Source organism: Lytechinus variegatus, chromosome 15, assembly GCF_018143015.1.
Source record: "Lytechinus variegatus isolate NC3 chromosome 15, Lvar_3.0, whole genome shotgun sequence".
Lineage (NCBI taxonomy): Eukaryota > Metazoa > Echinodermata > Echinoidea > Temnopleuroida > Toxopneustidae > Lytechinus > Lytechinus variegatus.
Window position 1 is genome coordinate 20,180,146 of NC_054754.1, and position 134,236 is coordinate 20,314,381.

At 37.0% G+C, this 134,236-nt stretch overlaps 3 protein-coding genes across 5 annotated transcripts; 1 reads left to right on the plus strand and 2 right to left on the minus strand.

Moving 5' to 3' along the window:
- Positions 1-1,392: 1,392 nt before the first annotated feature.
- On the plus strand, positions 1,393-10,926 carry LOC121428887 (mitochondrial mRNA pseudouridine synthase Trub2-like). The gene is made up of 6 exons (XM_041625762.1): positions 1,393-1,485; positions 3,961-4,100; positions 5,240-5,452; positions 7,031-7,174; positions 8,751-8,960; positions 9,551-10,926. Exons 2-6 carry the CDS (start codon positions 3,974-3,976, stop codon positions 9,844-9,846), a joined length of 990 nt encoding a protein of 329 aa, XP_041481696.1. The 5' UTR covers positions 1,393-1,485; positions 3,961-3,973; the 3' UTR covers positions 9,847-10,926.
- Positions 10,927-15,488: 4,562 nt separating this feature from the next.
- Positions 15,489-67,717, minus strand: LOC121429288 (bromodomain-containing protein 4-like). 3 transcript variants are annotated; one of them, XM_041626285.1, is made up of 11 exons: positions 54,475-55,117; positions 47,134-47,325; positions 46,451-46,591; positions 43,209-43,361; positions 22,803-23,114; positions 21,544-21,732; positions 20,942-21,076; positions 19,983-20,120; positions 17,863-19,551; positions 16,547-16,784; positions 15,489-16,014 (listed from the first exon to the last, which is right to left on the minus strand). In XM_041626285.1, the coding sequence occupies exons 1-11, from the start codon at positions 54,934-54,936 to the stop codon at positions 15,926-15,928; spliced, it is 3,738 nt and encodes a 1,245-aa protein (XP_041482219.1). In that variant the 5' UTR covers positions 54,937-55,117; the 3' UTR covers positions 15,489-15,925. The 3 variants fall into 3 exon arrangements, with proteins under 3 accessions (XP_041482219.1, XP_041482218.1, XP_041482220.1); XM_041626284.1 differs by lacking the exon at positions 43,209-43,361 and adding an exon at positions 43,889-44,041 and having other exon boundaries at positions 15,490-16,014; positions 54,475-55,116; XM_041626286.1 differs by lacking the exons at positions 43,209-43,361; positions 54,475-55,117 and adding exons at positions 43,889-44,041; positions 67,011-67,717 and having other exon boundaries at positions 15,491-16,014.
- Positions 67,718-82,078: 14,361 nt separating this feature from the next.
- Positions 82,079-97,417, minus strand: LOC121429069 (heparan sulfate 2-O-sulfotransferase 1-like; the record flags this gene model as incomplete). The annotated part of the gene is made up of 5 exons (XM_041625973.1): positions 82,079-83,042; positions 86,572-86,729; positions 92,984-93,081; positions 93,491-93,629; positions 97,326-97,417. Coding segments are annotated over 5 exons (738 nt in total), but the record flags the coding sequence as incomplete, so codon positions are not given.
- Between the last annotated feature and the right edge of the window lie 36,819 nt (positions 97,418-134,236).

Here is a 134,236-nt window from a genome sequence, read left to right on the forward strand (position 1 = left end):
TTCATTTACTAATTCGCTCCTTAGAGATTGAAAATTTTCACCTTTCCTTTGCAAAGTAGGGGTTGAGGACATGGCCAGCAGGGAAAAGGGTCAGTGTATGTGTATAGGTAATTTCTTATTAATTCGTTTGAATAGTGTTAATGTGTTATGAAAGCAATTGCTCTGAAAGGGAGTGATTAAGCGACACTTTCTTAAATCTGTAATGAAATATTTTGAACTTATCTCCTTTGCAAATACATAATTATTATAAGGAAATGTACTTGGTGAAACTCTGAATAACGATCCTTAAATGTATATGACGACGCAAGACAGTTGTTATTACTTAAAACTTGCAACTTCATATAAGATGATTGACTCTGAATAAAAGTCCAATTTTGATCATGTTTGTCATTGCTGTACGTTATGATTATTACTGCTATTATTATTGATTGATTTTAACTAGCATTCATTGCTTTATTACTGTATAGTTTTGCTTCTTCCCCCACAGAAACCTGGGGGATGATTGTACACACCATCCCCCACCTAAAATTCTGGGGGGATGCATCCCCCCGCTATCTACGCCCCTGTTTTCCCCAAAGCTTTTTTTAAGACTAGCCAAACGTGTTTGAGGTATGTTTTTTCCCCAAGCCTTTTCACCTGAGGTCATTTGGCGACAACTTCTTTTGGGGCCAACTGAATGTCTAAAGCCTCACGAAAAACTCGGTTTAGGGGGTCCACCCGCCAGTCATAAAATTCAGGACTGCTAGTCACACAGAGAAAACTCGTTTGGTTCCAGTTAGAAGTCATTTCCAGTTGGAAGAAATGTCTAGTTACCCAACTGGTTCGATCCAATTAGGATTTCCAGTTGCCCGATTAATTTCAATTGGAAATATTCCAGTTAAAACCAATTGAAACCATGCAGTGCATAGAAATCCAACTCTGGTTTCGATTGGATTTTAGGGTTAGGGGCCTCTGGGGTACGTGTTTGGAAATACTTGGTCACGCGTGTGCTACAGCAATATATTTGACTCGGCATCCCCCCCCCCCGCCCCTTGGGCGGGTGCTCGCGCTGCACTCTTCCGGGCGCCACGGCCTCGACAAGAGGCTATAAAGTAGCAGATTATGCAGAACTGAATTGAAACATGCAAATTGAATTGCAGTGAATTGCAGTTTAAAGACATTGACGTAGATTTACAAAAAAAATTTTATCTTACCTGTTCCTTTATTGCACTTTTTTTTTTACTTTGTCTAAATTTTGCGCCCCCTGAAACTGGCACCAAATATACGGCACGTGCCCCCTGCACCCCCAAATACGCCACTAAGGGTGACAGTGGTACAGACCTGCGCTGGGATTCACAGCATGTTTCTTTCAGTATCTCGGGTAAAGGTAATTGGTGAAATTTATTTCACAGGGGGGGGGGGGCGAGAGCGGTACCATTCTTTTGATCTCTGTTATAATTACTAAATTAGTCGACAAGTTCAGCAGAAACCCAACTTTGTTTTGAGGTGAGTATAAGACTAACTTAGGTGGAAATATGGACTTAAAATTCTTAAATCGTTGATTTCAATAAAAAATTATATTTTTAGAGATATAGGCGCCGAGATATACGACTATGAGTGAATATATTAGATTTTATACGCCCTTAGATCTAAGTGAATAAATTTGTTTTTGATTGTGCTATTATTGCAATGCCGGGAAATGCGCTCAGTCCGAGGTATTGGATTATGTGTAACGTTAAAGTTAACCTAGCCAGGAGGCGTTCTGGGGTAAAAATCATAGTACTATTCGTACCTTTTACCCCCTAACGCCAGGCACTTGCCCGTATAGGGCCGCACGTCGGAAAGGAAAATGCAACTATACAAATGCACCAAACAGCGCCTTATAATTTGAATCTGACGTTAACACTTCTGTACATGGGTATAAATATTGGTTAGGAAAGTTTGGTATGTTTGGTAATGAAAGGGAACAAAAATCGCAGAAATGGGATGAAGAAATAAAAGTAGAAGAGAGTTTCCTACTCACATTTGTTGTCTTCGCCATCTTGGATCCATTGTTAATGCAACCTAGTTACGTGACGCTTATAGAGGGCGGCAAAATCAAGTGCTAAAATGTCCCGCTTCAACCACTGAACCAGGGGGGTGTTTCATCAATATTGTCACGCGACAACTGTCAGCGCTGATAGTTGTCGCGCGACAATATTGATGAAACACCCCCCTGGTTCAGTGGTTGAAGCGGGACATTTTAGCACTTGATTTTGCCGCCCTCTATAAGCGTCACGTAACTAGGTTGCATTAACAATGGATCCAAGATGGCGAAGACAACAAATGTGAGTAGGAAACTCTCTTCTACTTTTATTTCTTCATCCCATTTCTGCGATTTTTGTTCCCTTTCATTACCAAACATACCAAACTTTCCTAACCGATATTTATACCCATGTACAGAAGTGTTAACGTCAGATTCAAATTATAAGGCGCTGTTTGGTGCATTTGTATAGTTGCATTTTCCTTTCCGACGTGCGGCCCTATACGGGCAAGTGCCTGGCGTTAGGGGGTAAAAGGTACGAATAGTACTATGATTTTTACCCCAGAACGCCTCCTGGCTAAGTTAACCTTTAGGCGCTAATGCAGTTTCGCACAGCACCGGCCGATTTCGAGCAAATTTCCCCACCGGCCACATATTGTTCATAAATGTCAAGTCTGTCAGTCACATTTCGAGGTCAATAAACACTTTTTTCCAAATAATGCGAGCGGGAACGACTATTTCAAGTCCGATCTCCACACATCAATTCTCTCAGACTCATTCTGAGTCTGACATTTTGCTTGTGCCTCGGCTTCACTGTAAATGATGTTGATATGGACTAGTCTGTAGTTAGCGACCAAAAGATTTGCCAACGGCAGTTTGTTCGCTGCATGTTTGTATAATGTTGTGGCTAACTTCAGACCATATCAAAATAATGGACAAGCAAATAAATCATAGTCTTGAATGGAAAAAAATGAAAATTTTCTTGCCATATTACTTTTCACCAATAGAGGGCGTACACAAATATATGCCCAAAATTCAAGTTTTTGAGTGCTCTGCTGAATTGATAAATTATGTGCAAGTTACAATTAAAAATAAATTGCAACTGTATTGAAATTAGTGTTTTTGGTCACAAAAGTTATTTTAATGATTTTTTTAAGTGTGTGTCGTGTACTGCATTGGCACTCACACATATTGCAAGGTTAGTATTAGTATACTAATACTTGGTCCTACCTGTAGATTCCCAACAGGCAAGGTGGTTGCAGTGAGTAAGTGGATAGGTCTAACTTATCTGGTGTAAATGTATATTGCTATAAGTTTAATATCTTGGATCTAACCTAAATGGAATTATTAAATTCTTATCCATTTATAACTGAAAGAAATCATTAATGTTTAGCCTTCAAGAGCAAGATTTAAACGTGTCATCACGACAGTGTATAATACAGCAACTGCACCTTAGATTAATATGCTTAGCCTTGACTCAGAGTGCAAGAGTACAGCAGAACTTGGATCTATGTTAAAGCTTTGCTGGTTGATCTGGAAACTATATTTTTAGACAAGAAACAATGATTATGATATTGTGTTACATTGTGTTGAAAAGAAATTAAGTTTTTCTTCTGGTAATTTTCTATTTCCCCCCATATTTCTGATGAAATTCAATAAGATATAAAAAAAGGGACAGTCATTAAGTAACAAGTTTACCTGGCCATATGATAGCATGATGCTATTAAAAAATGCATTTCTGGGGAGCGTTCCATGAAAGAAGTTGTCAAACGTTTTATCCGACAAGTCATTTAATGCGACAGTTACCATAGAAACACTGCTTCTTAGCCAATCAACATTGAAGAAAGTTGTCAGATCTGACATCTTGTCCGTCAAAAATGTTGCTGAAACGCTCCACAGATTACATAATCATATATTTTGAATCATATTTCTTTCCATCTTTTCTTTTTTATACAAAGGAATAAGGTACGAATGATGGCTGATTTCAAGGTAGCTCGCAAAGCGTGGCGTTCTTTGAGTGGCTTGTTCGCAGTCTACAAACCAGAAGGACTATCACCTCAGAAAGTCAAACATATTGTGAAGTCTACCCTTCTACAAGGTAAAAGAACAATCATAGTATCATGAAGAATATCAGTCACAGATGGGAATGTTAAATAAAAGTAATATAACTTCATAATTGTATCAACTTTGAGTCTGAGTTTGAGACCTGTAAATCTGAACCAACGACTTTCTTTTTTCCAGCAACTGTAATGTGTGACATATATCTGGAGTCAACACCTTTGAATGTTTTTTTTTCAGAAATAAATGGGGCTACACGATTTTTCTGATTAGCTCAATATTTTTGTTTCAAACTATTATTAGTCCTGTCAAATAAAGACAATAAAACCACTCTAGAAACCTACCCTTTGCAAAGCTACTGTATGGTTACACCATTTGTTAGGTTCCTTTATCATTTTGTTATTTTTTGTGCAAATTTTAATCCTGACCAGTCTGCAGACCTGCCAACCAGTGTAAAAATTGTAAAAAATAATGATTTTTTTATCATAATTTATTGAAATAATCATTTCTATATGTCTCTATTGCATAAAACTGAGACAAATATGGTTATTAGATCAATGTAATTTCAGGTAACTTGTTTTTTTTTTTTAAATTATTTTGTTAAAACCAGGACGAGATATACACATGTTTCAATGGTTTTTTTTCATCTGCAAGAGCAGTGACATGCAAATGAGACAGTCAATAATGTCGCTCACTCACTATTTCTTTTGTTTTTGTTGTTTGAATTATACAATATTTTATTTTTTATATGACAATAAGGACCAGTTTGACTGAACAATATGGTATACTATTAAACAATGCTAATTCCTCATGTTCTGAGAAGAAATATTCGTTGTTTCACTTGACAATGAAGAGAAAATTAGAATATTTCGTTAAGAAATAGTGATTGGATGACTTTATCAGTCTCCTCATTTGCATAATTAAGCAAAACTCTAAAATGTCTTCATAACATTCTCTACATCCGATTTTAAGGAATTTTTCAGCGTTATGCTTGTTGGATTTTTCTCTTTTTTTATTCAGATCACTATATTTTGGGGCGGACTTGTCCTTTAATTGGATTGGCCCCCAATTATTCTCTCCATTGCCTTTTTTACTTTAACCTTATGATTCATTCCGCATGAAAGCTTGAGACAGCCTAAAGTAATACTCTTTTTGCCATCCCTCACAAATTATGTACAGAGCTGAATGCGCTGCAGCAGCGACCGCAGAACACGCTGGTGAAGATTGTCCCGGAGACCGATTCCCGGTTGACTGCCGCCAACCCTGGTGCCTTGAGGGCTGTGGAGGTACCCAGCTTCACAGATCATCCTTTGGTGAGGGGACCGGCCTACAAGGACATCGCTGTTTCTGTGGTGTCCTTGGGACTGGACACCAAGGCATGTGGTGTTATGGGTAAGTAGACAGCGAATTACCTGGAGCAGGGAAAAAATTACATGGGGGTTTGGGGCGATAATGCCCTGAAATGATCAAAAGAGCCCTGGAGAGTTTTTTAAAAAAAGGATCCCCGAAGTGCCCCCTGAACTGCGATGTTAAAGCTTATCCAGTGTTGCAGATTAGGGCAATTGGTTGCAAAATGTAGCCCCCTGAAAATGAAAAAGAAATAAATGTTTGCCTGACCTGAGGTTTTCGGATTCTTAAAACTCTTTTGTCAGGCTTTTTACCAGAATTCAGAGCCGCATCTTTCATGCAGGAATCCTAGAAGTGTATTTTCATTGCTAACCCTCACACTTCATCACAGAAAAAAAACGATGGGGAATGCAGGAAACCTGTGAATTTGAAGATGCATGCACGTAACGTCTTTCCTAGCAGGATTTATATCAGGGCCCCATCTTACAAAGAGTTACGATTGATCTGATCAATCTCAACATTATGGAAATTCACCAGTGTCATAATTTTTTCTACAGGAAATTTGCACAATGTTCTTTACAAACAAAGAAAAACACACTAAATTTTCAAGAAGGCAATGGATTTATGACTATACAGGGTATCTAGATACATGTAATATTTTGAACAAACATTTGAGATGTTGATGTTGCTGGCTTTCCATAGTAGCGTTTGATTCAATCAATCGTTACTCTTTGTAAGACGGGGCCCGGGATTCCTGCTGATAGACATGGCACAGACTTTTGGTAAGGTGCCTTGGTCTTATACTTTCAATATACAGTAATTCTATTCTATCCTCCACCCTAAACTTGGGGAAGGGGTGCACTGAGGGGGACTTTTAGTAAAATGCCTTGTTTCATAATTACATTTTACAACAGTGTTTTTCATTGTCTTAGTTTACACACTAAAAGGGGATGGGGGACTGCGCATAATCTTTACCATTTTGCAAGGGTTCAAAAGACTAAAAGCTTTTACATGGTTGAGCATACTGAGTGTCAATGCAGGGTAGGTCTCAAGTTAATTTTCCCAATGCGTTTTCTTCACAATTGAGAATGGTTCAGTGATGGTGTTTATTTTCCTTGATGTTATTTATGCTCTTAGAGTCCATTTCTTGATTAAAATGCGAAAGACCGGAGGAGCTGGTTCGGGAAAATTGTAATCAGCATCAAACACCAAATTGTGTCACAAATAAAGAGCGATTGTTTTGTCATTACAAAATGATAAAGATAAAGGTGTAACTTGATGTCCTATTTACTAATCTTTTTTGCAAGATTATTCAAGTTTCAAGTTTAGTTTATTTCTCTTCAAGAGATCAAATAAAATACATAATACATGAAATAGACAATGAATTACTGTGTATAGAATCACAATGTACATCAAATAAGTCATAGAAAGTGGGGAGGGAAGTGGCAAAAAAGGAAGATACCTTGCGATAGGCCAGCCTATGAAAAAAATAATAACTTGAACATAAAAACATGGTTAAAGATGTGAAATATGGAACTGTATTGACATCCAGCATTACTGTTGCAATTAAACTGCTGCATCTCTTGCCAAAATAAGTGTTTTCTTCCCTTATTTTGTGTTTAGTCTTGGCCGTACGGGATGGAAGGAAGCTCGTCAATCAGTACCAAGCAGCAAGATTACCGCGGCAGTACACCGTAAGAGGGCGCTTTGGCGTGGCAACAGACACACACGACAGTGAAGGCAAGATTTGGCAGAAGACAACATATAGTGAGTTTCTGAGAGATTCAAAAACCGATCTTGTGTCTTATGCAAAATGTTCTTGCTTATTTACACAGACTGGAGAAATAGTACACTTCGGCTTGTAATATTTCAAATTTTTTGGCTTGTGCAATTAAAGCTATTTTAATTTGTAATTTCTCACACCCCTGACAATTATACTGCCATCCCATGACAAAAGGAAACAACTCAATAGAAAGGGTTTCTTATTAAATGAGGAAATATATCATCCCTTTTTAGTCTAAATATGTAATATTTTGAAACATTTATATGTCAGAACTCAGGAGCATTGCGACTCCACTTCCTTTAGCATTATATATAGATTGCATGCAAAAAATGTCTTAAATCTAGAAAAAGGTCAAGTTTTTAGAAAATCAGAGTTGCTTCCTTTTGTCATGAGAATTCTGGGAATGATGAATTCTTCATTTGGTCTGTGAACTTTTTTTTTATTGGTGCCGCCTATATGGTAACCACGGGAACTCCCGCCTGCTACGCGGGCAAGAGCCCAGGAGCTTACCGTGTAATTGACCATACTCACCGGACTAGCGTGAAGTATGGTCAAAATAATTCTCTGAATAAATAGTTAAAATATAAATTAAGCACTTACCACAATTATATGGATGAAGGTCTAACGAGTGGCAGTTTCCTGACATCTGGGCACAAACTGGAACCTCAAAAAAACGAAAATTTCTCTCCTTAGTTCTACCCCAGTCTCGGTCGGCCATTTGTTACGATTCATCACAAAAATGGCCGATCAAGACGGGGTAGGAGAGAACTTTTCATTTTTTTGAGGTTCCAGTTTGTGCCCAGATGTCAGGAAACTGCCACTTGTTAGACCTTCATCCACATAATCGTGGTAAGTGCTTAATTTCTATTTTAACTATTTATTCGGAGAATTATTTTGACCATACAGTACTTCACGCTTGTCCGGTGAGTATGGTCAATTATATGGTAAGCTCCTGGGCTCCCGCCCGCGTAGGTACAGCACGGGCGGAGTATGATACAGACCCAGTCAGCAATCTTTGAGCATGATTTACACTCGATTTTACACTCGAGCAAGAACAAAGGAAATGGTCCAGTGAATCTATTGTTCTCCTTTTGTTCTGGCTTGGTCACTCTATTGTTCTGGACTCGAGTGTAAATTCGAGTGTAAACTATGCTCAAAGATTGCTGACTGCCACTGTATATGCATACAGTAAATGCACTATATGAATGAATCAATTTTTTTTTCTTACCGTATTTAGGATTTGCTGAAGTGACAACATCTCTTGTCTTAGACAAGAGATTTTATAGACAGACTATAAAAAGATTTAATCTAAGTCGCCTTTTCGTTATACGTACAAGATTATCTACCGAGTGCCATTCTGTCGAAGTCTCTTCCAAATTCCAGTGCTTCATTCATGTGTTATGAAAAATGATAGTGGCACTATAAGAGTTTTGAAAAGAGGTACACGTTTGCTGGCTTGTTTTATCATCACCTCTCTCTTTCTCTCCCTCTCTTTGAATCTCTCCATCTCCCCCCTCTCTCCCATACATAATATCCTCTTATTCCATCTACGTTCCACAGACCACATCACCATGGAGAAGCTGGATCGCATCACTTCCAGAATCCACCGCAGCTACCAGCGGGAACTGATCCGCCAGTCCGGCGTGGACATCCACAGCCAGGAGGCGTACGAGCTGGCAGTGAGGGGGCTGCTACACCCCGTAGGAAGGACAAACCCTCTTCTGACGGACGTCGCATGTACCGTGTTTGAGCCTCCAGTGTTTGAGCTAGGTATGTAGTTTCCAAAGAAAATGAATAAATCGCATCTGCAAGCATGTGGATAATTTCAAGCACAATGAGCAACTTCCTGTTTTCTAGCTGCTCTTAAAAATGGCTAGAAAAAAGTAATTTCGTCCATTTAGATTTCTCCTTATCAGGGTATGAACCATCTTCAAAACAGAAAATTCAATCCATTTTGGGCAGCTTGGATTACTGTGATGTACGGTGTCTCTCTCTTGTGTCAGTTTGTTTTTATAACACCATTAGTTGGTGCTGGAGTTTGTGTTAATTTGGAGGCTGTGAGTTAAGCCGATGAACTGTGCTCTAACTCTGACAGTGAAAGATGTCCCTTAGTTGTATTAATGCCTAAACACCTAGACATCTATTCTGCACACCAGCTTCATTTCATGTTGGGTGTAAATTGTGACTGGTTTCACTAGTTGTCATTCTCTGTCAGCATAGTGACAGTTGTCACTGATTTGCGCAAAATAAATGGAAATATTTCTCTTGTCTTCTATATGAATTTAGACCTGTGTGTCTTCACTTCATGGTATTTATTTTAGTTACGCAATACACATTTATTTTTCATGATGATTTTTCAGAGGTTACCACCTATGCGGACACAGCTCAGTACCTCCGCAAAGTCGTCCATGATATTGGCCAAGAACTCAAGTCCTCGGCCATTGCCACCCAAGTAAGAAGGACACACGACGGACCGTTTAACATCGACAATGCCCTGCTCAAGAAACATTGGAAGCTAAATCACATAGCTGAAGCCATCAAGGAATGTCGGCGTTTAGTTCGGCCTTCAGAGCTGGTCCCAGTTAGTCAGGGTCGAGAGGCTGTTCGGGTGATGCAGGAGGTAGACCAAAAGTGGAATCAGGTTTATCAGGATTGACAGGACAGTAATAAAGATTTATGCTATCAAGAAGTGTCAGTAACTGGTTGTACCTTCAGAGCTTGTTTGAGTTAGTCAGGGTCAAAAGGCTGTTAGGGTGATGCAGAAGGTAGAACAGAAGTGCGATAAGGCTTATCAGGAGTGATAGGACAGTATTGAAGACTAACAGGAATGTCAGCCAATTAATGAAACATTGAGGGGATCCCAGTTAGTCAGTTTCAGAAGACTGTTTGGTGATGTGAGAACCGTTCATAGGTGGAAGTAGATCCATCAAGAGTGATGAGACATTATGGAGGACTACTGCCATCCAGGAGTGTCAGCCACTGGATAAACCGTTAAGGTGGTCCTGGATAGTCAGATTCGGAAGACTGTTTTTGTGATTCGAGTGACAGACCATAATTGGAATCAGGTCCATCAAGAGTGATGGGTCAGTATTGGAGAGTACTGCCATCCAGGAGTGTCAGCCACTGGGTGAACCGTTAAGGTGGTCCTGGATAGTCGGGGTCGGAAGACTGTTTTTGTGATTCGAGTGACAGACCATAGGTGGAATCAGGTCCATCAAGAGCGATGGGTCAGTATTGGAGAGTACTGCTATCTTGGAATGTCGGCCATGGGATAAACCATTGAGGTGGTCACGGGTAGTCAGGGTCAAAAGACTGCGATTGATAGACCATAGATGTAAGCAGGTCCATCAAGAATGACATGATAGTATTGAAGAACTGCAATCCTCCAATATCGGCCTCTGGTTAAACCATCAGTCCTGGTGCTGCTTTGAGAGGGAAGTAAGCTAGAGGGGTCATTGTTCGAGGGCAAGCAACAAGCCTTTTGAACCAATTTTCTTAATGTGCAATTACACTAGTACATGGTTTGACATCAACCAGGGAACCTGCGGCTAAAATTCTATCAGGGGAGCTGGATAAGAGCAGATGGTTGAAATGCCCCGTCTAACGGTGACCTGAATGCTAACCTTGAAATATCACTTTGGATTTAGGTGGGGAGGTGGTGATTCACAAAATCGGACAAATTTATAATTTGATTTTTAAAACTTATGAGGTATCTAATAAACTTTATGATCTCAAGGACCCATGTTCCTGTATACTGATTCTTCAGTTCTGTTTCTTGTAAGTTTATGCTCTCAAATTTCTCAAAATCCAAGGATTTGGTCTTGTGTAATCAGGTATATGTCCCTTTTTTCCCCAATCTCACTTGTCTTTGTGTCCTTATGTCTTCTTTTTTTTCTGAGATACTGTATATTTTGTTCCCCACCTCAACATTTCTTTCTCATGTTGAAGTCTCTCTCTGTCCCTCATTGTCAGTCATCAATAGAGAGTATTCGGCCAACCCAGTTTAAATGGGTTACCAGCATCTTCATCCAGGGGCCATATTCTGAAAATTGTCTTAAGATGATTTTTCTTGTATCTTTGGAGTTACAATAAAATCCCTATTCTCAAAATTCTTGTAAATTTTCTTGTAACTTTAAGTGAGCACGTAAGGTTTCAGAGCTGTAATGATGCGTAAGTTAAAATCGGCTCCTAAATGTCTATGTGCACAAGATAACACATCGAGATACATGTAAAAGGTATTCTGAAAATTTAAGATTTTTTAAGAGAATTTTAGCGAGCTGTTATCTTGCAGAGTTACAAGAAAGTTGAGACAATTTTCAGAATACGGCCCAGAGCCCTGTAATATAAAGCTTAGCACTTTGATCAGTGAATTGATTTGAACAATTCATTGATCATTGTGTACGATCAATCACACAAATCGATCATACGATCAAGCGCTAGTCCTTGTGTTACTTGGCCCCAGTTAGGCTGTCATTGAGGAAGTGCTTCCACTTTTGAAAACAAAACCTTGGAATTTTCTCTGAAAGTTCCTGGAATTTTACAAAATATCTCTGAATTATCTGTCATTCATAAGATTTTATATACTTGAATATGACGTAGCTGGCAAACTTTATTCAGAGTTGCAAGCGAGCTAGTGAACAATTTTTTTCATTACAAAGATCCTATTATGAGATTTTTTGACATAAAAATTCAGAAAATATCATTCCTCGAAATGAAAACTTTACTATGTACCAAAGCACCCACCGCCTATACACTCCTGATTTTGCGTTAGTTCTTGTTGCTCTCTGTCCACAAATGTCAGCTGACAGGTTTTTTTAAATGACAAGTGGAATGCCTCTGGCCGTCTCACCTGCATCACGCGATTCAACATAGCAGCATTGCTGACTTTGAAAACTACTATAACTCGCACAAGATGTTCAGTGATACTTGGTTACTCTCATTTCCACGTTTTATGAACTAGACCAATACACTTACAGAGATAGGATGGTAATTCAACAAATACCCCCAATGTGGCCCAAATTCATTGACCTCACATGACCTTTGACCTTGATCATGTGACCTGAAACTTGCACAGGATATTCAGTGATACTTGATTACTCTTATGTCCAAGTTTCAAAAGTCAGATCAATAAACTTGCAAAGTTATGATTGTAATTCAACAGATAACCCATTTAGCCAAAGTTCATTGACCTTTGACCTTGGTCATGTGACCTAAAATGTGCACAGGATGTTCAGTGATACTTGATTACTGTTATGTCCAAGATTTATGAACTAGCCCAACATACTTTCAAAGTTATGATGGTAATTGAGGAAATACCCCCCATTCGGCCAAAGTTCATTGACCCTAAATGACCTTTGACCTTGATCATGTAACCTGAAACTTGCACAGGATGTTCAGTGATACTTAATTACTATTATGTCTAAGTTTCATGAATCAGATCCAAAAGCTTTTAAAGTTTTGATTGTAATTCAACAGATACCCACAAATCGGCCAAAGTTCATTGACCCTAAATGACCTTTGACCTTGGTCATGTGACATGAAACTCATGCAGGATGTTTGGTGATACATGATTGACCTTATGTTCAAGTTTAATGAACTAGGTCCATATATTTTTTAAGTTATGATGACATTTCAAACACTTAACCTCAGGTTAAGATTTCGATGTTGATTCCCCCAACATGGTCTAAGTTCATTGACCCTAAATGACCTTTGACCTTGGTCATGTGACATGAAACTCTGATGGGATGTTCCGTAATACTTGATTAACCTTATGGCTAAGTTTTATTAACTAGGTCCATATACTTTCTAAGTTATGACGTCATTTCAAAAACTTAACCTCAGGTTAAGATTTGATGTTGACGCCGTCGCCGTCGGAAAAGCGGCGCCTATAGTCTCACTCTGCTTCGCAGGTGAGACAAAAACTTGCAGCGAATCCTAATTTAAATAGCAAGAACTAACACGATACTAGAGTGAATAGGCAGTGGCTGCTAGTCACATTGATTAGTCTACAGACCTGCCCAACTTTGGCAAAAGGAAGCAAGTGACACATCAGTCAAATTTGAGTAATTGTTGTTTCTGAAACGCCCTTTACATATTGCACGTTCAGGCAAAATTTGGAGAAGAAATGATCTTTCGATGGAAAAATATTGAAGAAAATAGGCTGTTAAAGTGCATTGATGCCTATGTAAATGATGAACACACATTGCTCGTTTACAACAAATTATACTTGTGTAACTTGCTTTCTTTTGCCAAAGTATGGCAGAGATGTATTGCCGACATTTTGCCTAACAGCATCTGACTCATAAAGCCGAATACAAAGCTGCAGAGGCAGACTATCGTGCCCAAGTGGGCTCCCACTCAATACATATTATGCGAATTGAGATTGATATACAAAATGTAATAAGAATAAAAAAAATCACATATATAGATACAATCAATTCTCTTCTTGTGAATGTTCATTTTATTGCAGTTCCCAAATTTCAAAACTATCAATAAATAAATCAGTTGAATTACAATGCAGTACCTAATATTAACCACAAAATGCAGCCTAATTACAAGGATATTACAGAAAAGGTGACGGCGTACAAACAAGCCAAAAACTTGTGTGAAGTGTGCCTTCCTTTCTATCAGAAAGTCAAAATATGCAACAAAAACAAAATACTATAAATTTCCGACATGTGCCGAAGAAATACAAAATGGGTAAAAGGTAATGACAAGACAATGAAGACAAACACGTATCATTAAATAACTTTGTATTACATAATCTTTTAAAATAAGCGTATTTACTTTTAAAAATATATGTTGATTACATAACACAAAAGACACACACATCCAACATTGATTTTATGAGAATATTTAATTCAATAAGAATATTTAATTCTAAAAAAGGTAATAGGTAGAGGCTATATAAATTGTCATAAATTTACAAGATTTACAAAAGATAATTATAAATTGTCTATAAAATGAATGTTCATATGGATTATTGTACAACCATGCGGAGTAAAGCAAAAATATACATTGCAATGTTTCAATTTGGGTCAAATTACATCATTCATCGAATATATAAAATTTGAAAAATTGATAGTTCACATGATAAAATACGAGAGAGTGAGATTGTAACATAATTGGTTGCCTCATTTGCATACTGATCAGGATGTGCATAAAATTCTTTTGTGAAAATAGACGTAAAAATGCCAGATTAAATTAAAAGGCATTTGTACAGCACCATCTATCTACATGTAGATCTAAATCTATTCCAAGGCACAATAATTTTAAGTTCAAATAAAACGCTAATTGAAATAGACTGCTAACGGACAAAATGAGATTACCAACACAGAACGAGCACATAAATTGGTACTGCCTATCAAAAATAGTCTTAAGATCTCTCTAAAAAGTACAAACACGTAAAAATTCATAACACAAATTGAGTACAAACAGCGTGCAGGTTTGAGCACTCATATACATGTAATCTCATAAAATCTTTGAAAAACAGAATTTCATTCTGACATAACACAAGCATCATATACTAATGATGTTTATCACTTTTTTTGGGGGGGGTTAATATATATTTTGCACCAATTATGAATATACAAGTGTAAAATGCACACATGTCATAATGATTGATTTAGATTGCCCCATTAAAATTCTCACAGAAAAATAATCACATTTTACAATAATGATGGCAGGGCAATTTGATTTAAACACCACCTAATTCACATCAAATGAAGTTTGATCATAACCTTCATTAAAAATGGAGATTGTGAAATGTAAGTCATCCTTAAAGAGAAATGAAAACTTTGGAATAAGTAGGCTTGTGTCGAAACAGAAAAATCAAACAATAAGAACAAAGAAAGTTTGAGAAAAATCGGAAAAATAATGAGAAAGTTATGAGCATTTGAATATTGCAATCACTATTAAATGCTATGGAGATCCTCCCTTTGGCAATGCGACAAAGATGTGTGATGTCACATGTGAACAACTTTCCCTTTGATGGACTATAAAATGCCCTCATAATGTGTCTTTCTGCTTTTTCTTGTAGTGATACAAACTCTTTATCCATGACGTATTCTTTAAAAATCTGTATTACATGTCCTCCTGTAGAAAGAACACATGATCTACTGATTGATGTGAAAAAAGAGGCAATTTAAGTGAAATATATACTAAAGTAATGGGGAGAGTCGTTCACAAGTGACATCACACATCTTTGTAGCATTGCCAATTTGAGGATCTCCATAGCATTAGTCATCAAATGCTCATAACTTTCTCATTATTTGTCTGATTTTTTTCATTCTTTCGTTGATCTGTTTCTTTGATTTTTCTGTTTTCACACAAGCTATCTTGTTCCAAAGGTTTCATTCATTCTCCTTTAAAACAAACTATTTCTAAATAACGCACTCATGGGATTGTTATACAAAGAGTTAAGTATGACCGAGAGTCGCACTTAAATGTCCAGTGGTGTGGCGAATAAAAGGCATCACTGCATTGGTCAGATCATGCCACGAGGGATGCGTGCTACTGCGTATTAATGACTAATGCGCATTATATATCGTATGCGCGTCATCACTAAGCATGACTTTAAGTCGCACTACACTTGTGAAACACACCCAAATTTCTAAACAACAAAAATAGAAAAAAATATACAAACATTTTACATCGGAACGATACTGTATGGCGAGGAAGGTAAATTGGCATAAGAAGGCCGAGATTATGAAAGACTGCGGTGATCTCCTACTGGACTAAATGCCTCGCTTGCTGAAATCTTTGACACATGACCGGGGTACACGGCCTTTTTGACCTTTGAACTCCACCTCCAGCCAGTCACCAGCTACGAATTATGAGAAAAGAGAAGAAAAAGGGAAAGAACATAATCATAATGAAATTTTTATTACAATGTACATTATAATCATAGTAATAATAGAGGATGTTTATTAAGCGTATAATAACTAGTATAGTTCTCTCTGCGCTGATATGCCCTCAGATGCTGAACTAAGTATTCTTTTACACAAATATGTATGTTGCAAAATTATGTCGGACGGATCATGGTTTCAATTGGCATCTATCTTCCCTGGCTTTTTTATACTTGTGCTGTCCTTTCCAAAGCTGTACAAGTATTTTTTGCTGGTGCTTGCATAAACTAAACATTAAATGCCCTAAATTTGAAAATGAAAAAAAAAAAATCAATCCCCATTTAAAATGCAAGTTGGTAGAATGTACATGTAATTTTTAAATTAAATGAAATTTTAAAATATAAACTTTAATTCATATGATACCCATATTTTCCAAATGAAAAAAAAAGATATCTGTTGCCAGTTTGAGAAGTAAATACAGATTAATTTACATCAAACGTTTAAACATACCTTCCCCAGTAATGGTGATCAGATCACCTTCTGATACGGACACCTCTCCCTCTACATCCGTCTCACGAGAGGCTATAACAAGAGCCGTCTTACGTTTGCCTGGCTGACCGGGGCCTGGACCTTTGGCTGCGCGTGGCTTGAGGTCTGGCTTGAAAGCAAGGATAGGTGGCTGGTTTCCAGCCGGAGTGTGCTTGTTTGGGGTTGCAGGCTTTGGCTTCTCCGATGGAGGTGGTTTCTCCTGCAAAATCAAAAATAATAATAGCTGGGTTTATAAAGCACTCTTTGCCTGAGGATACGAAATGCTTTTATTACCCCAGCTTTAGCTGCACTGCCTATAGAGGCACTTAAGCATTCAAGGAACTTCTTCCTACCAGGTACCCAATCACCTCACATTAAATGCCCAAAGCACCTTTATTTCCTTCATTTTAAAAACATACAATCCCAAAGAAGTTTGTAGAAGGCTTGCATCAATGCATATTGGACAAAAGGCAACATTTTTTTTTTCTGGCGGGGAGGGAGAGAGGTAATGGATGCAGAAATACCTCAAACTATAACAATCATCTACAGATTTCACTTGCTGCAAATAATAATAATAATAATAGTGTGTTCTTACAGTACTTCTTAATAAGCACTTTTCATTTTGTTGGCGTTCATCCGAGCTGTCATATCAGTCACTTTTGTCCAAATATTTATTTTGAGATTTTGGCAGAATTTTTCAAAGTACAAGTCCTATTCTCTAAGATGTTCAATTTCTATGCAGCAAATTATTTTAGTTTCTGAAATATATGGGGATGCCATGCAAATTTTTGAGAAAACTTGCAAATCCCATCGAACACATGTTTTGTAGCTATGCAAAAAGCTGCAAGCACTTAATATGCAAGAGCGCGGTCAGCCAAACCGTCGTATCAGCACTGCATTGGCTTTGCACATGAAAGCGATATGACATTTTTCTTGATCGCGCATGCATTGAAATTGCAGCCAGGGTTGTTGTATCCTCTGTAGCATTTTTGTACAGGGAAAATCTATCTAAACCGTTCAAACCGAAATTACAAGCATGTAGCTCTTTTGCGAATTTTTCTCTTGATTCTTGGTTTTATGTAAACATACAAGCACCAATGTCGAACTATTGTCTTGGTCTTTCCAACCATGTAAACATTTTTTTCTAGCATTGAAAATGGTGTAAGGCTGGGGAACAAAGTGTGGAAGTAAGAAGTAGGCTAAACCTTGAAGTCAATTTTTCTCTGAAATGGGTTTGCACTGTCGTATGTGTGGTAACATACATGTACATGTATCATAAATTGACTTGCCATTATTACCTCTTTCTTCTGCACTGTGACCGTGACTGCAGCTGCTCTTCTCACTACAGGTGGGCTATCCGATACAATCTTGACCAACTTGGCTTTGTTACCAACAGGCTTTCCACCGTTGGAAGCAACTTGGTTGTTGTTGGTGTTGAACTGCTTGCGAGGGGGAACGGGGGAGGGGCCACGCTGCGGAGGCAATGGTGGAGGTAGATCTGGTAGTCCAGGACTGGATGACCTCCTCTCTGGGTTCAAGAGATTAGCATGAGAAGAGCTTGGAGGGGGTGGAGGAACAGGTCTATCTTGGATCGGGTTGGAACTGCCAGGCTTGGGCCTGGGTGGGAGCTCAGGTTCTGCATTGGATACCGGAGGAGGTGGAACTGGTCTTGCAGAAAGGCTATCAGCAGAGATCTTCCTTTGAGGAGAGCTGGGTGCTGGCCTCGGCGGAAGTTCTGGCATTGATTGGGTTGGTTTAGGAGGAGGTGGTCTTGATGGGAGATCATTCTCAATGTTTTCGCCTGGTATTGTAGGTACACGTCTGTTTGACAAATCGTGAGAATCATTCTTTGGTACGGGGATCCCAGGTAATTTGCGGCCTGCATTAGGGGAGGGTGGAACTGCTCTATTGCTCAAGTCACTGATTCTACTTGCAACTGGTGCAGGCCTTGGAGGCAAGTCAGGTTCATCTCTACCAGGAGGTAAGGGAAGTGGTCTGCTTGGAAGTTCTGGAGAAGCAGTACCAGGTCTAGGTGGGACAGGTCTATCAGCAAGTGATAAGGGCCTACTTGGGACATCAGAATTACTAGGGGCTTGTGGTACCAGCCTCTGAGGTAGATCTGGGCTGATGGATCTCTGGGGAGGTCCAGGTAGTGGTCTTTCCGGAGGGGGGGGACTGCTACGTTTTGGTGAAGGCAAAGGCCGAACAGGTGGACGATCTCCATTCTGTTCAGGAACAGGCCTTAGTGGCACTTGCCTGTCCGGAACTGGACTGCTACGGTTTGGCAATGGTGGAGGCCTGCTTTGTGAAGAATCACTGGTATTTGTTGGGACAGGCCTCTGAGGAAGTGGCCTGTCTGGTACAGGGCTTAAACGACTTGGTGATGGTAAGGGACGACTTGGTGGCAAATCAGGGCTACTTCTTTTCCCAGGTTGCTCAGGAAGAGGCCTATCGGGGACAGGACTGAATCGTGTTGGCGACGGTAAAGGACGACTTGGTGGTAAATCAGAACTGTTCTTCTTTCCTGGGGTCACAGGAAGTGGTTTATCAGGTACTGGACTCAAACGAGTGGGTGATGGCAATGGACGACTTGGTGGTAGCTCAGAACTCACCTTCCTACCAGGACTGACAGGAAGTGGTCTTTGAGGGACAGGGCTAACTTGTGCTGGTGCCTCTGGCAGTGATTTATCTGGGTTGAACCCTCCAGACTGTGAAGGCGGAGGTCGGCTAGGTGGCTTGGAAGATGTCTGCAGAGAATCTACTGTCACTACAGGCATCTTCCAAGGGACTTGGGTGTCAGGATGACTTGGTCTTGGTTGTCTGGAAGGAACTTGTCTGTCTGGAACTGGACTTGATAGATTCTGAACCTTTGGCACTGGCAAGGCCTTTGCAGGTGGTGCTGAAGACGGTGTTGGTGTTTTACTTCTTGGAGTTAACACTGGCACGCCGAGAGAGCTGGATGTTTGAGGCGGGGGAGTAGATGATCCCTAGAAAAATCAGGTAAAGCAAAGAATATAGAAATTACGTATATTCCATAACATGGTTAACTATTGATGGAATCAATTATTAAGATGTTGTACTCTTTTAAAGATACTGACTAGTGCTGGGAGACGTGGCACTTAGGATATTTAACATTATCAGCTGGAATTAATATAACTACAAATACTGTGTATTGATGTATTATCTTAAATTACAAACACAGGTAGCAAGTGTTTGAGCAAAATTGATTCAGAAATGGCTAAAATGGTGGAATTCAAACATTGATTCTTGTATGTGGGTCTCGTACAAGGTCGCTCATTAGAGAATCATTGATATTTACATTCCTGCTAATGTTTAAATCATAAATAAACACAAATATCTACAGAACAGTTTTCCAAATTATGTTGCACTTTGTTGAAAAGAAAACACACACACTTACTCTTCTCACAGTTGGAAGCTTGGCAACAATCTTAGCCTTGCCAAGGTAATCTTTCCTGTCCAGGTTATCGATTTTTGACTTTGGTGGCTTGAAGAGCAACACCTTGGGAAGCTCATAAAGTTTGAAGGAGCGCCCACTCTGTAGTAAATTAAAAACAATACCAATTATTGCTCATACTACAAGAGAGTATTAGGAACAAAAAACTTTATACCTGTGAAATCGTCAATCTATTGAAAGTCCTTTCCCTGAACATGTATACGCCCTGAAGAGTATGATTCCGGGTCATTTTCATGTGGCATATGTTCGTGCCTGGATATTTAAGAGGTATGTTCTGTTGTGATGTAAAATTTGAGTTGCGCCAAAGTAAGGCGTGAAAGCAATGACTGAATCCGTCTTACAAAGAGTTACTATTGATCCGATCAACCTCAACTATATGGAAATCCATCAATGTCACAATTTTTTTTCTAGAAGAAATTTGCACAATGTCCTTTGTTTAGAGATACAAGCATACAGAATTTCGAGAAAAAAACACTGAATGAATGAATATACAACATATCTAGAAATTATTTCACAAAACATGCATTGTATATGTTGACATTATTGGCTTTCCATTGTTGTGGTTGGTACAGTTCATTGCAAAATGTGGTTGTAGTTTTTTCTCCAAAAGTTTAACATGGTAATTGTTAAATAAATGTTCAATAAACGCTTTTCAATTAGTGTGTAAATATGTATTTATATATATAATTTAAAAAATGAATGCAGCCATAGATGCTGGGTACAATGAACATTTTTTTTAAACATGTGCACATTAACAATGCATATTTACATGTGATGCAGGATAAAAGAGCAATGTTTATGTCAAGGGCCGAGAATCGAACCCCAGACTTTCATGGTTTAGTCGGGTGCCCTAGACCAATTGGGCACGGCACCTCGCCTTTATCCAGCATTATAATGCTTACAGTGAATGCCCTGTAGGAGTCCTCGATCTTTTCGTGTCTTGGATCTGCTTTGCATTCTCTGGCCTCATCCAGTTGGTTCCTGGCCCAGTCCCGTTGGTCCAACTCATTGTAGGCCCAAGCCTGGTTGTGAAGGACCTGTCAAACAATCACATCGAAGATAAAACAAACTTTTACATTTAAAGCAAATCCAAACCAATAGCGCCATCTCAAGTCCTCAACTACTCATTCCTGACCAGTTTCCTTACCCATAATGCTAGTGTAGTCTAGTAATATAGACCCACTTGAATGATAACATGCTCATCAACTACTCAATACATTTATACCGCAATGATTATGTTACCAAGTAGCAAAATAATTACTTTTCCTCTCAAAACATTTTAGTTTCTCTATACAAATACAATTATAGGTCAGTTTACTCTCTGTATTTCTATTAGATATCTGAAAACGTATATTCAAAGACTATGTATTTATAACACACAGTCAATGAGAGACCACACACAGTTCACTCCCCATATAATACAAAATGTGTTTTGTTTAAAAATGACATCATGTTGGATCATGTAGTGTGTCCACCATGCTTTAGAACGAAAGCTACAACACACCTCACACTTATGGAGTTTGTACTGTAACCCAAGCTGCTTGTAGTCAATCATCTTCCCTCGAAGGGTCTCCCTCGCTTTCTCGAAGGCATGCCACGCATCGTCGCAGTTCCCTGCGATTCCAAGGACCACGCCCGACTGGAAGTGACCAATAGCAAGGTGGGGATCCCGAGACACCACTTCCTTTAGAGTCTGCAGTAAAGAGATATCAAGGGGAAAGACAGAATGGAAAATAAATTAATATAAAACACAAAACCTGGACCGATATTATGTTTCTCTCATTCCAGAAGGAAACATGATTGAGAAAGCAGTTCTGGGGGTGTTTTAATCAATTCAATTCATTTTATTTCCACAATTCAATAAAAATTACATCAAAATTGCATAAAGTGATTCAAAGAACAATGAATAATACAATACATAGACTTACTTCGTACAAAAACAAAAGGATAAACAAAGTATGGAACATTAACAGAATATTAAAAAGTGGAGGGACAAACAAAGGCCTGGGGCCTATCAAAGGCTTGTCCCCAACATATAAAGATAACATATGACTGAGCAATAAAGTTATTCAAAAATTAAAAAGAGAAGTAAAATCAGGGAGTATAAGAATTAATTAGATTATTTATGTACATCTTCTTAAACCTAGACAATGTAGGGCAACTCTTCATATCAGAATCTAAACAGTTCCATAGCTTTTGACCAGTGAAAATGATTGTGGACCGAGAAAACTCATATTTTAATTTAGGAACACCGATGTGATTTGACTGAGTTATAAGTCTAAAAAGTCATGCTTATAAGTGAGTGTCAATACAGAAATTATATTTACAACATACATGTAATCATAACCGCTAGAGAGTTTGATCTGATTAATGTTATGATGCTTCATACATTGCAAGCAACCGCTTGGAATTCGAAGCTTGTCTAAAGATTTGGTAAACGGTGAAAAATGTGATTTATATCATCTTCCATCCTAATCTTACAAAATGTATTGGCTTTTGAATGTCTTTTCAATCCAAGGACTATTTGTGAAATCTTCAGTTTAGGGTGGACTTCAGGCAAAACCTCAACTTTTCATTTTCAGGGGTTACATTTCACAACTGATTCCCTAAATCTGCAACATTGGTTAAGCTTTAACATTGCAGTGAATGGGTAATATCAGGGGCTCTTTTTTAGCATTTTGGGGGCGAAATCGCCCCAAGCCCCCATGTGATATTTTCCCTGGTGGACTTTCCCTGTGAAATTAGACATACAAATATTCTTACCGAACTTGCATCTTCAAGTTGCCCTAAGGATTTCTGCAGGATACCGATGTTGTAGAGAATCTTGGCAGATGGATCTACGATACCATTCAACTGATTCAGAGCCTCGGTATAATCCCCCTTCTCGAAGGCCAGGACGCCCTCGTACCACGTCGCTATGGTATCCTTGTGCGTCATCTTCGCAACCATAGAGGGCGTCGGTGAGGAGGAGCCATTGAAAGTCGGCGAAAGGTCATCATCGTCCGAGAAGTCATCGTCGATGGGGCGGAACGAGTTGGGGGATTGCTGCGCACCTTTCGTGGGAGGTTGGAAGTTCTGTGTGGAAATTAAAATAAAATGCACAGCTAGGAATATAAGATTTTAGACCATTTTCATGAAAAAGAAAGCATATTTCAGAAGAACTGAAAGGGTCCCCCCCCCCCACTAAAAGAAACATGAAGGCATGCTAGTTTACATCATAGATGAAATGACAATTGCTCCAAGCTTCATTTTTTCTAAGATATAGGGTTAGGGGTTGCAATAGGGTTTTACATGCATGTTAGGTTTAGGATAGGGTATAGTGGTAAATCCAGGGTTAAAGTTGGTAATTCCTTTGGTGTATGGAATAGAGCAGAGCAAATGTCATGGGACAACATAATAAACTTGAGGTCTATATTAGAATGAAAGACATATGGATGGTATATCCATTAAAATACATTTTATGCATAACATTGAAACTATATACATGTTGATGAAATTTGAGATATTATTACAATGAATGATTATGATATCATATTGCACATTTCGGACCTTGAAGGATTCTTGATGCACTTCACAGAAATAAAATTATACAATAAATAAAAAAGACAAGTACATGTATATGTATAGATATTCTAAATGAAACAGGAATACAAAAAACAGGAAAGAGGAAATAAATGTCTTTAATTTAAATAGTTTGTACTGTACTTAACAAACAAAACTTTTCATTTCATTCGTACTTGTGATGTTTTATTATAGAACATATTCTATAAAAAAGTAGCCTTTTACAGTATCATCATATTCAAATATAGTATGTATTTTAAAAAGAGTAAGAGCAAATTATATAAAGAAAAGAAAAAATACAATACAGGTTACAATAAATTAAAAAATACCTTTAAAAAGGGGATTTTAATTTCATCTTTATCCAGTATGACAATTATCAATCATTTTCATTCATGTCAAAGTCATCCACAGAACATATATATATCATATGAACGTCATGCTGAGTATAAAATTACTGCACTGGAAATAATAGAATAATGTCACTCATTACAGCAGATACTACCTACATGAATATGTAGGTCTAAAATAATAAGCAGCAATTGTATTCAAATGTTATTAATAACCATGATTAAGAATAAAAATAGCATGAACTCATGGTTTCCTGGTATACACTGTACATGTACGTACCGATAATGTATTTGGGCACACGTACAGTGTACACACATTTTTAAACTATAATGGTGTCCCTGACCCAAAAAGTTGAACTATCCAGTATACACATGATGGGTGATAACTGTTTTGTGATTGTTTTGTGAGCACATGAAGGGCATGTTTGCTAATTAGTTCAACTTAAACTGGGATTCTACTTCATAAATGTGTATGCACCTAGGTAAATACACTGCATATTTCCAGTACATACGGAAAATACCTGATTTTGTTAATGAAGTCTTATTTGTACTGAAGGGAGTGCTATAACACCAAGCTCTTGCATTTGGGGGCTCTAATTATGTTCTGTAATAATTAAACTTTGAATATTGTTGTGAATTCTGTCTGTTTGAAAAAAAGAAGATTAAAATAACTTTAATGAAATGAAGATTTATAAAGGCAAGATTCATGACTGAACTTATAGCAAAATACATATTTTGTATAGTTGGGTTTGAAAAATCACTACTTCTAGAGCAATTCTTAGAGGATGTCAATAGACTCTACATGCAAATAAAAGCACCAATCAAATAAATCATGAATACATGTATTAAGTACTTTGTACCCACATTAGGCCTACACATGTAAAAGAGCTAATCCAGTTTATTCTTTGACCTTTAAATCTTTAAAGGTAAATGCCAGTTGTGGTAACAATATCATAATGAGTTCGTACAGAATCCAATGAAATGACCACCAAAGTGTCTGTTTGTATTAAAAATATGTGCCAAAGGATTGTGGAAGAAATTGTGTAATTGCTGAGAAATTAGCATATAAGCACAGGATTCGGGTCAAGCGTCGGGCTGACATTCAAGTCAATAGTAATACACTGTCCCACGTGCGCTTATCTGTGTTGGTGATCTTCAGTGTGAACATTTATCACAAGATTTCACTAAGTTCAGTATATGTCTAACTGTACCAGATCTAGATCCTTGATGATATTATACTGACAATTAAGCCTGGTTTACAGACTTTCTTATGAAATCAGTGATACTGCAACTACTGGCATTTCTCTTTAAATGACTGGCAACCTCCATCACAAGGCTCTGACTTTGAAGTTTTCTTCTAAGGATTTGTCTTCTCAGTGAGGTCTTTTCTGGAGGCCGTTTTATAAAGCAGTTTGTATGAAGTTAACAGTGACTCTCGGAATGACTGGTGATCCTTTCTTGTGGTAGATGATATTCACCATTAAATGTTCATTGGTGATTATTTAGAACATGTATAAGAAAGTTCTGCAAGTCGTTCTAAAAGTCGCTCTTCACTTGTGAAGAGCTGTATGCAACACCCGGCTAAGAAAATAGTATGGGGTTAAGGATAGTCCAGGGTTAAGGAAATGCGGTGTAAAAAGCATATTAATCTTTTTTTTGTACAATTGGTAGTACCAGGATAATAATATCAACACAGGAAACTGATTCACTACTGCTTTCCCATAACAATAAATATTGTGGGTTTTACAAATCATTGACACATCTATGGCAGGAATATATGCCAGACACATGATGGAAAATGCCTGCACAAATGAAAAAAAAATCGACTTACATTATGTGACTAATTGATCCTAATTTTACACAAATTTGTAATCAAGGTTTTCATTGAACTCAGGTCTGGAAATATACCAATAATATTAGGCTAAATCAAAGTCAAGGTTTTGCTGTACTAGCCACTTCGAGAAAGTCAGTGTCGATTAATCTAAATGCACAATGACAAAAATATGTTAAAAGTGAAGAAAAGTGTCCTTAATATAAAAAAAAACTTTAGTAAAATAAAAATTGTGGGGAAGAGAAATTTACATAAATATTTTTTCGTAGATTTGGCATGTGAAAAAAATAAAATTGACCAGTTATGCTAGGATAATCAATTATGATGCTGAATAATTTATGACACAGTTATGCCTTACAAACAATATAATTTTGGTGAAAAATTTGGAGGGATATAGAATCAAGCCCCCCTCCCCCTCATTTCTCATCCCCATGCCTTCATCCCCTCACAAGTACAACTGTGGCCCTTGGTAGCCTACAATGTATTAAAGGAAACCAAAACCCAAGAAGAGAAGTAATCTTATTGGAAAGAGTAATTGAGAGGAACAATTAAAAAAGTTTCATCAAAATCGGTTATGAAATAAGCAAGCTATGGGAATTTGAAAACTCTTGTTGTAGTGTAGTGTACTTTCTATGGGCATCCTCAAATTGGCAAACGTGCTTCAATATGGCTGATTTTGTGGACAACTCTCCATTTGTTTTGTACACAAATTTTCAGATTTTCCCCTTTATTTTACATATTTCACATTATCTCATCCTGACCTTGACATATATGGTGTGGATTATATTTTCCCATGACATATGTTGTGCTCAGCAGGAGGCAAGATGCAATTTGAAAGATAATGAGGAAAATCTGTAAATTTGTGTACAAAACAAATGGAGAGTTGTCCACAAAATCAGCCATTTTGAAGCACATTTGCCAATTTGAGGATCCCCATTGAAAGAACAACAAGACTTTTTAAACGTCCATAACTTGCTTATTTCATAACTGATTTTGATGAAACTTTTTTTAATCGTTCCTCTCATTTTACTCTTTCCTATAAGAGTGCTTCTCTTCATGGGTTTTGGTTTCCTTTAATGTGACAAGCCCTGGCTATGTTAAAATAAATTTTCTTCAATAATCTTGATGATTATATCAAGCACTTAGACTATTATGAGGAAAAGGAAAAACTATCGCAGGAATATTTAGCTGATTTAATGAATACGGACCTGCCAAACCCCACCCTATTCCACTCCTACATTCTGCAAAGGGAATCATAATTCAAGCAAGCAACATTTTCTATTTTGGGAATTAAAAGGGGGAAAACCTCTTTCCAAAGAGGGATGCAGTAGGTATAGAAAAAATACTAAAGGTCAAAAACCTAGGTTATGTCAATTTGATTTATTTTGTAAAAGGGCACACCCAACCCAAATAAACATGAACATGCATCATTTGCACCCCCCCCCCCTTTGATTTTCCAGGTGACAAGAAAAATTCATAAGGAGGAAAGAGAAAAAATATATCAGAGGAAAGAGGAAGAAAGCACACATAAAACAAAAATGCTGCATCATGTATATGCAATACATTTTTTTTTATTGAGGAAAAAAGATATTTAAAATCCCTGTGAATTCCCCGCCCTATTGTTCAAATTACTATGCCACCTCCCATTGAATGATTCAGATTACAATACCTACAGTAGAATTTTTTAACATTATTTGATAATGAAGTTCAAGTTACACATATTAATGCAGTCCAAACTTGGATGACAATATATTTTTTAAATGATAAAAACTGATAAGTCTAAAGAGTTGCCATGGTATACATTAAAGGTAAAAGACAATAGTTGCAGCAAACAATTATTTCAAGAGAAAGTCTAATTCAAGGTAAATTGACAAATGTTTTCATACATCTAGATCTGGTACATGAATGTAAACTAATCTTTGTAAAGTCATGAAATCTTAGCTCAAAATCGATAATTCTGATGATCACTTACACAGAAAAGCATATGTGGGACAGTGTATTAATATTGCTTTGAAAAATACCCGACATTTGAAGAAATTCCGTGCTTATTTTGATCATTCCTCAGCAATTGCGCATTTTCTTCCAAAGCTATTTGGCACATATTTTTTATGTATATACAAACAATTTGGTGGTAATTTCATTGGATTCTGTTCAAACTCATATTGAGATCATTACCACAACTGGTATTTATCTTTAATCTAACACCACCGATAAAGTCATGATCATCATGGCCGTGGATCCCCTGTTGATTGAACCTAATGCCCCTCTCATTGGGAATGGTGTTATGCTTGTTGGATTTTTCTCTTTTTATTCAAATAAGCTTTTTGATAATATTTTGTCAATTAACCTTGATTTAAAAGACCTCATGAAATAATTGTTTGCTGCAACTATTGTCTTTTACCTTTAAAGGACAAGTCTACCCAAACAAAAAGCTCATTTGAATAAAAAGAGAAATATTCAACAAGCATAACACTCAAAATTTCATCAAAATCGGATTTAAAATAAAAAAGTTATGACAAATTAAAGTTTTGCTTAATTTCACAAAATAGTTTATGCACATCCTGTTCAGTATGCAAATGAGGAGACTGATGATGTCATCCACTCACTATTTCTTTTGTATTTTATTATATGTGACTCGGCATACCGAAATGAGAGACAAGTCGGAATTTTTCAAATCCAACTTTTTTAGTGATTATTATTCCCCGTTTCTTTACCTTTAATTTGATATATCACTCGACCCTTAGGAGTAAATATTAGTGGAGATATTAGCTTTAGAATGGAGGAAGAATTGGGCTCTTGAAAATAAAAATCAAGAGAAAAACGCCTTCGAAGTTTGACTTCCGTTTTGACCCTGCTCCATGAAAAAAATATATTTTGCCACCGCCGAGCTAACCGAAAGGCCGTAGTAACCGCATGCCAAAAAAGGCGAAACGATTAACCAATGAGGAGGCTGCATTGAGAACAATAGTCAACTTGCTAGTCACATGCGACTGCAAGACGAAACAACGCTCCACGTCAATCAATTATCGTCTACGTATACATCATTGGTTAAACCAGGGTTTTATAATAATCTTCGTGAAAGAAAAAAAGAATGCCATGATCTCCCTTATTAATGAAATAAAAGGCGGGGTTAAAAAGTTGGACCTAAAACCATGGAGGAGGGATTGTGCCATCGGCTTGTTTGAATGTCGATGGCGTTTACTTTTACCCGGACTCGTGACATGTAGTCTATCAAGCTGTCATTATGACCTGAACTTTAACCGCATGTTCTAAAAAAAATATCCCTTGTAAAATGGTAAGATGGGCCTTCAAAATAATTCGTGATAATTTCAATAGGTGTATTTTAAATGACTAATATTTTCAATCAATATCGTAAGACCCGTATACCATTATCCAAAAATTAAAAATGCAAGCCTACTGCATGGTCCCATATTTCATTGGTCAAAGTCAGGGGCGGATCCAGGATTTACCAAAAAAGGATTTTTTTTTGGTTATTCGTACCCGCCAAAAAACTGACAAGCAAAAAAAAAAAAGAATAGAAGTCTTCGATTTCAAAAAGGGGTACATCCCGGGGTACATCTCGGCTACAATGGCATTTTTACATTACAAATTTTGGGGGTTTTTTCTTCTCGGGGGGGGGGGGGGGGGACGTGCCATCCCCTGGATGCGTGCCTCAGTTGTTGAAGTTCTGACATTTATTTCTTTCTCTATCGTTCATTCAAACATGATAAAAAATTGAAGGCAAAAATAGTTGGAAATAATAAAGCACACAAAGCTTTCATGATGAACTTTTTTTCTTCTGTTAATGATATACTGCAGATCAATTAACCCACATTCGCGAACATACAACACTTTTATGTATTTTAAACCCTTTATTTTGAAATTAGAGTTTTCTCATCGAAACATCCCGATCACTTGCAAATAATAAAGAGAATCTTCAACATGTCCATGTTATGTTTTATGAAATTAATCCTCGCCAACAAACCGTGTTATATAAACACTTTGCGTTTACGCATGACCTTTTTCGCGAGACAAGCTAGCTATACACTCTAAATCAGGTAGGCCTATCAATCTATCGCTAACGCCCCCGCCTAGTACCAACTACCATTATTACAAAAAATAGCCCTTTAGAAGTTGAATCCCGTTTGTTAACTTTCAGAAGCCCCCTTTTCAATTTCAGAATACCTATTGAAAGCGATGCTTTTGATCTTTCTTTTGAGGCTCATTGAACCGATCGATCGAGCGGACGGTCGGCGGACGCCGCCAGCTGTACTTGAGTTTAAATGAATAGCCAATCAACAATGGCGTTACGTTGCTAGGGGCGGAGCTTAGTATGAAGCGAAATTCGATGAAATCGAGCGTGCCAAGTATAAAAAAAATTCGAACTGACCGAAAAAAAACACTCGCAGAAAAACTGTTTTTTTATCACTTTCCCGTCATCAAATTCACTCATTTTTTTCACACAGTAATTATGAAACATGGAAGAATCTAAAAATGAAAAAAAAAATCTTCAAAATTTTGACTTTTTTATTAGTTTGTCGAATTTCTAGGAATTTTCATTTGCGACTTCTCTCTCATTTCGGTATGCCGAGTCACATATGAAATATTCTAATTTTCTCCTCATGGTAAAGTAAAACAACGATTAATTCCTCCCTAAACATGTGGAATGGAGATTTATATTCCCATTATCATTTTTTTGTGCAATAATATATAAATAAGCCTTTAAATGGAAAGTGGCCTTGTACTAGTTCATTTATAGCCTGATGTCATTTAAAACAATACCCAAACCGGTTCTGAACTGACAATATCAAAGGAATATGATTTAAAAAAAGTTTTCATAGCAATCAGTCTCAGGCAGTGCAACCATGACAATACATGTATACAACAAACTCCAGGGAGTGACAGTGCTAAAAAGTGTTATGCTGTTAAAAGGGGATTTTCCCTTCAATATGATGACTCATCATTGTTGGTTCATGCCTCAAGTTCGAGGATGTCTCGCTAACAAATTAACAATTTTCTTTCTTTTTCTCTTTTAGTAATTCTTATCCCGTGTCCTCTATTAAGGAAGAACTATCCCCAGGTAGGACTATGATAGACAAAATTTGGGGGTTTTACTTAAATGAAACTTTTGAAGGTTTCCATGGCGAAGAACAGTTTAGTGGGTTTCACGGACGGTACACCATGTACATGTATCTTTCTTGGGCAAATGTTAGTCCCGAACAGACCACCCAAACTCGAAATTAAAAACACTGTTGTGCAACAAAGAACCAACAGCTATATGTAATGATTACAATAATTTTGTAGTTATGGTAAATGGTATCTATGTGACCTGCCACCCACAAACCAACAATATGTCGCTCAAAATGAATTTTTAGTTTTTTCTTATTAGAGCTTGATAAAGCAGGGGAATGAAACCTTTGGAACAAGTAAGCTTCTGTCGAAACAGAAAAATCAAAGAATAAAAACAAAGAAAGTTTGAGAAAAATCTGACAAATAATGGGAAAGTTATGAGCATTTGATCCTCCCATTGGCAATGCGAGAAGGATGTGTGATGTCACATGTGGACAACTTTCCCTTTGATGGACTATAAAATACCCCCAAAATGTATCTTTTTGCTTTTTCTTATGGTGATACAAACTGTTTATCCATGATGTATTCTTTAACAATCTGTATTACATGCCCTCCTATAGAAAGAACACATGATCTACCGATAGATGTGATAAAAAAGGCAGTTTATGAATGTGGTCTTATTATATATCAATGGAAAGGTAATGATGTGGGGATCATCAGTGGGTTATTCAAAAATACCGAAAATAATACAAAAAGGTGAAAATCGCCGATTAAAAAACGCTAAAATGCCCCTCCGAAATATGCCTCGCATCGGTCTCTGAATTGACTGGAATTTGATGACGTCACTGTCTGTACGAGAGGCGTGATTGGCTCTCCCACGTGAAGCTCCACTTGCATGCAAAACCTGTTGCGTGGGTACGTTTTCTCCACACTGTCACTGAATACTTCTATCACGAAATGAAAGAAAACCCAGAATTTTATCTAGATTTGGATTTTCAAATTGATGATTTTAAAGATGAAGAGAATGATGATGAAGTGAACAACACAGTGAGGTAGTTGGAGGTAAATAATGGGGGAACAATGCCGATGATTATGATGAAAATTCAACTTGCCTGACGATCACAAGTAAAGTCATGTACATGCCGATTCGCTACCAACTCATGCAGCTGCTGCTACAAGTGGTAGCTATACGTACACCGCGCGGGCCCAATTTAATCCATGAAAATGAATAACCACATCCAGAGAGAGTCTATCATAAGAAGGAAAATAATGATATAACTGTACTTACAAACAAGTGAATAATCCGAATTAACCTGAAAGCAAATCAACTCAACGAATAGCAGCAGACGATATGCACCGACGATAAACTTCATGTGGCTGGGATAGATTGTCACTCGTTCTGTTAGATGTAATTTGTTACTCATTAATTTGACAAAATTACGAAACTCGGGGAATTATTTATATATATAAAAATATAGTAACATCTCTTATTATTTTTTGTATTACGATAAAACCTCTTTTGAAGGAAAACGTTGAGATAAACTAAAATTACTTTTAAATCCCCCCCAACATGCGTAGCTTGTATGTCATTGCAAACAAACCATCGCAAACATGCACGTATTCCTTCCTTGCTGATTGAGAGCTGTGCAACACGTGCATAGATCTCAGTCTCAGCCAAGGCGAGCAAACAATACGGCATGTGTTGTTGTGATGGTTTGTTTACGATTACATAATGCTACGCATGATGGGATGATCTTTTACATCTAATTTTAATTTACCTCAAGGTTTTCCTTCAAAACAGGTTTTATCGTAATTCAAAAAATGATAAGAGATGTTAATATATTTTTATGTAGAATAATAATTCCAGAGTTTCGTAATTTTGTCAAATTAATGAGATAAAAGTTACATCTAACAGAACGAGTGACAATCTATCCAGCCACATGAAGTTTATCGTCAGTGCATATGCCATATCGTCTGGTACTATTCGTTGAGTTGATTTGCCTTCAGGTTCGGATTATTCACTTGTTTGTAAGTACAGTTATATCATTTTCCTTCTTATGATAGACTGTCTGGATGTGGTTATTTATGTTCAGCATGAATTCAATTTGGCCCGCGCGGTGTAGCTAGCACTTCCAGCAGCATGAATGGGTAGCGAATCGGTATGTACATGACTTTACTTGTGATTGTGTTGCAAGTTGAATTTTCATCATCATCATCATCGGCGTAATTCCCCCTATTTACCTCCAACTACGTCACTGTGTTGTTTCACTTCATCATCATTCTCTTCATCTCAAAATCATTAATTTGAAAATCCAAATCTAGATAAAATTCTGGTTTTTCTTTCGATCATTTCGGGATCGAAGTATTCAGTGACAATGTGGAGAAAATGTACCCTTGCAACAGGTTTTGCATGCAAGTGGAGCTTCACGTGGGAGAGCCAATCACGCCTCTCGTACAGACAGTGACGTCATAAAAATATCCCCAATTTCGCGGACGTAATTCTGCGTGTTTGAAGCATTCAGAGAGAGAACTTTAAACTATCAATTAACTGAGTTTCATCAGTCTCCATGATAAATGATGTACACCATCGTGTTCTCCTTATTTTCTCCTTTATTGTGATATATGATTCTCCAGTTTTACGATTTTCAATATATTTCTACTTTAAGTGAAATACATGTATATATACTAAAGTAATGAGGAGAGTTGTTCACAAGTGACATCACACATATTTGTCGCATTGCCAATGTGAGGATAGCATTAGTGATCGCAATATTCAAATGCTCATAACTTTCACATTATTTGTCTGATTTTTCTCAATGTTTTGTTGATCTATTTCTTTGATTTTTTTTTTCACATAAACTATCTCGTTCCATTCTCCTTTAATAGCTTCGAAGTAATAAAACTTGTTAAAACTGCTCACCAGCAACCAGAACAAGTACTTGATTGAATCTAGAAATTCAGTGAGAGATTCCAAGAAGAAAGGGAGAACAGGGTTTATTATTAAAGGGATCAGACAAACAAAACACTGAAAATTTGAATAAAATTGGACAACAAATAACAAAGTTATGGCATTTCACAGATTTGCATTATTCCGGTGAAACAGTTCTAGGCATATCTTCATGAATATTCAATGAGCAAATTGATGATGTCATTTCCCCATATGTTCTTTTGTATTTTATTATGTGAAGTCAGGTTTATTCACATCTTTTCTACCAAGAACTGGAAAAATTGGTTTGACAACTGATAAGTGCATTTGATATTGCCATATCGAATCCTAGTGGACACTAGCTGTGCATGCTTTCCCACGTGTCTACCACTCTATGGAATTACCATTGGAAATTTCACGTTTTGTTAACAATTTTGTCATTCCTGAAAAAAGTTCCCACTAATATAATGCTGATATCATATTTCCATTAAATAATTGAAATTTTTGCAAAGATGTTAATTACATTCGCGTTTTGGGGTCAAAAACATCCCTTTCATATTAAAAACAGGATGAAACTCAACATAAAATCCTACTTTATGTCACCACAAACAATTTCCCACTCAATCCAATTTCGCTTGATGGTATCTTACAGCTTGGTTCCCATGAGTCATTGTGCAGTTTTCTCTAAGCTTTACAATGATGTAAGAATGATGTTCATCGGTCAAACTTCGCGTTCACGTTTTAGCTTTAAATAAACATGTGTCAGACCACAAGCCAATGGCAAAAGTTGTCATATTCGCGCCGGGCGCGTACTGTACCTACATGTAATATGCATATCACCATAGAGAATGCAACTCTATCATATGCATCACTAGCATGGCGCGGCCGGGCCCGGGCTGGGCCGGCACGCACTAGTACATACTATTGCATGCTGCGCTGGCCTAGCCTGCAAAATGCAGTGCACTGCAGCGCACCTATAGCTAGGTGCCTAGCCTATGTATGTAGCTGTCGAGCTGAGCTGACTGTTTCTTGAAGCCTGTTAGCAACAGTTTCTTTTCTCCTGTAAGTTCTTCCCTGAATAAGTAGTGAGTATAGCTATAGTATTCTGTGATTATATGTACATATTTAGGGTTATGTTTTTAAGGTTATTCAGTTGTTACATTTATTAAAAAGTAAATCGAAATTCTGATTCATTGAACCGGATTCCCAAACAGTACGTTTCATTTCACTGCTCTAAGTATGGGGCCGGGTAGACCGATCGCGAGCTGAGGTTAGACAAATAATTATTATCAGTCTAGATCTCATGTAGATCTAGATCTAGTTCTGGTTGAATGCTGCATGCATGCACACAACGCCCTGGTCAGGAGAGAGTAGAAAAGACAGCGCAGCAGGCAGGGGCCACGGCCGCCCTGCCCTGCCCTAGCGTACAGCCCTAGCGCTAGCCAGGCTGCGCTTGTGCGAGCGCCGCTGAGCATTGGCACAGTATGTATAAAAAAATTATACAATTATGATCATATGTAATAACATAAGAAAAGGGAAAGAAGGGATATGATGTCATCAGCCCACCTAATGAATATCTACATGTATAATGACGTGCATATACCGTAACTATTTAAAAAAAAAATAATGCTAAACTTTAAAATTCAATAACACCATTAATTGTTATCCCATTTTGATGAAATTTTCAGCACTTTGCTCTGTAAATTTTACTCTATTAAGATTTGAATATTTTCAGCCTGGAGTATTCCTTTATAAAAAGATAGGAGTTTTGCTCAAGCGTGAGATGAGCATGCTGTGCAATCTCATTGAGACTTCCAAGCAGTACGAGGAAAATAGTTTTAAAATACTCCTGTATATCTCCTCTTTTATCTATCAAACTTTACAACTTCAAATTTTAATAATATAGAGGAAGAGTTACTCTCCTTGAGATGAGCCAATTTTCAATTTTTTACTGTTTAAAGACCAACTTAACCTTCATTGGCAACTTATTTATCGATTCAGGGAGGCAGGTCACTACCATTACACTGTTAAAAAAACCCTGATTTTACAGAAAAATAAAAGAAGATTTTGAAGAAAGCAATACCAGAATCATTCTTTAAATTCATGAAACAGGAATTTTTCTGCAATTTAACAGAACATGTCTGTTAGAAAAAGGGGAAAAGAGTGTTTTATTTAAGGAAATTTGTAAGATTACACACACAAAATACCAATTTCCTGTAAGATTACGCAATCTGGTAAGATTACAGGTGTTCTCGAGACTCTGCTGCAGGAACTTCTTTTAGTTTAAGGATAAATTTTCTAACAGTGTACAGAGCTATGCAGCCAATTAAAATCAAGGTTTTTATGGTTAATGTCAGCCTCAGGGTGGTGGGGGCTGTAAGAATTTTGCAATTATATGTAGGCCACAAGAATAAAGAGCCAAATAAAAAGCAAAGTTTTCATGATGCATTCATTGACAGTTGCTAAAGATAAAATACGCTTGCCCGACCCCATATATCAATCTTTTCAGAAATCACTTGTTTTCTAGTTGGTATGAAAATTTCATTTTTAACTCTACCTCTTCCCCCCCCCCCCTAAAAAAAAAAGAATATTAAAAAGACAAACTAAAGAAACATAAAGGAAATAGTTGAAATACAGTTCATTATAACTGTAAGAGACACAAAGTGAAAAATTGAACTTTGAATGAACAGTACTTTCATTTATGTTTTTAATGTGCACATAGTAGAAAATGATACTTGTTCTTCTTCTTCCCATAATACAAGTAGTTATTGGTGAATTATATACAAACGCATTTTAATTCTTTCACTTCCCTGGTAAAAATTACTTTGACAGGAAACAGAGATATAATGATATTTATTTGTATTGAAACCAGTGACCTGTGTGTCTGCAAAGAATATTAAAGGGACCTTTAAAGGGGAAAAGAGGGGAAAAGAAAAATCAGACAAGCAGACTAAAAAGGTGAAAGTTTTAACAAGAAAGTTATACATTTTTAAAGTGGGAACATGTTTCTATGGAGACTTCAAATTGGCTGCCTTGGTAAGTAAAGCCCCTTTCACAAAATGGTGTTGCGACAGCTGACAACCATTGCTATTCTGTGCAACATATATTGGGACCAAATGATCGCAAACAATTGTACAAGCAATTGTGAATCCCTTAAAGGCAAGTACTACTTTTCCATTGACACTGTACTCCAATACTAAAAGTGTTAAAAACAAAATGCAATTTTTAAAAGAAATTAACTTCCAATTATATATTTTTTCATAATGCAAATTCCATGTCAATAGGAGTGGGCTATACATGGGTCAAAAATACTTTTTTTGTAATTTCAATATGGGAACAGTTTTTTTTTATTCCTTGTAATGTATCTCAACATGAAATGACAATATTTTTTTTCTTGGGTCCGAGAAAAAGTGTGCCGGGCCAAAATCCAAAATGGCCGCCAAAACCCCCCAAAATCACAGTTTTGGCCACAACTTCTTTATTTGGTGGTCTTTTTCTCTGGTTTTGGTGTCTATTCATATGTGTTTGGGGGCAGGCAATTTGTTTTTCCTATAATTAGTACTTTTAAACCATTATTTGTAGAGTTAAATGGTAATTATACCTAAATTTTCCAATTTTTATAGCCTTTTTTCAGCCAAAAAGTAGATTTTATTGTCCTGGGGTTCTTGGATATTAGATGGTACTAGGTCAACAATAGCAGGTAGCTTCATAGAGCTATATTGCTTTTATTTCTCTATTATGGGTTTTACGGATATTTGTGAAATATATCTTATTTAATAAAAAAATGTGAATTATCCATAGAGGCTACAGTGTATATACAGTATACAATGTACATGTACTGTTACTGTACATACTGCACTGCATAAATGCATTGGCCACCATGACAAGGCCTGTATAAACTATAGTGGTATACATGTAGAAATGAGCTCTTAGGTTTAGAATTAGATGCCTCAGAAATTGAAGATATGTTTTGTCTCAGAAACTGAGGACATGTTTTGTCAAATATGCTAATTCAGGGGGCGGAGAAAGGTAATTAACCCCACATGGCATTTACACTGTAGCTTATTCTGGGCCACGTTGCATAAAATTTACCATTATGTTAACTTAATGGTAACTTGCATGGAATCCTTGGTTCTGATTGGCTGTTGATCAACGTTACCATGATAGTTACCTGACCCCATAAACATAGGCTAGTTACTTAGACACAACAACCAGGTAAAAAAAGCCTCCAAATGAAGAAGATATGGCTAGATATGTATGTACATTACGTATATGACATACATGTATGTGTGATATTTTTATGTGCAATTTACGTTGCTGGTTTCATCATGTACATCAGCTGACAAGCAATCATATTCACAATTCACAATCTAATTTTAAACCTTAGCAGCTTATTTCTATGACACTATAGTCTATATACAGGCCTTGTCATATGTCATGGTGGTCAATGCATGGATATTGCAGTGTAGTACTAGTATGTACAGTAGTACATTGTATACTGTATAGCCCCTATGGATAATTAACATTTTTTTATTTAATAAGATATATTTCACGAATATCCGTAAAACTCATAGTAGAGGAATAAAAGCAATATAGCTCTACGAAGCTGCTTGCTATTGTTGACCTCGTACCATCTAATATCCAAGAACCCCAGGACAATAAAACCTACTTTTTGGCTGAAAAAAGGCTATAAAAATTGGAAAATTTAGGTATAATTACCTTTTAACTCTACAAATAATGGTTTAAAAGTGCTAATTATAGGAAAAACAAATTGCCTGCCCCCCAAACATATAAATACACACCAAAACCAGAGAAAAAGACCACCAAATAAAGAAGTTGTGGCCAAAACTGTGATTTTTTGGGGGTATTGGCGGCCATTTTGGATTTTGGCCCGGCACACTTTTTTCTCGGACCCGAGACAAAAAATATTGTCATTTCATGTTGAGATAAGGTAAAAGGAACACAAAAAAACTGTTCCCACAGTAAAACTAAAAATCACCCATTTATAGCCCACTCCTAATGTCAATGCACAGATCTATAAAAAGCTACTTTCACAAGCTATTCACCCTTGCAAAAGCAATATATATCTGTTATATATGCCCCCCAAAAAAGGGATTTATCATTAAAAAACAGAATGAAAGATGTATTACAGAGGATGTGTATTGGAATGCATACATTTCAGTTAAATGCAAATTCCATGTCAATACACAGAAAACTACTTTCAAAAGCTATTCAATCGAGTAGAAGCAAGGTATGTTGAATAGGAATTATCTTTCCAGGACCTTCAAAAGAGACAACTGGTCAATGGTCTTTGAGCTGACCTATTAAAGCCCAAAATAAATATAGGTCAGCATTCCATCTTATCAAATAAAAGGAGGACCTGCAAGTTACTACAGACTGAATAAACATCTTTTGGTGGGTCTAATACCATGGTCACATTTGCTCTACGGCGGCCGTACGGCGAGTTGAAAACAGCCGTTTTAACATTTTTGTACCAGCTGCATATAGGTTGTTTGAATGAAAATGAATAAAACGGCTGTTTTCAACTAACCGTACGGCCGCCGTAGAACAAATGTGACCAAGGTATTACTGTATATCTTACATTGACTGGCAAAGTTACTGTAAATCTTCCAGTCATCTTGTGCTTTAATTGCATGTATATTGTGCATTCAGAGAATAAAATAAAAATTATCAATATTTTATCACAACTTAGTAACTAAATAAAAATCTTGAGAACAAATGGAAAAATTATTGTAAAGCTTTATAGAGTCTCCTCTACAATTTCAATAACAAACATAGGCTACCGAAAAGTCAATAAAGCAGGTGGTATCTGAATTTCAAAAAGGACTTCTTACGTCTCAGGTACCATATTTTTTGTTCAAAAAAATACTTCAATGTATACACCCATCAGAAAGGCCTCTACTATGCTTTTCACACTGCATTTCCATAACACCATACTATCTTTAACCCCGGACTATCCTTAACCCCATACTATCTTTTTTTTCAATTCACACTGTCTTTCTTAACCCCATAGTATCTGCTCAGTCGTACATGTAGTTAATGCCATAAACCGGACTAGTGCTGCAGCCGAACCGCCGAACCGAACGGAAGTTCGCCGAACTTGGCACTTCCGAACCGGACCGAACCGAACCGAACTCAAAGGCCTGGTTCGGAAGTTCGGTAAAAAAAAGTATGTTTGTATGCAATGCGTGAATGCGATGACTACATAGATTTAAGTATAAAATCAATAAAATATATATTGGTTAGTGATTGTGCACAAAGAGAATTCCACTCAATATATTTTTAAAATCCACTATGATAGCTCCCATCTTGTCTTTGATTGAACTGTTATCAACTTGAGAATATTTTATTAACATAAATATATTTTTTCTTGATAAAATGAGGGGGCATTTTGAAGCTAAACTCGGTATACAAGTGTGGTGTAATTACGTATTGCCGTAATCGATCGTGATCGTAATCGGACCTAATCATTTTGTATTTAATAAAGAAAAAGAACCAGACATAAATTCATTCCTCGTAAATGACAAAGTATGACAGTTTCGGTCTCGTGTTTGATTAAATTTTCATCATTTTCAATTTTTTTATAAACATGAATAGGCCTGGGAGTAAACATCGATTGATCGAATGGTTCGATTGGCATGCCGCCAATCACCAATCGATTAGCAAAATTTACACTAATCGAATGTTCGGCAGATCCCGATTATGACGTTGGGATACCTCTAATACCCAAGTAATAAAAATAAAATGACAAGAAAACAATGATGACAGCTGTTTTTTACAGGTTTAAAAATTATGTTACCGAGGTAATGTTTCAAAAATTATCAATGATTGTATCACATTCACAGTTACATACCAACATGATAGCGCTCCGAAACTGTTAATCCCACCCGACCTTGCCCTCATACACAAAATAAGTCATTGTGTGCGTGCACAATAATAAGTAAACACATAACCAGCTCACTTGAGCTGATTGGACCTTCGGATAGCCAATGAAACTTTGGGAAACAAAGAAGCGGAAGGCGTGTAGTTCCCTTATCAGGAAAGGTCATCACTTCAGAAATGAATTTACCCCTCTCCCATCTGTGTGTATGTGTGCGTGTGAGGGAAAGAGAGAGGGAAGGATAGGGGGTGGGAGCCGGAGAATTTCTTTCATGTTTCAGAACAATGCAACCTTTTTTATATCCCCCTCAAGGCCTCAACCAATGAAAACTACATTCCAACACGCGCCCGCCTTCACCAGTACTTTCTCGACTAGTCTCCAAAAATAGACCCAGTTGTACATGTAGGTTCAAATGATAAAAAAAATCGTTATTTTGAAAGGTATTTCACATGAAATATTTTTTTTTAATACATGTGTAGCATCGTGGGCAGTGCCACAAGTGGAGGCGGGGACATGGTGTGGGCAAGGGATGAAAATTTTCAAGTGAAATGCTCCACCTGGGCTCAGTCTCAAAGAATATACTTCATGAATGAGTTGTTTACGTCTTTGGACTCGGCGGGGCTGATTCATTTATATGCAGGGGTGTGGCACTTGGAGGGATGAATGCATAATACCAGGGTACCAGTATTAATTTAGGAAAGATTTTCATTGGGACAATAAACTGAAAGATTTAATCTCATTTCATGAAGTTTCTTTTGATATAAAAAAATCATGGAGAAGGGGGAAAAGGGCCTCATTTATGCTAAACATGTGACTTTGATGGAGATTTCTTCATGGGGGGGGGGGTCACCATAAAGTAGGACAACTATTGTGACTTAAAAGACGTAATTCCCGACGAACAATCGAATCATTCAATTATTTTTCCAGGAAATAATCGAATGGTAATAATGACAATCGTCCCAGGCCTAAACATGAATATATTTTTCCTTATAAAATGTGGGGACATTTTAAGCTTAACTCAGTTAAAAAGTGTAGTTGAATTACGTATTGCTGTAATCGGATGTACATTTAATTGAAAAGACATAAATTAATTCCTTGTGACTGACAAAGTAATGGTAAAGTATATTCCACCTTCTGAAATTTCCATATTAATATAAAAGATAAATAAATAAGAGATGAAGGAATGAGGGTGAAAAAAACAAAAAAGATAAAAATTCAAACCAAATCAACGCATGTTCCCTGATCGATGTTCCGGAAATGGTTGGTAAGGAAAGTTGAAACAGGAAGTCCAAACAACCTGCTCTCGGTCGCTATTATACAGGTAAAATTCGTATTCCAAACTTGAAACGTTTTTCCATTGTCAATATTTTCTTAAGAGTGGTTTAATCTGGCCAATTACTGAGAATGAAATGATAAATTATCAGTTCCGTCTTAGTTCTGACGATCAACGCCGAGTGATTTCACAACACTAAAATATGCAGTACAGTCCAATGCACTCATTTTCGTGTTAGAAATATGTTTGAAGTCACGTAGCGTCGATCTTTCTGGACCAAGAATGGACTGATATTTATCTTTTTAAAGTAATTCATTGACCAGATTTTACCACTTTTCAGAAAATAGGGACTTTCTAAAACACTCGTATTCTTTGGAATGTGAATTTTTCCGGTATAATAACAGTTGAGTGGAGGTTGTTTGTCTACTATTTCGACATTCCCGATCAACACTTTCCAATTTGAGAAGCTGCGTTGGCAATGACATCGTAATCGATCATGATCATAGCTACATGAAATAATCGTGAAAAAAATATTCTGATCTTTGTAATTCTGTTTCTGTCCTGATTCTCTCGTTATCAATATTTTTTCTTTTGATTTTTTTTTATTTTCATTTCAAAAATGAAAGTAGAAATGACTTATTTTTTGTTAATTAAAACAAAAGAAAGTTCAACAATTATCTTAACTATTCTTTTTAGAAACAAAATTTATTATTAATACATGACGGATCATGCACGAGGTTGCTTGTTTGTAGGTCGGCAGTCTTTATTTTTTATGTGTTAAATTTAATTTGGCATTTATTTCCGAACCCCGAACCGAACCAAAGTTCGGAAAAAAAGTGCCGAACCCTGCCGAACCGAACCGAACCCGAACATGCCTCCTGACTTGCAGCACTAACCCGGACTATCCCTCAGCTCATGAATATTGATAATTTTACCATACAGAGCGTGATTAACGTGCAATTTGACTTCTGTGATTGGCCAATGCTTAGTCCCACTTTCCTTAGCCCTGTTTCATTTTCACACTGCATCTCTTAGCACCACAATTGTGGTGCTAGCACAATAAGCCGGCTAACCCTGCTTTTTTGCAGGGCCAGATAGTAGCGTACTATTTACCGTGCTAGCCCACTTAGGTAGTGTGAAAACGAAGTGGGCTAAGCTTAACCCCGGGAAATTGGTGGGGCTAAGACCCCGCTTAGCCCCACCAATTTCCTGGGGTTAAGGATAAAAAGTGCAGTGTGAAAAGCATATACATGTACTTACTGTTTCGTTGTTGTTGTTGCTCGATTCCGGAAGCTCGCTAACCACCTTTGCTTTGCCGAGGTAATCCACATCTTTCAAATTGGCAACTTTGCTCTTGGGCGGGGTGAATAACTGGTTACTAGGCAACACAATAGGCTCATACAGCTGATTGCTCTGTAAAAATGCTACTATGCTTTTCACACTGCATTTCCAGAACACCATACTATCTTTAACCCTGGACTTTCCTTAACCCCATACTATCTCTTTTTTTCGATTCACACTGTCTTTCTTAACCCCATAGTATCTGCTCAGTCGTACATGTAGTTAATGCCATAACCCGGACTATCCCTCAGCTCATGAATATTGATAATTTTACCATACAGAGCGTGATTAACGTGCAATTTGACTTCTGTGATTGGCCAATGCTTAGTCCCACTTTCCTTAGCCCTGTTTCATTTTCACACTGCATCTCTTAGCACCACAATTGTGGTGCTAGCACAATAAGCCGGCTAACCCTGCTTTTTTGCAGGGCCAGATAGTAGCGTACTATTTACCGTGCTAGCCCACTTAGGTAGTGTGAAAACGAAGTGGGCTAAGCTTAACCCCGGGAAATTGGTGGGGCTAAGACCCCGCTTAGCCCCACCAATTTCCTGGGGTTAAGGATAAAAAGTGCAGTGTGAAAAGCATATACATGTACTTACTGTTTCGTTGTTGTTGTTGCTCGATTCCGGAAGCTCGCTAACCACCTTTGCTTTGCCGAGGTAATCCACATCTTTCAAATTGGCAACTTTGCTCTTGGGCGGGGTGAATAACTGGTTACTAGGCAACACAATAGGCTCATACAGCTGATTGCTCTGTAAAAATAAATAAAATAACTTTTTAATAGTGGGAGGGCTGTTTTTCACAGAACAGGTAAAGTGAAGTACCGAGAATAAGATTGCACATTATCCTCAGGCAAGCAAACACAAATGGCCATTATCAATTTCAATATGAGAGGATAGCGATGAAATATGCATGAATATAATTATTTGCTCACACTTTAATTCAAGTTTAAATATCAAGACTCATCATGTCTTTTTTCAATTTTTTTTTTTACTTTTGTTCACAAACATCAATGTCAGACCCGATTTCAAATTAAACCCAAGTTTAGAATACTGGGGTGGTATTCTGGAACACTGTCATAACTTTTCTCATAAATTTTGTCATTTTTCTCCGAGATGTGACACCGCTATAATTGTCACAAATCTGTATTCTGAACATTGTCTCTCCCCTGTCATATCTCTCTAAGTTCCCGCCCATTTTTTCGTAAGCAAACCAATCAAAATCAACGTTAGTTCCCAGTGGAAGCCCTTCTAGCCAATAGGAAGGCCCTGTGGCAAGTAGGGCGTATCCCCAATACAGTTGCTGGCATCGCGCAATTACGCATATTGATGCGCTTAATTACAAAGAGAGACAGGGAGCTGTGAAGGATTTTAGAGAAGTAGAAAAAAAAGGGAAAAAGAGGAGGAATTAACATGTAGGGCCTTGTAGCCACTAGCGTACCTAAGGGGGGGCAGTCTCCGCCCCCCCAGAGTCACAACCCATGCAAGGGACGTATCCCTGTCCCCACCCCCTGACGAGCTGAAAGACCCTTTTTTTTGCTTGTCAATTTTTTTTCTTCTACGAAATCCTATATTTGTGGTTGAAGACTTTTTTTTTTGCTTGTCAAAATTTTGGGCGGACGAATTTGCCCCCCCCCTGTGAAAAATCCTAGGTACGCCACTGACTGATTGTAGCATGAAAGTAGAATTTTTTAAAATGGCATGGATGATGAGTGAAACGAATACCACAATCTTAGCAAATGATGTCATTATATGCTCGACATTTAGTCGGCAGGATATCGGGATATTTGGTACTAAAAGATGACAAAAGTTATGACTGGTACCCCCTGTCATAACTTTTGTCATATCTTTTGCTAGTATAAAATGATTATGCGCATTTAAAGCCACATATTTTTGGTGCATGCTAAAGAGAAGAGACAAAATTTATAACAATTTTTATGACAAAAGTTATGACATCCACCAGAATACCACTTTTGTCATATCTCTGAGAAAAGATAAAATATGGAGAAAAGACAATGTTCAGAATACTGCCCCAGGGGGGTGTTTCACAAAGATTTAAGGATGACTTAGGTCGCACTTAAATGTCGACGCGTACATTATAAGCAACGCGCAATCTTATTGATCAATACGCAGTAGTGCGCGTCTTCTTGGCATGATCTGACCAATGCTGTCTTGCCTTTTATACTGCGCGCAACAAGACATTTAAGTGCGACTCTAAGTCATACTTAAATCTTTGTGAAACACCCCCCTGGTCTTTAGTGTCCATATGATTAATCTACACTGTATAGGCTTACATGCATTATTCACCAACAATGCATCACTGTTACTGAATTCTTATATCTATTGATTTATTTATATTGGCCCGTATTCTGACGTCGGGTAGAATTCAAACTCTGGTTTAAAGTTATGGTTGAAGTTAAAGATAAATTCCAGTTTTGGTAACGATCTCAAAATGACTTTTTACAGAATCTAATATAATGACCACCCAAGTGTCTGTTTGTATGAATAAAAAATATGTGCCAAAGGATTCTGGAAGAAATTGTGTAATTGCTGAGAAATAAGCAAAATAAGCGCAGATTCGGTCACTTCTGTCAGGTCTTTATTCCAGCAATAATAATACACTGTCCCATGTGTGCCTATCTGTGTTGGTGATCTTCAGTGTGAACGTTTTTCAGCGTAGATTTCAAGATTTCACAAAGTTCAGTTTATGTAACTGTACCAGATCTAGATCCTCGATGATATACTGACAATTAAGCCTGGTTTTACAGACTTTCTCATGAAATCAGCGTTTACTGCAACTACTGGAATTTCTCTTTAATAGAATGCCAATTGTGACATAAATCACTAACAGTAGAGATATAATATTTCAGCTCAATTGACTCTCAATTGTCTAGGAAGTATGAATAGATAATTGTCTTTTAATACACGCAAAGAACCAGGAAAGAGCACAGTAAAACATAAGAAACATACAATACAATACAATACAAATTTGGATACTTTTGGCTTCCCATCATTTTAGCAGAGTTAGACCATGGTCTAAGTCAAACCCGACTTTAGAATACGGGCCAATGTGTTCATTATAAATATTTTAATACTCTATTTTACACATTACAAAATGACAAAATTCAATAAATTCTTCTTTTTTTAATAATAATTTCTTACCATTAACTGTTTCTGCGCCTTTTCAATCAGCGGACCATGTCTGGCCTCAACGCTTACTTTCTTGGCATCAGCCAGTAACTCCAAGGCATACTCTGAATTGTTCATCATTGTTGCATAGGTAAGGGCTAAATTATACAAAACCTGCATGAAATAAGACATTAAAAACACAACATTAAAGGGAAATCTAATATGCAACAGCCACTTACATGTCTACAACATCAGCTCGCGACTTGGGCCTCCATATTCAATTGCATAAAACCTTGATCACCTTTATACAGAAGTAGTATTGTGCACTGTGGCATACAGCATACATGTATTGGGGGCCAGAACTACTAAAGAATTCCTCGGTTCCCTATCCAAAGTTTTTTTTAATAATATCAAAAAAATCATATTATTGAGACATCTTTCAACAAAACATAACATTGATCAGTTCAAAGTATAAACACAATTTAGGATAGCAAAATTACATCCGTATATGTAGTAGGTTTTAAACAATATAGGTTACTAAATATTTTATTTAAAAAAAAATAAAGCTTTCTGGTTTGGCCAAATAAAATTTGATGTGGAGTCATACAATCGTACAAAATAATCAAGGAATAATTAAAAGGTTACAAAATTACAAAAACGCATACCATGTACATTTTTATCTAATCAATGTCTTCATAAAATCAACTATAACATACCTCACACTCGTAGAGTTTGTGCACAAAGCCGAGCTGCCTGTAGTCTATGAAACGGTTACCACGGAGACAGGTCTTGGACTTCTCATAACTGTTCCTAGACTCGTTGTATCGATGGAGGTGATAGTTGACCATGCCAAGCTGGAAGTGTGCAAGGGCCATGTGAGGGTCCTTTTCTATGGCAGCTGTGAAGTTCTACAAGAAAAGGAAAATTTTGAAAACAACTGAATAAGAAATGAAAATGTAAATTTCAAAATTCAGTGACAAGAGCACAACACATACTATATAAATCATGTTTCCATGAGTTTATTATGGTACAAAATTTAGTATTTCAGAGAATGTAATTAAGTACAATTTAAACAAGAAAATGAATCATGCATATTGTTTTACAATTTCGTCAGTACCTATAAAACAGAGAGGCCAACCAAAAAATAATAATTGATACATGTACTGTAGCACAGTCAAAACCAGTGCCGGCTGCACAGAAACGTTGTTAGCCTATTACTGAGCAAACGGTAAGCCCAGTCTCATCCGCTTTGATGACCACCTTTTTCAGACCTAATTTTGTAGATACTCAGCGACTTACATGTAAAGTTCCATTCAGGAGCCACTCTGCCCCGCTCGCAAGACCCTGTTACGAAACATCTCTGTTCCCTAGCCCTGTCAAAATTGTCCACTGTGAGCACCATATGCAAGAGCTGCAAGCACGGCTTCACAACTCACTCCGCTAGCAGCTCCATGCACCGCTAACGCCCACAGATACATGCACAGCGCTAACGTGCACTGTACATACTGCGAGGCGATCCCGTTGCGTAGACTGTTTTCAGACAGCCCAGGCACAATACTTGTTCCCCAACCTTAACATTCAATTTAACTTAATTCATTACACATAAGTTTATCATACAAATTTTTAGTCATTATGTTTATACCAGTATTCCAGCAAGGTACTTGAATATGGTACATGTACATAAAAAACAGACCTTTGAAATACATGTAGCATACACAATATGACATGTGCTGGCATTAACAATATTTTTTTTAATCACATCATTTCAAGATATAGAACATCTTCCGATCTGTGACCATTTAAATGAACTTCTTCTCCTGACCATAATTACCCTAGGAAGTGAATCACAAACCCTCTTTTCCCCTTCCCAGAGGACCCTAGCCATTTCCTGTTTTCTCTTGTCGTCACAATTTCGACATACAGCAATCATTACTTTCCAAGAAGCCAAAGAGGCAATTCGTGTGATGTCATCAACGTGAACACTCAAATCTCACACACTACTCTATGACGTCAACGAAAAGGCTGATGAACGCAGGTGTTTGAAGATACTGTACATCGTTACATCTGCCCACGCATAACCTAATTAATTATTCATAATGAGCAACTTCAAGCAACTGAATAATAAACAGCAAAACAAAAACAAATGAGTCATTTTTTACAAAGTGAGAGGCAGCAGACTGTCCTTTCTCTATTTCATAGTTTTTACAGTTCTATAAAACTGCTCTATTAAAAAGAAAATAATGCATCTTTACTCTTCCTGACAGTTCAAACCTGTTTCTTAGATTTCATTTACCAAATCATCAATAAATTTTACATTATGAACAGTCTAAAATAGAGGGGGAAAATGAGTCAAGGTACAATGTAGGCTGTGATTATCTAATGTATGTTTGATAATACTAAAAATGCAAAAGAATTTTTGAATACAAGTGTAATTTAATGAATAATTAAAATAATAACAGAGGAACAATTGTTGTGTTTAATGACTGAAAAATGTCTTCTTTGGATTTTGGCAGGTACTGTTTCTTTTTCCTTTTTTTTTGTATCCAGATAAATGTATATTTACCCTTCTTTACAATAAGTAATAATGTACTTGTACAATACATTAAAAGAAATGACCTGATACTCATTTTAGTTCCTGTTAGCATTTTTATACATGTAGTAAAAGAGAAACTAATTCCTGAAAATGTACACAATGTATTTGGTTTTTGGTTTTGTATTCCAGTGTAAAACAAATATTTATAAATAAAAAAAATACATTTCTTTGAAATACATACATGTTTATAGGTTGTGTCCTCTTTGAAAATCCATCATGTATGGTCATAATAATTGTCAGGTTGTATGTGTATGTAATGTACATTTTTCAGCCCTTTTTATCCTTGGGTTATATTTTTGGGCAATTTTTGGCTTTCTCAGAAAATTAGTTGTTTCAAAGCTAGCTTACTATGGATTTCAATACTTCCTTTCTCCAAGATTCAGTAATTATATATTGCCCATCATCCCTTACTCACAATTCTCTATAACATTATTATGTTCAACATTATTTTGTTGTTAACATTCCACTGTGTCCATGGCTCTTCTCCCAAGTACCTCATTTCACTGATCAAAAGTTATATCCCTTCAAGATCCTTACGTTCCTCCTTTTCCAATTCTCTTGTTACCCCCAAAGTTTCCAAAACCAGTGGGGAAAGATCATTTGTTTACTCATCCTCTATTAAAGTTATGGAATAGCCTCCCTGAAAACATCAAACAGTGCTTGACCTCTGAAACTTTCAAACATTACTTTTGAAAATAAAACATTTCTCTTCAATTCTTCTTAATTTCTTCTATAATTTCCTAAAAAGCACCTTGAGCACTCTACAGAGTGGATTTTGGGTGATATAAGTCTCATTATCATTATCATTATTATAACTTTGATGTTTAAAATATCTGACTCAAACATGTACTTTCTAAGAATACTATAATTGTTAAAATTGTTATTGATTTCCCATCTTTGGTTGGGTAGTTCTTTATTTTATACTAGTCGTTTTTCCCATTTAATCCTCATACATGTAGATTATGCCCCTATTCAATTTCTGACTATCCTTCTTAGAACATCAACCAATTAAAATTAAATGAAATTCATGAAAGAGACAAAATTATGCTCAAGTAATTTCTAAGCATTATTTGAATACATGTACATGTGTGAACATGCATATTACATGTTCAGGGAAAATTATCTAAAGTATTTTAACATTATGCTTGCTTATTCTTCTCATTAAACCTAATGTACATGTAACATAGACAGACAAAGCTAATAAATCAAACTGTCTCATAATTACTGGTTGAATATACAGATATCAAACATTGAAAAATTTGCTTGATAATAAAATAACAATGAAATAGAGATCATGGCTAAATATGAGCTCCATGTAGAACAAACAATTCCCTCCAAAGACAAACCTTTTTTTTTCATTAGTAAGTTCACATTTTCATGCATCCTTGCAGACATTGTCCTGATCGAGCAAAGCACACAGAAGATGTCATGTACAATTTGGGAGATCTATAGAGAAAATGTGGATTGCAGAACTCTGTGAAAACAACGCAAGTGCCATCAATTCAATGAACTTGACACAAAAGGGAATTGTTTTCTTTTATAACAGACCCGGAATGTCACAAACTGACAGACAAGTGTAATGACGTTTTCATAGTTTATTTAAGACATGTAGTTTGTCGAATTTCTTTGAAGGTGATTTGACAAGTTGTACTCAACTCTTTTGACAGCTTTGAAATATTTTGCAGTCTTTGGACTTGTGGGCAGAGACAAAAAAGGGGGAAATTCCCTTGGAAATGCTAAGTAATTACCTGCTGATCAGCATATCAATGAAATTTGTAGAACTCTTCTCTTTCTTGGAAGAAATTTTACATATAACTTCCTGAAGTTTGCTGCACACCCATTTTAATGTATAACTTTTTATAATTCCACAATGAATGTTTTGAAAGTTCATGATAAAATAGTGTTCATCTCTTTAAAAGATACCTGGGCGATTCCATAAAGAACATCTGACCCCCTATATGTGGAACCTTCATGAACATTTCTGTCTCTGAATTCTGGTTCTTTTGACAGTCTGTAATGCTCTCAAATTACCGTGAATTGGTTAGGTAATATGAAGTGAATTCAAACTTGAGAAAAATGGGGGTTAGATGAACAAAAAGGTTGATTATTTTATGGAATTGCCCACCTTCAACCTAGTGAATATTTCAAGACTACCTTGTGATATAAAGTATGCACAACTTGTGAATTAAAGTGATGGTCCAGGCTGGAAATATTTATATCTCAATGAATAATTCACAAAGCAAATTGCTGAAAATTTGATCAAAATGAGATAACAAATAATGCAGTTACATGTATCTAATTTTTAAACTTTGCATTATTCTGGTGAAACAGTTCTAGGCAATTCTTTACGAATATTCACTAGGTGGGCTGATGTTATATCCCCACTTGTTCTTTTGTATATTATTATATGAAATTAGGTTTATTCAACATTTTTCTACCAAGAACTAAAACGATTGGACTGAAAACTGATAAAGTGCACTATTACTGTCACAACTTATTTCATCATAATGGAGACACATCATTTACACATACATGTATGAGAAATGAAACATTTACAATTTCATGCAATAACAAAGAAAAAGGAAAGTGGGGATGTGACACTATCAGCCCACCTAATCATGATGATGTGCATACATGTATAACTGTTTTCACAAAATATTGATTAACTTTAAAATTTAATTACTTTGTTATTTGTTTTCTGATTTTGATGAAATTTTCAGCATTTTGCTCTGTGAATTTTACTCTATTTATTCATTTATTTACCACATAAATGTGTTGCTGGGAGTCCTGGGGCTATTAAGGGCTACAAAAATAAAACAGGGCATAGAGCGGGGGGGGGGGGGGGGAGGGGAAGAGTAAAAAATATGGAGAAAGGGACAGAGACTGAGACATAGATACAGAAAACTGACAGAAAGAGATACTACAGAAAGTTAAATCTCTCTAATTGATACTTTCCAATATCAATTAGGACTGGTATGTGCACTTGAAACTTGACTTTGAATAACAAATTAACACTACATCCAAACTACGATATTCAGTGTATCACACATAAAAACCGCCTGTTTCACTTGTTAACCTTCATAATGTCTATTTCAGTAATTCAATAAATATTACTGTCATGACAACACACGTCATTAAAATGACGATCCTAAAATATTAGTTGAAACCACCTGTCTGATAGCTGGAACCGAGGAAATTGATCATTAGAATTTGATATACATTTTTTACACAACATAGTACTTTTGTCTTTACATGAACTCTATAAAAATAGGTCTGTATGGTCTACCTACATGTACCTACATGTTGACTTTGACCAGGATATTAAACACATAATACATGTACATGTATGTAACTGCCCTAAAAACTTTCGAGAGCAGATTGAACAATATCATCTTTTATTAGCACGTGGAAGGAGTGAGAGTAATGTAATGAGGATAGGGGGAGTATATGTACTACATATCCTAAACTATACAAGCCCATAGGGAGTTCAATGAACCCCCTAAACTTTCCAAAGCAAGAAAAACAGAGGAAGAAACAATTTTTCAAGACGAAATTCAGCCAACAACTATTGTTTCAGCCAAGAAGGAAGCAAACACCCCAATTGAAAAGTCTGGCTAGGGGGCTGTAGGATACGTATTCTATTTTCATACAGTGAGACAGTGAGAGTGATGGGGGTCCAAGTTTGGAGCCTTTGAGATAATTCTCATGGTGCACATGGGGTCCCGGGGGACAGTCAATTTAAATTTATTGCTGTACACATGCATGACCAAATTATTACCAAACACCCCCTAAACAAGTTTTTCTCTGTGTGCAAAATAACCTCTATTAAAATAAGTTTTTCGCGGGCTTCTTTAATTTATAAACACATTTTGGCCCCTTAACAAGTTGTCGTCAGAATATGGGAATATGACCCCTAAACAAGTTTTCCCGTTTCCCAGGGTCGTTACTAACAATTGGGAAGAACCCAAACACTTTTCAGAAATGAGCAGGAAAAAGCTTTGGGGAAAAAACATACCCTAAACACGTTTGGCTACATGTAGTCATTAAAAAAAAGCTTTGAAAAAAATACCCTATACGTTTGACCCGGCGATTGACCATTGACTAATCTTTCAAAACCACCTGTTTTTTTTAAATTGGCGCTATTGATACCAGTAACAAGTGCATGCACGGCCTGCATCCAAAACTAAAAAAACATCCCTTTAAACGCGTTTTTGGGTCACACTTGTGTACAGCAATATATTTGACTGTGTGGGGGGGGTTGACCATACAATATACACAAAATCACAATTAAGATGGTAATTTTTACATTTCTGTAAAAATTTTGCTGAAAAAGGGGGAGGGGCTGAACGAACGCCCCCAGCTCAGACCCTTTACCTGAAAAAAAACAGGCATTAACATCAATCACTATTTAAGGCTTGACTTTCTGTACAATACTACAATTACTTTCAATTTCAGAAGCTACATAATTAAAATATATAAAAATATCACAGCATCTATACTTTCCACAGCATGAGTTGTAAATCAAAATTAAATATAGCTGGAATAAGAACTACATTTGATCAAATAATAGTACTTGCAATAGCAGACAGAATTTTATGTAATCAAGTAGGTAGGCCTTAATTTCAGCATCATGACTTTCGTATTATTTACAGTTAATACAGTACACCACTTTCAGGGACAAAACCAACTTTAATGACTGAGGGAGTCCAATTCTAAACTTCTGACAAGCTAAGACCTACATGTACATTGTAAAAGGATCTCATGCCAAAATCTGATAAGTTTATCATTTCAACAAGAGGAGGCGCAATGCTAATCTAATGATTTAAAAACATACGTACATGTATGCTCCGCCAGCAGATGTGAATTGCAATTGTGAATAAGGTGTTGATGAATCGACAGTGAATTATGTGTGAAGAAATCCATGTAGGTATGGGTTTCGAATCAGAGATTATTTAATGGAATAAGGAGTTGACCTGTTGCTTTAATACCACTCAGGTAGGACTACATGCCTGGCAAGTTCATTTTTTTGCATCAATTACATGTGTTTACTTATTTTTCAAAAGAATCTTCCAAGTCGTGAATTGACTGCCAAATTTCTTTTGTTTTGATCTGTTAAGTTCATTTTTTGAATCAATTATGTACTTATTTTCAAAAAGAATCTTCCAAAGTTCCAAGCCGTGAATTGACTGCCAAATTTCTTGTTTTGATCTGTTAAGTTCATTTTTTCATCAATTATGTACTTATTTTCAAAAAAGAATCTTCCAAGTCATGAATTGACTGCCAAATTTCAATGGACTCAACCCGATGGTTTGTGTAGTCTACAATGTAGCATACACAAACCATCACCTGACATAGCACAATGCCAATCTCTCAATTATTGTTCAAAACTTCACAACAGAAGAGTAATGTGAACACTCGCGCACCAAAAAAAAAGAATCAGACAATATCTAGAGACTTGTCATACCTCTTTGGCAACCTGAGTGTTCTGCAACACCCAAGCAACCTGTCCCAAATTGAACCTCATTTTGGCAGAATAATCCTTGATGGTTTGAAGACTGTTGAAGGCATCCTCCCAACTGCCACTCTTTGCACTTTCTACCGCATCGTTCCAAGTGATGATCACCTCCTTAAATGAATAATTGGGTTCACTTTGCATGTTGCCACTCCTCTTCCTCAACTCATTCTCATTCTGCAAAATCCCATGGACTGGACAGTTCACTAGAGGCTGCCGCGGTGGCAACGGATCACCTCTCAAAGGCACTATCTTGATCGACTTCTTGGTAGCATAGCCCGTGATGCAACCAATTTGCTTTCCCTGAATATAACCAGATTGTCCCTGTCCCTTATCACAGCAACATACATGTAAGTCAGCATATTTCTCCTTGTTGACGTTGGTTTGTAATGACATGGGCAACACCTGCGACATTTCTATCGGCAATTTTTGCCCCCTCGATTTTCCCTTGCACTTGTTGCAGAAAATATAGTTTTTCTTGATGAATCACTGGAAGGCCTATACTGGGGTTTCCTAAACTCCTATGATTTTTACTGAATTCTGAAATTCGATTATAATTTGTATCATACAGTATGTCCATGCTCACGTCTCATCTGCATGTCTCATCTGCATCTTCCATTCCAAGTTCAACAACATGGTAGTTCGATCTGAATGAGTTTTTTACCGATGATGGACTGCTTTGCATGTATCATTTGGGGGAAAGTTTTGATAAAATAACAGTAGACTACAAATGGGGGAAATGACGTTTTGGAACAAGAACAAAAAAAAACATTCAATCTAAAATTAACAGCAAGACTCGGTCCTCTAGCTACTTAGGAATAGGAAGTGCTGCTAAAATATAGTTGATCTGATAACCATCAATCACAATTTTGCCTGATCAAAGTCAAAGCCGAAGCTAAGCGTCTCAACATGGATTGAGGGCCAAAATCTAAACTGGCGCCTGCACTGCATCAGCTGCACTTGGTTGATGCGATGGTCGTGGGTTGATACCGCCACGAACTGTTGTTCCTCCGCTCAGCTCAGGCGTGGGTGTAGGCAGAGAGAGCCTCCAAATCCACTGACACGACTCCAAATCCAATTCACAGAGCTTGCGGTATCTATCATCTTCGTAAAACAGGTGATCAATTTATATCAGTTTCAGACTGTTCGAGATCGTCACAAATATTCTAAAGCCTACATCTCTATCCAACAAATGATCTCCCTTACGAATATATAGCAGAAAACAGAAGTCCCCTCGAATGAGGTCAAGATTCATGGGATGGGATGACCACTTGTGGGATTCCTTACGTCATCTAAAAACTCCGCCTACTTCGCGTCACGTTGTCACATGAATATTCATCAAGTTCACTGACAGACTGCCATTGGTCAAAATGTTAAATCCTGCCTCCAAAACTTTGACTCGATGTCGCAACAGTCTTCTCAGAAATTACGTGTATCTTGTCACTTCAAATCTATATTTGCAAAATCCTACTTTCTATCATATTATGGGCCTATATTATTTTCACATTGATATACACCTCCTCTTCTAACAGTACTAGTCACTAGCACGAAGCTAAAGAGTCAAGACCTTTTTTCACAGAGAATTTTCGAATATCGTGTACTTTATTTTGTCAATTCAACATGAACGATATGAATTATAAAAATATTTATACATGTGTTTCCAATAAATGGGCATAATACGCTAATCCAACAATTAAAAGACATTAACATGATCAACAATCCAAATATTGAGCGTTTGGAGAGCGTGTGTGAACGTGTGCTGGTTGGTCAAAGAAAAACAAACTTTGCTATCATCATCATAAATAAGTAACTGAATAATGTTAACATAAGCCAGATTTTTTTTAAACGTATCATTATAATATTCACTATAGACATGCACAGAGTGAATTTAACCCTTATTTCAGCCCAATTCAATTTATTAGCCACGTTTACTATTTTTTACTTAAAATAATTAAGCGCTTTCCATTCATTTCCGTATACTGACATGACTGAGACAGACAAGAACAAGTGAGAAAATATACACCCCTTTCTCTTTGCGAACAAAATACATGTGTTTACATATTCTTTGTTTCATGACCAAGAAACAGTGTCCAGTGGTAACATGCCCGTGATGGTCTTCGGGAGTTGGAAAACAGACTAATGGCTATTTCCTTGACATCATTAAAGGTAAAAGAAAGTAGTGACAGCAAACAATAATCATAACAACGTATTCTAAATCAAGGTTAATCGTCACCATAATTTATTGTCATATATCTAGATCTGGTACATTCATGTAAACTTATCTTTGTGAAATCATGAAATCTTAGCTCAAAATCAATGATGATCTCATGATCAGGGTATAGGCCTTCTTCCTTAAACCCCACATGTACATATTTATATTTTTCATAACAAATTGATTTATGTATGAACTTATGTTTACACGAAAAATATGTGATGAAATGGAAGAAAATAAATGTTTTATTTGAATTGAATTGCATTGAATTGAATCACTAACACAGATAGCATATATGGGACAGTTTATTAATATTGTTTGGGAAAGTACCCGACATTTTAATGAAATTCCGTGGGTTTTTTTGTTTTTGCTAATTTCTCAGCAATTACGCATTTTCTTCCAGGGTCATTTGGCATATATTTGTTATGTGTACATACAAACGATGGGTGGTAATCTCCGTTCGAACCCATTTTCGATCGTTACTACAACTGGTATTTATCTTCAAACTGGTTTATTTGCCCCTCTGTTTTCAAATCTATAGCGGGGTTTACTAGTACCTGGACGTGCCATTGGTTGGCGAAAACATCAAGTAAATGACAGGTGAGGGACTCGATCAACTTGGATGAAAATAATATTGAGGCCATTTTCAGTTTATTCTAGGAAATAATTGATTGACCTTCCGCAAGAATGGTTGAATTCCATTTCAAATTCTATGGCCACTTCATACATTTTCCACCCAAATTACAACTAATTATCGAATTAAAACATGTATATACAGTAATGATTAAACAAACGAATCATAAAAAACGAACCCATATCCCTCCCCGATCACTTTCTCTTACAGAATCCTCCACAAAATATGCAAATCACCTGCAACTCAATTTTGTAGTGGTCACTATTTTCCCTTTTTTCTAATCGAATTGGTTAGAAATTATCATATAAATCCACAATCTCCCCTTCCCACCTACCTACTACTTGTACTTCCTCTGTTATAACACGATAGCTTAGTCGACAGAGCGGGAGATTCGTATTCCGGTGACCCGGGTTCGATTCCCACTTGGTGCGCTAGTGCCCTTTGGTAAAGCATTAATCCTCAGTAACAGGTCCTCCGGAGAGGACCTTAAGCCGTCGGTCCGCTGGTTGCTTGCTTACAAGCATTCATGCTTTCTTAGCAATCAGGTAAAAAAAAATCACCATCACCACCATATTGATGATGATAATAATAATTCGCTTTTATATATCGCTGAATACATCGGACAACGTCTCTTTGCGCTTTACTGATAGGCATATATATATATATATATATATATATATATATATATATATATATATATATATATATATATATATATATATATATATATATATATATATATATATATATATATATTATATATTAACATAATTAAAGGAAAATAAAACTGATCTTTCGGACAAGTTACTCGTTTTGCAACTCAGTATTATTTCAGTAATTTTGTTAAATCTTGTTTCGATTAGTTTCTAAAATAGTTTTGCTTCTTTTTGGTTTATTGTCGGTTTATTGTCGCTATTGATTAATCTAATACAACATATTAGTGTACTCGGCCTTCAACAGAAACTGGGATATACCTCCCGGCGTGACTAAGATTTCACTTCCTACACACTCAGGTGGATGATGATAGGAAGTATATAGTCTGTCCATGAAATATGGATGACTGTACCTGGAGGCCCCAGTCACAAAACCAAAGATTTCACTTCCTACACACTCTGGTGGATAATGATAGGAAGTGTATATCCATGAAATAGGGATGATTGTACCTAGAGGCTCCAATCACAGGAGGAAACCAATCAAAATGAATTTTGTTCAGATATCAGTCATCCATATAGTAATTATTAGTTAATATATTGTTGTGGTCAGACGGTTACCTATATAACTAATTTAATGGAGAGGTTTGCGGCAACAAAACAATAAGATCGAGGATTAACCCACTTTGTTTTCGGTGACCTTGTCAACTGACACGTGTTATTTGTTGTTGTTTGTTATTATTATAATTAGTAGTAGTAGTAGTAGTAGTAGTAGTAGTAGTAGTAGTAGTAGTAGTAGTAGTAGTAGTAGTAGTAGTAGTAGTAGTAGTAGTAGTAGTAGTAGTAGTAGTAGTAGTAGTAGTAGTAGTAGTACTAGTAGTATTATTATCATTATTTATCAAAAGGTAACATAAAGGCATGATTACAAGAAATGTGCGAAGCTACAGTACACGTAACATTCAAATAACTTGTTTTTAAAAAAATGACCAAAACAGGCGAAAAGCAGAGAAAGTAGAAGAAATTAAAAGACGGAGTAGAAGAAATTAAAAGACGGAGTAGAGAAGAGTATTATTCATAAGAGAACTGTGTCGCATGCAATAATACCGGTGTTCTCGGTAAATTACTATGGTAAATTATGACCCTCAAATTTATTTATTTGTGACAAGCGCCCCTTACGGTCACATCATTGTAATCATGATAGTAGAAATGATCAAGGAAATAAAGGGAAATGACAGTGAATCCACTTAACTATATCTTTATCTTGACAAATCCAATGGTATTGTCCTGTTGTTGTTGTCACTGTGCCGAAATTTATAATAACATGGCTGCATCAATAAAGTAGAGGGCTCCGTTTTACTGTACATTACGAAAATCATCTGAACAAGCTTATTTTATTTGTGTTAATTCACCAAAACTACAATTGTGTCATATATGATATAATGTTTTTGTAATATCACTTTGTTATGTTATGTTCATTATATTATGTACAATATTGTGAAATGGAAACCAATTACTGAAATGAAAAGAAATTTCACCCCCCCCCCTATTTATCAGAAGTCTCTAAGCGCTCTACAGTAATTCAGCAATTATACAAGTCATGTATAAGTAATCCGCCCTGGCCTCCAATATTTTTCTTATCCCTCCATTTTCACCCCCCCCCCCTTAAGAAATCCTGGTGCCGCCCGCCCCGCTAATTTTACAGGGAAAAGCATTGTGCATGTAAGCTAGTCCTTTCATTGGAACAAGGAGAACGCGTCGAAGAAAAAAAATAATTAGGAAGCTGCAGTGTCAGTTTTCCAAAGATGCCTCAAAATTTTATTTTTAAAAGTGTTTATTTTTTCTCTCAAGAGGTCCTACTATAGGGTTTCATCGATCATGGCACAATGTGCAAACTAAAGAAATATCTATTTTCAATATTCCTTCGAATATTCATGCAAATTTTTGTTTAATCACCCCCTACCCAAATAAACTCTTACATGTACATATTGAGGCAAGCATAACCCATCCCTCGGATACGCTGTTAAATGAAGGTCCCATGTGATTACTTATACGAAAGAAGAACATAATTCCAAATATCATAAAAAGGAAATAATTTTAAAAATTTTGTTTCCTATGATAATTATCAATCAAAAGCATATTACGTCACAGAACACGTCATCACCATTTTATTAGGAAAGTCAAAACCTAAGTTTCTACTGCATGTCAATGTGGTGGGAAAAAGCATACATTATACAATGTGCTTTGCCATTATTTAGTTCACGGTAATTCAACAAAAGTATACAGATCAAAGGATTCAGCGAACTAAAACATGTTTTGTTTATTTTGTGATTTTAATCAAAGTATCACAGATGTGAAGTCAGTAGAGTACTAGGAAATATACCCGGGGAGCACTTCCATTGACGAGTGGATACCAGCACCCTAAACACGTAATTTCCATATTCTGAAAATGCACCCCTTAACAAGTATCGGCGTGTGAAACCATACCCTTAACAAGTATTGGAAACATAACGATACACTTGGCAAGTATTCCCTGAATTGACCCCCTAAACAAGTACAACGACATTTGTATTGTTATGTCACCGCTGTCGGTTTTACCTTTACCTGATAGCATGGGTTGAGTACAGTCCAATTAACCTCCCACATCTCGCGCAATCGTACTCTAAACACGTACTGTCGACACTTGGGGCAAAAAGTACGTCCTTTATAAAACACTTTAGTCGTAATTTTTACACCCTCGCAAGTACGACCCTAAACACGTAGCTTTCCAACGAAAATAGATTTTTCATTATTTCAATGTTTACCTGATAGCATGGGTTGAGTACAGTCAAATTAACCTCCCACATCTCGCGCAATCGTACTCTAAACACGTACTGTCGACACTTGGGGCAAAAAGTACGTCCTTTATAAAACACTTTAGTCGTAATTTTTACACCCTCGCAAGTACGACCCTAAACACGTAGCTTTCCAACGAAAATAGATTTTTCATTATTTCAATGTTTACCTGATAGCATGGGTTACCTGATAGCATGGGTTGAGTACAGTCAAATTAACCTCCCACATCTCGCGCAATCGTACTCTAAACACGTACTGTCGACACTTGGGGCAAAAAGTACGTCCTTTATAAAACACTTTAGTCGTAATTTTTACACCCTCGCAAGTACGACCCTAAACACGTAGCTTTCCAACGAAAATAGATTTTTCATTATTTCAATGTTTACCTGATAGCATGGGTTACCTGATAGCATGGGTTGAGTACAGTCAAATTAACCTCCCACATCTCGCGCAATCGTACTCTAAACACGTACTGTCGACACTTGGGGCAAAAAGTACGTCCTTTATAAAACACTTTAGTCGTAATTTTTACACCCTCGCAAGTACGACCCTAAACACGTAGCTTTCCAACGAAAATAGATTTTTCATTATTTCAATGTTTACCTGATAGCATGGGTTACCTGATAGCATGGGTTGAGTACAGTCAAATTAACCTCCCACATCTCGCGCAATCGTACTCTAAACACGTACTGTCGACACTTGGGGCAAAAAGTACGTCCTTTATAAAACACTTTAGTCGTAATTTTTACACCCTCGCAAGTACGACCCTAAACAAATAGCTTTCCAACGAAAATAGATTTTTCATTATTTTAGTTTTTTTGACACCCTTATTACGTAACGTGCCATATCTTGAAAAGACATCCTTTTTCCGTGTTTTTTGGTCGCGCATGGTATTCAATCGTCAATGTAAGTGCCCCCCCCCCCCCGGGAAAAATAACGAAAGTTGACAAGTAGAGGAAAGATTCGAGTACGTATGATACACGTCAAATAAGATTTTTGGAATAAGGGCGGAATACGCTATAATATTTTTTCTTCATTCTCAAGATTTCTAGTGGGGGCAAGGGGGACAACGGTCCAACTGAGGTGGAACTGACCCCATGCCCACCCCCTCCCCCCCCCCCACCTGGTACTGTAAAACAACGTTCCTTTCACTGTTGATTTTTTTTATTTATTCATAAAACTTTAAATGAAAAACATATTGAAAATCCTTATTAAATAGATTTAAAGTCATTGAGTGCATTTGGGGGGGGGCGGAATGCATACATGGATGCTGAACCATGTCTTACATTATCTCATATAGGTCTACGTGCATTTTTGCAAGTTCATCTGAAATTAATGACTTGCATGTTTTATAAGAATAAACGAAAGTTCATGTTGGTGGATTCGTATGGAGGACAGATTTTGGGGAGATGGGGGGGGGGTGGTGACCCACTAATTCATATTCGCGTCGTAAACGTTATGATTTGGGTTCGTCATACTCTTTCGTTCCCTCCCCATTTCTCTCCCTCTCTCTCTCTCTCATACATACACACACGCACCCTCACACACACACCCAACCTTACACATTCCAATAATTTAAAGTTCTATCTTTTATCAAGGTATTTCTATATGACTTCAAAAAGTATAGATCACTTGCCTCCCCCCTCCCCCCCCACAACACCTGTATACAGACGCGGACTCAAATGTGACACTTCAACAAAATTGTATCATGTGTAGAGTTGAGACTACTACATGTATGTCTGTGTCATCATAGAAGTCACAGTACACTCCTGCAATTTAAGACATATTTATCAAAATTGGGTTTTTAAATGGGCTCTAAGAGCTTCCTTAACCCTGCCACACTCATCTGTACACCCTCGTCTCGAAGACAGTGAGATGTGGCCATCAAGGTAACTTCAAGGTAACATGGGTGAATCTGGTCTTTTACTCTAGACTTTGCAGTTAGTAGCGGGAACAAAGTATCGGTGCCAGGAGAATAGACCCGAGTTCGTAGTTACCTCATGGACAATAATTCTGGTCAAATTACCTTTCATTTTTTTACATTATGATAGGCAGATTTCAAAGCAAGATATTATGCAAGCATGTCTTACATAGCAGTAGGAGATCAGGGGAGCGTGTTATGAAAGGAGTTGTCAGACATTTTATCTTACAAGTCCCATTTTATCCGATAGTTACCATAGTAACAATGCTATTAAGCCAATCAACATCAAGGAAGGTTGTCAGATCTGACAACTTGTCGGACAAAAATGTCGATGGAGCGCTCCCCTGGTGACGAGAATCAGAGAACAGCACACTAAATAATGAACACTCTATGTAAGTATTTGTTGCATTTTGACTTTGAATGCTTTAACAAGTCGCTATCTAACAATGTACTTGGCCAACTGTGAAATACCAGTCGCTAGTGGACGCGTTGTCGTTGTTGTTGTTTTGTGTGTGGATCGATCTAATGGAAAAACAAAATTCAAAAGAATATATGAATAATCAAGACATGATGCTTATCTCATTAGATATTGACCATGTCACTTTTAGTCCGAATGACCTTCTTCTGATCATGCGCAGAATGGAACTCCGAACTGGCTTATTCACCAACATCGCAGTAGCGCCATAATGCTGAGGACACTGTTCTCTTTCACCACCATGACCACAGCAATATTTCCTTCACATCCGACAATGTTTACTTTACCTCGATCCACAATTATTATAATCCGGAACCGGGATCCGGAAAGACGTGCGTAAAGATGATATAAAAGAAGTCAAGAAGTACCTTTCGGAGGTTGAGGGGGAAGGCTGTTTTTGAAACACGTTCTTTTCTTTTTTTTTCTTTTTTTTGCAGGGGCGACAGGGTGGGCATGGGACATTACCCCCATTGCTTCAACTATTGGAGGGAAAAGGAGGTAAACAATGAAGGAGCGAAAATGAAGAAAGAGGAAGAAAAGTATAAAATACCCCTTGTAACCCAGTTCTCTCTATTAAAAAAACCTGGTGCCGCAGTCGCCCCCGATTTTATGACGATCCACCTACTGTTCACGACCTCTGAATTTAGGCATTATTGTCTACTTTGTCTACATAAGAATTATTTTCTACAGAAATCTTATAAACCTTGCTTTTCAGTTTCAAAACATGCCCCGAATGTGCATAGTTGACTTACACACATGTATATGATTGTGGTTAAAATGACTATGGTGTTTGTCGTGTGTATTATTTCAGTTTACATCGAATATCGGGTTAATTACTGGACAATATTTAAATGTAGACAAACACTCATTGTCAAGGCCCTGTGGAGCGGGAGTGCTGAAAATCACTTTGATAGATTGCTGACAGAAATGTTGAAAAGTAAATAGAAAGCTTAATGTAGTATTATTCAACTTTCAATGAGCCTATATGTGTTGTAGTGGGGCGGGGGTCGCAAGTACTGTAAATCATAAAGAAATCAGCAAACCATAATATATAGCACAGAGTGCAGAGGGACTTTTAACCTAGATTAGTGACGAGCGTTTTATTTAGAACTACAGTGCGTATCAAAAAAAAATTTACAATTTGAAAAAGAGCTGGGAATTCAAAAATATACAACATGTGGGTATTTTTTCACATATAATATTGGTTTAGGTCTCATCTTTCCAATGAAAGTAAAAGTTTTGACAGAATGTTACAATTGAGTGAGCACTGTCCATTTCTGTAAAGCTCGCAGAAATCTGTTTGCGCAGAAATGCTTGTTTTCACGCTGTGTCAAGGGGAAAGGGCAAAATCAAACTTACCCTGCGAAACATTTCTCATACATTTCCCTTGCACTTTTAGTCAATTGAAATAAAACGGATATATTAAAGCATTTTGTAACAATTTTGCCACCCAAATTGAAATTTCAACATTTAGTGAGCACAACCTTTACCCTTTTTGTGCCAGCTGGATCTGAGGACATATTAACTAAATCTGAACAAAAGTTTACATCAGACATCTCCAGCATTGTTTTTCAATGAATTTGAAGTGGGTTTACATTTCATTTTCATCTAATACTTGTTTTTCCACACTTTTCCCAAGCTTGACAATGATTTACAAAATTAAAATCAAGCCTAAGCCATTGCATGTAAATCACATCTCAGTGTAAAGCAAATAACGTCTCGATAGCCTCGGTGTATGGGGGAGTGGGGTGGGGCGCAATGCACTCTTTGAATTGTTTTGGGCAAGGAAACAAGTTTAAAAAGGTAAAATATATCTTCAAATCAATTTATCTAGCTAAATTCTACGTTTTCTTCATGATTAAGGTCTACTTTTATTTGCATAACTATTTCAAAGTTCTGCGCAAATCATTTTTCACTAAATTTTCAAAAGCAAGTGGTGCTTACTCAAGCGAAAATATTTTTTGACAGTTATATCGTCATTTGCTTAAATGGACCTAGTATACTAATGTTAAAATGTGGAAAAATCTTCAGGAAATTATAAATGTATAATTTTACAGGATTTATTCAAAGTGTAAACTTTGTTTTGATACGCACTGTATACATTGGAATCTTCGTCCTACGGTTGTTTAAGAATGAAAAAAAAATGAAGAACATACGCAAGTGAGAGAGCGAAGCATCCAAGCTCCTCATATCACTTTGTTATTATTTTGCACCACCCCCATACAATGTACTTCGTATGACCATGTTTTTATATGTCAAAAGTCGAAATGACACGACTGAAACCACAAAACAATGATGTTGCTTGCTGCTTACTTCAAAGAAAGGCGGATATATAGTACAGTGGTTCATTTCCTTTTAGTGATAAAAATAACTTGAAATCGTATAAACGGTAATCAATATCACTATTTTCTCTTTTTTCAGGACAGGACCTGCAAAAAACCACATGCTATATGGTCATGAAGGACAGTAAAAAAAAATGAAAAAATATCTTTCACTGTTTTGAAAAGGAAATAGAAAGTTGTTTAATGTCCGATCATATCGAATGCTAAATTCCCCAATTTCTGCTTTTTGTTTTTGTTTTCGAATTAATGCTTTAATGGTTAAAGTTGTCTGTTATAGAAGAATGCAAATGTAAGGAAAAGCGAAACAAAACAAAATAAATTTTAATCACGGATGCATTTGCAGAGGAGGCAACTGGGTATGTCATGAGTGACCCACTGATTATAAGGGTTACTTGTCTTTGCTCAACGAGCAATATTATGCAGTATCAGCACATCTCATTATTACGCTGTGCGTAGAATATTGATTATCTAAATGAACTTGGGGGCGACGTGAGAAAACATGGTCGCCGAAAAGCATCCCATTTTTAGAATTATAGTGACGATTTTGGCTGTCATGTATTTCATACGCTGCTTGGAAGCATCTAAAGGACCGACGGTTTGGAGTCCATTTCGACGGGAATGCATTGAGAGGAAAATCCACTTGGGGCGACCGCAGGTCGCTGAGTTCCAAGACTATATTTCAACCAATATAAAGGAACTGGTGTTCTTTCTGCTATCCATGGAAACTGTGGACACCGGTAGTCCTTTCTTTATTCATTCATTCATCCATTCATGTGTTTTCATTGACGTTTTCTTTCTTGTCTTTTTTTTGTTTTGAAATAGTATTTATTAAAACATTCAGTTCAAAATCATACGTACAATAGTATATTAACAAATCACTGTTCACAAAGTCAAATAAATAATTATTCATAATAATTCAAAGTCTCTATTAACATCGGTTCGATAAAGAAAATGAATGAATGAAACCAGGAAGGAATGAACGAACAAACCAACGAATGAATGAACGAACGAATAAACATGAATGAATGAATGAACGTATGGATGAATGAAAAAATGAACGAACGAACGAATAAACATGAATGAATGAATGAATGAATGAATGAATGAATGAATGAACGAACGAACGAACGAATAAACATGAATGACTGAATGAATGAATGAATAAAATTAATGAATGGGTGGATGAATATACCTATAATGATCGAAAGATGGGCTAATGGGGTTTCGGGGGCTATTCCACGCACAATGAAGTGAAAGAAAAGTTCTTCACGCAGGAACGTTTTCTTTTATATCCTACAGCTAATTTAGCCTATTCACCTGCAAATACAAAGTTCTTAATCTCCGTCGGGATAATCCCACTGAACCCTTTAGTGGATAATCGTCGAATCATTAGGAAAATTAGTAGGTCATTGGTAGTCTTACCACTTCAGCCTCACTGAACCGGTATTGACTCATCTCGATATGGCCAATGTTGAAGAGGATCTTCGCCGAGGGGTCTTCGATACTCATGAAGGTCTGGAGGGCGGCGTCTATGTCTCCCTTGCCGAGCGCCTGCACGCTCTCGTGCCAGAAGTGGATCATATCCTTGTGCGTCTGCTTCTCCATGGTCGACGATGTCGGATTCGATGTCGAAAAGGAAAACAGGGTGGAATTATAAGCCAAGGCCCATCCGAATCAAATCGGTATTCAAGCCTATATACCTTGATTTCCGTTTATGAGTGTTCTCGTTCATCAAAAGCCGCAGTCAGTTGGCCTATGTAGTCTATCTGTTGATATTTTAACTATCACCCTCGAATATCGCTTTGTCAACAGAGCCCACTTCTCCCATCTGTAACAGGTTGCTGATTGGTCCGAAGTGTTCGATATCTTGGAAACTAGTACCTCAGCGGTGCCGCCGTGCTGGTATACCTCCAGAATATGTTTATCCTTATATGAAATATTCCAAACTTTCCTCACAAACTAAATCACGCGCGCGTCCTGGGCCTGACTGGGAGTGTACCCAAGTGTACGCGTACCTGAACTAATTTTGGACTGAATTCTCTTATACAAGGTAATGACACTATATACCAGGAAGTCACTGCAGTCGTGTAGTGGTATACAAAATTCCTGTTTATTTCAGCAACCTAAACTCAGTGATCGCATTTATGAAAGAATCTAAGGCGGATTACAATGAACACGATTTTGGGGGCATCACTTCTTTTGTTTGGGTTTGCTATGTGTCACCAATCGGTGACCCCATATACTTCCTGGTACTCAAACTCTAACAAACACAAAATACATGTAGCATGAATATACGTCTACTAAACCTTTTATGCAAGGTATGACAAACACAACCTTGTGGTTTATATAAACCAAATAAAATTCATAGAATTACTCAATGGTGCGTTTATATTAATGTTTCGGGAATCCGAAATTCAATTTTACGGGGAATTTGTTTGTATTTTTTTTCTGAAATAACGACATGCTGTAATAATCATATTAATATATTCTTTCGAGCTATAATGTTTTTATAATTATCGTGGTAATTATAGAAATAACTACATATATGCCTGTATCAGAAGAAGTGACATTATAAATGTGATATTGAAAATGAAATCACTGGCGTAAAATGGTTTGGGAACAATAGACCCCCCCCCCCGAAAAAAGTAAGGCTAAAAAAAGGGAGAAAGCAACAAAAAAATTTAAAAAATATACCTCCGAGTGTTTAGTCACAATTAAACAAAAAGCCTTTCTCTTAAACAAAGTAAAAGATTTTTGCTAGCTCGCTTCGCTCACTCGTAGCTTTAAGAATATGTGCCCCATAGGCCATGCCTGATCCTTTTTTTTTTTGGGGGGGGCTCATTACACCATTGATTTAAAGGAAATGTATTATAATATGTCCAAAAAAAATATACAATTTCACATGAGGGGCATGGAAAGGGGGCGGTATCAGTGGACTTTTCCACTTTTTCAAAGGGGGCAAAGTCGTCCGCCCCCAAAAAAAATGACAAGCAAAAAAAAGGTCTTCAACTACAAATAAAGAATTACGCCAGAAAAAAAAAATGATTTTGTACCAGAAGAAAATTGACAAGCAAAAAAAAATAGTTCTTCAAACTCGTCAGGGGGCAGGGATATGTCCCTTGCATGGGTTGTGACTCGTCAGGGGCAAGGGCGCCGGAAGCGGGGGGCAGGGGGGGGGGGGGCACTTGCCCCCCCAAAGAAAATTTTTGGGGGGCAAAACGAGATTTTGCCCCCCATGTGCCCCCCCCCCCCTAAAAGTAGAAAAATTATATTATTTAAGGACAAAAGTAACGATGAAGGCACTTTTCTGCCTAAGAATTGTCATTTCCATTGTCAAAAATGAAAAAATTTCGCCCCTGACGGGGCAATTACACATCATAGTAAGCCTTGCGTCTTTTGACGAATATCTCCCTCTGTGAAACATACCTTTGATAAGCCCCTTTTCCATCTTATTACAGTGTGATAACGTTTAACCTTTTAATGAATACATTTTAGACTAAAACCGAATGGCAAATTGAAAGTGGTTCACCAATGCTGTGTCGGCTAACAAACGTGCGGTCGCCCAGAAACGCTCAGACCGGGGTGGTGTTTCATCAATATTTTCGTCCGACAAGTTGTCAGATCTGACAACTTTCCTGTATTCTGATTGGTTGAGAAGCATTGTTACCATAGCAACTGTCGGATAAAACGTCCGACATTAAGTCCTTTCATGAAATGCTCCCCGGACCCGATATCACCAACGCGCGTGAACGCTATAGTTACTCGAGCAACATATGGAATCTGAAAATAGCTGTAAAACCGAAAAGTTTAAAGAGTTATAGAGGCTTGAGTAGTTGCTTATTGGATAAATGAGAAGATGCTAGCTTGAGTTGGCGAATGGAGTGCAGAGCAGGAGTACTCATCTATCAACTAATCAAGCCTCTTCAAGTCTTCAACCTTTTCTGGTTTATATACTGTCTTTATCAGGACTACGCTCATTTGAAAAAAAAAATTACTCGACTGTCCACTTCCTCCTATCAATTTCACTTCTTCCTCTATCCACTTTTTTCGAAAACTCCACATGGTGTACCGTCAACCACATCTGCTACAATGTAATTGTTTTCTTCTAAATAATGTTACGTAATGTACATTATGAACTGCCGTAGTTTGTTAATTCATGATTATTTACAATGAATATTTCCTGGAATTTGATATTCATCATTTCCTAGTTATGGTCACATTTTCCCCAGAAAATATGTAAAGAAAAAAGAAGATTTTGAAGGGGACATCCAAAAGTGCTTCCAAGCCATACAAAACATGCCAAAGGAAACACATAAATCGAGTACTGAATGTTTTAAATTTTAAGAAAAGTTTGAAATTGTTAGACAATAATTTAGCAGGTCATATTTTTTTTCCTCCAGTTACAAAATATAAAACGTGTGCATGGATAATCAGGGACCGACTATCTCCAAGGCTGAGGTCAGAAATGATTTGCATAAAATGGGGATTTAAGTGCTTATCGACGTCTGCCACGTCAGAACAGTATGACATTTTGAATTTAAAAAGACATTCATTAGAATGTATGTTGTTTCTGTTGTTACGCTTCTTCTGCTTAATACACTCCTTGAAACTTATGATAATTGTGCTCTCTCGCGTCGTCCGTGTATGTAAATGTACATAAATAAATATTTCTGAAAGGATAATGCATGAAAAATGTAATTTCTGGTATTTTGAGTCAATATAAGCGTATTACGTAATTTAGTTAATCAGACACAAAAACCACATTTTGCGCGTAGATTTTATAGGTTCTCATAAACTCTGAGTATAGTCTTTCGTAGTGAATTCTATGTTTAATTCTCAAGAAATTTATTTTTGAATTCTCTTAGAAACGCAACTTTTATACTCCATTTTTACACAAAGTCCTTACGGGGGTCCAACCCCCTCTCCCGCTCGATCGCTTCGGTATCTCACGCTGTCAAATATATTGTGCCCCCTTCGGGATTTTGCCCCCATAAACTGGAAGTGTTCCGGGAGCAGTCTGCCCCCCGTAGGTACGCTAGTGGGCGGTATGGAGATAAGAGGTGGAGTGACGAGTAATGTTCTGTGTTTTACATAATAATGATGCATGTATAGGCCTAAAGTATCACGACTGAAAATATAAGAGAATTTCACCGACAGAATCTGGTTGGAAAAAAGAATTTTGAGAATATTATTTTATTTGGAATAATCAAATTAAAAAGTTACACGAGACTATGTATTTGAGGTAGACCGTGGACAGAGAATGGGTATTGACCCAGATTGCCTACGTTGACATAATAAAAGTGAGGAGACTTGGCAGCTCATAAGAATTTTTAAATAAAGTCAATATTTGGGTGAGTATAATTGTTTTTAGCCTTTATGAAGAAAGAAAATAGATAATTAAGTGTTAAATTCCCTGGGCTAGATTCTATAAGTAAAGGACCTCTTCACTGATATTCGTCATCTTCACTATAAAACTTCTGCCTTTTTATTTGAAAGGCTCGGGGCATTATCGAAATCTTCAAAGTGAAATTCTCCGTGACGAGAACTTTTACCCCAAAATTATTTGTCCTTCGTTTTTTATTTGGGATGAGAAACAGAATGTTTCGTTCGATTTCTTTATCAATGAGGTAGAAGGTCACTATTGGTTCGGGAGGGGGCTGAAGTTTTTTTATACTCCCCCCTCAATGCATTTAGCTTTGAAACCAAGAGAAACATTTTTTTCTTCCTCCCTTACAATACTGTTGTTTGTTACTGCTTTGGATTTTTCGTGTAGTTGGTTTGGTTTTATGTAGCGCGTAGATAGGGGAGAGGTGGACGAGTCCGCTCACCACGTGATCCCCCACCCTTGCTGTGATTGGATACAAGTTTTGCTGATTATGTAATGACAACCTACTCATAGGTAACAACATCATACCTTGGCAAGAGGTCATGTGCTTAGAATCCCAGAAGCTTAAGACGACTACTCTCTTTCGAGGCCATAAGTAAAAACATTGTTTTTTTTTCAGATTTATGGTACTTTTTGTTGCACTCAAGAGTATTGGTGTGATACTTGCCTACTGAAAATATGCCATCGATTTATTTACAGGTTGTACAAAAAAAGAAAATATCTGCCCGTGGGGGCAATTTCGCCCTCATCTACGAACATACACGAGGGCAAACAGGAAACGTACAACGAGCATTCATGTTTTCTTATAGCAATCAGGTAAATACAATCACCGTATATATCACTGTTGTTTTTTTTTTCATTATGAGCTAACTCGCCCCGCCCAACGGGATAATTTGCCCCAGGGTGGGGAAGATTCGCCCTATAGCGAAAATATGGTCACTATCAGTAAAGAACAGTCTATCCTACCAATGTTATGTATGATAATACGCCAAGAAAGTATAGGCCTACATATTATGTTGTTATGTTATGAAAAAAATATTTAAAGGGGAATGAAATCTTTGGAATAAGTAGGCTTGTGTCAAGAAAAAAAATCAAAGAATAAGAACAAAGAAAGTTTGAGAAAAATCGCACAAATAATGAGAAAGTTATGAGCATTTGAATATTGCAATCACTAATGCTATGGAGATCCTCCCATTGGCAATGCGACAAGGATGTGTGATGTCACATGTGAACAACTTTCCCTTTGATGAACTATAAAATACCCTAAAAATGTCTCTTTCTGCTTTTTCTTGTGGTGATACAAACTCTTTATCCATGACGTATTCTTGAAAAATCTGCATTACATGCCCTCCTATAGAAAGAACACATGATCTACTGATAGATGTGATAAAAGAGGCAATTTATGTGAAATATATACTAAAGTAATGGGGATGGTTGTTCAAAGGTGATATCACACATCTTTGTCGCATTGCCAATTTGAGGATCTCCATAGCATTAGTGATCACAATATTCAAATGCTCATAACTTTCTCATTATTTGTCTAATTTTTCTCAAACTTTCATTGATCTGTTACTTTGATTTTTCTGTTTTCACACAAGCTATCTTGTTCTAAAGGTTTAATTCTCCTTTAAGAATGATATGAATGCAGAAGAAAACAAAAAATCAAATCAAGGTCCGTTATTCTGAAGACACGCAAAGTGCATAGACGTGACGTCTGCGTCGCCCCCCCCCCCCCGCAAACTGAAAAGTAGTCCGAACATTAGATTATTATCCCAAAAGTTCGATAGTCCGAACATAAAATAAGAGCTTTGTTTGTCGAAATCTTCAAAGTGAGCAAACTGAAGCAAAAATAAAGAGACGAAGTAAAGGGAGGGGGAAAAAGAGTATATAAAAGGTATTTGTTTGTTCGTTCGTTTGACTGTTAAATTCATCTCTTTGTTATTACCATACACATATTGACTGAAGAAAAAATAGGGAGTCTCCCCCCCCCCCCCCTTCTCACTCCCAATCCCATGCCCTTACGAAATTCCTCGGGCCCGCCACTGTATTTGGACTACCGATCATTTGGAATGATAAACCTTTGGAGTTCGGGAATAGTGAGCTGATAACAAGTGCAGTGCTCCCAATCCAATGTAGCCGTTATACTAGTTTGAAGAGCGCCATCATACATTTATACGAAGATACAAAAAACAAACCAGTTTTATTTGCCCAAAGGCCGAAACCATTCAATTTCAAGACCCCGTGATCAGTCCCCCAGTCCCACATATCCTCCTTTTGTCTCTATCCCTGTTTGCCCCCCTGCTCCCTCTTTCCCCCCAACCTCTATCTTCCTTTCCTTTTACAACTAATTTCTCTGTCAATTTCCAACTTATTCTTTATCATTCATCCTCCAAAAATTTCCCTCCATTTAAAGGGAAGTTCACCCTGAAGAAAAGTTTGTTGTAAAAATAGCAGAAAAAATAATAAAAAATATTGGTGAAGGTTTGAGGAAAATCCGTTAAAGATTAAGAAAGTTATTAGAATTCAAAGTTTTGGATTTGTGACGTCATATGCGAGCAGCATTCCTACATAGCGAATGGTAAAAAATCAATGAATTTCAAATTTTGTACGGTTCCTGATAACTTTATTTTGTTTTCTATTTATGATCGGGTGTGAAATGATTTGTCTATTGATATACAAAAGGCACAGTAAAAACCATTTTCAATTTTCTGAGAAAATGACATTTCATATATTTTTTACCATTCGCTTTGTAGGAATGCTGCTCGCATATGACGTCACAAATTCAAAACTTTGAATTCTAATAACTTTCTTAATCATTGACCGATTTTCCTCAAACCTTCACCAATATTTTTTATTATTTTTTCTGCTATTTTTACAACAAACTTTTCTTCAGGGTGAACTTCCCCTTTAAGCACAAGTTTGATCTCGCCCTTCTCTCTCTCTCTCTCACCCCTTGTTCTTTCTATTTGTAATTATTTTCTCTGCCATTTTCAAACTTCTACTATTATTTATCACCTCTCTATCTTACCTTCACTATATCCCCCTCTCTCCATCCCTCCCTCTCTCTATCTCGCACTTCTCTAATCATCTCTATTCACTTCCACCCGTCTTTATCATCTAAACCATAGCATCTTGCCCCCCCCCCCCCCGTCATTCCCCTGGAGAAGCCTTCATATTACTTATGGTTAAGGGAATATTATTCAGATTTCTTCTTCTTTTTCTTCTTCTTTTTTTTTTTTTTGGGGGGGGTTACATGTTTGAGACAACATGGAAAGAAAAAAATTCAAGTAGGAAGCCCTCAAACATCGTGGCCCGTATTCTGATAGCAGGTTTAACTTAAACTCATGTTTAAAGTTGCGGTTTAAGTACGGATAGCCAATTGTTACATAAATCAGTAACAGTAGAGATATCATAATTCAGCTCATTTGGCTCTAAATTCATAATTGTCTAGGAAGTATAAATAGATGATTGTCTTCACCATCGATGACTCAGGAAAGAGCACAGTAAACATAAGAAACATACAACTTAATCATTTTTTTTTATACTTTTGGCTTCCCATACTTAAACATGAGTTTAAGTTAAACCTGCTATTAGAATACGGGCCCATGTGTTTGGGCATTAAAGGGGAAGTTCACCCTGACAAAAACTTTATTGTAAAAATTGCAGGAAAAGAAATGATAAAAAAATACTTCTGAAAGTTTGAGGAAAATCCATCAAAGATTAAAAAATATTAGAATTTCAATTATTTGATTTTTGACGTCATTGCGAGCAGCTTACCTACATATCATATGATATAAATCAATGAAATGTCTTTTTTCAGAAAATTGTAAATGGTTTTTACTGAACCTTTGGTTTTATCATTAGACAAATCATTTCACACTCATTCCCACACATGCTAAACAGATCTAGAAGAGAAAAAAAAATAGAAGACTCACGACGGACCATTAACAAATTGAAATCTATGCATTTTATATTACCTGAAATAGCTGCTCGTATATGACATCACAAATCCAAAACTTACTTTATCTTTTTTTCTGCTATTTTTACAAATTATCCTTCAGGGTGAACTTCTCCCTTAAAGGTCAAGTCCAACCCAGGAAAATGCTGACTTGAATAGAGAAAAATCAAACTAGAATAGTACTGAAAATGTCATCAAAATCTGATGTAATATAAGAAAGTTACGACATTTTAAAGTTTCTCTTATTTTTCACAAAACAGTAATATGCACAACTAGGGATGATGTCCATCACTATTTCCTTTCTGTTTTATTGTTTGAATCATATAATATTTCATTTTTTTTATAGATTTGACAAGGACCAACTTGACTGAACCATAATACAATGCTAATTCCACATGTTCAGGGAGGAATCCTTTGACAATGAGAAAATTAGAATATTTCATATTTCACATAATGATATACAAAAGAAATAGCGAGTGGATGATGTCATAGTTTCCTCATTTGCATACCAGCCTGGATGTGCATATAACTGTTTTGGGAAATCAAGCAAAACTTTAAAATGTCATAACTTCTTTTTTTTATTTCATATGGGATTTTGATGAAATTTTCAGTGTGATGCTTGTTGGAATTTTCTCTTTTTAATCAAATCAACTTTTTGTTGGGCTGGACTTTAAACATCTGAAAAGGTGACTAGTGACACCTCCTACAATGATTGTACTCAAGTCTTTGTCAATGTCTCAGATTGTCTTATACCACTTGGGCTAATCCCATTTGGTCTACTATCAACTTGGTCTAATTGTTATTGGTCTCTAATACCCACTTGGTCTAATCGTTTATTTCCAATTCGTCTCATGCCAATCCGTCAAATTGCTAGCTCGTCTACTATCATTTGGTCTACCATCAATTCGTCCACTCACTACAAGGTCTACTTCCATTCAGTCTAATGCCATTTTGGCTAATAACCAGTTGGTCCAATAGCCATTTAGGAAGCAAGTGAAACATCAGTCAAATTCGAGTTATTGTTGTTTCTGAAACACCCTTTGTATGTTGCACGTTCAGGCAAAATTTGGGAAAGAAATGATTGTTCTAAGGAGAGATATTGAAGAAAACATGCTGTTAAAGTGCATTGACGCCTATGTAAATGACGAACACACATTGTGCATTTACAACAAATTATACTTTTGTAACTTTCTTCCTTTAGCCAAAGTATGGCAGCATAGGCCAAGTAGCAATTTACCCTTCTGTGCAATATAATATGTAAAAATCCCCTCCCCCCAAAAAAACTTCTCTGGGCACATACTCCTTCCTTTCTCAAATCCTGAAGTCATATTACAACAAAGTATTTAAAATGAAGATCGTTGATCTTGTTCTTAGTATTGTGTCCATTTTATTGGTCTCATTCTTTTTAAATCCATTATGGATGAAAATATTTACACACACAAGGAAAAATAATCATAATTCCTCGTATAAATAAAACAAATGAATGCAAATATGAAAAAACTCGAATTCTTTAATAATGTAATACTGACTGACCTCGAGGGGAACATCGAATATGTTGCCCGCAACAGAATCATATTGGCCCGAGTCTTGAGACGAGGGCAATATGATGCTTTTAAGGGCAACATATTTGATGTTTCCAGAAAGAAGAGCCAGTCAAAATTATTATTATTAAATAAGGCTATACAATGTGTAATTCAAGCTATTATTTGGAACAATTTATAGGGCTGTTTGCTTTTCACTCCTTCTGATTTCAGGTTATTCACGAACTTAGCAAAGTAACCCTTGCTAAGCAACTGTGACGTTAATTGTTACCTTGCAGTCGCGTATCATGCATGGCGCCGGCGCACATACACTTTACGCATAGAAATCTACGCTTGGTTTTGTGTATGCACTGGCCACGCCGCGCATTATCTAGAATGCGTTAGTTCATAAACTGGTTCCAGCCATACATCTCAGATAGTGAAATTAGCGATCAAAATTGGCTCCTATTGCGCATGTGCACTAGTAGAAATATGGCCAATATTGCCGTCTGTTTTTGTACATGATTCTTGAGAGAAAAGCCCGGGGAGGGCAACATGGCAAACATGGCAAATATTTTACCTCATTGGTTTTGGATTGAAAGTAGCGAGCGAAATATGATATTCATTTATCTGCTGAAATGCCTTGTATAGGTAATAATATCGCATATTCAGCCTGAATCAAAATATCTTACCCCTCCCTTAACTATGAGTTTAAATCAGATTGGAAGGGAACTATTTCAGTATGAGTTTATGAAAAGGAACAAAAACTGTTTCATTCTTTACTTCAAAGCAGGTGTCCTAATAAAATACCTAAAAATTGATAGCTTATCAATTTTCTTTTTTTAAAGAACTTATGTGCTTTAACATATTCATTCTGTGTTTTTAATATTTAATATATTGATACTATTTTTTGTGGGGGGTGTCAGGCAATAATCTTTCCCCGAGACTAATCATTTTAAAGAGACAGATCACACAGCTCAAAAAATAGACACACCAAAGATACTTGAATTAGAATTTTAAAAAAATTATCATGTCAAACAACTTAATTTGGCAATTAATGTCCTCTGTACAGTTCACAAGACTGCGCAATATTTTATATTTTGTTTGAAATCCTGAATAATAGTCAAATTATTTCAGATACAGTGTAATCTTAATGCTAACAAACTTATCATTTAGGAGCATAAAACTACTGACCAACCTGACTCTATACTCTTAACAGTGTTCATAGTAAAACTGTAGTTGTTATCTGGTAATTAACAACAAATGATATAAAGTAAAATAGACAACTTCATATATTATGTTATTTTCTTTACATTGACAGACATCTGGCGCCAGGTAAAATAAGAACTGTGATCAGACAAGAAATAAGAAAAAAAATATATATCTTGGGCCTGAACCAGGAAAGAACATAATGAATATATCCCTATTTAAAAAAACAATCCTTCACCCCTCCCCCCTCGCCCAAAAAAGAGAGAGATAGAGAGAGAAAGATAACAATAAAAATAGAGGCACACAGTTGCAAATTTACATATCATGATAAAATTGTAACACAGACATCGACAAATATATATATTGCATGTTTCATAATTTATGACAAACGACACATAATACAAGTTATTAACAGATAACATAGATGCGAACATGGTAATTTCAGTTGCCATTTTGATGATTGGAGGTCCTATAGTGATTGCATGAAGACAATCTTCGAGAAGACTAACGTTATCCTAATTTATTGCATAATAATTGGCATACAAGATGTAGTCTGCATGCGCAGACCCTTGGCTTTCGCAATTCAAATAGCGCATAATGCAGAGTATGAACTAGTGAGACTACCATGTGAGTAAAAAAAAAAATTGACACCTCACAAATCCCCAATTTAAGTGGGAAAAATTGTCATGAACGCATAATCATTATACATGGCTGGAAAGAGTATCTTCTCCCAAATAATTTGATACCATATTTATGTTGTATGTCTTCACGCTTGGGTAATCAGTCGGTATTCTTTGCAGTGATGTTAAGTTTGACTTGCGCCAAATTAAGGCATAACTGCCATCAATGAATCGAGATGTCAGTGACGTGATAATCCTACAAAATCCATTTCAAAACACCATTAAAAATCCATTTCAAAACATTATTAAAATCTATTAAAAATCCATTTCAAAACATCATTAAAATCCATTTCAAACACCTTAACAGTAATTTACATTATAATTGTTTAATAAAAACATTTTAGTGCCAATTCTCAAATTCATTCATTGGAAATTAACAGATATGTTTTGTAACTCATGTAGGACTATGACATCATTGGCATCTGGATTCATTCAATGCAGTCGTGCCTTACTTTGGTACAAATCAAAATTTACATCACTGCAAAGAATACCTACAGGTTATCCAAGCGTGAAGACATACAAATTTTTTGGGGAAGATACTCTTTCTAGCCATATATAATACTCATGGGCTTTCATGACATATTTTTCCTTAAATTGGAGGTTTGTGAGGTGTCAACTTCTTTTTTTTTACTCACACTGTAGATGCACTGTGTACTGCACATGGCTGGCTCACAGTGGGGGGGGGGGGTTGTACTATTGTCATCCCCTCCCCCACTTAATCAATAATATGACGTCCGGGATTTGACCCCAAGATGACTGGTTCCCAACTTTAATAATTTAGACAGGCCTTTCAAAGTTGATTTACAACAATTTCTTTGACAAGTCAAAAAGAACAGGCCGAAAATATCTTGCTCCGATCTGGTTAAATTTTGGAGAGCTGTTTGGCGTTGGAAACCCACTGCAATCCCACTTGGATAATTTTCATAATACTTTTGTCATCTTGATTTTCATCAGTAAATTCAAAGAAATAGTCCATGGACACATTCAAATCTGTATTGCATGCATTCCACAAATGGAATTATCCATTTTAAATATATGAAAGCTTACATCATGATAAGCAATGACCTTAAACATTTTAAATAGCACTAAAAAATCTGGATTTGTTCTTGGACAAATTTCTAATCAGGCATTTTCTGTGATATTTATTTTCTCATCAAATCTCGATACAATTGCCTGTATTCACAAAGGTCGTTTCAATTCGGTGGATTCACAATACGGGGCGCCATCTATTGGTTGCAGCGGTCGACATCTTATGTAGGCGCAGGCAGCGCACAGTGCTAGTATACTGTAATGTGACTGTGATGCTTCAAAGATAAAAACCATTTGGCAAAAGCGGACTCGAAGAAGGATTCACCGTAAATGGTCGAAATTTCACAAAAAAATTCTCTACCGCCTCCTGGACCCTGGTAAACAGCATAATTTTACGCAAGCCGGCCGAGACTAGTCAGCTAGGGCAGCCCAATCACACGCAGGCACCACTGGTACACATAACAGGGGCTCATCTTACAAAGAGTTGCAATTGATCCAATCAATCGCAACTATGGAAAGCCAGCCAAGTCAACATATAAAATGCATGTTTGTTCAAAAAAAAATCTAGATACACATGTATATCCTTAAATTCATTGATTTCTTGACAATTTGGTGTGTTCTCATCCTTTGTTTACAAACGACATTTTGCAAATTTCCTGTAGACAAAATTATGACACTGACGGATTTCCATAGAGTTACAATTGATTGAATCGATCGTAACTCTTTGCAAGAAGGGGCCCAGATGTCGACTTTTTCCCATGAGGCATTGCGAATTTCAGCCTGTTAGCTGCAGGTGGCACACCATATCCACCGGATTGTACAAAGATATGAAACCAACGATCATGCATATTTGTCAAAGTATCTTGCTTCATTGAAGCATTCACCACCTTTTACCAATAGTGAGCACTTGTAATTCAACTTTTTTTGATGTGCGTGTTGAAATAAGTATGATTATATACACAAAATCTGCATACCGGTAGTCTATGATTCTGTACCATAGCACAAATTTAACTATCTTGGTGAATTCAGGCTAATATGTTCTAAAACGAACAATAGAAGACATGGATTGATTTTTTTTTGTTCAGAATCCAACAATTCTGATTAGATTTATCAAAGCATAATATTTAGAAGATTTGATCATCAATGTATATAACGTGATGGTTAAGTCCAATCTGGGGTTAAGCTGATTTTGATAAAAGTCAATAAATTTGAGGAAAATTATGAAGAAGTTTTTAAGAAAAATCAATCAAAATACAGACTAACGTTTTTAAAAGTTATGAATATTAGACAGGTTTTGTTTTTATATTGTGATGTCACATGTGAGCATCTCCCCCTAATTTTGATTTGATACAAATCTCACATTTTTAGATGGTTCATGAGGATTATTATCTTTTCTTAATCAATGTGTGTCATGTTTCTGAAAACATATTGAATAAACATGTACAACAACAATGCAACTTCCTAAGAAAATTGCACTCCTAAAAATTTATATCATATGACAAACAGATTTGTTATATACTTGCATGTCACATGACATATTCCAAACTCTATATAGATGAAATCATTTTTCCCATTATTTGAGTAATTTTTTACCAAACTTTCAATAGGTTTCTCTAATTTTTTTCTTTTTATTAAAAGCCAACTTGTGTCGGGGTCAACTTCTTTCAACGTCCTTGAGCCTCATATGCAGCTATACAAGGTTCTAAGGGTATGGTCAAAGTCGATTTTCAAATTTAAACAGCAACATGAATCATGATTGAAAACTCATTCATAAAACACTGAACACAAATACGATCAGCAGTGCACTGTTCAGTGTCGAAAATACAAATCTGATTTTCAGTTGATTGTCTTTAGATTTCCCGCTTTTGTTAGTGCGCAGTTTGACCCATCACAAGAAAGGTAAATTCTGGCACCTGCTGGGGTCGGCTTCCCCTGCGAGAGCGAATTTAAAAGATGTTTTAAAACTCAGTCGTGTTCAATGTCGCATTCGCAATGCTGAAGGTTGTAAATCTGAGCTGATCGCGTTTAGAAACGCAACTTTTCCACATTTAAATTTTCCTCCGAATTGTGATTTGAAAGACGTTTACATTTACGCCCAGGAATGGAGGACATTGAACACACCATCTGCTTCTCGTTATATGAGCGTTTTTTAATCATGTATTCAATCAGGATTCATGTTGCCGTTTAAATTTGGAAACCGACAATGAGCACACCCTAAACGTACAAAGGGAAGATTGTATTTGGAAGCAAGTTTGGAGGAGACATAAAATACGAATTTGGTTTAAAGTCTTTGTCTTGACATTGAACATATTTGATCAATACTAGTAAATGGCAGATTGCATCAACATTTCAAATTCACTCTTTTATTACAATGACAAATTTGGCACAAATTATCCACATACTCGAATGCAGAGTATAAACTTTTCTGCTATGATTTACTCTTACAATTTCATAGAACATGTTTAAACACATCCAGGGCCCAGTCTTACAAAGAGTTACGATTGATCCGATCAATCGCAACTATGGACGGCCAGCAACGTCAACATCTTCTTTGCATGTATGTTCAAAATATTTTCTAGCTATGATGTATATTCATGCATTCATTGTTTTCTTGAACATTCACTGCGCTTCTCTTTGCAGACAAAGGGCATTGTGCAAATTTTTCGTAGAAAAAAATTGTGACACTAATGGATTTCCATGGAGTTACAATTGATCAGATTGATCCTACCTCTTGGTAAGACAGGGCCCAGGTGTGTTTCATGAAGTCATTTTTTAAGTTTTAAATGATTTAACATACAAGTGGACGTTGTAAAGCCACAACAAAAGCTCATTTTCCCAAGTATTTCAACTACCAGTGATATTTTTTTTCAAACATGTTTTCCAAATTGTGCAATTTTTTCTTGTTTTTACGATGCTAAAAAGATATATTTTGCTTTAAAAAATGTATGTGTACAGTATTTGTATTGATATATAATAAACTTAATTCAAATGTTAATGAATCAGAAATCCTTTTGTTTTGCCATAGTCCACGAAGACCTTGTCACATATTACCATTTAGGTAACAAATCCCTCTGAAAAACGAAGGCGTATACATGTATTTCAATATTCATTTTGTTTTAGATCCGTTCTAATATAGATTTTTTCAGATAATAAATTGAATTTTCTAACCATCTGACAATATTATTTGGACAGAGGCAAATAGTTATACAAAGACGGCAGGGATGACATTGGGTGACAGAGGTTTTACACAACTGAGCGATGTCACGATACACACATGCCATGTAAATTGTACTCCCATTGGTCATATATTTCAACAGTATATGCACACATAAATACATCCATCCAAATACATGTAGAATAGAATCGGGCTCCATGCGCTCCTTTTAATATAAAGAGTTCCTCATGATTCATACGTCGGCTTCTAACCATTCGAAGATCGTTTCCACGCTCGATTCGGTCGAATCTTTTCAAAAGAATATTGTTGTTTGACCATGCGCACTGACTGATCTTTATCGATGACAAGCGAGCGAGCCACGTTAGTTCTGAATGTCTCCAGCACAAATCTATAGAATTTATCTTCAATTTTCCACACTTCGCTATTCTTGAGTGTGTCCATTGTATAAGGCAAGGGATCTATCTTTTGAATTGTCTTGCGCAAGTGAGACTTTTCTCCTGTGAGATGAAAAGAAAACAAGAAAGTAATATATAATTAGCAATAAGGTGTGAATATGGATCAGTAAAACATGCGTATGAATAAGTAACAAATGATTTTTACAGATTATACAATTGATAAACTTGACAAAAAATTTCTTGGCTTCCTAATAAGAATGTAATGTATATAGAAAAATAAACTGTCATAAAGTTTATGTAAATTGTCTAAATAATATTACACTAATGTATATTTTGCAGTGATTGATGGAGGTTGTGTAGTCTGAAGGCACAGACCCTGATTGAAGCTTCGATCAACAAGTGGGTCTTCACACAAGACTAGCCCAAATCAAACTCAGTAGAGGGGCCTAATGTGCACAAGTCATTGGCAGGGACCTGAGGCTGCATATTCAGACCCCTTAACTCAAGTGAGGGCTTTGCACAGCAGTCTCGAGTTTGTAATAAAATGCATTCGTTATGGTATAAGTGGGATAGAGGAAAGACAATTCTTTGATAGCTTATTAGCTTGCAAATGCCTAGGGGCACATTGATTGGTGGGCGGACAGGGTGGGATATTGAAACCAAACTCACGTTTTGTTTTATTTTCTTACAGATCCCTAGGGGGACAAGCCTATCAATACATGGATCAATAGACAGGGGTTAGAAAGGGTCACCCTAAGAAAATGAAATAAAGGAGAATGGAGGAAAGAGGGATGGGGAAGACCAAGGGAGCTTGTAGAGACTTGAGAAATGAAAAAAGGGACATTGAAAGGGAGGCAAAGATGACCAAGCATTCATAAATAAGAAGTAGAAACTAGAATTTAATTCGTCATGCGGACGAATTAGGTGGTCTGTCATGATTTTTCATTCAGAGTCGGCTAGTGTATAAAATGAATAATTTAGATATGATTGATAATCTTGATTCTAGACATCCTAAGAATAAATTTTGACCATTGCTCAATGTGATTATTAATGTTTCCCATAAACTTTACACGTAAGCAATTTTGAGAATTACAATTCCAATATTGCAAGTGAAAAACGGGCATGATCCCGGCATCTGATCAAAAATGCAGGGCACAATACCGAAAGCCCAGAATCTCAGCTATAACATATTAAAAGCTCCGGCAAAACTGACAAGAAGAAATGGAGATATGGCTCACGAAATAGAGGAATGTCGAATCTAGTTTTGAGAAAAAGTCATGTCCCATAGAGATTACACACAAAATACATGTGATATGAAAAAAACAATTATAATCTGTTTTATCTTGCTAAATTTTAACTTTCATACCTTTTAATTATCATAAAGGGTCATGTAAGAGGTGGCAAAAAGAAAAAAAAATGAAAAAAAAATCATCTTTTCTACCCCAGGAATCGAACCTCCGCCCTCGAGAAAGCAAGTCAAATGCGTTATCCATTGAGCCACGATATTCCCCATAGAGATTACACGTAAGCAATTTTGAAAATTACAATTCCAATTTTGCAAGTGAAATACGGGCATGATCCCGGCATCTGATCCAAAAATGAAGGGCACACTTCCGATAGCCCAGAATCTCAGCTACAACATGTTAAAAGCTCAAGGAAAGCTGACAAGAAAAAATGGAGATATGGCTCACGAAATAGAGAAATGTCGAATCTAGTTTTGGGAAAAAGTCATGTCCCATAGAGATTACACGCAAAATGAGGAAAAATGACATGCCTCTTTTCATCGCTGTTTTACGCAATGATGCGTTCCTCAAAACGAATATTCATGTAACTGAGGAGAAAGAGTACCTTCTAAACTACAACATATCGAAATCTGGGCGAAAAATGATTTATATTCGAGAAGTTACAGCCAAATTTGCATAAATTTGATGACGTCATTTTTGAATAAATGAAATTTTTAGTTTGGGCGCCTATTTGATGACGTCACGAGATAATTTAGGGACAATGGTGACATGAAATCAAATTTACAACTCATAATCTATCGATATATGAAAAAAAAATTGGGGGTCAACGGACTATTTAAAGAGCTACAGTGAATTTGCAATAGGCATGTTTTTGCCCATATATGGCCTATAGTGAGAGCTCGCGCGCACACGTGCTGCAAAGTTTAACGGGTGTTAATTTCGTTATTAATGGTTGTAGAAGGTTGATCAAGGTATCAAATTGCTCAGAATTTTATTAGCAATGCAATGATATTAAAAGAAACGGTTTTTCTGCGTTGTGTTAAGGTGTAACGCGCGGAAACGCGCGCGCATATGTGCGCGCGCGCAAATTTTTGAAATGCTTAAAATGACCTGAAACGTACCCAAAAAATTTTATAGGTCATTTGGACGATTTTTTTACCTTTGACGCGCGCGTACGCGCGCGTCATGACCTCTACATGACCTTTGATGACATTGGCATTTGACCCCTGACATGAAGTTAATGTCATGTAAATATTGTTAATTTTTGATAATTGATAATGAAGATATGATCAAATGAAGAATTTTACAAAATGGCGCGTAGATGACGTCATCATGACCATATGACCTTGAAAAGCTTATTTTGCCGTCTCTATGATAGATTCTATATATGACAAAAAAATCAGCAAAATTGATTCAGCCAATTTCGAGAAAAGTTGGCGACAAAAAATAGGTACAATGAATAAAGATAGGAAGAAAGAAATAAAGAAAATTCTGACGAAATCAATAGGTGATCTGTCATAGACAGACCACCTAAATATGGAAAAGGAAAGAGAGAAACGGAGAGAAGAGGGGGAAAGAGAAGGGGAGGGAAAGAGAGGGGAGAGGGAAAGTGAGAGGGGAGAAGGAAAGAGAATGGTGCTGGAGAAAAGGAAAGAGAGAGATAAGAAAGACAAAGATAGACAGACTTAAAGGAGAGAAAAAAAGAAAAACAAATGGTTCAGGAGGAAAATTTGAAGGAGGGGAGGGACAATATGTCTTTACAAGAGCCTTTCTTTAAAGCTAACACTCATAACTTAAATAAGAGCACTTCGCTTTGAAATGACAGCAAAAACCACAAACCCACCAAGTTAATGCAAACAGTGATAAATACATTGGAGATACACATGATTCATCCCTGAATTGTCAAAATGCCCCCAGAATATAGTGTTCTATACAAATGTTAATTTGAAATTGATTGAAAGGCACAGAGGGGGGGGGGGAAGAGGCCTCTGCTCCCTTCAGAGTGTTACTGAATGAAAGGCCACTTTTTGCTTCCACGATGAACGACATATTCAAGAACATAGAAAATGTATTGACAAATGTCCTTCATGACAAGGAACAACGAAGTAGTCTTTGTCAAAAATCAGTGAATAAAAACAGCGATTTCATTCTGGTATCTGGAAAAAAAAGAATATTTTTACAATTTGTTGTCAGTTTGTTGTCGTTTCCTAATTTTTTGACAAAGACCTCCAACTGTTCATTGTCATTTGACGGACGTTTTCAATACATATTTACCTTTTTCTTGGATACGTTGGGAGTCGTAGACGGAAAAACTCCCAAATATCTTAAGAACAACCCCTCAACAAAACATTCTTCCCCCTTACAGCTAGAAGAATGCAAATACAAACCTTTCTTAAAAAGATGAAGGGCTCCTTTAAAAAATGAGGGAAGGGATGCTTCGAGCAGTGCCACAAACTCCTCCATGTGTTCCGTCACTCCGACCAAGAAGTATTTATTGACGACGTTGAACTTGGCTTGTTCCAGCGCCCATCTGCTCCCCGGTTTCCTGCACAAAGGAATCGTATCAATCAAAAGAAAAAAAAAATAATAAGATGGATGTGTGAGCAGCAAAAGGTTGCAATTTGCCCTTCTGCTGACTGAATTTCTCCCCCCCCCCCCCCCGCCTATGACGTTTTGGGCAAGCCCACTTGATGGTTGCACATAATAACCAAAAGTAAAGTTTGCAATACATCAAGCAGCTTGTATTTGTATTCACCATTCACATTATGGGAAAATGCTAAGTGACAAAATAGCCTACAGTAGCTTTCAGAATGAGCTCCTGTTATCAATGATTACCCCACCCCCCTTGTCTTTTTTCTGTCAAAGTATAGCTTTGTCCTGTCCCAATATATGAAAAGATGTAATCATTCATTTATTCATGTGATTATTTATGGCTGAAGGTTCTTGCCTACCCATTAAAGGGCATGTAATTACAGGCACTTCCATTTATAGACACACAGCACACAAGGACGACCTCTACTAGCCCAAGTTTTCAAATCTGGGCCTTTTAAGCCAGGGTTTAATATACCAAAACCAAATTCTCCCCAAAAAATTGATCCTATTCTGCCTGAATATTACCTCCTCACATTCGGGGAGGGAGATTAGAATAATCCAGAATCCGCCGGAATACGTATATTCAGACGGGTTCCTGGCTGATTCGGTTCCCGTGTAACTGACTCGGTGGGTTAATCAAGAGATTACAATTTTACATCGAATTGGAAATGTCACAATCACATTTGATATGCTTTAAAATGCCTCTCGTGAGATTTATCTTCAATCTACCACAACCCACGAGAGCAATGAAAAACAGCTTAATTCTCCAAATATCCACCCCTCCTTAAATCCACCCATCTCAGCTCCACCCGCAGGGGTGCAACCCCACCCCCCATGGGTACAACACCAACCCCCTCTAATCACAAACAGCTCCCAAGACTGGTAAACTGACCTATTATTAAGGTCATGGACTGAGAGTTCAAATATAATGCTAGTCTTGATATTCAACCTTCTTTAACTCTTTGTCCTCGATCTATTAAACCAAGGGTTTCAAAGACCGGGTTCAAGGAAGGTACATGTAAAGGCAATCATAAAATTATGGTAATTTGCTTTCAAAGAGGAATGAGAAAAGTGAATGAAAAGAACTATAAAACAAAACCTGAGGGCCTATACATTAATGATATTTATTTATATTATTTCATTTTTTTCAGTTCTTACCTAAACTGAGTTCCTCAACTATAGGCCTACACCTTCCCCTATAAAAATCTTGAACAAACTTGAAGTATCGATGACCACATGAGTATGCGGGGATCAAACCAGTCTACACTCATCCCTCCCTCGTGCCATTCAAGTGACTGAAATACCATATCTATTTCAAGATTAATAAACAGTCTGAATAGAGTAGACTATATTCAAAACATTCTTGACTTCAAAACTTAGATCTGACCTTCAGATGGCAAGAGCTGATGATTATTGCCATCTCCAAACCATTTAGTATTTAACAGTAGAAGAAAGAAAAGAATATTGACTTGACCATGAGGGAGTGAAGACTGTTACTCTTATCAGGGATATGCAACAAGGTTTCAATCCCAGTTCTCACTCACTAAAGTAGTTCACTCTAGGCGGTGCTGCGCCATCCCGAGTTTGCCCAATCTCAAGATTTTAGCCCAATTGGCCCTCTTCGCGATTAATCTCAAGATTCAAGAAACCCCATCTCCACCATCGCAAGAAGAGTGATACCTGCTCAAGCGAGGCATCGATGCATTATGGTCTGACGCCGTTGGAAAATCCTAGGTACGCCACTGTAAACCGTGGTCGAAGTTAAACCTGACTTCAGAATACGGACCACAGGGTTGACTATCTTTCTTTTTTGTTTTGCTTTGTTCTGTTTCAGAATGTCTTTCTTAACACTATTTGCTAGGCCAGGGTTAACATCTTACCCCGGACTATCCCACAGCTCATGAGAATTGATGAATTTGCAACACAGCACATGTTACACGCAAATTTTCGACTTCTGTGATAAGCTCGTGCTTTGCCCCACTTTTCTTTAGCCCGGTTTGGTTTCAGACTACAACTCTTAGCACTGGCTGCCCGGCTAGTGCCATAATAAACATGGGGGGGGGGCCTCTTCCATTGACTAGTAGATACCATGTGTGACCAAAAAAAACACATAAAGAGGATCTCTTTTTCAAGATAGGGCACGTTACGTTTGTAACATAATAAGGGTGTCAAAAACACTAAAATAATGAAAAAAAGTATATATTTTTCTCGGAAAACTAAGATTATGTTTCCAATACTTGTTAAGGGTTGGGTTTCACACGCCAATACTGGTAAAGGGGTGTATTTTCAGAACATGGAAAATACTTGTTTAGGCCGGGTGCCTTTCAAAACCACATGGTCAAGCTTGGTATACACTCATCAATGGAAGTGGCCTAATACGCCAGCTAACCCCGCTTTTTAGTACGGCCAGGGAGTAGCCTGCAATGCATTATTATTGACTGTAGTAGCACACTTTGGTCATAGCATACATGCCCTACTGACTTGGTATACAAAGTAATGTTAAACTTTGTTATATGATGTCTGAACAAGCCTCTAAATATCTTGTAGTGTGAAAGGCCCCAGTGTGACCAGACTGCCTTCTACCATCCAGGAATTCCAGAGTATCCTTTTAATACACCAACTGAAAGATATTGTCATCAATCAGTTTTGAGAGACAATTTCACAATAAGGTTATGATTATTGGTTTAGGGTTCGCTGCTCTAGCCCCCCCCAAAAAAAAAAACAGATATTGATATATTTCATTGTATTGTAATGTTTTTCAAACATCAGTATTTAACTGAATTTTCTTGAATACCTAGCAGATTTGTCATTTTCTCCCACCAAATTTGATTTTAAAAATGAAGTAAAAAATTTCATTAAAGCTTCATTGATCTGATGCTGCACAGTGGCTGATGAGCCCAGGATCAATTGAGAAAATGAATTTCAGGAGTGTGTCTATTTTAGATTTCTTTTTCAAACATTAAAATCTGGATCTTCATATTCTTAAAAGATACCTAACTTTTAAAAGCTAAACTCCGGTAATTACTGTGAAAAGGTATCACTGTCGTTTTTCAGCAACTTTACTAAAACCGGCATATGCCCAGCTGGCCTCCAAAACACAATTTTGAGATGTTTGGCAGAAAAGTAATTTTGGCTCAAAACACACCAATCAATCCTCAAATTGGTATTATATTGACTCTCTTCAATACACAATCTGACATTTTTACTGCATTTTTGCAATTTAGTGCATAAGGTTTATGGAGTGCACTACTTATGAGTTCAGCTATATTGGTTTTTGGTTTTGCTATAAATACACAGATCAAATGACTCCAAGATGTTTATTCCCCTAGATGGTACACTTGGAAGAGTAAGTTGAACTCTAACCCTCTGAGGACTGGGCAGAGCTAAGCAATCTATGATCAAAGAGAAAGTGGGGAACTGGAAACTGAAAGGATCAAGACACTGATGCGGTATGGGCAATTCTGGAGAAAATCATGTATAAATCAAACTTAAAAACAATCAACTGATTGCTTGACCCACCATATCATGGGTGTGTTCAATGACGGTTTCCAAATTTAAGTGGCAACATGATTAAAAACGTGATTACAAAATGCGGATATAATGAGAAACAAAGGACATGTTCAATGCCCTTCCTACCCGGTCGTAAAGTTAACATCTCTCAAATCATGATTCGGAAGAAAATTTCAACATAAAAAACATGCGTTTGTAAAAGCGATTAGCTCAAAGAAATTCAGCATCGCGAATGCGACAATAAACACTATTGAGTTTTGAAACGTCTTTTAATTTGCTCTCGCAGCAGATTCCTGAACACCTACACAAGCAATTGCCAGAATTGACCTTTCTTGTGATGGTTAAAACTAGCGATAAATTTAAAGACGATCAACAAATAATCAGTTACATATTTTCGACACTGAACAGTGCACCGCTGATAGTGTTTGTGTTCTGTGTTTTGTAATTGAGTTTTCAATCATGATTCATGTTGCTGTTTAAAATTTGAAAATCGACACTGAACACACCCATATTCAGAAATCTGCAGGCCCATATAATTGCTAAGCTTTATATTACAGGGCACAAGAACTGAACTGTAACTTTAAGGCTCAGATACTCCCTTCGTTCCTTTCATCCATGTCTGTTTTTAATCCAATCAGCCCTCTTGTGCCAGCTGATCAATAAAAGTTTGCCCGTAAGCCATTTGTTACCTGCACCGTATAATAGATACATGTACGTGTACCAACATGGCTACTCTATCACTTTGGCAGGAAGAGTGAGACACTAAAGGATGGTTTCAAAGTACTTTCCATCTTATATTTCTCTTTCAATCTACCAATTCATCCGTCTATTTGTCCATCTATCTATCTATATATCCATCTATCTCTATCTCTCTTTCAAACTATCCATCTACCTATCTATCTATATATCTATCTACCTATCTATCTATCTATCTATCTATCTATCTATCTTACTATCTATCTATATATCCAGCTATCTCTCTTACAAACTATCCATCTACCTATCTATCAATCTATCCATCTATATCTTTCATACATGTATATCCATCCATCTACATGTATTTATCTATCTATCCATCCATCTACTCTCTCTTCATCCATTCTGTCATTATCTACCAAGTTGTATACCTATTCATCTATTCTGCCACGTGTTCTAACTAGATTCAATGGCACCATGTGACGATACCCACAGTTTTTTTTTAACAGAGACCTCATAATCAATTTCCATCACATATTCATCATCTAAAAATGGCATGAAACCTTCAGCCTCTCCTGTGAAATCAATATATACGTAGTACTTTCGGGATGAGCATTGCGGACATCTTGCAGTAAAAAGCTTTGCCTCCAAGTCACATTCCTGAAGGAATATCAATCACACGCCATACTTTGAATCTTACATCAAGAGCTATCACTTTAATTCCTTCAAATCAATATCTATTTGCATAAAAGTATAACATCCAGAATCAAAACCACAAACCTCTCTCATCCTGTGGGTGCATGTATGTGTGTCTATCTTTCTTCTTTTCCACCTTCTCTCCCTCGTTCTTTCTCTTTCTTCTCCGTCTGTCTCTCCTTCTCTGAATGCATGTCCCCCCTCGCCCCTGTCTGCCTGTCCACCCCCCCCCCCCATGTTCAGGTCTGTCTATCTCTCTCTCTCTTGCTGTCTCTTCCTCAGTCTTACATTCATAGCATTCTCATCATTATCTCAGTCAACTTTCTGACCATCCATCTAATTAAATATGATTGAATGAGATTAATTATACAAATCAAATGTATGACTGATTACATTGGTATTAATAGTTACAGTACCCCAATCCATCTTTCAATCAACCCTTCTAATGATATTGATCTTTGAACTAATGGATCGTTGTTGTCAACCAATCATTCTGGCTAAGTTTTCCATGCCAGGCATTTTCACTTTTCATTCCATTTTCATCTCTTTATAACTTCATTCCATCTCTCAATCAGTCCTTCAATTGATATCGATCGTCGAGCTAATGGGTCGGCGTCATCAACTGATCATCCTGGCTCTGTCTTCTGTGTCAGCACCAGGTAAATTGCCAATCCGTCCACTGCCAACTCTTCCACTCATCACATTGTCTCCATTCATAGTCTAATGCCATTCTGTGCATCTATTTGTCTAACAATCATTTGGTCAATTAATCACTTCATCAAATCAACAGTTTGTCTATGACCATTTTGTCTCATAACCAGTTGGTCCAATACTCATTTTCTTTTTATCCATTTCACCCAATTAAGGTGACAAATTGAATGATTGGGAATCTTTTCTTGTGGTTAATGATATGCACCAGATTTTCATTGGTGTTGATGTAGTCATGGTCATTCATAAAGTTCCCCTTGATAATAGCTGGATTTATAAACCGCTTCTTGCCTGAGGATACAAAGCGCTGCTATTATTACCCCGGCTTTAGCTCGAGCTGCCATCACCGGCGCTCAGTGCATTCAAGGAAATAATCCTGCCGGGTACCCATTCACCTCACCTGGGTTGAGTGCAGCACAATGTGGATAAATTTCTTGCTGAAGGAAAACACGCCATGGCTAGGATTCGAACCCAGGACCCTCTGTTCTAAAGGCGAGAGTCAGAACCACTAGACCACAAGGCGCCCACCAGGTACGATGTACTTAAATGTTGGACAATACCCACTGAAGAGACATTACCCTTTCCACCGTTTCTTACCAGCATTCTGGGTTGTGTCCGCAGAAGAAAGGGACCTGTATCCACATCCTCTCCGGGGCGCAGTCAAACCCTTGTCTTAAAACACATTCATCAAGCGTCTGCAGAGGAAGTGAAAATCAAACTTAAAGGTAAAAAGAAAAATAGTTGCAGCAAACAAGTGTTTCACAAGAAAGTCACCCCTTCCGCTTTGACCATCCTCCTCCCTCAACCATTCTTCCTACTCTCCTCCATCACTTGGTTCTACTATCTTTCCTTGCTCATCCCCTTCCTCTCTGACCAGCCACCTTGAACTCAGGCGCCCTTCTCAAAACATAAAGGTCAACACCCCTCTCCAACATACATTATAACCATACCAACATACTTAATTCGCCATTTGGTCCACCGTGTTTCCAAACCCAACATCATGATCAAAACCTCAGTCTTCTTAAAAATTTTAGATAATCCTTTTTTATATTACCTATGCTACCTCTACAAATCTTACTTTCATAAAAGGGATTGTGAGCTCACCTCATTACTCCTTGCTCTATGCCTTGATAAACTTGGTCTGAAATTATCCCCGTGTCTCAGAAAGTAGTAGTAGGAGATAAACCTGTCTAGCGGTGACCGCACCATGTTGATGTAAATGGGATTTATATGCGAGCCAAATCTGGAATGGCAAAGGGAAGTAAACACCATATATACAATAATCAATGCTAATTATCATTATATTCCAGACCTGCCAACCTCTGGGAATGAAAAATTGTATTCTGTGATAAAAAAAAACTGTATTTTTCCCACAAAAAATGTATTTCATTATAAAATGCGTGGCGCGCAAGCTTATTGGGGTGCTCAAGCTGCATGCAAGCTAAAATGCGCACTGCTCTTGCAGATAAAAAAAAGGTTGAAACATGTGTATATCTCACCCTGGTTTTAACAAAATGATTGAAAAAAGTCACCTGAAATTACATTGATCCAATAACTATATTTTTGTAAGTTTTATGAAAAAGACATATAAAGATGATTTTTCTCAATAAATTATGATTTTGCAAAAAAAAAACAATTTTTTTTTCTAATTTACAAAATCATATTTTTAAAAGAAAAAATGTGTTGTCGTATTTTGGTTGCTAAAACGTCCTAAATACGCCAAAACATACTGGTTGGCAGCTCTGATATTCCACATTTAAAGCTACTCTCTGATTGATTTAGAATGGATTGTATGATGATTTCAAACACAAGATGATGTTCTGCACTTCACTCACCTTCAAGATGAGTTTGATCTGCAATCACAACGAATCATACATTGCATTATAATCTAGACAAGGCATAAGCGATGTTGTGTCTCGCCCACTTGTGAAAGTTTTAAACCAGAAGTATCGAGATTTGTGAGGGCAAGCAACAGAAATATATCAAAAGTTTATTGTGAAACAACTGGGATGGAATAACATTTGTCATGATGAGAGTCTTGCATGTAAACTTTAATGTTAACCTCAAAATTACCTTTCACCTTTACCATGTCACCTCTGAACAAAATAACATGCAGGTTTATTAGGTACAGCTACAACCACAAGTTTGGTTCAAAAGTGACTTACCGTTGCAGAGTTAGGTCATAACAATGACCTCAAAATGACATTTGACCTTATCATGTGACCTTCGACTGCAGCATTACATGCAGGTCCTCTAACTATATCTACCATCCAAGTTTGGTTGAAAAGTGACTTATGGTTGTGAAGTTATAGATCTTGCATGCAAACTTTAACGTTGACCTGAAAATTACCTTTGACCTTTAATACCATGTGACCTCTGACTGAAACATAAACGAAGGTCTTCTAAGTGACTAACAGTTGCAGAGTTATGTGTCATAGGGGGTGTTGCAAGAAAATATTTGCTATCAATCGCAACTATTCTGTTGTAATTTTACAATCAATAGATCAATTTTATCCATAGCAAATCAGATTACGCTCCTTGTTGCAAGAATCAATTTAGCAATCCATCAAATATTACAATTTATTGCAAGACATACAATTGATTTAAAGACCGAAAATAGGCAATTGATCGCAAGTTTCATGCTACACCCTAATAATTTTTGTGACAGGCGGACGGACGACATTTGGATCCCATAGTCTTGCCTTCACCTCTGGTTGGGCGAGACAAAAAGGTGTACTATATTCAGTGAGAGTATGTTGCTTTATATACTACCTCAGATAAAACTTTGATGCTCTGTGTACCATCTTAGATTAAAGTTTAGGGTAACCCTACCTCCCCCCCCAAAAAAAAATAAATGAATGAATGAATAAATTAAATAAATAAATAAGTAAATAAATGAATAAACAAATAAATAAAAGAACAAATAAATAAATAAATAAAAGAATGAATAAATAATTAAAAGAAAAAAAAAATAAATAAATAAATAAAAGAATGAATGAATGAATGAATAAATAAATAAATAAATAAATACAAGAATGAATGAATAAAAATTAAATAAACAAATAAATAAATAAACAAAAAGCTAAATTAATGAATTAGTAAATGAATAAACAAAATAAACAGCAAAACGACTGAATAATTCATCAAAGCAAAGGCCTGGTCACACCGCCTGAGCATTGTTGGAGCGGTCATGGAGCGGTAGGGAAAGAGGGTCGAATTTCGCTCTCAAAATTGGGGGAAAATCGAAAACAAAAATCGAAAACAAAAAAAGACAATCGAAATCGAAAAATGGTAAACGGTAGCGAGCGGTGATGATTTTTTTCTCTCCGCTCCACGACCACTCCAACAACGCTCGGGCGGTGTGACCATGCCTTAATGAATGAAATAAAAACAAACAATACATTTTTAAATGTCAGATCTTACTCTTCAATCCAGGTACTCCATTCATTTTGTTAATATTGCGCTAGAATGATATCAAGCAAACTGATGCATGGAGACCGACATAATGTATCCTGTCAGTATGCAGCTTTACTACATGTACTTCATTTCATTTTACCGTTCAGTTTGAGAAAGATATGAATGTCAATTTTCCATGTAGGAAGCATCAACATATCTCCCTCTTCTGATAAATCTGGATTTTGTTTTCATTATTATCCAGTCAGCCTCTATCTCTTGAATTTAATTCAATTCAGAAACACCAGTATATTGATCAGTGTAAGGTATAATCATCGAGATATCTCCTTTGACATAGTATAACCCTCCAGATGTCCACCAAATCCATTATTGGCTAGCCGAGAATAGGCATATCACCGCAAACAGCTCATCCTCGGATTAAAATTACGAAGCCAAGATAGGAAGACGATGGCAAAGGGTGGTTTCAGACCGCCTCAAAGTTCGTCAGTTCCAGGTATTTTCTGATCGGGAAATTTACCCGATCAGAAAATACCAGGTAATATTGGCAATGTGAAAGCAGATTACGCGTTATCTCCCCGAAAGAAAATACCCACTAAATAGTAGGTACTTGGCGAAATTACGAGAACTTTCGCGGGGATTTTCCCAAGGTCGCAGGTATTTTGGCAATGTGAAAGCAATTTACGGGACCTTTTAGCACAGCGTGTAGTTGGGCGCGGGTGCCGTGGGTGGCTGCTGAGCTAGTGATTTTGAATCTCGCGCCTTGCCTGCTTATCAGACCATACTGCATGTGTTCGTAACTTCGGGATCTTATCCCGAAGGGTATGTTTCGGGGCGTTGTGAATGCAGGAATAATTAATGGGTATTTTTTAGCCTAAAAAAGTTCTCGTAATCTAACAGGGATTCTTATGATCGAGGCGGTTTGAAACCACCTAGTGATTTCATCCACCATTGCGACTGAAATGCACGAATCTGATTTGCTGTTTGGTAGGTTTGTTTGTGGACATAACTGATAGAAAATTTGTGAAAATGCCATGCACCTAGAAAGATATCAATGGAGCCTGCTTGTGCTCATGAGAGATGGATTAGTGCATGGTTGAAGGAAAGTTGAACAACCATTTGAAGTTCATTTAAAGAGAATGTTTCTCATTTTCCCTAAGAGATATATGAACAGGAAAACAATAAACATGACAGTTAAACTATTAGAAATTTGAACAACAATATCAACAGAGTCTGAGAAAATATATCTGAATCGTAAATTGCCATGTTTACATATCCCCAAGTCAAACTAGAGATGAAATATGATTTTTACAGATTAAAATTTTGTCCGCAATCATTAAAAGCATCATTTATGATTTGTCAAAATTTGATTAGGGTTTCAGGATGTTAAGGAGTGAAATTGTCTAGTCATTCTAAGTCCTGATTAATTTACAAACAGCTCTATGAAACAGCCTCCAGCACTGGTAATAATCCACACTTGTATCAATAAATGGTTCACATCCATGCCATGGTGATATGTCAGACTTACCTTGGAAAATCTAGGTATGCAAAATGTCCATGGAAGAAACCAGGTTGCTTGATTGACCAGTTGGAGATATTTCTCACGATGCCGATCTGAAAAAAATAGAAAGGGAAAAATAGTTCAAAATCAAAACAAACAAAGGAGGATTAAAAAAGGAATAAAAAATATCAATGAACATAAGGAAAATAATAAGGAAATTGAACTGATGTTATAACAAGTTGTACAAGTGAATAAAAAAATCGGAGGATCCAAAATCTTTGCCTCCAAATTTCATGCATAGCATTCATAATTTTCACCAAAACATGTAAATTCCCTTCGTTTTTAATACGTAATTTAAAGACGACTCCCAGTTGTGGTAAAAATCGCAAAAATGGTTTGAACAGAATTAAAGCAAATGACAAGTGTTTGTAGAAATTTACCAGAATTTACCCAACAGAGCTCTGTAAAGTCTCTCTTGGACACCGTTCTCACTACCATCCTAAAACTAGTTTACTGGAAACTAGTTTAGTGGAAACTTGTTTAATGTCTAATGAGAGTGGTCAAAGCGGTCTTTGAAGTGATCTTCCAAACCAGTTCAAAAAACCACCTTGCGATGTAGTTTTGAAGATCGCTTTGCCTTGTTTAACTTGTTTTTAGCGTGATGACGCAACGTTCTTCAGAAGTGATCTTCGCACATTTCGAGCGCTCTACTCCACACGCTGTGGTTTCAAATTTCGCGTGAAACATGTCCACCCCACTGAGAGTGTTCCCATAGCAACAAGACCACTTTACGTGAAGTGGTTTGGAAAACCACTTTCGGCTGATCAAATGGGAACACTAGCAAAGCGATCTTCCAAACTGGTTTCCTGAACCGGTTTCCAGTAAACCAGTTTTAGAAAGTATAATGAGAACGGTGTCCATCTATCTCTCTCCTTTTCTTGAGACAGTGTGTAGCCTAACCATGAGTCAGTCACTCACATTAGTGATGCTATATGTGCATGCATGTCATTTTCAGAACCAGTGGAGCATCAAAAATGCAATTGCGCGGGGAGAAGTTACCTCCCTTCTCGAAAGAAAGCTCCCTGAAGCGTAGCTAATATGTATGGATTTTTAATGATAACCACTTACGGAGGATGCTAAAGCATTCTCGTACGAAGGATGTTTTTCTTCTTTTTATTCATAGAATAAAAGGCAACATTCAACTGTTACCCAGAGTTGTGGGGGCGGGGGGTCAGCCATTTACAGACATTAATTTTAATTGCCCACTCTTGTATCATGTCTTCCTCTTAACTTCAATTTATACCCCCTCCCATTGTTTCTGATTTTTATTCATAGGAGAATAAGAGGGCAATACTCAATCCAAGTGTTCACACTGACTTTCACTTAAGAGCTGTGCTGGGGTGAGGGGGTGGAGGTGAGCCAATAGACATATCAGTTCAACTGTTAACTCTTGTATCCTTTTTTATTCAATTACTTTTTAACCGATGTCTTTAGAGCAGTGTCAGATTCATCTCTGAATAAAAGAGGGGAGGGGGCATCCCTTTAAAATGCTACATGCCACCCAACAACATCCCCCCCAGAAAAATCATTTCTCCTGATGAAAAATGAAAAAAAAGGAATAACGAGATCAGTTGAACGAGATATAACATATTCCTGATCCCATCATTTCATCTTTCAAAAAACGTGTTTGTCCCTTTACCAGATAATCCTGAAGATATGTGTTTAATTTATTTTGCAAGAAGAGATAAATAATTTTAGATTAAATAGAGTAGCTTAATGGGTATAAATAGAAGGAAAGAGTAGAGAATTTTGAAACGATCCATATATACAGTACATACAGACCTCTCAATTTACAGATTTCATGTCGTACATCAAATCTAAAATCTGTACATACATGTATGCATAGAAATGGAAATTACACAAGCAGAATCAAATGAGTTAATTCCAGACACAAATATTGAAGGTTCAATGTCTATTTTCTCCTGGGGTACAAGTAAAAGGTTTGACCTATAATAGCAGACAGACCGACATTTGCTAAAAAAAACTCAGCATTTATTAAGGCGTCTGCACAGGGTAATTCAAGTGTCACTTTTGGGACCCCTCATCAAATTTTTATTGATCGATTTCATGGCTGGGGGGCTGAAAGTTAAGAGAAGCTCTGCCACCCTCCTGAGGTTTGAAGGAGAAATGGAAATGTCAAGAAAATACATGACGTTGCGAGAAGAAAAAATTTTCCCCCTCCCCTTCGTTCCTCTCAAGAAAGAAAAACAATTGATGCTAATGTGCTTATGTACATAAATATAGGCTGCGGTCGGTGATCTTCACTCCCCGCCCCTCTCCCCATGAAAAGACAACTTGTTGCCCTCAGAGCCCCAAAAGGTCTAGGCAAGTACGTACTCACACAGCAAAAATCGAAATGTTAATAATATAAATTAATTGGTACAGAGTGCATCTCCTATTACTGTAATATGAAAGGGAGGGGCATAAGGCCATTCATCCCCCACCCCCATTCTAGAAAATCTGTTGCCCACCGAGACCCTAAAAGCAAGAAAGAAAAACGCAGGCCTACGGAAAATCAATAAGGTTTCTCATGTAAACATAGAACATTCTCCCTTCTTGACCCTCCCTACATGTATGTTGAAAGGAAAATGAAATGAAGGCAATCAATGACATTGCCAGAGGGAATATGAGTTGCACTTGATGGTTAAACCCCCTCACTACCCCCATACACAATGCCCAAGATGAATTCAAATTGGGACACAATCTCGAGATTTCAGCCCGATAGGCCCTCTTCGGGACTTATCTCGAGATTTAAGAAACCCAGTCTCTACCATCGCGTGAAGAGCGATTCCTGCTCGAGCATCAATGCATAATGGTCTAACGCCGTGATAAAATAATCCCCAGAGCACAAGCAACTGTGAATTGATGGGATAATTCATAAAATAACGCACAAAACATCGATGCATTATGGTCTAACGCTGTGATAAAATAATCTCGAGTGCGTAAGCAAGTGCGAATTAGTGGGATTGTTCGTAAAATAGCATGCTATTTTGCAAATAATCCCAAGTTGACTTGGGATTGCCATCTCGAGTTTAATCCTACGAACTAGCTGATAATTACATCTCCCATTACAAATAATCTTGAGATTGTTCAGAACGGGATAATTAGCCGGATCAGAAAAAGCGTGCTGATTTGAAAACTCGGGCTGGTGCAGACGACCCTATATAGGGTATTTCCATCTGCAGAGAGCCGTGGTGTAGTGGTTCTGACTCTCACCTTGTAAACAGAGGATCGAGTATTTGAATCCTACCGCATTCTAGCATCCCTTAGCAAGGTCTTAATCGAAACTTTGCCACTCTCGAGACCTAGGTGCAAAATGGGTACCCGGTAGGATGTACAAGTCATTGTAGCTTGTCCAGTATTGTGTGCGTCTTAACAGCGACCGACTGGAATACTCCCCAGGGAAAGGAGGATGTGCATACATGTGGGAATGACTGTTTGAATTCAATGATCAGGGTGATAATTACAAGTGTTTGGACACGTCGTTCCGATGCATTAAGTGCTATATGGGGAGCAGCGTAGCTCATGCAGTCGGTTAAAACGCAGATTTGGATAAGATTGTAGATCTCTGCGTGAGGGGTTCGAGTCCTGCTCCTGCCAAAACGTGTCAAACAAAAAAATCTGATGCTATAGCGTTGTGTGTAAGCATGCCTCACCACTGTATTCAGTGCAGGTGTGAATACAGTTGGAGAACACTCCGTTCTTCGGAAAGGACGCAAATATTGGTCCCGTGTAAAGAATAGTCACGACCTATGTACGCTCAAACCAACACACTATTCGTCAAAGAGTAGGGTGTTCACCCTGGTCCAGGAAAAAATCTTCAGGTCGAGTGACTCCAGTCAATCATGAAAATACTTACTGTCAATCATGAAAATACTTACTGATTTGTTTATTTATGAGATAACTGGATACATCCATTTAATCTTTGCTATTCTTTTACAGTGAACCCAGTACATTTGACGTTCAAATACCATAATAATCTATATGATTGTGGGCATTAACGGTAAAACAAGATATAAAAGCATATTATCATTAGAGACTCAAAGGTATACATGTCATACCTGGCTCTATCAAAATAAGGTAAAAGTACAAAAGATTTCATTAAAAGTTATGGGACAGATTCAACATTTAAGTCAATACAACTTAAAGTGTTATACTATTCCATGACATTTGGCGAGTACTATAAATTCCACACAAATCAAACAAATAATTTCAACCCTGGATTTAACGCTTAATAACCAAACCCTTCTCCAACCCCTACCTTACATTTTAGATGAAATAAAGCCCAGAACAATTGTCACAGTCCTGGACAAATTTTGTGTCCTTTACATTTAATTACAACAATACATTAATTTGCAATGGTTAGTGAGGCAATACACATCTTTTAATGGCCAATTATATACCCTTACTTTGCTGAAAGAAAAATTATCCCATCCAAGCTTCTCGGATGATTTTACTCACCTGGGAATACAAACTTTTTTTTCGATTTGAAAAGTACAAGATCAGTTTGTAGAAAGGCCAATAGAAACCTCTCAAAGAGATCTAATGATAGCATTAAGTTTCCTTTCAAATAGTATCAAATTTACGAAAGATCCTTCACCAAGATCAAAACTAAGCAGCCATTAAGCCAGAAGTCAGACAATATGCTGACAACATGCAGGTATAGTGCTCCAGAGTTTCGAGGACGATGGAAACTTAATTTCCCTTCAATGGTTTTGGGGTAATGAAATGATAAACTCAATCAGCATAGAAGATAAGTGCTGTTGGTGAAACGGAACCTGCCCTTAAAGTACTTAACCTGCCACGAGAGTGGGAGGATAGGTTTCACAAGTAGTGCTTGAGAGAAACAGAGAAGGCACTTTAGCAGCCTGCAGCAAGATTTAAGCCAAAACATTTTGGTTCTTCAAAAAGATATTAGAAGACTATTTGTGGTACAGTCAACATTATCAAAAGCAAGAAATATTTTGTAAATCGATATCAATGTTGATTTCATTTTTATAAGATAAACTATATTAGGGGGGGGCACTCAGTATATAATGCATAGTGGGTATTTGCCGCAGAGGAGACCCCCATTTTTACACTGAAATTTCTGTTCCAAGGCATAGCATTTTTGTCTTATTGAGAGAAAGAACAAAGAAATCCACTCCAAAGCATAGCATTTTCTTCTGATCAAGAAAAAAAAGAAGAGAGAAATCCGCTCCAAAGCTTTGCATATTTTCCATGACGCCGTTCCTGTCAGAATTTTGGTGAAAAGCGGCAACAGCTCGCTGTCCGACCATCGCCTCTGCGCTAGCGCGCCCGGCAGTCGTGCAACCGGGCTAGCTGCATTGACGTTCCATAGGAATGCATACGAACTCGCACGCAGGCGACCCGTTCCAAGGACCCCCGTTTTTGTCTCGCCCGTGGCACATACCTACTATTTTTGGGGGTCGAGTGCCCCCCCCCATGGGTGGCTCTCTATCACTTAGCAAAATCTTGCTTATTTTTTATTGAGGCCCTGTGGCCAAAACTGAATATGCAACCATCTCGGTTTTAGACAATATCCACGGAGGCAGGAAACAAACATTAATGTCAATTAAACATTAAAGTTTGCATGATACATACTATAGACTTGTTTATCATTAAGTTGCAAGGACCACAACACTACATCTCTCGATATTTGCCATGCTCTTTCTATTCAAACATTAATTAATTAAACTGAAATTGCATTTGAAGAAGGTATAGGCCTACATGCAAAAATTCTGAATGCAAGCCAGGGGTTTAACTACGGTCTGTATTTCACAGACTAGTAATATGGGTGTAATAGATTTGAGGTACAGGTGTTTCCTAAACGACAGGTATTCTGTATTATCATTACTAATTCATGATTCAAATAACAATTATTGTGATTTGCCACCCGAAAACGAGGAGCGAAAAGACCTCTTCTCCCTTACAGAAAAAAATCAAGAGCATTGAAGCAAATAACAATTGTTGTGAAGTTGTGATTTATACATGAATAAAACGTGAAGTTCAGGCCATCCTTCTACCAAACTCAGAAGAAAGGGAGAGCTGGTGCGTGGCTTATTATCAATACATTTCACAGTACACTAAGTTAGATTTACTATTGACTCAGTTTCGTTTCTATACAATTCATCTACTCAGAAAGGAACTCATGCAGATGATCATTTGAATTGTCTCACTAGTGGCGTAGTAGGATACAGATAATAGAAATTTGTTCACACGGACGTAGGTGAACTTTGAATGGCACCTTCTACAGACATAATTCAATGTTAATATTACAAAATTAGAAAAAGGCCACAGTAATAATGAAATAAAATGTGAAAGGAAATATGAAGTGTAGATAAAGTGTCCTTTAAAGGGGAAGTTCACCCTGAAGAAAACTTTGATGTAAAAATAGCAGAAAAAATATTTAAAAATATTGGTGAAGGTTTGAGGAAAATCCGTCAAAGAGTAAGAAAGTTATTAGAGTTCAAAGTTTTGGATTTGTGACGTCATAAACGAGCAGCTGCCCCATGTGTTATGTAATATAAAATGCATGAATTTCAAATTTTGCATGGTTTCTGATGACTTAATTTTGTTTTCTATTCATGATCGGGTGTGAAATGATTTGTCTATTGATATACATAAGGTACAGTGAAAAACCATTTTTAATTTTCTGAGAAAATGAAATTTCATTGATTTTTTACCATTCGTTATGTAGGAATGCTGCTCGCATATGATGTCACAAATCAAATAATTGAAATTCTAATAACTTTTTAATTATTTGATGAATTTTTCTCAAACCTTCGGCAATATTTTTTATTATTTTTTCTGCTATTTTTACAATAAACTTTTTGTCAGGGTGAACTTCCCCTTTAACCCCCCCCCCCCACAACATACATCGCACATGAATGTGGTCCTATCCCACTAGGATATTTACCCTGGAAAACTAAAAAAAAATAATAATATCTAAATCATCATCAACATCATGTTTTTTTTCATTATAGTTATCTTTTACATATATTTTTATCAGTATCCTATTTATCATTATTATTATATCATCAGTTTTATACAAATTAATATGATTATTATTACCCATCTCCAATTTATATGTCGAGCGCATGACAAGAAGGCAGAACTTCCAATCTATAAGTCTATGGTATGACTCGGCCGGGGATCAAACCCACGAACTCCCGTTCACGAGAGACGGGCGCTCTCAATAAAAATGTAAAAAAACAATAACATTTTTGTGTCTGCTGTCCGAGACTATAAGACGTACAATACAACTCGGCATGTGATCTGAGTTACTGTTTATTCGTTCTGATTGGCAAGCCAACCATACTAGCAATGAGTACGCTGCGACAATAGCCAATCGTGAGATTAGAAGGAACGGCAAGTTCCTCTTCCCACAATGAAAACATTGATGGCAATGAACGACAATTCCACTATTTACAACAAAGTAAGTAAGAAAAAATCAGAGTAATGCAACAAGGGTCTATTGCAAGTCACAGTATTAAATAAGATACAACGAATGTTCTCTTATAAAAAAAGGTTCAGGTTCACCGTAAAGCAGTAAGCTTTATTTTTCATGAGAAGTGAAGGAATTATAGCATTCCAATATCTCAAACTGAAAAAACACTGTTAATTGCATTCAGTTATTTAAAGGAGAATGAAACCTTAGGAACAAGATAGCTTGTGTGAAAACAGAAAAATCAAAGAAACAGATCAACAAAAGTTTGAGAAAAATCGGTCAAATAATGAGAAAGTTATGATCATTTGAATATTGCGATCACTAATGCTATGAAGATAGCAAATTGGCAATGCGACAAAGATGTGTGATGTCACTTCTGAACAACTCTCCCCATTACTTTAGTATATATTTCACTTGAATTGCCTCTTTTATCACATCTATCCATAAATCATGTCTTCTTTCTACATGAGGGCATGTAATACATATTTTTTAAGAATACATCATGGATGAAGAGTTTGTATCATCATAAGAAAAAGCAATAAGAGACATTTTGAGGGTATTTTATAGTCCACCAAAGGGAAAGTTGTTCATCAGTGACATCACACATCCTTGTCGCATTGCCAATATGAGGATCTCCATAGCATTAGTGATTGCAATATTCAAATGCTCATAACTTTCTCACTATTTATCCGATTTTTCTCAAACTTTCTTTATTCTTATTCTTTGTTTTTTCTGTTTCTAGACAAGCCTATTTGTTCCAAAGGTTTCATTCCCCTTTAATGATTGCAAAGTCAGGTTCGAACAGATATCAATTTTCTTTCAACATTTTTGTTATAATAGGAAGAGGAAAGGGTAATGTCAACTGAAGATATTTCTGAAAAAAAGTTTGGTTACATAAAGGTGCATACATGTCTTATGCACTGTACATCCTCAATAAATTACAAGACATTCATCTGAAATTAGAATTCATGTGATGATCATGTTATTGAATTTGCCTTAGATATAAAAACATGTACAAGTGGAAGAGCAGTAGACATAAGATTAGAAGCAGCAGTTGTGGTGGTGGTGGTGATAGTAGTAGCAGCAGCAGCAGAAGGAGGAGGTGTAGTAGTAGTAAAGACCTCCATTGGTTGCCCATTTTAAAGGATCGCATAGTTTTCAAACTTCTTCTTCTGGTTTATATAATACCATCAATGAGTACGCACCCGATTACAAGTCTCTAATACACCAGTATCAACCATGCACACTGCGATCGTCCCACTTAAGCCTTTTACATATTCCACTATCTTAACAACAACGGGATGATCGAGCCTTGCTCATGCCAGACCAGCCCTGTGGAACTACCAGAGGGGCCGAAAAACTCAACCTCTGCAACCTATAATTGCATTATTTTGTTAGTAACCAGGTACTAGGTTTGAAGACAGACATTTTTCTCTCACTTGTAATGTGCCAATTCTTGTTCTTCTGTTTATTTATTTATTTTTCCTCTTTTCTATTGCCTTGAGCATTAATCAAAATGAAAAAGATGCTGTATAAAATCCTATGTATTATAGTGATTGTAGAAGTAGTAGTAGTAGCAGCAGCTTATTTCCTTCATTTCAAAATTCAGATCATAAAGAGAAAAAGGCCTAACGACCGCCACTGCATGGATAATGTACTATTTGCTATCCAGTTTGCATCATTCTCAGTGCCTGGTATATACTTCATGCATGGTGGCGTCATCAGACATTCCATAAATTGGATTAATATTGGAGGGAAAGAACAGATTTAGGGCAGGCACAAATCCAATAAATGCATGAGTGACGTGGTTGATTCATCTACTCTGGGTTCCCCACACGAATATCAATATGTGGGGTATATGGGAACTATACAGTGCATCCCACAAAATAAAGGAAACCCAGTTTCAGAGAGAGAATTCATACTTATTAAATATGATTTTTACGGTAAATTTGATACTCATGGCAAGAGTGGAATCTCATCTCTCATTTGAAATCAACAGCTTAGCAAATCGTTCACGCATGGTAGATTACAAACAATCATATTGAGGCATATCAGAAACGATTTGCGCAGAAACTTACGCGTGAATCTGAATCCACTCTCGTTTCAGGGATCAGTGAGAGAAACTAAGAATACAAAGAAATGCTAATGAGCCAATCATCGAATATGCACAGTCGTCGGTATCACAAACCACCTTGTCCAATTTTTCTGCGCAACCTTGTTTTGACATCAAAATTTCAAACTTGTCTTGTTTATTTTACCCGTGAAGTACTCGTCTCATATCAGGTATCAAAATAGAGAGGGAAAATTGAATTATACGATTATGTAAATGAAACATAATTTATTTGCTTTTGAATCAAAAAGACATGGGAATCCCAGATTTCATTTTTCTGGGATGGACTGTACTACAAATCTTAGTGTCATCAGTCGCTAGTTGCACAATACAATAACCAATGTAGGCCTAATTGGCATGACGCATTAAGGCTCCAGGAGAATAAATTTGTAAGACCACTTCGAAAGCATTTTAACACATTTTGATCTAAGCATGAGAAATAAACACGAGCTATTGAGGATACAAAATGTTATTTTTCAAAACCATTTTTCGTCGTCAAGCATTTTTAACAACTTTTCCACAACAACTTATTCTATATTTATTCAGAGTCAGCTTCAGCACATTACATGCTCTGTAGTGTCTCAAAACAAAACCCTCTTTACGGGCCAGTGAAAATATATCAACAGCCTTTCTTGAGTGCCAAAGGTCAATGATCAATATCAAATATTTATGAATGGCATTGTTTTATTTAGTTAATATCTATATACTCAAGCAATGAGCCCAAGCAACATAACATGCATATCACATGATGCAAACATGGAGTAGAGATTCCAAGGTGCATAGTGTGTATCAACCTTTGGAATTGGATAAGAGCAAAGACACAACACATTAATATCAAATGGCAGTTTTAAGAATGCAAATATGGATATTTTCAATGACATGGCATAAAAATCAAGCTCCATGTACATGTTCAGTTAGACATGAAATTCGTAATAGTCTTATAATTTCAAAACCCTCGGCACCTTTTGTGTTCTCTATTTATTGAATATTTCTCGAACTATCCTTCTTTGTCTACGTTTATAGCATTCGCTGATTTCTGCTCATTTCAGTATCTACTCTTGTCATTTTATGTATTCTAATATATTATGAGTGTTGATATAGATCTGCATATGCAGCTGCATCTGGAATACAGTCTTGAAATGAACTACTGAATCAAATCAACATCTTCCACTAAAAAAAGTCACAATTGCTCTCGCATAAAATACACTCTACACGCTTTCCTTTACATTTTTTCAGGAGCAGGATAATTCATGCATCCTTCGCAAATTGGATAACTGGGATACGTAAATTAGATTTGATTAAATTACTATGAATATCCCTGGTGCCTTTATTTTCTAAATTTTGTTCAATTTGCACAGGGGATTACACACGGGCATGGTTCTGCCTGGTGCCTGATGATCCGAGCTGTTCGGTTTAATTGATACAGCCCACTATATCACCGAGAGAAATGTGTTTCCAGCTTTGAGTGCTTGAGTGTCACAAGACGGATTGTACTATCAGCTTGCGTGGCTTGCATATAAATCATATTTTGCTGCTACATCGTGAATTATGATTTACGTTATTTCACCTCTTGAAGTGCAAGACTTCAAACAAAGATATAAATTTTTAAAAATACAAGTCATGATCAAATTTCTTGTATCATCAGTTGGTGGGGGGGTGGGGGTGGGGTGGGGCTGCTGCCCCTTAAAAGTTTTCACAACATTGGTACTTTTTGTTGTTTTCAGCAACATATCTGTCATCAAATTTCTGGTCAACATGATCTTTACCTCGGGCCGGCCCGGGGCCTACCTCGGGTCGGAAAGAAATCAGATGTAAACATCCCAAACCTACCTCTGGCCACCTTTTAGCAAACCTACCCGAGACTGCCTCTGGATGTGGTCTCGGGTAGGTTCGGTCCGGCCCCGGTCCACCGATTCGTAGATGTAAACGCACACAAGCTTTCAAACCTATCTCGGTCCGTTCGCCAGCTGTCAAATTACGTCATATCGCGCGCTATCCCCTCCCCAGCCCCATCGTTCTTTGAATGCTTTGCAGCATGCGACATGTGAATTGTGAAGTCTTTGATTTGAGTGAAAAGGAAGCATTGTAAACATATCCTTTTTAAGTCAAACATATCTTCAACGACAGCTGGGATCATCAGCATTCTTCTAGAATCTCTGGTAAAGGTAAAGAGTTGTTTTGACTCTCTCTGGATATGATCGGCAATAACTTCAATTAGCACGCGCAAATTATTCAGAGCCCAGATCGAGAGTGCCCTTTGGTGTCAGCACTCGGATACCGCTCGAAACCGTACCGATAGGGGAGGGAATGAATGCTGTGTAAACAGACCACATTTCGGACTTGGTCCGTTCGCGAAGCTAATCCACCAATGATCCAGTCAAGGTTGCAAGTGGACTCGGTCGGGTCTCGGGTAGGAAACTTTCAGATGTAACAGGGGTCATACATTTAAATCTACCACAAAAGTAATATGAAAATCATCTCTTTGTTGTCAAGCTCAATTTTAATATAAATCATTCAATGTTTATTTCAAAACTGAGCTAAAATTTATAAGAAAAAAATCAATGGAGATGATGGAGTCTCTCAAGATCACTAAATAGTCTGAGGTATCTTTTTCAATAGGATAATATCTGCACAAGACATTTGTTTTCAAGATCAAATGTTTTAAAAGCTGAGATGTTGATATGGAGAAATCGTTTACAGAGAATTGCAAACCTATACATGTTGTGTTCATTTTAGTAAAAGAGCTGCCTCTATTTTTTAGGACACTAAAAAGGCGCAAGGGCGATTTTTACAGTTGGTGTCACAGAATTCAATGTAATAGCCCCAAGTCTTCTCGTATTGCCACACTGATCCTCATTTCTGTGACTCAAACACGTTCTACCATGGCCCCTTGTGGTCATGCCATGGTGTAAACTAGCATCAGTTTTGATTAGATAATATATCAAGGACTAGAATTACAATTGCAGATTCTGAAACCAGTATTAAGAAAGTTTCAAATGCGCATTAATATACCTCTCTGATCAAGGAGAAATCTTACTTCGTTCCTCCATGCTGTTATAGCTTTGAAAAGAAGGAAATCTAGTTTACACATTGAAATGATCAAAGTTTACGTGAAATTGAATATTCATTTGTATTTTTATTTAACTCTTCCCCTTTTGAATTTTAAAAACCAAATTTGTAATACACATATAAAGGCCTATGCGAAGGAGAGGAACGATTTTAAAGGACACGTCGAAGAAAAGAAATCAAATAACAACAGGCCTAATGGGTTGGCGGTAATAGTCAAATATAACTGGTCGCCATTAATATTCAACAAACAACAAGTTAGCCTATGATTCAGGTGCTTGAAAAAATGGTGTAGATTTTAGCATTGACCTACTAGTAGGTCCACTGATTTAAGAAAAGTTCTGAAATTTGAGATTGCCTCAAACTCTGCAGAAGGGCTCCCAGGGTTTGACCTAGAAAAAAATAAAGGGTCAACTCAGGTCAAAGGTTGAAGGTATGTAAGCCCTGATGGCAAGAGGAATCCAACAATCTCCACCTAGCATATGATTTCCCTAGTGGTCAGGTGTACTATCTATGACCCCGTTCTCACTACTTTCCTAAAACTAGTTTACTGGAAACTAGTTCAGTGGAAACTATTTAACGTGTAATGAGAACGGTCAAAGCAATCCTGGAATCGATCTTCCTAACCGGTTCATAAAACCACCTCGCAATGTAGTTTTCAAGATCGCTTTGCCTCTTTAAACTGGTTTTGGCATGAGGACACAACTGTTCTTCGGGAAGTGATCTTACACATTTTGAGTGCCCTACTCTACACACTGTGTGTAGAATGCCTACGATGCGGTTTTGAATTTCACGTGAAATGTGTCTCCCTACTGAGAGCGTTCCAATAGAAACCAGATCGCTTTGCGTGAAGCGATTTAAAAAAGCACTTTCGTGTGATCAAATGGGAACGCTAGCAAAGCGCTCTTCCAAACTGGTTTCCTGAACCGGTTTCCAGTAAACTAGTTTTAGAAAACGTAATGAGAACGGAATCCTTGATTCACTGCAGCAAGGACTTATAAAATGAATTAACTGAATTTAGTATTAAAGCTTGAGTATAGTTTTGGTAAATTCACCAAAATGCACCTATCACTATTCCAATTCATTGCTAGCTAATATGAATGAATATGCACTATAACAGTTATGATGTGGAGGATATGAAATGAAAATGTGTTTTACAGGATAAATTTTGCGATTTTACATGGAAATTTAACTTGATCGGGTCACCCGATCAAATTAAAATATCTATGTGTTTTTTGTCTTTTCAATTAAATCCTATTCCAAATCATGGAATGGGCTGAAACTTTCAAGATATGTTCTTTGTCTGTAACTTTTGGATATCTAATCACTAAATTTATAAGATAAGTGCTTGAATACCCATTTTTTAAATTTAAAACAAGCATCGCCAAGAGAGGGCACTATATATCCAAGATTTGAATATTTGAAATTTTCTCAGAGAAGTGCAGTTAGAAAAATATCTAACGGTCTCTACGCTTCAGTAAGACTGTCATATTTAGATGATATTCGATTATCAATCACATTATTAACCCTTTACCAAATCTATATACAGGCTTTAAAGGAGTCAGTAACATACTACTTATTAGGGATATTTCAATCAAATTATGAAATATTTCGATTTTCTCGTCATTGTCATGTGCAATGAAGTTTCATTCCTCCCTGAACACGTGGAATTCCATTATTTTAACATTTTGTGCTTCAGGCAAGGAGGTCCTAATCGTCAAATTCATAAAAATTGAAATATTGTATAATTCAAACAATAAAAAACAAAAGAAATAGTGAGTGAGTGACATCATCGACTCTCTCATTTGGATTTAACTGGCTCGTTCATATAACTATTTTGTTAAAAATAAGCGAAACTTTGAAATGTCATAACTTTCTTATTTTACATTCGATTTTGATGAAATTTTCAGCATTGTGCTTGTCTGATTTTTCTCTATTGATTCAAATCAACATTTTTCTGAGGTGGACTTGACCTTTAAGAACATATTTGGGATATGGCATGATACGGGATAAATCTCTTCTACAGGCCTATATCACTCAGGGGGCTGTGCTATATTGGGGGGTATGCCCCACCCCTATGACTTTCCATGGAATTAAAAAGAGAATAAAAAAAGAAGGGGGGATAGGAGAAAAACATCGAAGAGTGTGGTCGCGTATGTTTAAAATTACCCCTTAGAATAAATTGAGGGAGAAAAAAAACAGTTCATCTTGCCACCCCCCCCCCTTCATGTAAAGATAATTATTGAAGCCCCTGCAACATGCTCACTTACAGAAGCTAGTTCTAGAAGTTAGATCAAATGTGCATTAATAGTACTTATTAGACCGAGAATGCAGAGGGAAGTGGGTCCATGCACACCTGAACGCTCTGACGTTGATCGATGTCAAGTCCTATTACATGAAAACAGATGGCCCGTGTACAATAAAATGATGCAGATGCTGACTAGCTGCTCCAGAAGCCATATTGTTCTGGAAGTTTTATAGCAGTTTGCAAGAAGGTTGATGCTTGCCGGATGGAGAAAGGTTAGATAGTGATTGATGTTTGAACAAAGGGGAGGTAATAAGCTGTTGAAAATAAATGAAGGAACTTCCAGGAGCTACTCTCTCCAAAGCTAAACTTTGCTGCTGAAGAACTAGAAAGCCCAATTAGTGTGGTGAAGCGCAAGATGACAATTCTGCACAGCTTACAATGACAACATTAATTTAGATATCAACCACAAGAAACACCAACACATAGGCCCTGTTAAGTTAACTAAAACTTGCATCTTAAAAAACATAGGATTTGTAAATGTTTGATAAGCTTTCTCAAATGGCTTCACCAATTTTAATATATGATATAGCCTGTACCTGATACAAATTGAGATTAGGGTTATTTTAATTTCAATGCTTTTGATTGTAAAATGGTGTCTTTTCATGTTCCCTACCTAACTGCAAAAACAGGTATGACCTTGGAATCTGGGCTGGCCAAAGACATGTACCCTTTCAAATAGATGGGCCACATTTCATAAAAAAGTTGCTTGCTGGAATATCTGCTTTCCTTGGAAGAGCCAATCAAACCAGAATTTTCGCTGTTGTAGTGGTAATTGACATTCCAGAAAGTCTTGCTATATAGAAACATTTTTTGAAATGGGGCCCTCGGCCCCCGTTGCATAAAAATAAATATTATGGTAATTTTGCCTTCCAATGGTAACATGACCCAACAGCCAATCAAAATCAAGGATTTCATTAATGATATCATTGGATGGCATAGTTACTGTAATAGTAACTTTTATGCAATGTGGCCCTGGTGTTTGATCGGCCCTGAACCATCTCTTAGTTGGCCCACCAAAAATGCTTCACATCAAACTATTGTTTGGCGAAACGCTATGGGGAAAGGCAGTTTGATAAACTTCAACACAGAGCCAAAACCATTGATAGAGCTCTATTCACATAATTTTATTTCCTGAAACACAAAACCAAACCAACACCTAAATCATGCCCCTCAATTTTATTGATGCATTAGACATACACAGCTTCCAAAATATAAACACGACAGGACAGAGCCGTTGCCGGTCTCTTCTTGCAAGATAGCTGAGCCCAGGACAAATTGGAAATGATCTGGAAATGTTTAGAGATGGATTTCAGCTCTCCCCTGCAATGTAGATCTGATGAACACACCCATTAATTCATCAGGGGACGATATGGTTTTTCTGGCTTTTCGTAAAGATGAATGAGCAAACATATTGTACAAGGAACATGATCTGCTATAGCAGTAGGAGAAGTTTAGGAGTATTTCCTTGATGAATAAGGAAGATGAATTCAATGTGACAACCGCCAGCGGTATTGTTTATTCTTATGATTTATTAATGCATGATGTATGTGTGGCACATGGACAAATATTTATAGAGATATCCTCTAGCTCTTTTGAACATCTGAGGCCATTATTGGGGTAGAAGTAGGCGGTTTCAAACCGAGCACAAGAATCCCCGTTAAATTACGAGAACTTTTTAAGGCTAAAAAATACCCGTTAATTATTCCTGCATTCACACCGCCCCGAAACACATCCTTCGGGATAAGTTCCCGAAGTTACGAGCATGCGCAGTATGGTCTGATAAGCAGGCAAGGCGCGAGATTCAAAATCACTAGCCCAGCAGCCACCCACGCCACCGCGCCCAACGACACGCTGGGCTAAAAGTTCCCGTAATTTGCTTTCACATCGCCAAAATACCTGCGACCTTGGAAAAATCCCCACGAAAGTTCTCGTAATTTCGCCAAGTACCCACTATTTAGCGGGTATTTTCTTTCGGGGAAATTACGCGTAGTTTGCTTTCACATTACCAAAATACCTGGTATTTTCTTATCGGGGTAAATTTCCCGATCAGAGAATACCTGGAACTGGCGAACTTCGAGGCGGTCTGAAACTACCTAATTTTCATTGTTTTCTGTTCTTTCCGAGGAGAGTAAACTTTACATCCACCCACCCGGTTTGTTTCCTATTCGTCTTGTGTCAATTCGTCCAATTGCCAACTCGTCTACTATCATTTGGTCTACCATCAGTTCATCCACTTTCCACATGGTCTAATTTTCTTTTTGTCCTCTCATCATTTTGTCTAATAACCAGGGGGGGCATTTGTCGGACGTTTTATCCGACAAGTCCCAGTTTATCCGACAGTTACCATAGGAACAGTGCCTCTAAGCCAATCAAAATCATGGAAAGATGTAGATCTGACAACTTGTCGGAAGAAAATATTGATGAGAAGCTCCCCAGGTGAAACAAAATCGTCATAGATGAACTGGTGATGAGATGGAGTGGTTATTGGACCAAATGGCTGTTAGACAAAATCTTGGATGAAATGGCATGAAACTAAATGAAGGTTGACCTTGAGATGAGTGGACGAGTTGGCAATAGACGAATCGGTAGTTTACCCCCACCTCACCCCACATACACATATGACTTTCCTACACTAGTAATAGGCCCTATCGCTAGGCCTACTGTGGTTGTTTTGTTCTTCCTTTGTTTTTTTGTCTGTTTCATTTCGTTGAAGATAGTACCAGTACAAAGGATGTAGCAGCCACTGAAATTTTATCCCCAACATCAAAGCCTATGCAATGGATGTGAGGAGGGCTGAAACTTGCTTGCATTAGATGTCACAAATCATAACTTTGTCATTAAATACTACCTGGAATTAGTATGATGGCATCAGCATCATTACAGAGACTTTTTTTAAGAACCTGGGGATTTCAACACTCAGACTATGTACGTATTTGTCAAGCAAATCTCTCCATACATCTTGCCTGAGCTTTTCTGCTCAAGACCCTGATCTGTCAGCTTGCCTCGTCCTTTCCCATCCTTTCCAATTACTCCTGCAGCCACGCACAAATTGCCTCTATCAATCAGAAACAGTTACGCAGCATATTCTCATGGTCTGCATGCATGCTCTATTTAACCCATGTACCTATCGCAGTTACAATCCCAAAAGAGATGTTATGTCATTTGGGTGCATTCATTCACACCATACAAAATGTTAAAGGGCAATTCAAATAATATGGTGGCAACATTATTCAGAAACACTTACACTGCATTTAAACAAATATAAATGGGCCTAATCTGTAGATTTCAGAAGCTGAATTTTCAAATTGTGATAGTGCTCACATGAACCGGAAGGGGAAAACTCACGGGAGATTTGACCCCCCCAAAAAAAAAAATTCCAATCGTGATTAGACTTGTCAAATCCAAATGCTTTTTCCTATCCGTAAATAGTCAACTTGGATGAATATCCTCTGAGGAAATATTAAGATGAATCTAAACTCGATATGAATGACAAAAAGATTCTCATGCACTTTACATAATTACTATTTATTTAATTTGATCTTCAATTATTCTGCAGCTGTAAATTGGCCTATCAATCAGTAATGTGCAATCAACATAACTGCAGGCACGTTATCAGGGAGGAAAGCATCCTATTATCTAGGCAGCGGCCGCAGTTGTATCTTTTATGTCATGCTATAAAATGTATAAAGCGACATGTCTGATAGGGCAAGACTACAAGTCAATGGGTGTGAAGTACTCACCCACAAATCCCTAATTTAAGTCAATTTTTTTTTACTAAGATGGCATGTCTGAATGAAAATCAAACACAAACCCACCTTAATATTACTCGAAAAAGTTCCCTGAGCTACAAAGGATTCTTTGCTTCAAACTTTCAGTTCTCCTGATTTGTTCATTAGAGCTGTAAAAATCCATGTGACTTCTGAGAAATCCCTGCAAAAGTTTTCATAATTTTGGAAATTACCTCCGAACCTGACAGTATTTCCAGGAAATTTACCAAATAATTTGCTCTCACATTGTGTTAGAATTTCTCATCAGAGCAGTTTCTTCTTTTTTTTTATCCCTCAATCGCTTTCTAGTTATCTTCATCCAAAAGGGATTCCAACTTGGGAAACCCACAAATTGCCCCCCTCGATCAAAGCTGCATACATATTATGCATTCACATTGAAAACTTCTTTGAAATCATCATGCCCTAAAAAGATGATGAAGTACCTTATGAAATAATGAAAGAAAGCCACTTACTAAGAGGTTTCTTCCTGCTAAAATACCGTTCAGCAATAATATATCAGTGTGATGTGAATAATAAATTTGTTAAAAGGGCAATTAGGTTTTTCAATCATGTTAGGCTCTGGCTCTCTGGCTGCAAATAACCCCCATCAATCACAAAATACCCCTCCTACTACCAGATTAGTTAGATTTGAATTGCTATTTCTACCACAGAGTACATACATATTAAAGATAAAAGCATTTCATGATTTTAGCGTCACCTCAATGCAAATCATTCAATGTGGATAAAAACGTTTTATAATCATGAATGAAAATAATAAGAGTTATAAACTCAGAGATGCTAACTGATAGCTCAAAAAAATCCTGAAAACCAGGCCGGGGTCCAGACCAGGGGCCCGCCCAGGGCCCCTGGCGGGGTCAAGCCCCCTGAAGCTGGAACATTTTCTTATTCTTTAGAGGGCTGAAATCATTAATCTACAGTAGTACATAACAAATAATTAATGACATAATAAACTTCATATCATAGGCAAGAAAGGTGCTCAAAAAAAAAATCATGTAACCCGTACTCATTACGGTACGGGTTAACCTGCTGCGGGTTAATATGCTGCGGCCAATGGGTGCGACTCGGGACGGGTGTATGTAGCAGCTGGGGTGCCCTTTTTCACTCACTGTACTCATCAACAAGACAATCCTATACTATTGAAAATCCATAAATCACAATTTCTATCAAAATGATGGATAGTTCACACATATGAATTGATGAATACGCACCAGAGAACACATATTTCATGGTAGCAAATAGGTTTTCAGCTGAAATCCCGCAGCAGACAACCAATCACTCACGCAGCAGCAGGCAATTGCAGCCACACCGGGCCGTGCTTCGAGCGGTTCTACCGGGCGATCGCCCGACTGGGATAGCGCTGACACCCGTATCCCTGCAGGGTATAGGGCGGCGTTTGCAACTGCTACAATGTATTGCTCGCGCGTACCGTGCAAGTACTAGTACCAGCTAAACTTCATGCTGCGCACAACGCTAATAATTTTCCGTCTGCGCAAATTGGCCATCCAAAATTGAAATTGCGCTCTCCGTAGCGAACTCCGTGACAAGATTTGGAGGGGAAATTTTTACGGATTTCACTTTGACAATCGATTTTTTTTCCCGGAATATTTTTCAGCAAAGGAAAAAATCCGGAATTCCGGAAAAATCCGGAAAATTAGCAACTCTGTAAACTATTTGACTTTTTTAAGTCAGCCAAACCTTTTCTTAATGTAGTTGGAAGGTAGTGCCTAACTGCCCCCAAAAAAGACAAGGGGAAAAATAGAGGAAAACCAGAGTGAAAGACAGAAATACAGCTCTATGCTCAAGTTTTTCAATCATACAAAAGGAAACAGTCAATTAAAATCCACGAAACAGCAACATCTTCTTTCAGATTTTATTTTTATTTTATTCTCATTTCCAACAAAACAGCACAAAATCCATAAATTTCTTTTCCATTTATACATCGCAGAAGTTTCAGTGCTTCACATACTACATGTACTCTTTTATTTCGACCTGTCAGGGAAAAGTCATTTTTTATTCCACTTAAATTGAATAATGGCATAAAAATATGATGGGTCAACCCAGTTGCATACCAAAATATTCATCTTGCATACTGATCCCCCCTACTGATTTCATTTGTAAACTGCCTTTTTTAACTCTTCTCCTCTGTAGATCTATCTATCTACCTATCTATCTATCTATCTATTATCTATCTATCTATCTGTCTATCTATCTATTATCTATCTATCTATCTGTCTAGTTAGTATCTATCTATCTATCTAGTATCTATCTATCTACTAGTATCTATCTATATATCTATCTGGCTGTCTGCCTGTCTGTCTGTTTGTCTGTCTGTCTGTCGGTATGTCTGTCTGTCTCTGTCTGTCTCTCTCTCCCTCTGCCTCTCCATCCTTCTCACTGTTATGTCTCACTCTCTTTTATTTATTCATTATCTATTCGTATAGTCACATGTAATGCCCTTTTTACACAGGATTTTCTTAACCCCGGACTATCGCTAACCCCGTACTATCCTTAACCCCGTACTATTTTTTTTCCTTTTCACACATGCCAAATTGTTATTGCTAACCCCGGATAAGGAATGCTTGCTTTTTACACACAAAACTCGCTAACCCCGGACTAGTGGTTTTTGTCGATCATTCGTAGTACAAGTGCTTCACTCGCAATTTCCTTAACCCTGTACTATTTAAGCTTAGCCCACTTTCGTTTTACACATGCGATCTTAACCCCGTACTATTGCTCTTAGCACCGCAATTGGTGGGATAACCCTGCTTTTTTGCAGGGCCAAATAATCCCGTACTATAGGTGGGGTTAGCCCACTTTGCAAAAACGCTGTGTAAAACGTAAGTGGGCTAAGCTTAACCCCGTACTATAGGTGGGGCTAAATTGCCATTTAGCCCCACCAATAGTACGGGGTTAAGGAAATTTTAGCCTGTCTAAAAAGGGTATAAGAGTAGCTTGTTCATCAATTAATAATCCTCTTTGACTCTTTCATGAGACCCTGAATAAATGTATATTTTCATCACACCACAATATGTCTCACCCATCTTACTTTACAAACCCTATCTCAGTGCAAGTCCACCCCCAACAAAAAGTTTGAATGACCATGAAAAAGCAAACAAACATAAAGATGAAAATTTCACAGAAAACTAAATTCATGAAATAATTAAGTAAGATTATTTTATCATCTTTAGCTTTTGCTTGATTTCACATGTTTTATGCACATCCTGGTTGGTATACAAACCGGGGAATAAATGATGTCATTTACTCACTATTTAATCACTATTTAATCACTGATGGTAGTAGTGGCTACAGCCCCACCTGATTGGTCAATTGTGGTCATTAGTCACTAAAATGTGAAATGAAACTATGAAACTAGTCTGCAGGCACAGACCCTGACTGAAACTTTGATCCACAGGTGGGTCTTCACACAAAGACTAACACCTTTAAAACTTGTTGTTGAGCGAGAGGGCCTCTAGTACACAAGTCATTATAGACTGCACATTCAGACCCCTTTTAAACTCGAGTGAAGGGTCTGCACAGTAGACTAACTGTCAACAGGGTCTAACCTTCATCCTGCTCCTACCACGCAAGACCTGCCAACCTCTGGGAATGAAAAAGTGTATTCTGTGATTAAAAAAATGTATTTTTCCCAAAAAAAGTGTATTTCATAATAAACATGCGTGGCGCAATCGCTCATCGCGGTGCTCAAGCTGCATGCAAGCTAAAATGCGCACTGCTCTTGCAGATGAAAAAAAAAACATTTAAACATGTGTACTGTATATCTCACCCTGGTTTTAACAAAATGATTGAAAAAAAACAAGTTACCTGAAATTACATTGATCTATTAACCATATTTGTGTAAGTTTCATGACATAGAGACATATAGAGATGATTTTTTCTCAAAAAATTATGATTTACAAAAACATATTTCTTAAAGAAAAAACGTACTGCCGTATTTTGGTTGCAAAAACGTACTAAATACGCCAAAAATGTACTGACTGGCAGGTCTGCCACACTCCTCTATGCCTCCGTGTCCCTCATCCATCTTCCCTTCATCTCCATCTCCCATTATCCCTTCTTTTCTTCCCCTCCTCAATTCCAAATGCACATCACAAACAAGTGATTTATACCCTGAGCAGGATAAACATTCCCTTGGGATCCCTAGCTTTGCTAATGAAGACAATTAGGCGTCAGCGACTCCTCGTATAAACCTTAAGTGTGGCACCATTTGGGTCTTTCGACTCTCTCACTTCCATGGAACCTTATTCCCAATAAATTCCATGTTTTTATTATTGTGGGAATGAACAGCTTCAGCACGACCAACTTTAAGGAACAGCAAAATTGCTTTCCATAACATCAACCCTCTAAAGCACTCTCAAAACCTTAAGCTAGTATGGGTAACCCCCATCCCCCCCCAAAAAAAAAAGAGAGAGGAAATGTCAGTCTTCCTATTCAGTATTCACTAGATTTATGAATATCTGTGCCCTAAACTGTTATGATGTTAAATAGATACTCAATAAAAAATTTTATGATTGCATAATTTTACGTCAATTTTATTATTAGGTGCCCAATAAAAACAACACCTGCATATCTTTATCTGTATTCGAAACCCCTTTATCAGACATGCAATGGGCTGAAAATTTCAGGGTATAATCTTTATCCACACCTTTCTGTAAATAAGTCCTCACAGGGCTATTTTAAATGAAAATACCAAGAGAGAATGCAAGATACAAAGTCTAAATTCAAACAGCTGAAACAATACCAAATTTTAATCATAATGTTGAATACCCATTCAATGGCCATTTCATTGCTGAAGATTCTACTCTCCAAATGATATCATATTATTGACCCTTTTAATAAAAGCTTTTAATAGATGGGCTTTAAAGGACAAGTCCACCCCAACAAAAACTTGATTTGAATAAAAAGAGAAAAATTCAACAAGCATGACACTGAAAATTTCATCAAAATCGGATGTAAAATAAGAAAGTTATGGCATTTTAAAGTTTTGCTTCATTTCACAAAACAATTATATGCACTTCTCGGTCGGTATGCAAATGAGGAACTGATGACATCACTCACTCACTATTTCTTATGTATTTTATTATAAGAAATATGAAATATCTTTATTTTCTCGCCATTGTCATGTAAAGTGAAGTTTCAATCCTCCCTAAACACGTGGAATTCCATTATTTTAACATTTTGTTTTGAGTGAGTGACATCATCGACTCTCTCATTTGGATGTAACTGGCTTGTTCATATAACTATTTTGTTGAAAATAAGCGAAACTTTGAAATGTCATAACTTTCTTATTTTACATCCGATTTTGATGAATTTTTCAGCATTGTGCTTGTCTGATTTTTCTCTATTGATTCAAATCAACATTTTTCTGAGGTGGACTTGACCTTTAAGCACCAAAGCAAGTCACTATTTAGAAGATGATGAAATTATTTGTTGCGTGCTCGAAATAAAATGGAAATCGTCTAAAAATATCAACATTTCACACATGGTGGAGTCATAATAAAATTGGCCCAAGTTTCCTCTTTTTTTTTTTAAATCAGGAAGCCCCTGGAAGTTGAATCACAAAAGGTGCTTTCACACATGCATGGTCACAAATATTTCATATATTTATACTATGGAAAAAAACGATTGCATATCCCTGAAAGAACAAATTTGCAAATTATATACTTCTTTAAATAAAATTATGGGATCTTTTTTTGCTGGGATTTCCCCAAGGTCATGGGAAGACTTGAAAGGTGACAGAAAATTACAGGATCTGGTTCACAATGCATAAAAGTCACTATTATGGTACAGGCAAAAAATCAAGTTTGTCATATATTTGATAGCTCCTTTTCAAAACATTGGATAAGCTTTAAACATTGCAATGAATGAGTATTTTCCAGGGCTTCTTTTTTTTGGGGGGGGGTTCAGGGCAGAGCCCCTATACCACTTTTTCCGTTATGGCAACTGCCATGGCAACAATGCTCCACAGCCAATCAAAATGATGGGTTTCATGAAAGATACCATTTAACCCCATACATGTATGCTCCTATTACAAGTACATACATGTATTTCTTGTGGTTCACGCAAGTTTGAGTGCAGAAAATAATCATTGGCTAAATTCTGACGCATTATAAACAAATTCTCACAATTAACTACATTTTTTTGTGAGAAGGCAGGTGTGAAGGAACCCCAAAAGAGTGACTCACATCAAAATAAATCAATTCTATTATACCAGGATTGATTGTTGATAATATATCAAACTACTTCTAACATAATAAACATTCTACTGGATTTCTTTTTTTCTTTCCCCCACTAAGTCCCAATTTATCCAATTTAATTGGATAAGCACATTCCAATTGCCCTGATCATAGGATTCCACTCGCAATCTATCTTAATTACCATAATTGCGGGTCTGTGATACAATAATTTGTATAGACCTACATAATTATTCTAGCAACAAAAACACTGCCAGAGAGCAGCAAGATATTCACACAAACATGCTAAAACTTCAAAATAAACAAGATTGAAAAGCAGAGATGACACTTTAGGGTTTATTTTATTGTCTATGCATTTTAATGTTTTGTCTTTTTAGCTCAGTATTGAAGGAATCAACAAAAAGAAAAAAAAATTCGAGGACTAGAGAAGCCAAGGCCTACATACCCCTAATAGCCCTTCTAAATCACATGCTAGGGCCATTTAGAATTTCAGAGGATATTATTTGAGACATTCGAGAGCCATTGAGACCCCTAATGGCCAGCTTTTCAGGAGAAGACTTTCATTTAAAAACCGGCCTACTGCCGTACTCAAGTCCCCTTGCACAAGCAATTCCAAAGGCTCATTAGTTTGTAGATGATCTTCATTACTCAAATGTCTAAAGCCCTTGGGACTGCCATCATTTGTCTTACTCATCCATCCGTAACCAGGGTCCCGTAACACAAAGGTTAGCGATTAATCATACGCTGGATTTTACAATTAATTGTACATTGTAGTCAATGCGATCAATCGTAGAAAAATGTTCTCCGTTGATTGCTAGGCTTCATGATATGGGACCCAGATACCTGTAAATGACTGCAGAAGATGCAGGCAAAGATAAATGTAGGCATTATAAAGCACTCTTCTATAGAGAGGTAGAGGTGTTGTGCCTCAGAGGATAAGCGTCCTGACTTTGTACCACAAGGTACGGGGTTCGATCCCACAGCAGCACTCGTGTCCTTTGGCATTTATCAATATTTGCCACTCTCTACCCAGGTGTACTAAATGGGTACCCGGTAGGAAGTAATTCCTTGAATGCTTGAGCATCCTATCAGGATAGCCATGCCAAAGCCAGGGTAATAGTCTGCAGCACTAGAAACACTGTATTATTATAAGCAGTTTAAGCACTACATAAATGTTTTATTATCATTATTAAGAGCTGAGATTCCTGAGAAGACACACAGGCCTTCCAAGGGCAGATTAAAAGGTTACAAGCGTCTTGAAAAAGGTGAAAACTTTCGAGAATTTTATTTCATATTCATAGTAAGAACACGAATTCAATTTAAATCTTAAAAGATTGAATTTCAAATAATTGTAGATTTGAAAATGAATCTTAGGATTTACATCTAAATCCAGAGTTTGATTCATCCACACCCAACCCCAGCACTGCTGCATAAAATAACAAAGATAACTTTGCCATCCAATTCTATCTTCCAAGATATCCTTGAGTTTCATTGGCTGTTAGGTACCGTTACCATGGTAGCTCCCACATGATGACATAGACACTATTATACTAGGGGTTCTGGAATTATTTTAAATCTGTTATTTTAGAGTGGGGCTTTAAATCTTCAAGCAGATGGCAAAATCTTCATAGGAATCTTTTGACTTGCTAACTTCCCTTGAACCAGATCTCCTGGGCCAATGCTCTTGTTGAGGAAGTCATTCAGGGGATACTCTCGCAACGGAAGTTTACTGTGTCAATGATTGTCTTTGCTTCAAGGGGTTAAACTTGAAACCTATTTTCGGGCACCAAACACCACTTATTAAGATATTGTTTGCATTCTTAGCAACATTTGATAGCATGAAATTGAAACCTGTGCTATGGTAGACAAAAAAGAAAAAAAAAACATACTTTTCACTGCTTATGCCTACATAAATCTTTTGGAAACAGAGGAATTTATTTGAATATACAAAAAGTTCTTTATCATCCTGTTGTTAGGCCTATACATGTATATTTAAAGGTCCTATGAAATACAGCAAAAATGCTGATTTGTTAGCTTAGTGGTTACTAATTACGATTCCATCAAAATCTTACCAGAAAAACATCCTACATCAGGTTCAAAGGCAGTTTTATATTGAAAATTGAGCCAAATTTACCCAGCCCACAAAAAATTCAGTCCGATTTGTTTTTTTTTATATCACGTGACAATTATGACGTCAGGGAAAGAAGCTAATGGGTGTTGCTGACGCTTGTAGGGTGAAGTGCCTATTGTGGTTGCACGTGTGGATTCAAAGTAAATAAATTGAATTGCTGGAATAATATTCAGAACCTGAATATTCAAAGTCTGAAGAATCAGACGCAGCTAAAGACGATGCTGCAGCCATGATAAAAACCTCATAAAAATCCTTTTAAAAACCTGTTAAGGATGAGCTCAGTCGAAACAGCAACTACACGAGGAACGTGTACAATAACTATAGGGGCACGGCTGCACAGCTGGGAAAGCCTTCCGTATCTGTTTCTGTTTGTGGTAACTCCCATAGGAAATTGGCAGGACAGCATTGTTTGCTGATAAGCGCCAAGCTGGTATACAACCAATTACCCTGGAAACATGTTACGTCTAGGTTTATCAGTCAAAGTAGCTGACATAATAGATGACAGATATCACTCTTGGGCCTTTTTATCAAAGTGGACACAATGGCAGAGTTGGGATTCGAACTCACAACCTCGCGATTACGAGTCCAATGCTCTAACCACTGGACCACAAGACTCCTTTAAGGACGTCACAATGATTGACAGGTCGATCGGTCGGCTCTTTCGAAAATTTTAGTGGGCGTTCCTGTTGAAGTTCATTTCCATGGAATAACTCAACACCAGTTCGTCTTACACAGGAACCGATGGCAAATTCGTATTTTTCGTGAAAAAATACCTAATAATGGATATGTATCTAGAATTAGATGGAATCGGTGTCATAGGACCATTAATGGATATTTCAATATGTTTTTTAGGCTCTTCAGACTACAGCTTCTAATATAACTCTGGAGTTTCCTGAATCTTATTTTATGAGACTGTCTTTCTTAACCGCACACTATTTGCTTACTGATGCCTCAACTCAGGACCATCACCCAGCTCGTGAATATTGATGATTTTGCAACGCAGCATGCGTTTAACATCTATAGATTTTCAACTTCTGTTACTGGCTAGTGCTTAAGCTAATTAGCCTGGTTTGGTTTCAAACTACGTCCTATACAGCTCTTATTACCACAATTACCTGGCTACCTAGTAATGCTACAGAAATATTTCCCCTACGGTGAGTAAAAAAACAGCCGTTTTATTCATTTATATTCAAACCAACTATAGAGCTGGTAAAAAAAATATTAGAACGGCTGTTTTCAAATTACCGTACAGCCGCCTTAGGAAAAATGTGACTGCACCATTAGCCAGGTAACCCTGTTTTTCAGTAGGGCAGTACAGCTGCCTTAGGAGATGTAACTGCACCATTAGCCAAGTAACCCTGCTTTTCAGTAGGGCAGTACAGCTGCCTTAGGAGAAATGTGACTGCGTCATTAGCCAGGTAACCCTGCTTTTCAGTAGGGCCGTACAGCCGCCTTAGGAGAAATGTGACTGCGCCATTAGCCAGGTAACCCTGCTTTTCAGTAGGGCCAGATAGAACCATGCTATATACATGTATGTACTTCTTTTGTGTTTAGTGACACAATATATTGACAATTAAAACAAAATAGATTTGATGTTATAGAGGATCATTATCCACTCACAGTAAACTATAATGGTGATCAAAATGAGCCTAGTTCACATCAATGACTTATTATCTGAACGTATGTGTACACAAAATTTCGTAATTCTTCCAATAAGAGTGTCTTTTATCAAAGTGTTTCCAAGAGGAATTAGGTTATTAGTTACATAACACCCTGTCTGATGTGATTTTAATGATCAATGATTTACTTTTTTCCCAAACTTTTATGGTCAGCTTTCCTTTCTCCTTCCCTAGGAGTTTTTTATCTTGCTGAGCAGAAGCAAAAATTATTTGTTCCCCCAAACTTAACAAAATATAAATAAGAATACAACGAGGCCCGTCTTTAATACAAAGAACTGTGATTGATCCAATCAACCACAACTATGGAAAGCCAGCAACATCGATATCTAAAATTCATGTTTGTTCAAATAAATATAGATATAACATATAATAATAATAATAGGCATTTATATAGCGCCATCTATCTAGAAATATTCTATTCCGAGGCGTGTTGTTATTATTATTATTACCCCGGCTTTAGCTCGAGCTGCCTCTCAGCGCTCATGCATTCAAGGAATTAATCCTAATATATTCATACGTTCATAGTTCTCTTAAATTCTTTTCGCTTCTCTTTGTTCACAAAGGACATTGTGTAAATTTCCTGTAGAAAAAAAATGGTAAAACTGAAACAGAAAAATGCCTGTATTAAGGGATCTCGCCAAAAGATAAATTGCAACAAAACTGAAAGTTCAACAGTTTTCATATATGCCTTGATCATCTTCCGTTGGCCATGATCATGATATAGGCCTAGTATTAAAGGGAAAGCTACACTATAATAGAAAACTGAGACAACACTCTAAAAAAATCTATTCGACATCGACTAGGTTTCAGTAAAGATAGATAAATTGAGTCTGTTTCTTACGACAATGAAATTTGAAATAAGACCAGAATTTATATCATTAAACCAGAATTTAGTAAAAAAAATAATAAATAATACAACACGGTCTATCAAGTACCCCTCTGCTTGTATACATGGTCCTAAGTATTTAATTTTCTTCATTCAGCAACAACAAATTATGAAGACTATAATTGGACCAAAGAAAATTTCTCCTCATCATTCAGATTACAGAAGTCTCCTGTATTGATTCATAATTTTCTAGATGTATTCACAACATATTTTGTGTCGCAAGTTTGTTACAGAAGGCTTTACAGAATATTGTTCATATTGCTCAAATCTACATGTATTTTTCTAATGCCAAAACTGGTAATTAATTTGAAAAAATAAGAAGTTTGTATTCCTTGTTACATTGCAATGTTTGCCCCCCCCCCCCCATTAAAGTCTGAAGGCACAGACCCTGATAGAAACTTTGATCAACAAGTCGCTCTTGGTATAAGACTAGTGTGAAATGAATACAATGAGGGAGACTTTAGGCTAGTCTGCTGTTCAGACCCTTCACTCAAGTTAAGGGTCTGAATGTGCAGCCTTCTCATGCCTTGTGGACTGAAGGCCCTCTCGCTTGAAACAGCAAGTTTTGTGTGTGCTAGTCTTTGCGTGCAGACATACTTGCTGATCAAAGTTTCAATTAGGGTCTGTACCTGCAGAACAACTTTAGGCTGCATCAAACCACTTTCCTTGAGTGGCGGGTAAACTACCACTCCCCCCCCCCCCTTAACCAGCTTTCACCAACAGAACCTAAAATGCATCAACAATAACATGATTAGTTATGTCAATTGGGGAGTTAAAGCATGCATGAAAAATTCAATCACACTCGGCCAGGCATATCAATATTTAGCATTCAGAATGACAGGTGATCGATTTTGAGTAAACATTCAATTTTTCCCACACGACCTTTACAATTTGCTTGACTCACTGGAACCATGTAGATTCTTTTCCTGAATAATGTCACCATGGCAACAATTCTTGCCAGACCTAAGCAATATTTAGATTAAACAATCCAAGAAATGATTAAATTTAATATTCAATAATACATTTTGAAAAGATGATGTTGGACAAGCATTCAATCATACTTCTCAGTATTTTCCTGGACATCAAAGTGTTGTGACCCAGTGGATTTGTCTTTGGAATTTGAAAAAAAGAGGGTTGTAGGTTCAAATCCCAGTATTTTCCTTTGACCTTTCTTGGAATGGTCAGGTCAAACTGCACTAACGAAAGCGGGAAATTTAACGTCGATCAAGATATGAACAGGTATAGTTTCACAGTGCACCGCTGATTGTGTTTACATGTATGTTCTGTGTTTTGTAATTGAGTTTCAATCATGATTCATATTGCTGTTTAAATAAGAAACTCCACATTGAACACACCCTCATTTGTAATTGTAAGACTAAAGAGTAAAATGAACTACATTGTACATATTGAACTATCAAGTTGAAAAATACCATCATCATACTATGTAGTTTACTGAGTATTTAAGTAATAGTTAAAAAATTATTATTGTTCATTTGATCTCCATCACCTCCCTTGAAAAAAATAAATCTATTTTCAAAATCATATCTTCCAATTTTACTTTATCCTATTTTTCATATATTTAAAGTGATTGTTTAACATTGGTTTGACTTTAAAAAAATCTGAGCTAGAAGGTCACACTTGTCACCTGTGTCTAGGATACGTTACAAAAATGAAGCCCAGAAAAAATTGCGATAGAAAATAATTATTTAGTACTTCAAAAATTGAAATATAAAGTGACCGGAAACACCATCTAAATTTCATCCCATACACTTATGTGTACTATTTAGGCGTCTATAAGACGCCTATTTACAAAATCGGGCTTTGCCTTGTAGTTTTAACTCTTCATTCTCAAAAATTGTTGTTTTCAGGGTTTCTTAGTTCTAATACATGCACTGGTACACATGTTTCATCTTGGTTTGAGAATTTTTTAAATCAGCTACTCACAAAGTTAAACAATACCTTTAATACATTTTGAACTGAATGGAGTTAAATCACTTCCTTTTATTAACACTCTAAGATGTGTATTGTATGACGAATTTTCTGCGTCACTTCTATTTTAAACCACCACTTTTTTTTATTTCTGGATTCAATTATAAACAGAATTACTCTAAATCTTTGTCACTTAAGAGGAAGGAGGTTTATATTATCTGATTTGGACGAGTATCAAACTTTAGATGACCACATTCTGTAAATTTCATCTTCCTAAAAGGTGCATATTTATGAGACATCAATCCTAAAGGAGGGCTAAAAGAAAAGGTCACTTTAAACTCAAGACATTTTTTCTTTCAGGTAATAAAGGGGTAGTCCGGGTTGAAAATAATAAATAAAAAAGAGTAAAATTCACTGAACAAAATGCTGAAAATTTCATCAAACTCTGAAGAAAAAAAATTTTTATTCAATTTTAAATTTTGTCAGTACTTTGTGAGGATATGACATCATCAGTATGCTCATTTAAATACTCATGAATACATGCATAGAACTGTTCACCAAAATCATAAAAATCTTTCAAATGTCATAACTGTTATTTTTTGTACGATTTTGATGAACTTCTCAGTGTTTTGTTGTCTGATTTTTTTTTCTGTTCGAATAATATTAATTTCAGCCTGGAGTACCCCTTTAAGCATCAAACAGCCTATTGGATCAAATGCAAGGGACATATATGATCTAATTTTCAGGCACACCCCCCCCCAAAAAAAAAAATTGTAACCCAACAGTAAAACTTGCAGACTTAATATTGTTATCCAAATATGACATCAAAAAGTGTTTTGACCAATCCTAATTTTCATAAATTTGAGTACATTTTAGTGGACTTTTTTTTACAATAAAATCCTGCTATTGTATGAGTTTTAACATCTTTTTGTTATTTTTCTTTTCTAGGGGGCTTTTTTTAGTTTCTTAGTTAGAATTCATCTATATCTACTGTGACATCTATACTAAATTATTTTCATTATTTTTCTTTTTTATTTGTGGGGTGAAGTATCAATAGAGCATTTCCATCTACATGTACGTATACATGTGGAGTGTACCTAAGAGAATTTTTCTTTTGCATAGCTGTTATGGTTTCGATTTCAAATTCTGGCACAGTTTATAAAATTTCCTTGCTGAAAACAACATCAAACTTGTTCTAAATTGATGTTTCATAACATGTTCATAGCATTAACACACCATTTTGGTACCCTTCTAGAGCTATTGGAACACTGCCTTTACACGCTTCTATAATCATACCTTTCCCTACTCCCTTTCAAGAAGATAAGAGGAAAGAAGATAATAGCATTCAAATACAGGGTTCTTCTCTATACACAGAAACTATATAAGTACAACTCTAGACCTAATGGAACTTTAATCCGGATATTGGTCCTAGTCAACCAATTATACTGCCTAAAGAATTTGTCTGGGGGTACTTGTACAGATAGGTATTAACAGGTATCAATAAAGCCCATCATTAGTTTTGGTAAATCCACCCAAAAGTGTACATGTATGCTATTCCGTCACATCAGTTGATCCTATAAATGCAAAATGGAAAACAGTTTTGGCGTGAAGGAACTGAAAATGCTTACATTGGATATATTTACAGATTTTACACTGCAATCTAATTTGATAGGGTGCCCGGTCAAAATAATATACATGTATCCTTGTATTTTCGTCTAGTTATATAGTAATAGCTGTTATCAAGCTGTTTATGCCTGAGGATACAGCGTGCAATTATTACCCCATCTATAGCTACGCTACCTGTATAGGCACTCAAGCATTTGAGGATTCATTTCTTCCTACCAGGTACCCATTCACCCCACCCGGGTTAAGTGCAGCACAATGTGGGTAAATTTCTTGCTGAAAGAAAACATGCCATGGCTGGGAATCAAACCCACGTCCTTCAGATTGAAAGAAAAGAGTCATAACCACAACGCCCCGAAAGACCTTCTCAATTATTGTTGTTGCTGTTGTTGTAGTTAATTATTATTACCATCATCATCATTATTCTCTACGGTGTTATCAAAGGGCATCTGCATCAAGAATAACGCTTCGGCATAGAAGTCCTCCATATAGATGACAATTTCTGCATGTACATGTAGGTCTGAAAAGGCTGATTAGAAAATTCTCAATTAAGTTCAAATGGGTGAATTTGGATCAAAAGTGAACAGATCTTGTTAAATGTGAATATATCCCTTTCTTTCATCCTAACATAAACTACTTTAAATTGTTCCACATTATACTCTAAATTAGGCCTACTACAATTGCCATAGAGCTAATAGCTCCATGGTTTAACAAACATGTGGTTGCATATTGTGGTTTAATAGCTATAGAAATTTGGTGAAGTAAACCATGGATGTAAGTCACATGTATATGAGTTTGATATGGTCCCCTTGGCGTAAACATTCATATTTACCATTGGTCAAACAATCCATCCATATTTCATTTTTACAATGTTTCTTTGAAATTGTATCTAAACCAACAGCAAAATTTCTTATACTCCAATTCTCCCTTGTTGTTCTCTCAAATCAGCTAAGCACTGAAAGGTGTCTCTGCATGGCTCAACAACATGTTTTGTCCACAGACTAAATTCTCTGTTATTGGGGAAACCCTTTCCAATTTTCCCATTCCATTCTTCCTCTTTCATGCATTCAATCATTCCCACCAAACACAACTCTCAGCAACAACAAAGCGCTTTGTCCAAAGAAAGAAATCCCTGAAGTTTTCTAAAGTCAGGGAATAATATGAGTAAGAGGATTGTCTGGTCCCGATGCACAGGCCTTGTGGGGCACCAGCGTTATAGGCTTAATACCTTTACAGGTTGAAACATACGTATTACACATTGGTTGAAATTTTTAGTCAAGGAACATTGAAATCTTGGCAGGTTTTTCCATAACTTCATAAGTAAGGAATTTCCTTTTTCTTACAGGTATGAGAGGGCATCCTTTATTGAAGTTGGACATCATAGAGTGATTAAATGTTGTCTCTGAAGAAGTTGGACTATAGGCTACTGACGTCTACATGTATATCTGCCCTTATAAAGATATTATTTTAAAGGTGCTTTTTAATAATAAAGTGGTCTTTATAAGGTGGTCTTTTTAAGAGGGTGGTTTTAATATCAACGCAGGTCTTCATGCACATACATGTACATAAATAGGGATAGCCTCTCAGGCTCTACAGAAGGTGGTATTTTTAAAAGTGGTGGTCTTTAACAATGAAAGTTGTGGTCTTTATAATAAGGAAAACCTTTGGGGTTTTCTAAACAAGAGTTTGTCCAAATGAAAGTGGTCTTTATATAGTCTCAAAGGAGAGTTCTTTTCATAGAAAGATATCTTGAGAAAAGAGGGCCTTTATGATGCAGACGTCCTCACTTCGATATATCACATAAAAATTTGGTCTTATTCAGAAGTTTGTCTTTATAAAAGAAGGAGTCTTCATATTAAAATTGATATTCATTAACTAGTCTGCAGGCACAGACCCTCATTGGAACTATGATCAACAAGTGTGCCTCCACGCAAAGATAATACAAAACTTGCTGTTCCATTACAGGAGAAAGCCTTCAGTACACAAGGCATGAGTAGGCTGCACATTCAGACCCATAACTTGAGCGAAGGGTTTGCCCAGCAGACTAGTCATTAATTGAGGTCATCATTAGACGGTGGCCATTATTACTGGTCAGTAAATATGGTCTTTATCGTGAGAAGTTCCCAGTGATGAGTCTAGAGGGTTTAGGAATTAACCCCCTCCCCCTTGGGCTCCCCCACAAAAAATAAGGGAGAAGGGGTCACACTCCACCCATGCAAGTTAAACCGTACCGGATCTACAAGGGGGGTTAACACAAAACATCTCAGCTCATCGTCATTGGGTCAAACAATCTGGTGAACTCTCCCCCTCCCCCCTAGCAAAAGGCTAGATCTGCCCCTGTGTCTCTGTCAAATCCATCATATACCTTCACACCATAACACCATGGAGCTATTAGCTCCATTATAAAACAAACTGGGCACACATAAGGCTACAGGCGGGACCCACACCATGTATTTTCATCCACTTCACCAAAACTTGTTGAATGGCAGACATGTCTCAATTGCTCAGCAAACAAGTTATTGTTGACCCTCGCTATTTAGTTGTATACCCCCAACAGCATGATAAATGTGGCATCATTTAAATGTCATTTCTCTTATTTTTTCCAGAATTTACATATGTACAGGACAGCTTTAGCTTACCTCAATGAATTAATGAAAGTCTGGGTGTATAGTTTGACAACTTGCCCCCTCCCCTCCCCTCACCCCATAATTCAGCACTTGCATGAGGATGAGTATGTTTTACCCATAACAATAGGAAACGTTGGTATTGACAGGCATAACAATGAACTCTTAATCCCTTTATTATTATCATTATTATCATTATTTGTTATGCATCTACTGTGCCTGGGAGGCAAAAAGCAAACTGAATTACTATGATCCACAGATTGAGGAGTGCAGGTAGACCACAACAACAGGGTTTCCCCAACTGATTTACAAATAGTAAATAAAGAGGCTTTAATAGGAGGAAATTATAATTTGTAAACAAATTTTCGGCATTACTCCTATGTATTAAGACATAGGAGTAATGCTGCAAATTTGATTTACGAATAGTGCAGTGGGTTCTTAATGTGCAAAGGTGGTAATTCTCTCTTAAAAACGAAGCCTCCATCTAACATTCTGTCCAAGGGATGGAGTGTTTTCCACTGTAACATAGCCTGGATCTATGGAACAGGAGAGAGACATTTGCACATAACGTACTGGCGTAAGTCATCCACCCGAGGTGGACTCGAACTCATGACCTTTGGTCCGACAGGTAGACGTTTTACCGACTGAGCCAACTTCGCTCTTTCAGCATTGTAGTATTGCTTTTATAGGAGAATCATGTGTTCAAATCCCACAATAGCTCCATTACAAGCTGTACATCAAAGTTCAACAACGCTCTCCACCCAGGTGCCAAATGGGACCCTGGTAAAATGCAGGAGCCATTGTAGAGAACTGCCCTTACACACACAAAAAAAATCATTATGACTCAGCCCTAATCTACACTGAAGCATTTGGAATGATACGTATCAAAAGGTATGAGGTAGAATACTGTAAAATTATATTTTCTGTATTGGTGTTCTTGCTCATTGGAGATTCATTAATAATCATCTAATTTATACCCATCAAATGACAAAGGAGGCATGTTAGAATTTTCAAACATTGATGAAACAGAACAGAAGTTTTGTTCTAGATTCAGGATGAACGATACATCTGG

What these genes read in the sequence shown, in the direction of transcription:
- LOC121428887 (XM_041625762.1), top strand. Translation starts at nt 3,974, where the DNA reads ATGATGGCTGATTTCAAGGTAGCTCGCAAAGCGTGGCGTTCTTTGAGT. An exon ending in GAAGTCTACCCTTCTACAAG is followed by an intron (nt 4,101 to 5,239) that starts GTAAAAGAACAA and finishes AATTATGTACAG; the next exon opens with AGCTGAATGCGCTGCAGCAG. An exon ending in CAAGGCATGTGGTGTTATGG is followed by an intron (nt 5,453 to 7,030) that starts GTAAGTAGACAG and finishes TTTTGTGTTTAG; the next exon opens with TCTTGGCCGTACGGGATGGA.
- LOC121429288 (XM_041626285.1), bottom strand. Translation starts at nt 54,936, where the DNA reads ATGTCGCAGGTGTTGCCCATGTCATTACAAACCAACGTCAACAAGGAG. An exon ending in GCAACAACAACAACGAAACA is followed by an intron (nt 23,115 to 43,208) that starts GTAAGTACATGT and finishes ATTTCCACACAG; the next exon opens with AACTTCCAACCTCCCACGAA. An exon ending in TCACAGTGCAGAAGAAAGAG is followed by an intron (nt 16,785 to 17,862) that starts GTAATAATGGCA and finishes TTGATTTTGCAG; the next exon opens with GAGAAACCACCTCCATCGGA.